General features: G+C 41.0%; 19 protein-coding genes across 26 annotated transcripts in view; 6 read left to right on the top strand and 13 right to left on the bottom strand.

Moving 5' to 3' along the window:
* Positions 1-4,844: 4,844 nt before the first annotated feature.
* LOC132257285 (peroxidase) lies at positions 4,845-15,945 on the bottom strand. 3 transcript variants are annotated; one of them, XM_059754134.1, is made up of 8 exons: positions 15,929-15,945; positions 14,163-14,478; positions 13,154-13,584; positions 10,995-11,399; positions 9,763-9,946; positions 8,915-9,511; positions 8,644-8,844; positions 4,845-5,352 (listed from the first exon to the last, which is right to left on the bottom strand). In XM_059754134.1, the coding sequence occupies exons 2-8, from the start codon at positions 14,248-14,250 to the stop codon at positions 5,123-5,125; spliced, it is 2,136 nt and encodes a 711-aa protein (XP_059610117.1). In that variant the 5' UTR covers positions 14,251-14,478; positions 15,929-15,945; the 3' UTR covers positions 4,845-5,122. The 3 variants fall into 3 exon arrangements, with proteins under 3 accessions (XP_059610117.1, XP_059610115.1, XP_059610116.1); XM_059754132.1 differs by lacking the exon at positions 15,929-15,945 and adding an exon at positions 15,121-15,349; XM_059754133.1 differs by lacking the exon at positions 15,929-15,945 and having other exon boundaries at positions 14,163-14,730.
* Positions 15,946-16,435: 490 nt separating this feature from the next.
* On the bottom strand, positions 16,436-17,236 carry LOC132257287 (uncharacterized). Its single transcript, XM_059754136.1, has 2 exons — positions 17,041-17,236; positions 16,436-16,967 (listed from the first exon to the last, which is right to left on the bottom strand). The coding sequence occupies exons 1-2, from the start codon at positions 17,149-17,151 to the stop codon at positions 16,452-16,454; spliced, it is 627 nt and encodes a 208-aa protein (XP_059610119.1). The 5' UTR covers positions 17,152-17,236; the 3' UTR covers positions 16,436-16,451.
* Positions 17,237-17,295: 59 nt separating this feature from the next.
* LOC132257286 (T-complex protein 1 subunit alpha) lies at positions 17,296-19,500 on the bottom strand. Its single transcript, XM_059754135.1, has 3 exons — positions 19,323-19,500; positions 17,844-19,069; positions 17,296-17,788 (listed from the first exon to the last, which is right to left on the bottom strand). Exons 1-3 carry the CDS (start codon positions 19,393-19,395, stop codon positions 17,420-17,422), a joined length of 1,668 nt encoding a protein of 555 aa, XP_059610118.1. The 5' UTR covers positions 19,396-19,500; the 3' UTR covers positions 17,296-17,419.
* An 891-nt stretch (positions 19,501-20,391) lies between these two features.
* LOC132257156 (uncharacterized) lies at positions 20,392-23,018 on the top strand. The gene is made up of 8 exons (XM_059753943.1): positions 20,392-20,463; positions 20,528-20,597; positions 20,854-20,976; positions 21,471-21,707; positions 21,773-21,905; positions 21,977-22,170; positions 22,493-22,610; positions 22,686-23,018. Exons 1-8 carry the CDS (start codon positions 20,429-20,431, stop codon positions 22,790-22,792), a joined length of 1,017 nt encoding a protein of 338 aa, XP_059609926.1. The 5' UTR covers positions 20,392-20,428; the 3' UTR covers positions 22,793-23,018.
* A 410-nt stretch (positions 23,019-23,428) lies between these two features.
* LOC132257142 (glucosidase 2 subunit beta) lies at positions 23,429-27,889 on the top strand. Its single transcript, XM_059753926.1, has 4 exons — positions 23,429-23,957; positions 24,017-24,666; positions 26,961-27,283; positions 27,353-27,889. The coding sequence occupies exons 1-4, from the start codon at positions 23,567-23,569 to the stop codon at positions 27,609-27,611; spliced, it is 1,623 nt and encodes a 540-aa protein (XP_059609909.1). The 5' UTR covers positions 23,429-23,566; the 3' UTR covers positions 27,612-27,889.
* Positions 27,890-27,955: 66 nt separating this feature from the next.
* On the bottom strand, positions 27,956-34,439 carry LOC132257141 (uncharacterized). Of its 2 annotated transcripts, XM_059753924.1 has the most exons (7): positions 34,241-34,439; positions 34,020-34,125; positions 31,676-31,801; positions 31,364-31,491; positions 30,226-31,274; positions 29,805-30,159; positions 27,956-29,435 (listed from the first exon to the last, which is right to left on the bottom strand). In XM_059753924.1, the coding sequence occupies exons 2-7, from the start codon at positions 34,121-34,123 to the stop codon at positions 28,477-28,479; spliced, it is 2,721 nt and encodes a 906-aa protein (XP_059609907.1). In that variant the 5' UTR covers positions 34,124-34,125; positions 34,241-34,439; the 3' UTR covers positions 27,956-28,476. The 2 variants fall into 2 exon arrangements, with proteins under 2 accessions (XP_059609907.1, XP_059609908.1); XM_059753925.1 differs by lacking the exon at positions 31,676-31,801 and having other exon boundaries at positions 34,020-34,439.
* A 151-nt stretch (positions 34,440-34,590) lies between these two features.
* On the bottom strand, positions 34,591-39,849 carry LOC132257246 (ABC transporter C family member 3-like). Its single transcript, XM_059754085.1, has 10 exons — positions 39,752-39,849; positions 39,242-39,689; positions 37,993-38,424; positions 37,532-37,936; positions 36,783-37,463; positions 36,230-36,721; positions 35,679-36,162; positions 35,095-35,620; positions 34,858-35,038; positions 34,591-34,790 (listed from the first exon to the last, which is right to left on the bottom strand). Exons 1-10 carry the CDS (start codon positions 39,847-39,849, stop codon positions 34,653-34,655), a joined length of 3,885 nt encoding a protein of 1,294 aa, XP_059610068.1. The 3' UTR covers positions 34,591-34,652.
* Positions 39,850-40,732: 883 nt separating this feature from the next.
* Positions 40,733-42,435, top strand: LOC132257129 (HMG box-containing protein 4). 2 transcript variants are annotated; one of them, XM_059753903.1, is made up of 3 exons: positions 40,733-40,851; positions 40,922-41,329; positions 41,582-42,428. In XM_059753903.1, the coding sequence occupies exons 1-3, from the start codon at positions 40,827-40,829 to the stop codon at positions 41,977-41,979; spliced, it is 831 nt and encodes a 276-aa protein (XP_059609886.1). In that variant the 5' UTR covers positions 40,733-40,826; the 3' UTR covers positions 41,980-42,428. The 2 variants fall into 2 exon arrangements, with proteins under 2 accessions (XP_059609886.1, XP_059609885.1); XM_059753902.1 differs by having other exon boundaries at positions 40,922-42,435.
* A 38-nt stretch (positions 42,436-42,473) lies between these two features.
* LOC132257127 (ADP-dependent glucokinase) lies at positions 42,474-44,039 on the bottom strand. The gene is made up of 2 exons (XM_059753901.1): positions 43,657-44,039; positions 42,474-43,596 (listed from the first exon to the last, which is right to left on the bottom strand). Exons 1-2 carry the CDS (start codon positions 43,986-43,988, stop codon positions 42,474-42,476), a joined length of 1,455 nt encoding a protein of 484 aa, XP_059609884.1. The 5' UTR covers positions 43,989-44,039.
* A 159-nt stretch (positions 44,040-44,198) lies between these two features.
* LOC132257168 (phospholipase B1, membrane-associated-like) lies at positions 44,199-47,384 on the bottom strand. Its single transcript, XM_059753955.1, has 5 exons — positions 47,147-47,384; positions 46,158-46,974; positions 45,382-45,716; positions 45,040-45,311; positions 44,199-44,788 (listed from the first exon to the last, which is right to left on the bottom strand). Exons 2-5 carry the CDS (start codon positions 46,347-46,349, stop codon positions 44,349-44,351), a joined length of 1,239 nt encoding a protein of 412 aa, XP_059609938.1. The 5' UTR covers positions 46,350-46,974; positions 47,147-47,384; the 3' UTR covers positions 44,199-44,348.
* Positions 47,385-49,332: 1,948 nt separating this feature from the next.
* LOC132257245 (phospholipase B1, membrane-associated-like) lies at positions 49,333-53,446 on the bottom strand. The gene is made up of 5 exons (XM_059754084.1): positions 53,361-53,446; positions 52,425-52,527; positions 50,581-50,915; positions 50,197-50,471; positions 49,333-50,127 (listed from the first exon to the last, which is right to left on the bottom strand). Exons 1-5 carry the CDS (start codon positions 53,444-53,446, stop codon positions 49,685-49,687), a joined length of 1,242 nt encoding a protein of 413 aa, XP_059610067.1. The 3' UTR covers positions 49,333-49,684.
* LOC132257216 (calcyphosin-like protein) lies at positions 52,613-56,272 on the top strand. Of its 2 annotated transcripts, none has more exons than XM_059754042.1 (3): positions 52,613-52,957; positions 55,023-55,358; positions 55,421-56,272. In XM_059754042.1, the coding sequence occupies exons 2-3, from the start codon at positions 55,023-55,025 to the stop codon at positions 55,730-55,732; spliced, it is 648 nt and encodes a 215-aa protein (XP_059610025.1). In that variant the 5' UTR covers positions 52,613-52,957; the 3' UTR covers positions 55,733-56,272. The 2 variants fall into 2 exon arrangements, with proteins under 2 accessions (XP_059610025.1, XP_059610026.1); XM_059754043.1 differs by having other exon boundaries at positions 52,613-52,962.
* A 72-nt stretch (positions 56,273-56,344) lies between these two features.
* LOC132257215 (uncharacterized) lies at positions 56,345-58,105 on the bottom strand. Its single transcript, XM_059754041.1, has 3 exons — positions 57,980-58,105; positions 56,845-57,908; positions 56,345-56,784 (listed from the first exon to the last, which is right to left on the bottom strand). The coding sequence occupies exons 1-3, from the start codon at positions 58,022-58,024 to the stop codon at positions 56,403-56,405; spliced, it is 1,491 nt and encodes a 496-aa protein (XP_059610024.1). The 5' UTR covers positions 58,025-58,105; the 3' UTR covers positions 56,345-56,402.
* A 279-nt stretch (positions 58,106-58,384) lies between these two features.
* On the top strand, positions 58,385-60,030 carry LOC132257150 (tryptophan--tRNA ligase, cytoplasmic). Its single transcript, XM_059753936.1, has 4 exons — positions 58,385-58,653; positions 58,719-59,130; positions 59,199-59,778; positions 59,839-60,030. Exons 1-4 carry the CDS (start codon positions 58,503-58,505, stop codon positions 59,938-59,940), a joined length of 1,245 nt encoding a protein of 414 aa, XP_059609919.1. The 5' UTR covers positions 58,385-58,502; the 3' UTR covers positions 59,941-60,030.
* Positions 60,031-60,172: 142 nt separating this feature from the next.
* LOC132257145 (phosphofurin acidic cluster sorting protein 2-like) lies at positions 60,173-85,774 on the top strand. 3 transcript variants are annotated; one of them, XM_059753928.1, is made up of 10 exons: positions 60,173-60,606; positions 77,086-77,585; positions 77,670-77,932; positions 78,213-78,338; positions 78,696-78,957; positions 80,103-80,201; positions 80,764-81,677; positions 82,572-82,931; positions 83,076-83,163; positions 83,298-85,774. In XM_059753928.1, the coding sequence occupies exons 1-10, from the start codon at positions 60,494-60,496 to the stop codon at positions 83,537-83,539; spliced, it is 2,967 nt and encodes a 988-aa protein (XP_059609911.1). In that variant the 5' UTR covers positions 60,173-60,493; the 3' UTR covers positions 83,540-85,774. The 3 variants fall into 3 exon arrangements, with proteins under 3 accessions (XP_059609911.1, XP_059609913.1, XP_059609912.1); XM_059753930.1 differs by lacking the exon at positions 78,213-78,338; XM_059753929.1 differs by lacking the exon at positions 80,103-80,201.
* Positions 85,775-85,791: 17 nt separating this feature from the next.
* On the bottom strand, positions 85,792-86,795 carry LOC132257144 (actin maturation protease-like). The gene is made up of 2 exons (XM_059753927.1): positions 86,172-86,795; positions 85,792-86,109 (listed from the first exon to the last, which is right to left on the bottom strand). The coding sequence occupies exons 1-2, from the start codon at positions 86,733-86,735 to the stop codon at positions 85,885-85,887; spliced, it is 789 nt and encodes a 262-aa protein (XP_059609910.1). The 5' UTR covers positions 86,736-86,795; the 3' UTR covers positions 85,792-85,884.
* Positions 86,796-91,378: 4,583 nt separating this feature from the next.
* Positions 91,379-95,724, bottom strand: LOC132257244 (sodium-coupled monocarboxylate transporter 1-like). Its single transcript, XM_059754083.1, has 4 exons — positions 95,033-95,724; positions 94,354-94,975; positions 94,111-94,299; positions 91,379-91,435 (listed from the first exon to the last, which is right to left on the bottom strand). Exons 1-4 carry the CDS (start codon positions 95,722-95,724, stop codon positions 91,379-91,381), a joined length of 1,560 nt encoding a protein of 519 aa, XP_059610066.1.
* A 5,152-nt stretch (positions 95,725-100,876) lies between these two features.
* LOC132257223 (organic cation transporter protein-like) lies at positions 100,877-109,548 on the bottom strand. Its single transcript, XM_059754054.1, has 7 exons — positions 108,662-109,548; positions 105,787-105,985; positions 105,379-105,637; positions 102,972-103,164; positions 102,770-102,875; positions 101,211-101,887; positions 100,877-101,131 (listed from the first exon to the last, which is right to left on the bottom strand). Exons 1-7 carry the CDS (start codon positions 109,066-109,068, stop codon positions 100,972-100,974), a joined length of 2,001 nt encoding a protein of 666 aa, XP_059610037.1. The 5' UTR covers positions 109,069-109,548; the 3' UTR covers positions 100,877-100,971.
* Positions 109,549-123,267: 13,719 nt separating this feature from the next.
* LOC132257218 (calcitonin gene-related peptide type 1 receptor-like) overlaps positions 123,268-124,112 on the bottom strand; it is an 8,148-nt gene continuing 7,303 nt past the window's right edge. Inside the window, exon 10 of the mRNA XM_059754046.1 lies at positions 123,268-124,112. This exon is cut by the window's right edge and continues 203 nt beyond it. Coding sequence (XP_059610029.1) covers positions 124,076-124,112 — 37 coding nt within the window. The 3' untranslated portion in view covers positions 123,268-124,075.

Here is a 124,112-nt window from a genome sequence, read left to right as displayed (position 1 = left end):
CGAATGACGGGAGGGAAAAAAAATCAATCAAATCAAAACGAGACAAATTTACCTTCCGCCGATGATCAATCAATAGTAGCCAGTTGAGTAGCACGCGAAATTAAACTGGATGATGGAATGCAAAGTTTGTCAAAGAGATGGAGAAAGTGTTTGGGGAAAAATAGAAGAATTTGACGCGCGAGCGCGAGTGGGGAAAAAATGATCTAACGAAATATTTCAATTTCTCCCATTTAATCTTTGTGAAATGAAAAATAAAGCGCGCGCGTTCAACTTTTCCTTTCGTTTTCATTTTTCGGGGGATTGAGATGTTTGCTTGATCGCACCGTGGATTCTTTATTTGTCTGGGGCGCTGGAGAAGTCGGTTGGATTACAGTTGGGAGGGCAGGAAAAAAAAACATGTGAAGCAAAAGCTATTTCCAGCAAATTAGAAGAAACTGGACGAGTTTTTTCAGCAGCCGCACGAACAATTTCGATGGCGAAACTATAACGCATGATTTATGTGGTGGGCATTAAATCAAACTATTTGAGCATAAATATTAATTACCGTACTCTCTTGCAAGGAATGCATCTGAGAAGAGCTCTAATTGGGTAAACTGTGGGATAAAGTCAGATTGAGGGTATTCAGCTGGTCACAGAGCTGTGACAAAAAGGTGCAAATCCACCAGATGCAAGACGAAAAACTAATATCTCTATCTCTATGTTGCTCAATCACTAATTTCTCGATGCTCCATTTGAAGAAAGACTTGTCGGCGGATTTATTGGAAGCTTTTATTACAGGCAACAATATCACGATATTGAATCTTATCCGCGCCAACAAAATTATGAGAAATTCACTCTAAAGTTGCCAACAAAATGGATTGACTTAAACGATTTTTTGGCTAAAAAAAACACTGGAACGAAATTCAGCAAAAAAAAAATCTGAAACTGAATTTAGGTGAGAATTTATATTCTATGGTGTTCCTCTAAAAATTAATTATCACACTAACCTCGTCGTCACGGTTTTATTCTCTGAAAATTGTACTGTACGAAAGATTTTTATGTAATTCTTTTGCACTCTTTATTGCTCACAATTAATCATTGTGTTTTCTTTTCCTGCCTCTGCGGAGCTCTGCAAAGCTTCCTTAATTTCCGAGGAATGCTTTGCCAACACTTTGAGAGATATTTCAATTTTCACGCTTTTTATCATTTTCTCACTCAGACAACATTGAGATCATCAAATGCAGAGTGAAAATTTGTGTCCAAAACTTCTTGTTTGTAAACAAAGAGCGTTGAAAATTTCAACGATAGTCACAAAAACATTCGATTGAAAGATTTCAAACCCGTTCAGCAAAAAAATCTCTGTCCAAAATTTGTAACTCTTCTATGTCCAGATAAATTATGTGATTTTCTCTCTCGCGCGCGCGCCGTTCGACGTCATTTGATGAAAGTCACTTGCGATTTCTTAGCAAGTTTGCCAAGTTTACAATAATGAACAAAAAAGAAGCGCATAATAAGGCAAAGCCTCATTTAATTTCCACACTTTATGGCGAACAGCACTTTTCGCCTTTCAATGAGTTTGCTTTTATTTCAGATAGTGAAAAAGCAGAAGCTACAAAACAAGGCTAAGATAGGCAAAAAAAACAAATTAATGATGCAATTGCATATTTTTGGACCGCACTGACCACACCAATAAAACAGATATGCACATAACAAAACGCTTGCAAAACGCGCGAAAGAATCTTTGAATTATGGCCATTGGATGTTTTTGGAACGCTTTTTTGCCCATCAATCTCTCGAATGAAAGTAGATTTTTGAGAGCTTATCGATATTACATGTCAAAATCTCCACTATGAGCGTCGTCTTGTACGAAATCTACATGTTTATAGTGCCAGATTGGACATGGTCGATTTGCTCTGCGAATCACTTCTCTCTATCCCTTGAATTTGAATCAGATAAGCGAATAGACACGCAAGTGAAAGTTTTTCTTCCTTCCTGGCGCTCTTACAATGTCAACAAAATACGAGAAATAAGGATGTTCGACGCTCTGCTTTTCATTGAGTTTATCCGAACTTGTGTGGAATTCATTTCTCACCACATTTTTATTATTGATCTTTTTTCCGGTCATGTTTTCATTTTCACTATTGCTTTTATTGGCATCGGAAGGGAGTTTCACGGGCCATTGTGTGTTGCATTAATCCTCCAACCCAGACTCGTGAGATTATGATGATTCGCTGTGAATTCGCCATATGCACTGGGCTCTTGAAGATCTGCCAAAAGTTCCTTGTGAAGTCATTATCCGTGTCGAATCATAACATTTGAGCAGGTTTACTTTAAATATTCAACACTTTCAAACTTCACATTGCTTGGCACAATTTTTATCTTATTGTTATGTATTATGTGTTATGCTATGCTTTATTGTTTTAAATAAATTCTTGAAAAATATTCGGAATATTCAAATTACTCAATATATTGTAGAGTATTTCGTAAACGCCACATATTCCAAGCACACCATTATTTATTATAGTTTACAAAGAGAATCATGTTAGGTTTCATGTTTGCGTCGTGAGATTTCTTAGCGGACTTGCTATTAATTATTATTTTAAATGTCCTATCAAAATTTCCTATCGAGATGAAAGCACTTTGGAAAGTGTCTTCAAAATGCAATCAATCCTCTTTGTTCATAACTTTCTGACTTTCAATTGTATTAATTGTGCACTACTTCACCGTGATTACTGTCTTGTTCATTCATATGCACATAAAATTATTTTTTTTACTATTTTCTTCAATGAAATCATGTTATTTTGCCTGCAGGAAAGCACCCACTATAATTTATCTCTTAAAATCTTTATTGACAATTGCATAAATGCATTAGTGAATTGATACAGTCTCTAAAACGCTTTTGCGCTCAGGGAAAATTAAACTCCACTGTCGAATCTATCAAATTAGGTCTTATACAATCCCAATTTCGATCGTTTGACTTGTGATTTGATGCAGGGCTCGAGACGAGAATAATAAAAAGAACCAGCAATCTTGTGGTTCAGCAGGAAACTCTGACTGTGGTAATAAAGGCATTTAAATGGAATCACATTTAATTGGTCATTTTGACATATTTCCATATACGCACAGCGTGATTGTCAGCATTGTTCTTGCACCAACAAATGTACTATTTGGGCAGCGTGCGCACTTCGCGGCCTGACGACTATCAATTATAACATTCGCTCTCTTGCTTTTGGCCACAAAGAGCCGTGATTTGGATAAATATTTTTTCCCCATTCGTGCTTTCCGTGCTCTGCAACACCAACATTGTGGCCATGAAAAAGGCAACATATCGGACAAGATCAAAACGGATCCCGTGGAAAAACGACTCGAGAGAATTGAGTGACAACGCTGTGATTGTAATACGAATCATATTTAATGGTTCTCCTGTGAGAGGAACATTTATTTCGCCTCGCTGCAGATGAATATTTCGTGAGAGATTTTCTCTATTTAGCCAGATAGACTTCAAATATATATATAGCTAATTTGATGAATGCGCAGAAAAACGAGATTCAAGATCATCGCTGAAATATGAGATACTTAATGTTGAATTAAGAGCCGGAAAATATTTTGGGAGGGAGAAAATTTATTACACATTTCTTTGTTGAATGCTGGCCAACACCATGTTTCGTTATGAGATTCATATCTCGCAGCATGAAAAGTAATTGATTGAAATAAAGAGGGATATGACATTGAAAGCTCAATTGTATGCTATGAGCTTTTTTCCATCTACATCTCTTACACTGAGTCGATCACTCGCGTGGTGATTATAAAATTTGACGCCAAAGGGTAAATAAATTGAATGTGTGGTTGATTTGAAACACAAGGTGCAGTTCTCGTTAAGGAACTCCGCCTTGATCGATCCGGAATGGATCATTTTAATTTAAAAAAAATAGCCAAGAAAACATTGATGACGAATTGAGATCGTTTTCGCGAGTTTCAAACTTCTTCCCTTCGCCCAATTGTGAATAGATAACTTTAAAAATAGATCAATAAACAATGCGTCTAATTGCTGATGACATTCTATCCTGTGCGTATGAACAGGTTTAATCTTCTTCACTTGGAATTTCAATGAGGTGAAGAAGAAATCCAAGATTTCCCAAACATGCTGTGTTTGCGGTGGGAACTATTGGAATTTCTGCTGAATGTGAATAAGAAACAAGTCTGGGACTCGTGAAATACCCATCAAATTATCGTGACACAAACGTCTTTGTTTGGTGACAAATATCATTTATTCGCTCTTGAGAAAAAGAAAAAGAATTGGGAAATTTGTGAAGAGTCATCAAATGCCAGACAAAAACTATGTTTGTGTGAAATTTTTCTTGAAGATTATGCATTTCTTCCTCTTCGCAAGTCAGAGATATTCTGCGAAATTATTGAACACAGTTATTGAAGAGTCTTATCAACACTTCCTCAACGCCTCCTAATGAAGACTGGCAGTCGAAAACATGGTGTCGGCGGTTATGGTCAGTTTAATACCAAATTAGCAATTAGCTGCTGATCACATGAGCGGTCGCCGTGGTAAAATGCTTACGTGTGAGCACGAATTTACGCATCGTCGGCATTATGCAAGTGCGTCTAGCGAAATGGGAGCAGTGCAACAGGTAGTTGGGCGCTGATTTTGGGTTAGTTTTGCGAGGCGCACAATCATCAAGAGAGTTGGAAAAAAGATCTGTTACAAATCAAGCAATATAAGTGCCTCTAATGACGCACACTCACCTTGAAGGTTGATGTCGTTCGCGCTCTCCCTCTTGGGTCAGCGCCAAATTGATAGTCTTAGCACACAATTTTTCCAATTAATTATTAGGAGGTAAATTGAAAAAGCGCAATAAATCTCTGAGAATTTAATTTCTGGGTTAAAACAAACTCCTTGCTACATATCTCATAACATCTTGTTGGTGTTTTTTTTCTAGCCTTTGTGTCCCATTCGCCTTATGCGGCATTAGCAAGAGAGAGACCTTGAAAGAGAAGGTGTCTTGCAGAAGCACTGATTAATGTAGGATGTTCCCTCCATCAGGGAAAGGTTGGTCGTCGCTCTGAGGCACTCTTGTGCCGATCGTCTTTGTACATTTTCGTGGCCCATCAAATTTCCCTCCCAACTGATTAATTACGACGAGGGTTTCCACACATTCATGTGGAGCCTTCCCTTCAGCGACTCGCAGCGCTGCAGCGGATTCTCCTCCGAAGGCACTCTGAAGACATTCTCCTGGATCACTTGCAGGTCAGTCGTGTCGCAGAGCAGATGCGCTGCAGTGTAGTCACTCACGGTGTGTCTCAACTTGAAGTTGTTGTCGTAAAAGCTCCTTGCCGTCTGTCTGGAGTTGCTGAGCTGCTCCCCTGCAACAATGACAAGAGACACACACATAATGATCCAATTATGCAATTTGATGCAACTTCCTGAGAACTTTAAAATGCTAACGCTCTTCAACACACACACACACTTTTCATCTCACAATGCGTATTTGGAGATGGTTTCCAGGGCAACTTTCTCCGCGGCGATCTCTGGGAATTCTCATGGACTTCGCATGTGACAATGATCGAGTCATCGTAAATGCATGGCACAGGACTTTATGTTGCTTTCATTTCAGAAGTCCGAGCCCGATATATGTAACCACAAAATCGCCGTGGGCATTTTAAGTACACATACACTTTCCATCAATCTCCTCTTCTCTGCCACACATAATCTCGCGGACTCGCGTGTGTAACAATAAAATTTTAATTTTCACCTATGACCAGCGAGAGAACAACAGCAACGAGTGTAATGGGGAAGAGAGTAATATTAATTACTTGCGACATGAGCTGAAAGCGTTTAGATAAAGTACAGTAGATAAATATTAATCACGCCACAGACACAGATTTTCTATTGCTTCCACAAACGCTAATTTGAAAAGTTAAGCAGTTTTTTTGTGTGTGCTAAATATTGATGTGTCGATGCTTAAGTCCAAAATAGATGAATATTTCATTTATTTCCATTTTTCCAAATATTATGAGAATAATCATTTACGACCCGTTTTAATATTCGCAATGTTACGTAGTTCATCATTAACGTTTTCTTTTCTTTAAATAGAAGAAATTAAACTGTTTTGTTACATATTCCAAAAGAAAGGGCCAATGAATAATCATCTTCAAAACATTGTTGGACTCTTTTATTATTTGTATAATTAATTCTTTTTTTTCTTGCCTTTGCACGAGGGTTAAAAGTCTGAGATCCAAAACATTAGCCACATAATCAGACAATTAAAGAAAAAGTATGCAAAACTCGAGTTTTTTCTCTTATGCAATCATGTTTTCTTGTACTTCACAACCTACACTGGATTCTTTAGGGGCAAAGTGTGTCTTTCCATGGCACAACATAGAATAACAAATTACTACTAGAAAATTATAGAAAATTATTTAATAAGATAGGCACCTGCACAATAAATATTGATACCCATTAAGACACAGTGAACAAACTGCTCTTTAGCGTCCAATTGGCCTGAGTGGAAGGAAAGTCGTTCGTGAAATCATCTCAAAATATCAGCAAACACATTTGTATTGTGCGGTGAATTGCACTTTATATTATTATGCTATAGAATCTTCAGGCGTGCAACATTATATTATTCCCCAAAGTGCACTCATAAACATTGCACTCGAGGTGTGTATGTTTGCAGACTTCCATTTGATTGGAATATGTAATGGTGCAGTGAGATCACTCTCAGAGGCTGCTCTGGAGGTGGGCAAAGAGGCAAAGAGTGGTGAAAAGTGATGGAAGTGACGGAAATAGTGATTTAATGGAATAATCCAGGCGAATTATGTAACGAGTCGCATTAACAATATACTAATTATTAAATTACATGACAATTTTTGCGCATTTCAAACTAGAGCATAATCATTATAATAACGAGTATTCAATCATTTGCTCATGCTTAGGCAGCAATGCGCACTCTTACAATGTTATTCCGAGCATGGCAATAATGTGATTGGTAATAATATCTTTTGAATGGCCACAACAATGGGTTTGTGTGTGATGTACAACACCTTTTTCTCATTGACAACATCTCTCCGCAGTCGCGAAAGGTGAGCGCCAGAGTCAGTGAATCAAAATATATTTTATCAATATCGTAATGTGGTTTTTTTTCTCCTTTGCAAATTGCTCGAGAATTGCAAGAGGTGCAAAAAAAAAATAAGTCGTGTGTGAGCCATTCAATGGTTAGTGAGCGTGGATTGAGAAAAAAAGACATATAACAATAATTTGCAATCTCATCATTATAAGAATAAGTCTTTCACAGGCAGTTCAGGTCCAATTGTGCGTATTTTCACTTAATTTGAATTACACTAACGCATATATGTAGCTTCGCTAAGCATAGAAAATGTGGAGCAATAAAAATCGGTCATTCTTCTTTGAACTTTGTCTTTTTGTTTCACTTAGAAGAACATCAAGTACAGAAATTATACAAATATATTGTGTAAAAATAGCAACAATTTGCATTGTTTGATCATTTCCACAAAAATTCCAACAAATTTATCGCACGTGAAGATGTCTTGAGTGTGCGTGTAAAATATGTTTCTCTATGGTGAAAATTGCTTGTAAAAATTTTTGAGAATACTTGAGAGAGACAATCTTCGAGAAATTACAAACCAATCACTGGATGGCGTTTATCTTGTACTTTTCCCTCGATTAACAATCAATTTGAGTAAAGTGTTTCTCTTTATGCAATACCATTTGGTGTCTGATCATCAGTTTCCCATTTATTGGTAGTTTAATGCCAGGGAAAAAAAGAGAACTCAATTACATCTCTTGTAACATGGAACACCGTGATCTGCAGAGCGTCTCAGAAATTCCGCTAGTTTCTGCACGAAAACTTGTTACACAGTTCAAAGTGGTTTATGATATGTAATAGCCATAAGTATACCACATAAGGTTGTGAATTGCAATCAATATCATAAATGGGTGTTTGAAAATGAGCAAATTATAGGCATTAACTTCCGAAAGTGTCACTTTGTAAAGTGTGACTATGAGCTTCCGGTACTTTACTCAAAATCACCACGAGCTTTCATGCCTCATAATCGTTACACATATAAGGCTTATTAAATTGGACAAGTTCAAGTGAAAGAGCGGTAATCTTGTGTGGTCTTATTTTTGGGACAAAATCGTGAGAAACGTGCGAATCATTAATAGCCACACTTTTATTCATTACCAAACATTTGATGTCTTTTCAATTAGTGCTTTTATTTCTCTCACCGTATTCTGCAAATGAAAATGAAAATGCGAAAAGTGATTGATTGTCTAGATCAACGCAAGATAACTATCTTAATGTCTCAGTTAGAGGTCTGACGTTTTTTCGTCGCTGGAAGAACGCGCGATGTCTCAATGTCCTCATTCGCATGGTCTTCGCGTGAGGTGAAATAAATCAAACAATCATGAACACTATAATTGAACTACAACACCTCAGGAAACGCACCTGTGGCTGAAATATTACACGAAACAGTGACTGCATTTTGAGAGGTGAATTGGGCATTTTGAAAGGCTGGGTGGTTTGTAAAGCGGAAACGGTGGAAAAGATTTTGCTGTGCAATGCTGGATTGCATGACCGAGGGAAAATGTGGGTGAAATTCATTAATTTAATCATGAAGAAATACAATACTTGCCTAGAATGCACGAAAGTGTGGGTCCAACTGTTGCTCCTGCGACAGGATGTTCAGCAAATGCTCCCATTATAAGATCGATGTTGGCAACAGAGCCGTAGATGTTCTTGAAGAGAGCCAAATCTTGCGGTGAGATGATGTCTTTCAGTTCATTCCAGCTGTTGACGTTCTTTCCCTGGCATAGCTTCACGTAGTGAATGTAGCCTTCGACGAAGATCGCACGTTAGAAAGTTACAATTCGCTCTCGATGGACTTTTGCTCTGGATGAAATTACCTGGCAGACCGTGATCGCGACTCCGCGCAATGTCCAGCGCCAGAGAGTCCGTGCCGAATGTTCCCACGTGAGCACTGGTGGCGCGGAAGAGCTGCATCCCCAAGTCATCCACATAGCCCGTGTCCATTGCCATGGCGCGCTGCGTGAGACTGGCCACGAGGACTTTGGCAAAGAAGTCAGTCGAGGTGAAATTGGCCGGCCGGTAGAAGGTGTCCTTCAGCTGGAAGAGATTGTATCTCACCGAGTCAACCAGAATGGCCGAATTAAAGAGATCGCCGGGCGTCATGGAGTTGTAGAAGCGAATGGCGACAGTGGCGAACTCATTGCTCACGCCAAAATCTCGCCTCTGACGATCCACCTCAACGGGAGTGTCGCTGATCTTCTGCGCCGCATCGGCGCCCAACACTTCGGGCGCCCACTCCTCATAGATGATCTTCTGATACAGCGCCGTATTGATTTTCCTGGCAAACTTGAAGAGCCTCTCGTCATTCCACGATGGATTAATACTGCGCAATTTCTCCGCAATGTTGTTATGTGACCGCATAAAGATTGAATATTGCAGGACCATGTATGGATTGGCGTTGGCACGAGGATCACCTGTCAGGGGAGAGAAATATCATCTCGTCAGCCAGTTTGGAAGATAGATTGGCTCACAATTTGATCAATGTCCGCGCAGTATATCATCGACACCGCCCAAGGAAGGGGCACCGAATGGCAATGATGTACCGCGCAAGTGTGAATTTATCATGAAGTGGTGTACTTGTCTGAGCTTGCTAATGGCTCTGCTCTCGATCAGCAACATTGTACGAGACATAATTTATGCAGCCGAGACAGATACAGGCACCCACCTGAGAGGTAACAGGTTTCATTAGGCTGAAGACAAAGCGAACTGTGCTGCTGAATTGGAATCGTATTGGCCCCATCCGACGAGACTTGAAGCTTTCCGCCGCGGAATGCTCTCAGGGTGCGCGTCTCCTCATCATTCATGCCGTACAATTGGGACAAATCCAGCAGATTCGTGGCCTGATTCAGCTGCAAGAGTTGAAGAAGAAACAAACACTGCATTGTGAGTCTCAGTCACTTCTTTGCCCAACATTATATGGATGAACACCTGCCGAAAAGGGCTCACAATCAACTCTTACGCAGTGTCAACTGATAGAATTTTAAATTCTCTGCTCTTTCTCAAGGCAGTCTTGAGAAAGAAGAGTTCGGCATTAATATAGATTGCATGATCTCTATTCCAGATTAGAGAAAAACTACCTTTGTATGCAATTTTATGGTGAGAATGTGCCAAAAACTATCCATTTTCTAATTTGAAATGTGTCAAAGACTGAAATTTACTACATTTCCTGGGAATTGTGGAAAAGCCCAGAGAGGAATGAGACTTTTTCAAAATCATGTGTTTATGATATTTCACCTACTATTATTGTTATTATTATTACTATTCCATTTACTGTTGAAAGGCGGAGATTTATGAATAGATTGAGATCATTTGTTAGAGCATAATTTAGACGAAAAAAAAAATTGCCATAAAAGTATTTTACGATTATTTTCCACAAAGAATATTCAAATTCACCATATTTCGAAGCTTTCGAAGTATGATTTATGTCGATTTGTGGAGTTAATTGTAATTTTGCGCCCGAGAAGAGGCACAATATGGATCTTATTCACGATTTCCGTCGCGACTCTGCTTAACCGTCATAAGATCACTTTATAAATAACAACAATATTAACACACTAAACATGCAAATGTAACATGAACTCCGGCATCATTTCATAACATTGATCATGAGTACACAATTCTCAATGTGGCAAATCATTGAGACTCCATCGCGGCCGAGGAGATTGATTTGCCAGATAAGATGCCGAATGAATTGCTCCGTTGAGTTATTGTGCACCTTCTCGGCGTGTTTGGTTTTTGCAAATTGTGGTGACTTTTCCATCCAGCTCTTGTACTTTGCCAGGAGATAGTGGCACACCATGGCCAGAGTTTGTCACGGCGTCGATGGAGATGCAATAATTGTCGGTTAATTGATCGTCATATTGGGATGTGGGGCAGATCGTGATCAGGCGCACTTACCTGATTTGGGGCGCCCAATTTGCACTGCGGATCCACGGCCAGGGCGCTGCGCACGTAGTTGAGACACTTGACGAAGAAGCGGCGATAGAAGGCGTCTGAGTCGGGGACGGCGAGGGGCGCGCACGCGGGATGTCTGTACCGCGGCGCCGCCTGGCTGAAGGTCGTGCTGCAGCACTCAATGGGCCGCCCGTTGCCCATCGATCGCGGCACCGTCTTCACGAGGTCTTGCTCCAGAAACTGCGACCACTGACTCAGCATCACGCTGCGCTGGGCGTCGAGGGCGCCCTCGCTGGACTCCTGATGAGAGCTCCGGATCGTGTTCAGGTGATCCATGGCGTTGTCGTAAGCGGCGCTGGAAACAACTCTGGGCAGCGGCAGTGGCGATCCATCCGTCCTGGTGCGGATCTGCAATGCAAATTGTATCAACAATTATCGTCTCGACATCGCGCAATCGCCTTTAACTGAGTGATTTGGCGCGGTTTTGCAGTGTAGTGGCGAAATATCAAATAAGTGCAATAAAATCATATTTCCATTTTCGACAATTGCCAACGCAAATTGACCACTTTGTGATCACTTCCCAAAATGGTACAAATGGCGCAATTCACTTTAGGCAAATTGCCCGTCTAGTTCACTCACAAAATTGATCCGCGATGTGAGAATTTAATGGGGGCAAACTGAGTCACATCGCTATTTTCCCACAAATATAATTGACTCCCTCTGAATTAGTCTCAGAAATTCATATCTTGTCGCGCAGATTATTACACGTTTTTCTTCGCAGAAAAAAAATATCCAATTAAATTTTTACCTTTCTTGCCTTGCCAATGCATTTAACAGCAATTTGTGAGACACTTTCGCACTCCACAAGATTGGCATAAATAACATCTCTTGATGCTATTTCTTCTCTGCCAAAATGTTAAATGAATGCATGGTTATCTGGAGACATCCAATTAATGCGCATAGGATCATATTTTACGTGCAGCTGCAAACATTTTTTCCCCCTTTTGCTTGTTAGTTAATCCCAAATTTCAGCCTAGACGCATAATATTTCCTTTCTTTTGCACTTTTTAATTACAGCGCCAAAAACAAGACACTTTTCTTACGTCATATTCAAATTGGATGTCAATTCTGTAATTTTTGAGCGCATTGGCAAAAAAATTGATATAACTTTTGGAATTTCTTCATCAAGATCAGGAAATGTAATAACAAGTGTAGAAAAATGATTGCAAGAATCTCTGGGATATTTAAAATCTCAGCTTGATTCAATTTTGGCAAATAATTTCAAGGTGGGCAAGAAAAGATCCCAACAAAAAAAGGAGTTAAACACGAAATAATTTTATGATTATTATCTGCGAACTCATTAATTTGATAGGCGTGCAAAAAGCGCATTTCTTCTCGCATCTGCAAAATCGTGTCGAAATCATCTCTCCAATTAATGTGTGGCAAAAGTGCACGGCAAAAAAGGATAAATATGTTTTGGATGTTGTGCAGAAATGTCACGAGATGAAGATTAATATGGGAAAACGGGGCCAAATTATCAGTCTAATCTCAGCGAATGTGGTCAGATCTCATTAAAAATTAATGAACAAGCATTGTTCGCCAAATCAATTCCCCCGTTTGGCAATGTTTTGAATAGAAATTTCCGAAATTATCATTCAAATGGTTCACATGCTTTGTCACAGTGATAAAAAGAACACTAAATAGAGGTGTAAAAACTGATCCAAATTTGTATGGTACAAGCGATGTGTGAGAGAAACAGAAAGTTTGTGAAGCGCACTTCTTGCTTTTTTTTCCGTCCCTGATGAATGGAAAAGCAGAAAAAATTTTCAACTCAGGCGTGTGCTTTGAAAATAGTTTATATTATTAGTCTCTTTTCTTTCTCTGCATTTCATAACACACATCAGAGTCTCGATTAAATTTTCATCAGTGTTTTGATCACAAGTGGAATCAATTAAGCTCACTTTAATTCAAGATCATTATCCCCACAATTAGATTATATCACTTGCACTTCACTTGTTTGTGCTTCTCTGCCCAGGAATTTCGCCAAGGAATGTGTTGAAGTGAAGGCTTTTTGGCTCTTTTCGCTGACCAACATTGCCAGTGTTTTGTTTTGCAATATCGAATTTCGCGGGAAATCGCGCAAAATTTGCCACACCACTCACTTTGTACAGGCCATCCTTGTAGTCGGCGGGCAGAAGACGCCTGTAGGCGTGATAGCCGCTACCTTTGGCCGAGTTAAGGTAGCTCATGTGCAGACACTGATCCTTCACCTCCGACGGAGGCACGTCCAGGTGGGCGAGATGCTTGGCGCAATCCTTGTCCGCCACATTGTGCGGCCGGCAGACTGTGTGCAGAAGATTCGAGCTGGTCTTGAGCACGATCTGCGCCACGCGATCATACTCTTTCGCCTGATCAGTCGGCAATCCGTCCAGCAATTGGGCGTCCGAAATGCTGCCATTCTGGACTCTGGCGCGCGTGGCTAGCGTTGCCTCCAACCGCTTCAGCTTCTGGAAGTGATCCTCTGCCTGACCAACGGCTGTGGCCAGAACCGTCTTGTTGGCCGCCAGAAAAGCCCGCGCAGCTTGCTCGCCACCTGTTCCCACGATAAATCGGAAATTCATTCAGGCCAAGGGGGAGATAATATAACAATAAAAAGTAAAATGAAGGCTAAAATGAACAAATTCTTATACAATATTTGATGATTTTCTGCTTTTCTATAGCACTATTTGATATTATATTCATAATTAGAATTTTTCTAATCTTTCTAGCTCAATATTTGTTGCTGTGAAGTAAAAATGTGAGGTTATGTTTGATTTGAACCCTCTTAATTTACCAGAATTGCGATTTGCATTGAGTGTAAATGTTGCAAATACACAATTTATTACTTATAAAGCTTGTGAATGAAAATAATTCCTATTTTAAACTCTTTTTGTGTGTAATAAGTCACATAACCTAGAAAATATTTGTCAAAATAAAGAACTTTAGTGTTATTACTCTGAAAATCAATCGAAAACTAACTGAAATCTAACTGACAATAAAATATTTTCATTCTAGACCCAGAAATTTCTCTTTCAAGATGTTATTTAGTCTTAAATCAGTCACACAAACACTTCTTTTAATATGATCTCCCCCTTGATTGAGGCATTGAAGCGCTGAAATGCAAGAACTCACCACTCTCGTCAATGCTGAGCAGGGCGTGTGCGTGCGCCAAGAGAAAGATCCCAATGAGACACGGAAAGCAGTGTGTTTTTCCAGACATTTCACCGCGCACGACGACTGATCAATCACTAAAAAGACCCTCGGAATGTGACCTATGCCACTTGGCTGGTGAAATTAGTATTCTGCTCGAATTCGTCACGGTGTGTAATGAATATTGATCTACACCATCCAAAGCGCGTTGCTTTTCTTCGCGTGTTCTGCCTCAACAAGCACCGAGGAAACTGATCAGAAGCACTCGCTTATTTGTGTTTTTGCGCGCGATCATCGGCTGAAATGGACAAATTAACGTGGAGATAATTAAAATGCGATGTCCACTAATTGAAAGTTCACAATCCGAGACAAGGCGGAGTGAGAGAGAGAGAAGCAATAGAGAAGGTGATGAGTCACGAGACGGAAAAATTGATCTTATTGCTGGCATTTTGTTTGCTGATCAATGCCTCTTGACTGGAGGAGCAACAAAGGCCACAAACAGACTTTTTGCGTCACATGTGTGGAAGTGAGATCGAGAAGTCTCATTGATTTGATTTCTGTGACTCTCTTTCCTGTGATAACATCGCAACTAGAATCGCTGGAAAGTCTGTTTTCTTGTCTATTTTGCTCCCATTTCGGGGGAATTTGCAATCAAACAGATAAATAAATATTATTACAAGGATTACAAGTCAATTGTAACTGAGAAATTCACATTTTGAGGCGATAATTTCGCTCTCGAGTAAACAAAACTTTTCTTATCACTTTGATTGCAACAGAAACAAATCAACTGAATCCACAGAGGATTTTGGAGTGGAAATTTTTCTGTGATTCTTCACGCTTTGGTAAATATTTGGAACCGGTTTCCATTAAAAAGACAACAGAATTACAAGCGCTTGATTGCAAACATCTCCAGTGTCACACTGAAATGATCAAAATTTACATCGTTTTCCTTGGGCGAATGGATGGATGATGAGAAGAAGTCACTGAAAATCGTCTCTCTATCACTTCACTCTCGCGATCCTCGCAATCCTCGCAATCCTCGCGATCAACAATCTGGGCAAGAAATCTTGTGAGTTTCTGCGATCACAGCGGAAGGGATTGCGCGCCACTGTCGAGAATCCGTCTCGCACTGATCCGAGAATGAGATCTCCAGCAGCTGATATGCCCGTTCTGCGCTTCTCCGGCACACACTCAATTCCTCACATCGGCATAATTCACACGTACGCGAGTCATGAATCACGCCGGCGATCTTTGGGGGTTGATCAGTCGAGCATCATTTGCAGATCACGTAAGAAATCGCCGCACTTTTTGCTCTACGACACAATTTCCGCTCTCAAGTGCGTTTTCGCGTACTCAGAACCTGTCGAGTAGACTCTTTAATCCGCACGAGTGCGGCGATCACGGCGATCATTATGCTCCACAGGCGGGGAAAAAAGAGACGAATTAATCACTCGCGATCGCATTTGGAGGCTTTGAATGGGAAAAGATTCTTACAAAATGCAGTGAAAGTGAGATAGAATTGTCTTTTTGCCAGATTGAAAACTATTTGTTTTCTTTTGAGACACACCGCGATCATTAGGAGAGCATTTTTGCTGTTTAACGAGAGTTGTTAAGACACATTTCTTTTTGCCATTTTTAATGCGTTGCGGAACTGAAGTGAGGAAGAAAAATAGGAAAAATATAAGGAAAGGTCTTTCTATGGAGATGTGAGGAATAATAAATTGCATTTTTATGTTTTTCTAGTTCACCAGATACGCCAAATATCACACACAAACACTCTGTTATATATTTCCAAAGATATCTATGCCAATCAATAATAACAACTGCGAGAAGATATGCGAAAACAAGACGCTTTGTGTGGATTTTTTTGCCATTGGAAAACAATTAATTGCAATTTGTGCGATGTATTCTCGCGCATTTAATCAAAATTGAAAGGAGAACGGCGAGAATATTAAGTAAATTGGCGAGTAGAGAGATTCCAGAGATCACTTTCTGATGAACCTCCGCCAGATCATCACTCCTTCGCCTCATGGATCGCTCAATTAGCGCTGTGGCTTCGGGGAAAAATGGCAATAAATAGGTGCATCAAAGCGATAATTAAGTGAATTATTAGCATTCAGATGTGCTATTCCGCTGCGAATGTGTATTGAGAAGGCTTATTAGGGCATGACAAATCAACTTTTTGACCATGTGACGCCCCAACAATGCCTGATAAATTGGTTCCTTGAACTTTGGCTGCAAACAGACGCTCAAAATCTCGTGCTTGAACTTTTATTCCACTTGATTTTCCACTGCGCTTCCCTTGCTCTTGTACTTCTCCAGCTCCGACGTGAGAATCTCAATCTTGCGCTTGTAAGAATCCCGCAATTCGGCAAAGATGCTCTTCTGCAGTTCGTATTCCTTGCGAACATCAGTCAACATTCGCTTAGAGATGATGAGCTTCTTCTGCGTGATGATGTGATGCTCACGCTCCGCTTTTAGGCGCGTCTCCAGCGTCTTCACTTGCTCCTGCAGATGCGAACTCTCCAGATCTCTCATCTCCAGAATCTCCTTTGACACCGCCAACACCTCCTTGATGGAGTCAATCTGAATCTTCAGCGCCTCAATTTGCTGCTCTTGTCGCTTGCAGATCTTCGTCTTCTCGAACAGCAACTCCTTGGCGTGCGTCAGGATGTCATCCTTCTGGCACTCCGTCTTGTTCGCCTTCGGTGCGCCCGCTTTGCTGATCATCTCCTTCTCCAGACACGCTATCCTCGACTTGAGAATCTCATTCTCTGTCGTGCGCTTCTGCAATGTGAGGAAGTAAGAAAAGTCACTGAGAATTCTCAACCTTCGCCCGAGTTTGATTCATTTTATCTACTTGAAGATTTTGCTCCAATTTCTCATAAGACGCCTTCAAGTCCTCTCCATTCGCCGTCACCTCAACACTTTTCTCCACCTCACTCGCGCCATTCTCCACGAGATCCGTCATTTTTCTCGCCGTGGAAAATTTTCACAGCGGAAAATCCATGTGCACAGAAGACAGAACTGCCAACCATCGTTTTATTTATAGAATTCCCCCAATTTGAGAACATCTCCGAATATGTGCGCCTCATTCGAAAAACAACTCTTGCCGATTTGTTAGAAACTATTATTATTTAGAGTCAATTGAAAATACATGTGTGAAAGAAGCTTGCATTATGTCTAGTGAGACGTTGGTGAAGAGGGAAAATCTGCAAATGTGGATTGATTGTGACTCTTTACAGTTCACCAGCAGCACAGGCGTCAGCATAGCCTCTGCCTCCCTTCTCCTCCGGATTCAGCTTGATCATGTCGTCGATCCTGAGAATCGTCAGCGCAGCCTCCGTGGCGAACTTCAGAGACTTGATCTTGGACATTGCGGGCTCGAGAACGCCGGCCTTCTTGTTATCTCGCACAACGCCCTCCAGCAAATCCAATCCGTACCACTTCAAGTGGGCATGATCGAGCTTCGTCTGACTGGAATTGTGATAGGCACGCAGCTTCGCCACCAAATCTGTGGCGTCCTTCGCTGCATTGACAGCCAGTGTCTTCGGGATGATCAACAGAGACTTGGCAAACTCCGCTATTGCCAACTGTTCTCGAGAACTCTGCAAAGGACTCACAATTAGAGACATGAATTCACACACAGCTGAGCGAACTTACCAAGGATGTGGCGAAGTTCTCCAAATAGATGGATAAAGCCGCTTCCACGCATCCTCCTCCGGCCACAACCTTCTTTCCCTCCAGCACTCGCTTCACCACGCACAGCGCATCGTGAATCGATCGCTCCATCTCGTCCAGATAGAAGTCATTCGGACCGCGCAAGATGATGGACGATGCAGTGCGTGCTTTGGGGCCCTTGATCAGGATCAACTCGTCGTCACTGATGAACTCCTGGCTCACCTCATTGGCCTCGCCCACCATTGAAGGCTCGAAGCTCTCCTCGCCCTCCATATTGGTGAGGGACGTGAGATAGGCAGCCCCAGTCGCCTTGGCGATCCTCTTCAAGTCAGCCTTCTTCACCCGCCGCACCGCCATCGCCTTGGCCTCCACGAAATACTTGAGACAGAGATCATCGATTCCCCCTGAGCACAGCACCACGTTCACGCCAGTGGCGAGAATCTTCTGGATCTTCTCACGCGTGATGTCCAACTCACGCGAACGGATCTTCTCCAGATTCTCCGGATCATTCACCAGCACCTGCACACCCAACTTCATCTTTGTCTTCTGCAGCGAGAAGTCCAGACACGCGATCTTCGCATTCAAGACCTTCTTCGGCATCTGCTGAGATGCCACGGTGCAATTGAGAGCATAACCCGGAATCAGGACACTCTCCCGAGCAGACTTTCCATGCGCCTTCAGCACATTCACGGCCTTGATTGGATACGCTGGATTTCCCTTCGGATCCGTGATCTTCACTGCCTGCGCAGCATCGACGACCATCGAGGAGAAGAAGTCCGCGTCCGGCCCGATAATCTTCGAGCTCATGGACGTCTTCGCCACATTCACAATACATTCCCTGCCCAGATTATCCACGGGCTCCGTGAGATGCTCGGAAATGTACTTGCACGCCTCCTTGCATGCCAAGCGATAGCCGGAAATGATGGAAGTGGGATGAATCTTCTGCTTTACCAGCTCGTCGGCATTCTTCAGCAGTTCAGCGGCGATAATGACCACAGATGTGGTGCCATCGCCAACCTCCTCGTCCTGCAGCTGAGCCAATTCCACCAGGACTTTGGCCGCCGGATGCTCGACTTCAAGGAGTTTCAGGATTGTTGCTCCGTCATTTGTCACGGTCACATCGCCAATATCGTCAACAAGCATCTTATCCAGGCCCACAGGACCCAGGGAGCTCTTCACGATGTTTGCAATAGAGCAAGCGGCCATCACTGCAAAGAAAACAGAGGATCAGGAATCCTTCCGGAAGCACATAACCAAACTTTTCACGAAATATATTAAGGAATCCTATTGTAACGAAAGGATATTGAGTATTTCATCAATACAAAGACCCTGAAGATGCTTATTAGTGAATATTTTGGAAAATAAACCTGTTTCAGGGCATTTTTCCAAACATGTGATAAACAGAAAAGTGGAAGCACATGATTCAGTCTCAGATTGATGCTTCTCCTGTAAAATACTCACCATTCTGGGTGCGAATCGGCTGACCGGACGTCCGGGTCCCTGCCACGGTTAATGGACTTGCGATTGTGGACATATTTTCACTGGAATTTGCTGAAAAATTAAGTGTAAACTGGGAAAATCACTGACAAACCGCACCGCATTCGAGAACAATCTCACAAACTGCCAATCACCCGTCACCAGAGGCGCCACCATGAAGTTCGAATACAGCGTGCAGCGCCACTTTTTCATCGACGAGTGGATAGGGAAGATATTTAAAATTTAAAGAGCCTTTATATGGTTGTACATGGATTTTATTTGCAAAATGCACTGAAATACTACGAAGAATTAACTGTATATACTATGTATTATCTCTTTTGCATTCTAAGGTAGTTTTTTACACTTTTGCATCATCGCCTCTTATGCTCCAATTGACGAAAAACAGAACATATTCACCCTTCAATGGAGGAGAATGTGTGAAAATCAATCAATGCCTGAACGACATACGGCTGTTCGTCGACAATTTACAATCGCTTTACGCCTAATTATTGCGAGAAAAAAAATGCGGGAAGAATGCTCTGAGAGTATCACACATAATTTGAATTTTAGAGTTTGTAAACATGCTACAGATGTTTCTTTTGTGAAGGTGTTTTGTGGTTCGTGTACTCGCGCAAATAATTAGCTGAATGGACAGTTTGTGAGAGAAATTAGTTTCAAATAGTGCCTATGCGCTGCGGAAAAAATCCAAAGTATCGGAAGGTTTATTTTTGAGTGGAATTTTGTGAGCGCTGAATCTCCGCGCGCGCGGCATTGGAAGGCGAAGAAAAAATATAGTGTGTTGGAGATTTTCGGGGGAAGAAAGCATGCGTTATTTATTTTTGCATCAAACACTATATTGGTCAAGAGTGCTTGTGTATGTTTTCCACCATCGCGCGCGATGGATAGAAAAATCCTCGTGAAAAACAGAGTTTTTGATGTGTATGTTATTTAATAAATAATAACAATAAATTCAAACTGCCATAAATTATGTGTTGAGGTATATAAAAACATCACTTCTAAACATTGTGCCCACCAGCGAGACTGTGTTGAGGCACAAGAAGAGTGAGAGAGAGTGAGCGCAAGAGAGAGAGATGAAAGGGTGGAAAGAGGCTCAAAAATATCCTCCGTAACTAAAAATATCCATATGATGCTCTATATAAGTTTCTGAATCATTTATTCCTATTCTTCAGTTTGAAACTTGAGTGGAAAGTGTTGAGATCGTTTGAGGCTCACACGGGTGTCGAAGAGCGAATTTGCGAAGTGAGTGGCTTCTCTTAAAGAGATTCTGCATCAAGATCCGCCACATTATTACACAATTTAGGATTGTTCTCACTTGGTGTGTTAGAGAAGTGCCATTGAAAAATCGTCACACATTTCTCGAGGGTCAGAGCTTTGTTTTGTGTTTTGCCAGCATCACAATACACAGATTTCACTCTTGCCAAGATCATTCACGTTGCACAAGTTGCGCCAAATCATCATTAATTGGTTGAATCAATAAAATTGCATACACACACAGGAAAGCATGAGCGGAAAAGTGGATAAAGTTTGTGCTGAGGATGTCCAGCATGAAGGTGAAGTCACGAGCTTGTGCTATCGCGACAATACTCTGTACTCAGGCGGTGCCGATGGCAAAGTTAAGGTGAGTCCTCATCATCCCCAAACGAGCCCATTTTATCAATCATTCCGCACCGTGTCGCCAGGACGTGTGCGAGATAGGAGCTGGGACAATTGGAAAATTGTGATTTCTCGCGCGCGCGAAGATCACGGAGACGGATTTCATAAGATCGCCCCACATCACCACCACTCATAAATCTATTTATTTTTCTTCGCAATATTTTTACTTCTTGTGTCTTCATAAACGCGCGAATGCGTGCTGCTAAAATTAAATTTATCTAACCAGAAGGAGGAATCAAGATATATTTTTATGGTCTCTTGGCTACAACCAACATCCATTCCATGGGAAGCAATTTCAATTCACATTACGCATTCAGGAGATATATGAATTATTGCGCTCACTCATCTGCATTTATCAATACAATCCATTGAGGCGGTTTTCTGGCGCCCACAATCATCACTTGCCTATAAAAATAATTGGTCTAATTGCTCGCTACATATGTTCTTCTCTTCGTCAAGATCTGGGATGTGGATCTGGTACAGAAGCGTGAAATCACTGCCCACGAAGCCCTTATTTGGGCCATGTGCCTAGACTCCCGCGGTCGCCTGTTCACGAGCAGCACAGACGGCTTGGTGAAGATCTTCGAAAATCCACGCTCCGTCGAGTTCTCCCAAGAGCTCATAAAGTCCTTCGACGAGCTGCTCTGCGTGATAGCCGTCGGCGAAGACATCTACACCGGAGACGACAAGGGAGTGGTAAATCATCAAATCCTCCCCCTCAATTCACCCCAATAAAACACTGACAATCGAACACTTTGCAGGTGACATGGTTCGTTGATCGCAAAATCAAATTCATGTACAATCTCGTGGAAGAGGTGAAATCTCTCGCGGTGGAGGGAAATCTCATCTATACCATCCGTGACACGGACTTAGTGATAACAGAGAAAACCGATTGTAAGCAGTGGAAAATTCACATCACAATCTTCGAAACATCCACGACTTTGACTATATTTTTTTGCCCACAGTGAAAACTGGTAAGTTTGCAACTAAGCGCACCCTTCCTGGAAAGTCACCGATGATCATCTGTGGATTGGAGACGAACGGTACGAAGCCCTGGCTGGTGTTCTGCACGCGAGACGGCAAAGGAGTCACCGTGATCGATAACTTCCGGCGGCCGCAAACTCCGTCCGCTCCTTGGACCGAGCTGTGGACAAAAGAGGTGAGGTATTTCAGTTCTTGCTAAAGTGAATTTGTCCAATATTGCAGTTATTTATAATTATTTTAAAAATTACCCTAAAACAAAATGGTGTTATTCATGTTATTCTTATAATGAAAAATTTTTTTTTTGATGAATTGTCAAGTTAGACGAGAAGGTTCAGCAAATTTTTCCTAATATTTCTGTGATTTGGGTCATTTTACAGACGATTTCAGTTGAAAAGGTGTCAAAACTCTACAAATTTGTCACTTTTGCAGCTGAAATGTTGAGATCTCTGAAGTGCGTCAATCAGAGAGGAATTCAACATATTTTTTTGCCTTTCCAGAATGCTCACGACATGATCATCAACTGTCTGTACGGAAATGCAACTGAGTTCTACAGCGGAGGCTGGGACGGAAAGGTGAAGAAGTGGGTGGAAGTAGACAAATTCCCCAAAATTGCAGGTGCGTAGAATGAAAAATATACTGATGAAATTTGGAAGCATTGATTGGTAATTTCTGCACTTGCTGTGCATCCAGGTGAGGCCGATATCGGTTGTTGTGTCAACGCAATCACAGATGGACCAGATGGGAGTGTTTTTGCCGCGGGCGCTGACGGTAAAATTAGGAAAATCATTTTTGAGTAAGATTCTCAACATTTCATTTGCCCAACGGAGAGTCGTAAGTCACTGGACGTCACGCACAGGACACAAAGAGGTGAAAAGAAGATAAAAGAGAAATTGTTTTTAATTCTTATTGTCGCATTAATTTGGCTTAATGTTATGTAGAATTTTTTGAATAAGATGAGGATAAAAAATATCCCAATTTAATGTCTATTTTAAAAATAAAATTTATGATATTTACACAAGTCTAGTAATGTGTAAAATTTATTGTATTATACACATGTTGGATAGTTGGAATAACTCCCTCGTCCCAGCGTGCGTGTCACACCCTGGGTGACACTTGAGATGAATTTGACGAGTTATTTTCTTGCAAAGTCACACCAAAATGTGTGTTATTTTTGAAGGTGTGTGACAACGACAGCCAAAAAAAATCCCACCCGATAATTGAATACATTAGGCGTGTGCCAATAGTTACGGCGTTTAGATTTTTCTACTGTTCCGTTGGATTCTGTGTCGAAATAGCCCCACAAAACTTGGAGACACACATCTTGAAGTCGCGCGGTGAGTACGGTTGGCGCTTTTGGCGCCTTGTGACTTTCTATTTTTAACTCGTGGCGCTGCAAATTAGTAAAGAGGAAGTGGACGCGCACACCACGGCGCTTTGACAAGTGGCGTTGCGCTGAAACGTCAATCCCCGGTTTTTCCACGTAAAAAATACCTCAACTTTAGCAATTTTACTTATTCCCTGCGCCAGGCGGCATATCCGACGTTCCGTAGTCACAATCCACTGCACATAATATGCGGGTAAAGGTGGAGAGTATAATCCTTACACTCACCGTTGTTGATATTTTTGGTGGTTATGTGCTGTCGGAGATTCCACGACCGCGGGGAGTCTCGATCTCCAGGGCGGCTCTGTACGCCCCCAACGCGGATAACACCTTCGTCTGCTTGGACGGCCTGAAGACCATCCAGTACGGCCAGATCAACGACGACTACTGCGACTGTGCCGACAGCAGCGACGAGCCTGGCACGGCGGCGTGTCCGGACGGGCAGTTTCACTGCACAAATGCCGGCCACAAGCCCAGAACCATACCCAGTTCCCGGGTGAACGACGGTATCTGTGACTGCTGTGATTCCTCAGACGAGTACAATTCCAATGCCAAGTGTATTAATAATTGTAGCGAATTGGGTAAGAGAAAGACTTTCACCCACAGCGCGACTTGCCACTGACCTTCACCTTGATTTCAGGCAAGGAGGATCGCCTGCGCGAGAAGCAGAAGGCAGAGTTGGCCAAGATGGGCAGTCAAATGCGGGCCGAAATGGTGCGCAAGGGAAAAGCACTGCGCGAGGAGCACAAGATTCGCCTCGGGGAGCTGGAGAGATCTCGCTCCGAGGCGGAATCGCTGAAGCAGGAGCGCGAGAAGATCAAGCAGGATGCCGAGGAGTTGGAGAATGCCGCTCTGCAAGTGTACCGAGATGCCGCCGAAGCGGAGAAGCGCGAGCGCGACGAGCAGGAGGCGGAGAAGAACAAAGCGGAAGCCGAGGAGACGTTCAAGAAGTACGATTCCAATCAAGACGGTGTGATTGAGATTGCCGAGTTGCAGACACGCATCGCCTTCGATCGCGATCGCGACGGACAGGTGAGTGTGGAAGAGGCGAAGTTCTTCCTCGAGGAGCAGGATCAGATCGACTTGGAGACTTTCGTGACACTCGCGTGGCCGCGGATCAAGCCTTTCCTCATGCTTGATTCGGGACTATTCAAGCCGCCGGCGACGGAGGAGGAGCAGCAGCAGCAGCACGCCGATGAGGAGCAGTATGGGCAGGACGGAGAACCCATTGATGAGGAAGGCCAGTTCGAGGAGGAGGAGGAAGAGGAGGAAGAAACGGGCGAAGGCGAGGTGAGCAAATTGACAAGTCATTCATAATTGATAGTGACAACCAATCAACCTCTCTGGCCTTATCGTAAAGCCAGAAGGAAAGCCCTGATCTCTGTAAGATCACCAGCGGCCTGACGCGCGTCCGAGTCTCATCCCACCCGCGCTTTGACGCTTTAAATAACTTTATTAATAATATTAAGATTTTTTTCTCCGTGTGCAAGAATTCTCTGTGGCACATAATTTTTTTCCTCGCCGCTTTTCAAGGGGGGCGGAAGATATGAAAAACGATTCTTGTGTCACGCACGCCAGAGAATTCTTCTAAGATTCCATCTGAAGGTGTCATTCTTGGCATGATGGCGGAAGAGGAGCGCGAGAAATTGATGATTTTGATCAGTTGAACAGGTTTCAGCGCGGCGTGCGTCAATTTGTAATATTTAGCCCGATTGGCCAGAGCGCCTGGAGACACTCTTGTCATCTCCAAAGATGTCCATCGAGACGCGCGCAACACTTTACGACTGAGCAGGTGGATACGGATTGGGTGATCACTCTTCTTTTCTCCACCGCAACTCGTATTTTTTCAACTGTCCAAGAGCCATATATATATTTTACCCAATAAATTCCTCTCTGACCGTGACTTCCTTGCGACACACGCAGTGAAATCCCAATGCGTGATTGCGCGAACAATTTCCTGTATTCCATGGGACGATGTGTTTATTTGCTCGTGCGGCAGGAGTCGAATGAGCAGAGAGAAGAGCTCGCGCAGATTAGCGCGGAAACGTGCTCGAGAGTTGACAGATTTATTCCTTCCCACTTGCATTGGGCGCGCTTTGAGGAGTGAGATTTTTTTCGTGCGTGACCTCCGTGAACTTGCCATTCAAGTGGAGCGATACTGAAAAAAAAAGAGACGGACACTTCCGGAACTTTATGCGTTCCATTTTTCTGGCATCAACAATAATTCCCAGAATATTGAATTACGGAAATGTTTTCACAGGAGTTGCGCTGTGATTGCGTCGAATCGATAGAATCCTGAGAAGTGTTCTGTGAACAATAAGGATAATAATAGAAGAGAGGCTTTTCTTGGAATTCAGAGTGAAAATTCACCTGATTTTATTGATTTTACTCTCAATGCTGTTGACTTGTAATATTTTCACTTGTCCTTTTACTCTTATAAAATCCTTTTTAGCGTCTTTAGCCCGCTAAATGGTTAAAATTTGCTGAATTTATTCACAATAGAAGAAAACTTGTGCATGACTAAGAAGCCTAGAAACTGAAAATGATTGTTGAGAAGTGCAAGATTTCACAATACCACACCTTTTTCTTTATCTCACGATGAAATTGTCATATAAATATTTACCGAGCTTCCATATCACAACAATATTATTATCATCGCACTGAAATTTCCTTCGCTGTGAAGTGTTTTTTTTTTATTGTATTGTAAGCAGGAGAAATCTTTGGTTTCTCGTAGAATTTCATTTTTTTCTTCTTTCTTTCTGTCTTTTCAAATTGGAAGCCAAAGAAACTATTTTCGTCACGAAAAAAATTGTAATAATTTCTCCATTATTAGATCCCATACAGAATATTTCCGTGTATTTTTATCGCTTTTATTATTAGAACAGAAATTTGTCTCGCGAAATGATAATTCAAAGCAAAACGAAAACGTCAATTAAATGTCTTTAAAGCTTGAACGACCATCATCTTTCATGTGAAATTAAGAGTGAGTTATTTATGCAAATGCATCTTAATTTGCGCCGCGAACATCTTTATTAATTACAATTAATTGATGGGGTTTTTGAGCAAATAACGTTTGGGAAAATTGTGGCTTTGACCATTCAATTTCTCACCACCTGCCACAATTACCAATACCGGAGCTCCTTCCTCCGGAATTGTTTAATTTATATAATGTAATGCCAGAAAGTGGGTGAATCCCATGCGGCGTGATTAATGTGGATCTATTGGCATTTTGTGAAATGTATTTTTGGTATTTTCATTGACTTCATATTTCTCTCATATGTTCTGGACGATGATGATAATATATTGGCAGAAATAGCGCGAGAGAATTGCCGTGTGTTTTGTGTGTGTGTGTTGTATATTTTTAAAATAAATAGATAACGAGTCATGAATTCTTGTCGGATCGATTTTGCAGTATGAGAAGAATTTTATGACGGGAAAATTAATTTCTACACTCGCAAATGATGATAAAATTGCTCGTAAAATATGATTTAGTGTCTCTGATTGAGGCAAAATAAATGGTTTGCAGATGCCTCGTGTGGCTTTTCAGCTGAAAATTTTCCATATTTCTCTCTGTGGTTTGTCAGGTGGAGCCTGTCGATGATGGCGCGGATGATGATGCTGAGGAAATCATCCCACCGGCACAGGAATACGATCCGGAGACACAGAAGCTGGTCGAGATGGCCAACGAGGCGAGAAATCAGTTTTCCGTCGCCGATCGTGAACTCAGGGAAATCGACACGGAGTTGCAGAACATCAAGGACGCTATCGAGAAGGATTACGGCGCGGAGGATGAATTTGCTCCGCTGAATGGCGAGTGTTTCAATTACGAGGATCGCGAGTATGTCTATAAACTCTGTCTCTTCGATCGCGCCAGTCAACAGCCGCGCTCCGGAGGATCGGAGACGAGGTGAGTTGTGTTAAATTTCGTAGTCAGAGTTTGGCATGTCCTTGATGATGAATCCATTCCCGTCTGCAGATTGGGAACGTGGGACAAGTGGACCGGAAGACAGAATATCTACTCCACGATGCTGTACTCGAACGGAGCGTCGTGCTGGAATGGTCCACAGAGATCCGCCACGGTGCACATAGAGTGCGGCCTCGACACGAGGATCACGGGTGTGTCGGAGCCGAATCGCTGTGAGTATGTTTACGTCCTGGAAACGCCAGCTGCCTGCAGCCTGCCCACCGCCGGAAAGGATCCGTCCGATCGAGCGGACGCGCACGATGAGTTGTAAAAGAGTTGCCACACACACAAGACTACAAGTGATATTTGTCATTTTCGCAAAGAACGCGCAGTCAAGAAATCGAGAGATAGAGAGAGATTCATTCTAATTGATTCGTATTTGTCACATGGAAAAGCGAACAAGGGAAATTATAGAATTCTGATAGACGAAAATCATTCCTTTTGGTGTGCGTGTGGTTTCTCCTTTCCATCTATTTCAATATAAATAAATTGTGTAAAAGATGGAGGTGAATAAAAAATGATTATTGATTGATAAAAGGAAGTTGTTTTGTGGCCTTTTTTCCCTAAAGAGACACGAAAAAAACACACACAATTTCCGTCCTTCAATAAAATGGTTGGAATATAAAGCATTTTAATATCAAGAGTCTTAGATTTTATCTCTCAAATTGTACAATATAAAATAAATATGAATAAAAGTACAATATTATAAATATTATTTCCAAGGTTTCCTTCCTCTTTTTTCCTGTTCTCTCTTAATTTAATTTGGGGGGTGGGAATTCAATAATTTAGTAAATCTTTTTCGTATATATTATTAATAATGTAAGGTATATTTTACTCAGTTCCCCACTTGAATATTATTTTTTTTTACTAATGTTTACCATAAATTACATCAAGTGAGGATTATGATAGTGAATTTATTTATTTTTTTTTTACTTCAGAATAGATTCTTTAGACTTGTGCATTAAATTATAACTCCTCTCGCTGCCTTTCGTATATCTTCGCAACTTGAAGCCTTTTTCTTCCCACTTTTTTAGCTTCACAAATAATGAATGAATCACACAGAATACACTTTTCTTCTCTTCTTTTGCTTGCACTCATTGAAAAGAGGCTCAAATGCTCATATTGCAATGGACTGGTCACACTTGGAAGTAGTCACTCACCTCCTGACCCTCGGCCGAGGTGGGAATTGGTCCATTTCCACTGATATGATTGCCACCGCCGCCACCGCCACCCGAGTCACTCGGCCTCTTCTCGCTCTGGCACTCTGGACTGGACGCCTTTTCATTGTGCAGCCTTTCATAGGGATTCTCCTTCACGCCCAAATACCGCACAGTCTCATAGTTGGGATCTGACTCGCTGCCGGTGAGTGACTCGTAATTGCTCGATGTCGTCTGCATGTGGCTGCGATAGAGCAACTGATCTGAGCCCATGCTCTCGCTCGACGGTGTCGTGGTGGCTGTGAGAGTGTCAGAGATGCTGGAGTAGCCGGGAGAGCTGACCAGAGTCTGACTGCTGGACGGCGTCTCGCCAATTGTGGAATAATTGTGCACATTGTCCTGAATACTCAAGTACGAAGGATTCTCCGAGTGCGGAATGCTGGAATAAATATCCGAATCGTCGAGAATATTGTTGTTATTGTTGTTGTTAATCGATGTGTTGAGCTTCTTCGTCTGATGCTCTGCTGTCTTATCACAAATAATACTGTATCCAGGCTCAACATCATCCAGCGTCTTGGATGACAGCTTCTTCACCTCCCGAATCGACGTGTAGCCCGGCACATCGCTGTCCGTCTCCGTCTCATTGCCCGACTTCTCGCCACGCGGCGTCTTTATGCTACTGTAGCCGTCCAGCAAGTCTCCACCACTCAGTCGATTCACTCTCTTCACCCCACCTTTGTCCCAAATCCTCGAGTACCCATCCTCATCACGCACATCCGTCGGCCGCAGCACCTCATAGTTCGGATCGTCGTCCGACGTCGAGATCCCACGCTGCTTCACAATCTCATATCCCGGATCCTCCATGGCCTGATTGTAGTGGAAGACATTGCTGCTCGCAAAGTCAGCCTTCTGAAGCACCTCAACCGGCGCAATTAATCCTGAAACATGAAGTGATTGGCCAATCAATACTCCATCCTAACCGGAAAAGTACATAATAGACAGAAGGATAATTACAAGAAAAGGCAATAGTGAAACGTGGTTACCAAATATTAATAATGTTAATTTTTTGTGGGGTTATTAACGTGCTTTAATTACGACGTAATAACGCAATGCGTGTGGTAATCTGGAAGAATGTCATAAAGAAACTAATAAGGATGATCAATATTTTTTCTTTTTTAGTTCATGCAAAATATTTCATTTTAAATTCAATTCTCATGCACATAAAGCTATAAAGGAGAAAAACATGTTGATTAGAAAAAAGACATTTAGTGTTAGTCACGACGATCTTTGGGCAATATTTCTGTCACCTGGCGGAGCTGAAGCACGACTCTGTCCATCAACAGCATCCCTCTTATCACCGGGAATCGTCTCATACCCCGGATCCTTCTCCCCATAGCTGCTGCTCCTCCCACGCGATAACTTCCTCTCAATCGTCTCGTAATTGTTGTCCGCCTGACCGGCAGATCTCACGCTATACTTCCCCGGAGACTCGTGCACGGACGCTCGCCCAGAATCAGGCACTGGCGTTCCATTTGATATATCGGAATCTGATATAAACACTTCTGGCTCTGCCGTCGATGCACGATCGCCCGGGAATTTCCTGCTCATCTGCGGCGACGAGTTCTGCGATGGTAGATTTGACAATTTGTTCTTCTTCATCACCTGCAAATATTTGTAAGGAAAAAATTAATATCATTGACCTAGAGTTGATGATCTCTCTCTGCTCACCTTGGCATACATGCCCTCTAAATCCTTGGACGGACTCTTTTTACACTTGCTCACCGACACATCATCATCACCGGGATGAAGAGCATCGCCTTTGGTCTCGAGCAGCTGATGTGTGTCCACGACTGACGCCACGGAATTCCTTCCGGATTGCGTAGAGCTGGTGGATGTGAGATTGGAATTGCTCGACGAATAGTGAGCCACAATTTTGCCACTCTTGGGCGTCGGCGGAAGTGGAGAGTTCGCTTGGCGCTTCTCCGGCTTCGGCGAGCCCAGGATTCCAATGGAGCTCGTGACACTGGAAGACGAGGCCTGGCGCGAATGCACCGTGGCCTGAGCACGAAAATTGTCCACGAGAGACGGCGCGGGAATGTCAATGTTTTGCTGTGGTGTTGTCACTTCAGCCACTTGATCAATGCTATCATTATTCCTCACATTCGACGGCGTGTTGATCTCCACTGACACCACCATCGCATTGGGCGGCTGAATTTGGGCGTACGTCTCTGAGCCGCTGGTGTAGAGATCAGCCGGATTGTTGGGATCATCAATGGCCGCGTACATTTCGTCTGAATCGTCAGACACTGTGGCATAGTGTGAATCACTCAAGTCTCTCCGTCTCGTCTGTGCATTCTGCTTGTTGGTCTGCGCGAGAATGTTCGCCAGTGGCTCACGCACGCTGATGCTCGTGTAGCCCTTCGACGAGTCCTGCGAATCGCCACTGAAGTGCTGCGGCTGTGCAATCGGCGGTGTCATGTAGGGCAACTCTTGGCTGGCCGAAATGCGCCCCGCAATCGCCGATGCCGCGGGAATATCAGCTCCCGTGGGCTCATTCGTGCCCAGAAGACTCTCATTGGACGCCCGCCGTGAGAGACCATTGTGATCGGGCGGCGGATTGACCTGATTTGGCTGTAACTGTGCATATGGATGCTCTGTCTTCCGTATCTTGTCATACGCATGTGATGGCGATCGCACACTCGCGTACGGTGAGCTCACATCATCCGCCTGACTCAGCGAACTGTGCTGAGACACTGATTGCTTCTTCAAGCTCGACGCTGCAAATGAGGGAGAACAAAAAGAGAAGAAGAAGGAGATGAAGTGAGAAATATTGTGCGGATTGACATCAATTAATTCAATCACTCACGACTTCTGCCCTGCGGTCTTCCCTGCACTTTGTCACCAACTGTGGCATACAGATCGGAATTCGTATCAACTGCCGCTTGATCACTCGCTGGGATGTCCGGAAGACTTCGATGTGGCGCATTGCTGGATCTAGCGCAATTATACGCACAAACAACAGAGAGAGAGAGAGAGAAAAACACGAAATATTAGCAAAATCTCCAATTCAAATCGTCGTTGCGCATCAAGTTCAAGTGCAGCACAAAAGTAAGCAAAATAGAAAGCAATTTTACAAATACATGTGAAACATATAATAAAATGTGATTGAAAAAGCCACCTTTTAACATCATTATCACCGACAGAGTCCACCGTGTCGGTTTTGAGAGCCAACGTGGAATTATGCAGCAGATTGTCGTCTGGATTCTTAATCTTAACCATGCCTTCCAAGCCCAAAAGATCATTCCTTTTTTATCGAAGCACACAGAGCAGCAAGAATAAAAGAAAAACACAGCGATAAAACACAAGTAAAAATACCACACTGAAAAACAAATATAAATGCTAAATAACACACATTAGAGACATTAAAAAAAGTATGAATACAAACGCGAAAAGAAGTTAAATTTATTGTTTCAACGATGAAAAAGTGCCAAGAAAAATTCTTTGTTATTTCCCCACTAAAATTAATCGTTTTGTCTTCTGCTTTTGAAGATTTATATTGTCATTTAGCTACGGTTTTTACATTCTGTAAGACCCGTCATTTCTGTCTTTATTAATCATTGAAAAAATCCCTCAATTAGCACAAAAAACCAACGCTTTTTTGGGCCCCACTCTTTTCTCACTCGCTTCTTTTCCTCTCTTTTTTTCTCATACAACAGTAGCAAATAGTATTCAACCAACGCCGCCCGCCCTCAAACTCTCACCTTATTTCATTTTATTGGATATTATTATATTATGAAATAAGTTGCTGGATAGATTTAAAACCTAACATTCCAGCAAATTTATTCACATAATTCAATTTCACCTCACAGATATTTTGCCTAAATGAGCGTGTTTGGCTCATTTATACTTAATTAACTTGCTCAACTAATATGCCCAAAATGAGAGGAAATTATACATTTCCAATAGAAATCTCGTCATAAAACATCTCACATGAACTGTATTGCGGTTGAGTTGAAGCCAAAATGACGATGAAATCTAATATCACAAAATATTTTTCCACATTATCTCGTTGCTTAACACTTTAGCCAATTGATCTAATTTGATTAGTGAAGATCTTCTCATATATTATATACACAAATAGCTTTAGGTGATTGTGATGAAAAGGAACTGACTGGCAAAGCAATAATCTTCGCACAGCTCCTTCTCTGTTGAGCCGCAGTAAAAATAAATCAGCATATGTGAGATTATGAAGTTTATTTATTTTTGAGAGAGAGATGGAAGAGCAAAAAATATAAAGTGAGAATAAAATAGGAAGAAGAATGTTAATTTGAAAGGAAAATTCTGTGAGAATACAATTTTTTTCTCCTCGAACATCGCACGTACCGTAAATCACAATCTCATGCCAACCGGAATTATGCAAGAGAGTCTTCTTCCAAATGAAATATGCATGTTTTGTTGAATAGGAGAGTTTTGTCACGTGGTTGATGGGAATGAATAGAATGCCAACAATTTCACCAAATACCCCACAACGCCCTTTTATACATTAATATATTGCGTATTTATGTGCTGAATGCGAGAAATTGTCTCTCTATCTTCTACTATCTCCATCAATATTTGCCTATTTTCTCTTTTCCAAACCTCACCCTCACTCTGTCAGGCACTGTGCACAGTGCAGAGCAACAACTGCGTCCAATAACCACTCGAAAGTTTATCTTTTCCAAAGAAAACGACAACATTTATCGAATTTTTGACCTTAACCTAACTGTGTATGCAAATTTACGATCAAATTCATAACTTTCATTGCCAGCTTCTGTCTCTAAAATGATACTTAAGGTGCTTAACAACGGGATTTGTTTTCCAAGACACTTAACAGATGTTCAGATTCCAAACTTAAGGCGTTTCGAGTTTAATAGACAACTATACAACAACATGAAATGCAAAATTGGTTGTGGAATGGAATAAATCTCAATTGGCCACGCCTATTCTCATGCCACGCCCCTTTCCTATTCCCTGTCAAAGTGCTTCTATACTTTTCCTATCAACAACTGCATATTAGTGATGAAGATAGGCCTCATAATGAGTTCATTCGTGAGTAAAAGTAAATCATAATGGGATTTCCGAACGCAGTTGTACTACAAATGCGAGACTGTAGTTTGACGATCATTCCGTCTCTACCATGCACTATCATCTTCGCAAGTGCACACGATATTGATTTCTTGTGGCACCGGCGAGAGAAGCATAGGAAGTGACTCAAATGAATTTCTCTCCGGTGGACTAACAGTTTCTGGCACAGTTTTATATGGCAGCGCGACGACATTCAGGAAACAATGCAGTCAACCGTTCACTCATTTCTTGTGCATTTGCACTCACACACGCTTTCCAATGAATGAAATTTCGATGCAATTCGCACACTGAACACAGGGGGACATGGGCATCAACAGAACAGCCACATTTGCGTAATTGACACTCGAGCATCCACTGGGGAATGCTGAGAGCGCAGCGGAGGCTCAACATGTACGTACTTGGGCACTCTCTTCCGGCAACAGAGGCAGGCGGCCAGCATTGTCGTCAGTGATGTGAATATCGTGAGCGAGAGTATAAATGTCCAAATTTCATCATAATCCATCACTGAAAGTTGATTAGGTGGCTTATTATTGCATCAAATGGATGGGAAGTTGCAGGAAAGCACAAGAAAACTGCATAACACAATTCAGGTACAAAACAACAAAACACAGAAAATAACCTAATGACTACGTCATTGTTGAGTCATGATTTTTGCACATATTCCACTCGAATCACAATAAAATCATATTGCCGCGATACAGCAGAAACACTCTATTCACACTAAACACTGTCGTAGACATGAAGAATTGCACAAAAATGGAGATTTCCACAAACAAAAATGCAATGCACTTGAGAGAGAAATTTTTGGACTGGACGTCAGATGATAACTGATCAAATTTCCGACTGGAGGCGCTGCTGTCGTAGTTTCGCCGCGCGCGCGTTTCGCCCAGAAATATTTGAATGTCTTTCAGTTGAGACGAAAAATACTCACACAAAATTCACTACTGAAAGCTTTTATTTATGGTTTATAAAAAAAATTTAGAGCACTTTTCTTTTCAATGGGTCTTGAAGAAAATTCTGTAATTAATTTCCTACAGAATACGCTTGCATGAAATTAACTGATGCTGACTAGTTGCAATTTTGATAACTGTTGCTTCCTTGAAGGAATCATTGATTGTTGAATTGATCTTATTCAGGGCATCTGGATGAGGATTTTCCACAATAACAATCTGTAGAGTACAATTTATTATATATTATACGAAAGACTGAAAAATGTTGAGGATTTATTCTACTTACAGTCGGTTTTTCAAGCACAATTTTGACCAGACACAGGATTTGCTTCTCATCCGCAGTTAGATGGGAAATCGTGTCGTTTAACTTCTTGGGTAAAATGGATATCTTTTGGCCAAGCTCGAAGTCTCGCATTACTTCTTCCAGGTCCTTTTCTTCCCACTTATTGTACGGATTGATGATGGATCTGCAGAGAAATTTCAAATTATGATTTGATCAGAAATTCAATGCTTTGCGGCTTACAATATTGTCGCTGAACTGGGCTGTAGATCGCTTGAAATGAAGCCGACAATCTTGCGGAAGTGTGGTTCCGGAAAGGATGCAATATCCTTCTGTCCGAAGAATATAACGCCTGATTGCGGAGATAGAACTCTACCAAACATTGGCACTAACAAGTGTGATCCTTCCATCAGAATTCCGACCTTTTCTCCAGCATTCACGTGAACTTCCTTGATGTTGAGCTTTCGCACATTTCCCATCTTGCCAATGACATTCATAATGCTCACGCTCAGACTCTTACTGTGATCCGACACAGATTCCACCACATCTAAGCTCCTGGTCTTCTCGAGATCATGCACGAGATGCGACACGATTGCGGTGTTCTTGGCAGCAACTGCCCTCTCGAAGATGCCGTTTTGGATCATTTCCTGGAAGTTCCGTGCGATGATCAAGTACAGAAGCAATCCATAAGTGTAGCGTAGCTTCTGCTCGTCAAGAGACGCATTCGGAAGGAGTAACATGAAGCAGCACGTACAGAAGAGTCCGAGAGCTGAAAGAATATCAACGCGTGTTTATCTTAAATTAAGAGACAATTCACAGAAACTCACTGAGAAAGACATTCATGATGAACTGAGCATGATGAACCACGCATTTTCGCATGAACTGAAGTGTTGAGTTCTCTTCCAGCAATTCATACAGCATTTTGCAGGACTTTGATGAATTGCCATAAACATCTCTCGTGCGGACGCAATTTGTTATGTGCCTGAACATCTTTCGTCTCGTCTCGAACTCCTTCCCATAGGTTTCTTCCACGGTTGTCTTGAGGTAGAAGTAAATCCAGGTACATGCAATGCTTAAAAGTACTATCACAATAATTGTCCAAGGATTCGCGAAGGTCAGATAGACCGTGGCAACCAGAATAAGTACGATTTTGTGAATGATATAGCGATGTGCGTAGAGGAGATCATGTGAGTTCGCCATGAAGATGAACACCAAGTCAGAAACTGGTCGATTATAGAGGAAATTCATTGATGTTGTGAGGAGTAATTCCAATTTGTCCTTCTCGTGCTTCACTGAATACTTTTCGCCAATCTGAATTTTGAAAATATTTCGTGTTTAGAGATGTTTCTGAGAGGGTTTTTTTGACAAAATCTCTTACTTTTGATGTGTAAATTCGGTCAAACAGTTCCATAACGAAGGACACGCAGACAAATCCGAAGCTAATCAGGGATATCCACAGCTCAATTGAGAGAACTTGAGCCAGAATAATGTATCCTGGAAGAGTGATGTAACTTCCACTGATGATAACGTGCACGATTACGAGAAACACGGAGAGAAGCATTAAATTCGTTATGCTGATTGTGGATTCCAAATTGCTTCCGTCCTTCACGATCAGAACTTGCTCAGATTCCGTTGTTGTTCCATCGCCATTGAAGTGTCCTTTAGCCTTTCGGTTGTCCTTCTTCACGAACGGAGTGATGCCAGCCGGATTGCAACCATTAAGTCGCTCGGCATTGATGACATTTCTCAGCTTTGCATAATTCTTATTCCAGTTCTCATAGTTTGGATAGCTTGTGAGATCTTGGTAGTTCAACTCCATTGCAATACTGCAGTTTTCCATGACGTAAATTCTTCCACAAAGCGCTAAAAACTGAAGATTAGAACCAATATAAGTTTTTTCAATCGATACAATGATAAATGGATTGACTTGCGTTGTGATCTTGAGTGGCCAGAATGACGGTTTTCTTCTGATTGCGCAGGATGTTGAAGAAATTATTAAACAGCCGGAAAACATCGCCATCCGATGATTCAGTGTATCTGCTCATCGGATTGTCCAGCAGGATAATATTGCGATTCGTGTAGATTGCCTGAGCCAGAGTGAGTCTATCCAATTGACTCACACTCAGCTCCAGAGATCCAATATCTTCATCTTCCATTCCCGGCCGAATGAGTATGTCATTGAGTTGAGCGCCGTTTATTGCTTCGTAGAAGAGTTTCTCGTCGAATTCCGCGCCCATCAGGATGTTGTCTTTGAGAGAGCCCAGGCAGAGAGCGCAGTCCTCGGGGAAGAAGGCTATTTTGCCGCGCTTCTGGAAGGCTCCCTTGGACAAACCCGTGATGCCGTCCGTCCACTGAGTGTGGCCCAGAATTGAGTACAAAAGCATGGATTTGCCGGACTTTGGCGGTCCAGTGAGTCCAACAATCTGATCACTGGCAACGTAGAACTCTTTTATCCTGAGAATCGCCTCTTCCTTCGGCGGAGGATTGTATTTATTGCTCTTCTTCTCGTTCAATGATGAGTGCCACCTGAATTCCTTGTCATTGATGAAAATGACTCTGTAAGATTCTGGCTTGTATTTCGCTGGACTTGCAGACTTCATGTTGTAAATGTGCTGAAATGCGCCAACAAATATATGATAAGAACATTGTATTCAATCTTTTAAAGACAGTAATTCTCTACCATCAACTTGTCCAAGATTGCTTTCCCGTTGAAAATTGCTCCAAGCGATTGGAAGAAATCAGCGACGTAGTTCTGAACAATGAAAGCATACAAGATCATCAGCGTGAGAACGTCGATGCTCTCAGTTTGAACCTGAGGATCGCACCACATCATGTACAATCCGCCCAGGAGCATGGCAGATGTTAGCTTTCCGGAGAAGTTGGTGGAGAAAATGTAGGCCCATTTCATGGATGAGTGCTGCTCTTCCATGGCGTTGAGGAACTTCTTCTTCGTGGTGTTTTCGTGGTTTCCAAATATCACAATGTCCCTGAAGTAGAGGCAAAACTCCTCGACTTGTGTCAGCTTCTTGGCCAAATACGAGAAGGATTTTCTCATGTGGTATGTTGAGATTTTTGCCAGTGGAATCTGTGAGGAATGATTTGAGTTTTGAGAGTTTTAAGGACATTATTTGTGCAACTTACGGCAAGTATGAGAAGTCCAAAGATGACGAAGAGTGGCCACATTCCCGGCGTGGACAGAAGCCCAATCGCCACGATGAAAGCAATAACGAAGCTGAGTAGATTGCCAACAACGCGATGACCCTTCATGATCATCTCCACCATGTAATCGCCCTCTTCCATGACCAGCGTCATCAACTGATGCGGTGAAATGGCATAAGTGATCACACTCTTCATCACACTCTCGAAAGCCGTGGCCAGGCTTCCTGTCCTCAGTCGCATGGCAGTGCGCAGATTGATCCAATTGCTTGTGCTGAGAAAGATGGTCTTCAGGAAGAAGCAGAGCGAAATGCCCACAGCAAATCCAATGCGATTGAGCACAGGAATGCCCACTTCGCGCTGGAATTGCATTCGAGTCGTTGCATTTGCATCCAAATCACTCTCGGTTGCATTGATCTGCGGGGAAGCGGTTGGATTAGATCAGGCATTAGGACGATATCTCTTGTTCTTTTCTTTTTTAGGTGTTATCGCGCGGCCAGAATTCGTGATAAGGCGGCTCGCGCGTAAAAATAATCATGTGGATACGTGAACAAAGTTCATGAAACACTTTTGAGGGTGTGATTTGTTGGTCAGGTCCGGCAAATGAAAATATACACACCCAAGTGAGGGCTTTAGTGGTTCTGATTAAATTGATTGGCATGTGATCTCGTGAAAGCGATTTCTTTGCTTCCGCCTGACATGATTTACAAACACCTTAACTTCTTAACATGATACACAATTTCAATACTGCGCCTTCAATTCCTGGTCTTTTTCGGGGATTTTGTGTCAGGCCTTGACTTTTAGACTCTTCAAAGGCTTCAAAGAATGTGAATTTTTGCTTTAAGATCAAGATTTACCCAAAATGTACCTTGAAAGATGAATTATTAATCGGCGAATCAATGAATTGATAGAATGTCGTGAGGAGAGTGCGAATGATGTTGTTGTATGTGCTTGATTCGTTGTACAGATGCTTTTGATTGAAATAATTGATGGTCTGAAGATGCATTTTCAATACAGATGCCTGCGTGATATGAAGAAATGTTAGAATTTTGGCTATGAATTTCGCTCAAAGTCTCTCTGAATTTTACCTCACTGTCAGTCATGTTCAATTGTGTGTGATTTTTCACCAGGTAATCAAACATGAGAAGCTGATTGGTCAAGATGGAATGATTCTAGGCAAATGGATAGAATGTTAAGTGTGCTAAATTAAGCATAAAAATTGATGCAAACTTACAGAATTGCTGCTCAATTCGGCGGCTGTTCTGTTGTTCAGCACTTCTTGTTCATTCCTCATTGAGTGCAGAGTCAGATTGAGGAAGAGAATTGGCCCCAAGAATCCCAGGCAGATGGCCAAGATGTGGAAGAGAGTGGCGAAGAAGATCCTGGTCTTGCAGAACTTCAGCATCACTCTGAACATTGATCCCTTGAGCTGTCCATGCGTTTGCAGCTCTTCTCGATATTTTCCCTTCATGCGGCGTCCGTTCATCTCCACGCCGTCGATGTGGGGCATCTTGGGAGTCGCGCCGGAAGTCTTGTCCAGCAAGTTCTGGTGATGCTGCGGAAGATTGGCCCTTTTCTGCAGCGTGTCGCGCGAGACGCGATATCTGTGGATCCAGGAGCAGCTGATGTTGCTCGCCCATCCCACTGCATCCACCGGGAGAGTCTCACCCGGCGCTTTGGCTCTGGAGAAGGGCAGAGGACTTGACCAGGCATTTCCGTACCTCGATATGCTGCGATTCTCCACATAATGCTGACTGGTTTGCGGCAACCGGTCGAGTTCCCTGTACTTGACTCTGAAGTCTCGCAAGGGAATCGACTGAGACGGAGTGATTGAGGAGTCATTTGTCCGATCATTTTCTTGCGATATCGATTCACTTTGGCCAAAATCGTAGCTGAGATTGAAGAATTCATTACGTCTTCCACCCAAGCACCTATCTCAAGATAACCCCATAATCTGTACCTTTTTACTGAACGATCAGGCGTCAGAGGAATGGTTTCGGCCATATTCATGCGATAATCAATGGCGATTACTTGCTTTATATGTACACAAAAATTAAGTCATAATCCTCTAAGCGAGATAACACGCTTTTTTCTCGATACAAATTCCTTTTATCACAATCACTTTCACCCAAACCTCACTCAATTCTTTTCTCACTTCAAAAATCATCAACCAAACACTGCGAAAGTCAACCTCTGACTAACGCTTACGTTGAATGCACATCAATTAAATTTGGTGCGCTTATCAAGAGCGGATGATAACAGATAACGATAAGATAACTTGCTACGAAGATAGAAACATTTGCGAAAAACGAAAATTCACTTTTCTCCGTATTATTTCACACTTTAAGCACACATTTTCACTTAATTTTTTAGATTTTTAATATTCTTGTGTTTTTTGTAATTCTTCCGATTAATTTAATGGTAAAAACTGAGAGTATTTCCACCGCGAAGGGCGGAATTGTGACTGAACTGACGATAAACACGAGAATAATGTGTCAATTTCTTATCTTTCGTGCGACCGTGGCGAGTTCATCACAATATTTCCTTGAATTGTGATTCAGGAAAATTAAATTCATACCTCTTAGGCATAAATAGATCAAAGAATTTGAGTATCACATAAATAATTTTAAAGAAGATTTATTTGTAATGCGCTGTGCTTATCGAGAAAGCATGGATTTTGAAAAAGGGCGCAATTTTCTCGGCGAATCGCGGCGAACAAAACGAGCGAAAGAAGAGGTTATGTTTGGTGGCGCTGTCACTCCTGTTATTGTTTGGCTGTTGGAATTTTCTCAAAAATAAGGCGCATTTGCGGTGGTGAAATGGAAAGCACCCCAAATAGGCAAGGTATGGAAAGTCTTTTACCCTCTGCAAGCGGAGATCCGTGGGAAAATCAGGTATTTGTGGTAATTTTCAGATGGCGGAGTTTCAATGTCCCGGTCAGGGCGGCTTCTCAAGAAGTCCAGCAAATTGGCAGATTTCCAGTCACCAGACGACCTGGATGCTCGATCGAAGAGGACGTCTTCGCACAAATCAGTTAAATCTCATCATGCGGTGCACAAGGCTGAGCCTCTGGACAGTCCAATGGCGCAAACCTTCGCGGCCATCAAGAGCGAAATGTTTCCGGACGCGGATCAGGAGTCGCCGGACGTGAGTGGGAACACGTCGAAGGAATCAATGGAGGTGGAGAGATCATACGAAATGCCAGAGAACTATCAAGACTCGGCTCCGTCCAAGAGTATCTACATGACAGAAAAGTCCACAAAGAAGAAAGTGATGAAAGACGGGCGATTGGTGTTGACCAAGGCGCAGCGGAAGGACAAAGGTAAGTCGAGATACACAGCTTACATGTTATGGGCAAAAGATATCCGCCAGGAACTGTTGTATTCACATCCGGCACTTGACTTTGCCACCATCTCTCGTCGTCTGGGCGAAATGTGGGCCAATGTGCCGAGTAATGTGAAGTTCAACTGGCGCCGGAAGGCTAAGAGGCTCTCCGCCAAGGGAGCTAAGCCAGATAAAAGTGTTCTGGCGTATAAACGAGCCAACTCTAAATTCCTCAATAAAAACTCCCCAGCACTGACAAAGGGAGCCTCCAATGCCGCCAAAACACTGCTCAGAATGACACACAAGGACAGTGAATCGGACAAGAGTCCACCAATGAACACCCTGGTGAAAGCCAGCGCCACGCCGCACGTCTACAGAGTCAACACCTCCCATCCCGTCGACGTGGCGGCGCACCTGAAACTGCTGGGCGACAACCTCACCATCATTGGGCAGCGCCTGAAGGAGCACGAAGGACAAATCGCCGTGTCCGGCAGCCTGTCGGTGCTCCTGGACAGTCTCCTGTGCTCCCTGGGGCCCCTCATGTGTCTCACCGTGCACATTCCCGGCATCAGCGATCGCCTGGATGGGCTGAAAGACACGCTGCACAATACGCTCGACAACATCGCCTACGTCATGCCCGGACTCTAGAGTCTCCAGACTGAGAGAGAAAGCGTCTTTTCCCGTTTGCGCGCCATTGAGATGAGAGAGATGAAGTAAAATGTACTTTATTAGTTAGATTCGTGATTAAAACCATGTGAGAAAATCTTGAATTTGCGATTTCATCCGTGACTAGCAAGACTGTAGAGAGAAAAAATGCCTTTTTTGTCGTTCAATTTGGAATATCACTACGTTTCATGAACCTTTTCAAGGGGTTTTCTTCGTTCTTGGAATACTTTTACGAACTGGAGGAATCAAGCAGGTTATCAATATAGGTAAAACTTGAACGTAAACTAACGAATTTAGGGCCTTTCGCCGAAATGTTCCATTGGAATGAGTCAAGAATCAAAGGCTAGTCTATGCTTAGGCACTAAATATTGCGAAACTTACATCTACATTCTATCCACTAATATCATCTCCTAGGCTGAGGCAACAATGCGTCCCTCTACAGTCCTGTGATTAAGTCTTAATTCTCAAAAGTTCGTCTAAATTTGTAGAATCAGTCCAGCGGCCGAGATGTTATCTCCGGCTCCGGCAGTTTGTCGTGCATTCTTGCACACAAGAACTGGCGCCACGCATATTTCCACTTCAGTCCCTGAAATGTCTTCTCGCCAGCACGAAACTGGCTCCGTTGAGTGGATCCTGATGCGTCGACTGCCCGGCTCATTGGGTGACATTGTGGTGGCGAAGCTGTCGTCCAGGATGAGTGAAGCCATGTCGGGATTGATGTGATCTGTGCCGCAGACGTGACGATGAGCCGTGAGTGCGGCCTTTGCGGCGGCATTCACGGCATTTCGCCACTCTGACGCATTGGCAATGAGGATGGCTTGATAGGCGAGCGTGTGAACGTGAATTCTGGTCAGTTTTCGCCTGTGCGGATCATTCACCGGGAGTGTCTGGATGGCCGTGAAGACTTCGCGCATTTGTCTGAGCGTCTTGGCGACGCGGGGATTGGAATCGGCGGCAAGACTCACTGTTCTCGTGGAGAGAACGCGCTGCAGATTGTCCAATTCCTGCTCATTCATGCCCAGAGAGTCACAGTAGGGAATGACGTACTTGAGCAGCTGGTCAATGAGGTTTATCTCCACGTAGCTGGCCATCTCGAAGTGGACCAGAGTATTGCTGGACAGAGAGGATATTTGCTTGCGCACCTTGGCCAGACGATTCGCCCGGACGCCCGGTGGGAAAGGGTAGTTGTCCATCATCTGCAGCCCACTCACGACAAAGAGACGCGGCTTGAAGTCGTCCAGGAAGGGATCCAGCGATTCCAGGACACTGAGTGTCGGATTGTTCTGGTCGTTGTGCAGAATGAAGCGATTGGCGCGTGGGGTGCGAAAAGGGCCCCATTTCTCACCCGATCTGTACTCCATGATCAGGTGAATGTCATCCTTGTCGATGGAGGCGGTGAAGGAGAGGAGGATGTCTTTTGGCATGGATTTTCGCAGATCCTTGGACATTTGGGCGCCCAGAAGCACTTGAGCACCTTCCAGGTGAAATCTCTTCGCCATTACCGGTGCATTGCCGCCCAGAGACCATCTGGTGTCCAAATTCCTCTCGCTGGCATCTTGAATCAACTCCTCAAAGAGCGATCTGTTGAATGTGTAGCGCCTGCAATCAATGGAAATCAATAAGATTGGCCCGAAGAAGTCAATTGGACTCAATCATTACTCAGCTGCGGCGCCGCGCTGGAAGAAATACCCAAAGTTCTCAAACAAGTCTCGCCGGCTCACTATCTCGCCGCCCACGCACTCCTCGCGACACTGATTGATGGTGTAGTTGAGGAACTTTGTCGCCGGCACGTACAGATCCTTGCACGATCCGTAGCCGACAGCCACGCGCTGAGACACAACGTCCAGATTCTCGAGAATGATAAGATTCGTGAGGATTTCGGTGATTCTCTTGAGGTCCTGCGAGGCAAAGAATCCCTGGAGGATGATGGCAAAGAGGGCACAGAACACACCAAAGGTGGTCAAAACGGAAAAATACGGAAATGAGGGCATATTTTCACGGGGAATAAACAAAAACACGGTGTTTTGATTGAGATTGCAGTCACACTCTGATGGGAATAAAAAGCCACGATGATTGCCGCAATGATGTTTCACGCGGTCAGAAATTGAGCTTTTTCGCCGCGTTCATTCATAAAAGCGAAGTTAGATTTGAAGGCTTTATCGTGGACACAAATTGTAACCGAAGAAATGAGTTTCTTTGCTATAAAAAGTCTACATTTATTATCTAATTTCCTTCACACCTAATCAATTACCTAATCAAGCGTATTCTGTTTGTAAAAAAATACTTAAATTCATCTTAAATGGCATGGTTGTAGGAAGAGAGACTCTGGTACTGGCATTCTTAATTGGCACTTAATTAAATCTCGTGGCTAAGTAAGGGCGTTCTTCAGTGGGACACTTGAAGTTCTCGAATATCTTCGTCCACGTGTGGGATTTTTTGCCGTACGGCTCAAGAATGTTGTTCCAGCAGGCGTTCGCCGCCTGTCCCTGAGCCTTCTGCGAGAGATGGAAGCAATCCCTGGACATGTACGTGAAGTCCGTGAGGCCGTTCTTCTTCCGCGGAATGGTCATTTTGTCCGTGAAGGGCTGCACGATGACTGTGAAGTCTGTCTTATTGTGGAACTCATCCCTGTTGGCCACCACCCACTGGCGCTTCTTGAAGTCCTCAATGACGCGAAGGAATCTGTTTCGGTGCGGCTTGTTGTGGAGGGAGTAGAAACAAGGACACTCCAAGTAGTGTGTCGAAACACACTCAGGAGGTTCACCAACAGTGTCCATTAGGATTCTAATTGCTGCGTATGAGAAGAGAAATGATATTGGCCTTGTGTGGTTAAAAGTATTGGGGCGGAGTTGAGTGTATTGATTGGGAAGTCATTAAAGTCTGTTCGAGAATTAAAAGTCCTTCTAAACAAGCTCACTTTGCTAATATTTAATGTGAAGGAGTTGTATTGATTTTCTCCTTATGTGTTTGATTTTTGGGGCTTTTTCCTCTTTCTCTACCTTTTCTTTTTGGACTGTGAGAAATCAGTGAAAAAATACTCACACGGAGCGAGAATGATTGACACCATTGTTCGAGGCAGATTATCCCTGAGTGTCCTCAATACATCAGTTAATTCCCGGTCGTGGTTTTCGACAATCTTCTCAGGTGCATCGTAACACATGTCCAGGCAAAAGTCATTGCCACCGATAAAGTACGACACGAACTTCCAGTGCTTCTCCATGTCGACATTTGGGTCACTCTTCATTCGCAGCACCAGATTTCGCGCTTGATGTGGCGTGTCCCTCGACATTGCACCGCCTTCGGCAACATTGAATCTGCAAGTTAATGTCAATGAGACGCTGCTTAATGCGATACGCGTCTGCTGGTGTCGCTTTTCATCCTCACTTGGACGCTCGGTGGGTGGAGAGACTGTTGCGCTCCGTGTAGCCGTACAGTTTGGGATTGAACTCTTTAAGGATGTTGGGAATGGTGAGGAACTGACGCCACGTGCCCTGTCCGCCGCCGGTCATCTGGGCGCCGCGGTTCTCCGTGAAGACCTCGAGGACATTGGTGGCAAGAAGACCCAGACCGGCAGTCAGAGAGTCGCCGATGGCTCCGATGATGTCAATGTCGCCCGGTCGCAGCTTGTGGACAGACTCTGGCACTTGATCACTGCGTCTTCCTGGTCCTTGGGTATCACAGATGAAATTCTCCTCGCTGTTCACCTGCCGCTGGACGGTCTGGTGAAGAAAGGGAGAAACACTGGAGATTTCTTCAAGCTTACAGTGAAGCTTCTGATTGCGTGCTTAATTCTTTGCTCTTTTCAATCAAATATGCAATTGAATGCAGAAACAGAACACATTTGTAATGAAATCAATAACAATTCTCATTATGCCGGTTATCATTTTCCTTGAATCACAGCAACAAATTTATTGATATGACGTAATATTCGAGGCATCATACAATGTATTATATTGCTATGGAATATCATACCTTTCGTACTTAATCAACACGATGTGTTTAACCTTAACCTCGCGCTTTGTGTTTTCTGTTCTATCAAAAAGTTATATTGTTCTTCATAATTGAAATTCTCACGATGGCAAAATGTCAAGCACTTGAATGAATGCTATTATAGAAAAAATTGAATTTTCTGCATTTGCATATTTGCGATGATTACGTACTTGCTCTTGAATGTTCCTCTTGAGATGCTGCTGTTGGTTTGTCGAGCCCTCCATGAAGTCATAGAGGAATTGTCTGGCGTGACGGAAGAATTGCAAGAGTGGTCCTGAGTCTAGCGATGTGACTTGACCGTTCACAGCGGGTGTGACAATTATTAAGATGGAAATTGTGAGCAGAGACCATGAGATTTTCATCTTGTTGCACTTTTTATTTACGGCGCCGATAAAAACCGTGTCCAAAGGCTGGTTAATGGCGTTTTATGACGGGATGTTACGATAATTAAGTGAATTAAGGTGTCTTCCCATGAGCCTTCGAATCTGCTCGATTGCTCAATACGACAAATTGAACTGATAGAATATCTTGCGATTTTTACGCCTGTTTCTCCTTGGACACTCGCCAAATTGCTCATTAGGCTCCGAAAAAACAGCAGCAGCAGCAGTTATTATAGTTTACGGGAGATTAGGCATCACTGAGAGGTCACGGAGCACGCGAATTAGTATCACACAAAAGATCTCTCTGGAGCAAGATTGGCACTCGCGTGAGGAATTATATAAATATTTCACAATCTCTCGCCTATTGTGTCGTCTGCTCATCAACCACTAAACCAATAAAAATACACGAGAACTTTATGGTACTGCCGAATTACACTGGAATTTCTCGCTATTTAACACGACGCCACTTAAATTGGCCCAAGGGAAGATGATTTTGCGAGGCGTCGTGAGAAGAACTGATGAATTCTAGAGGTGTTAATTCTCTGCAGTGCGCGACACAATTGTGAGTTTTAAGTCTTGAACCATGCGGAATAAGCTGCGAAAACTCCTGTAAATTCAAGGACGTGCATTTAAATAACCGGCTCAAAAAATCATATTCTCTCCGCCATTGCCGGCGTAAAAGAAATGATATCAAGAATAAATAGTTTTGCTTATTCAAACAGCCAGTCAAAATGCCTAATTCATATGCAGATACCGCAATCACACAAATATATACTCACAAATCACGCCGATTTTATCAAGCGAGAGATTTTGTGCTTCTTTATTCACTTCACTGTCCGCGAGGTGATTAAGTGCATCACATAGCACACAAAAAAGGGAATTAATTTGCAATAAATCTTTCCGTGTGCGTAGTTTTACGCCAAAGATCGCGATCATCAACGGCCGGTGGACAAAGTAGAACTGATCGCGCTGATTTTCCTCCTCGCGCTCAATCAACATGCGGACTTTTCCTCATCCAAAACTGTGTTTGATCTTGAAAAATGTTTTGCTCACCATCACACACTGACCAAATCGTCAGATTGCTTGGAAGAAGTGAACTGCAGGTTGTTCTCTGTCTCCCTCTCTCTCTCTTCTGTGCTCTGTGTGTTTGTTGAATTGCTGCCGGTGTTAAATAACTCATATTCTATACCATCATTGCTCGGCAGTTTTCTTCCCGGAGCCTTGAATTCCCTACTGAACATCACATTCGGCGAGATTCATCGTCGCTAGGAAGAGAGAATCATTGAGATAAGAGCCTTCGATAAAATAAAGTAGCTTTTTTTCATCTTCTTTTCATGCTCAACAGTCTTTTCTTCGAATAACCTTCTTTTGACTTATTCGGGATTTTTGCCTCTTTTCACACCAAATGACGCAAATTTATGTGACTTTCTTGAGAATTTTCGATCTTAGATCGTTTGACAGTTTACACTTGATTTATGGAAATAATCACACTTTTTCTGTTCAAACATTTAGTTTGCACGGTTCACGAAACATTGTCATAAATATAAGAAAGTCAATAACTTAACGCAAAAACTGTATAATAATTTCAAGAACTTGAGAACAAACACGAGAAAAAAAAAACTTGCAGTCAAAAGACTCTTAAAATATTCATGAATTGACGAAAATGTGCAAATGTTGTCTTGGTGGAAGTCCTTCTTCGACTTATACGAGCGCCTCAATTAAAATTTATCAAAGTCACCAGTCAATAAATTAATGTTTTCCTCACTTTGCAAATTCTTTTGATTGAAAAATGTGTAATAATCTTGAGAGCTTTGTAGGTTCTATTTAATCTTCTGTAACTCTTGAGACAATAGAATAAAAACAGCTCGTTTTATGATCAGGAAGAGACTTCAAGGAAGAATTTTAGAGCAACAATTACAACTATTTCGTAATAAAAATAACGCTTTTGTACATTTACCTCATTTGCATGTTGTCCAGCTATCTTTATGAGTTATTTTTTTCTGGGGAGAATTTCGTGCACTTCCTTTTACGTCAGAACTCTTAAATTTCCTCTAATTAAATCCAATTGAAGATGTTTATAGAGGGGAAAAATCTCTAATGAATGTCATTGGAAAGTCATTTGTTTAATTAAAACACAATCTCGTGTCATTTTGATGCGTGAAAGACGATGTAGCAGAATTAATTCACACTCATCTTGTGCGGCCATAGAGAGGCATTTGGGCCAACTTGTTTTATTTCCACCACTGCAGGCCATTCAGGTGGTCTGAGCCAAGTGTAAGTTGATGGCACATGAACTTGAAATTCACTTTCTTTCGACCAGCAAATAATACGAGTTTATGACACAATTTGTATAACTGAATTTTTACATAATCACCGACAAGTTCACGTAATCTCGCGCGGTGGTCATTTGAAGTTGCGCCGCGCGCCAAGGTCTGAAACCGTCATTTTGGACTCTTGAGGCGCTTTTTTCTCCACTTCTTTTTTCGCGCAATCAATCGACGGTTGTGATTATGAGTAGAGCAGTGTATAAAAAGAGATGTTAGAGGTGTTATTGTCCAAGGTTGAACCAATTGCAGACACCAGCCGCAGACTCTCTCAAAAGCTCGCTTTCCCATAAAAGCGACGCCACACAAGTTCAAAGTCAACACGGTTCGTGTTGCCGTTTTCTGTTGTTAGTAAAATATGTAATTTTGTGGAATTACGATGGGAATTCTGTCCTATATTTAATGTAACATCTTAAGAAGCTCTGCTTCACAATGTCCTAGATTCACAACCCGCACAACGCACTGAATTGCATATATTAAGACCTCTTTTGTCTTAATTGGTGCGAAAATGTCATTCTTCTCCTTGACCCAGGCCGATATGTGGCGATGACATCCAATGCAAATAAAGACATGTCATTGCGTAAATAGAGAGGTAAAATCGATTGGAGCCCATCTGGTTGAACAAACAACGGGCTTTTTCATTTTTTCATAGATTTTATTTACAAAAGACATTTCTAGATTTAGTGCTTAGCGAGTTAAGAGACTTCTTGAGCAGACAACTTCCGCATTTTCCACACTCTCATGCCAATAAAAAACTATTAAGTATCACGTGGTTGTAAAAAAAAGGTACCGATGAGTGTTAAAAGCCATTCGATGGTGTTTTACCGGCTTTGGCACCTTTTCGAGGAGTTTAAATGGTCCCATCAAGGGCGTCCCTCAGCGGAAAAGTGCATTGCGCGCGCTCGGATCATTGATCATCTCATGGCTTTACAATTTTGGTAGTTCAAAATCACCACACATTAATTGAAGATGCCCTCCAATCAAGAATGCCCATTAACTATTCATTTTTGTGGCGATGAAAGGTCGTTCTTCTGTGGGACACTTGAAATCCTCAAATTCTGTCTTCCAGAACTGCGTTTTGTTGCTGAATGGCTCAAGGAGATTGTTCCACAGTGCATTTGTCGCCCTGGCGTATCCTTTCTGGCTGAAGTGGAAGCAATCCGTGGACATGTAGCTGAAATCCGTGTTGTTATCCTTATCACTGGGGATCCAGAGTTTATCCGTGAAGGGCTGCAGATTCACGGTGAAGTCCGTCTTGTTGTGGAACTCTTCGCGGTTGATGACTTCCTTTTGTCTCCTCTTCCACGCGTCCATGATTTTGAGGTAGGACTTGAGGAAACGCTGGCGCTGCAGTGAATAGAGACAAGGACACTCAAGTCGATGAGCAGTTTCGCATTCTGGTGATTTCCCGCGGAATCTCATTAACACTTTCATCGCTACAAAAAGAAGAGAGACATAAAAAGTTAGTAATGCTGAGGAAACCTTAAAACCCATCAAAATCTTACAAGGACTCGCTATCACGTTGACCATCGTTCGCGGGAGATTATCACGCAATATTCGCAGTGTTTCCGTCAGCTCACGATCGTGCATCTCCACAATTCCACTGGGATTCTTCACGAAGCACATGTCCATGCAGAAGTCATTCGCCCCAATGAGGAAGAAGACAATCTTCCAGTGCTTCTCCATGTCGACATTTGAATTTGATTGCATCCTTTTGATAAGATTTCGCGCCTGATGTGCCGTATCACGCGACATCGCTCCCATTTCAGCAACATTGAATCTGTGAAGATTGCAACACTTTTTACTTCTTGCCTCCGGTCATGATTAGTAGGTGAAGAAACTCTGCAAAGCTATTTTTTTTTGCGGAGAAGTTTTTGGCACATACCGACCTTGATTCGGGCTGCATGCTGACTGAGTCGGAGAGTGAATAACCATATAATTTGGGATTGTACAACTTGAGGATGTTGGGAATAGTGAGATATTGCCGCCAAGTGCCCTGTCCGCCGATGGGCGTCACCACACCCTTGTTCTCCATGACGATGTGAAGGAGATTTGTGGCCATTGCACCATTTCCAGCCGTCAGGGAGTCCCCAATGGCACCGATGATGTCAATATCGCCCGGCCGAAGGCGATGAACGGACTCTGGAACTGTGTCACTTCGCTTTCCCGGCCCGTTGATGTCGCAGAAGAACTCCTCGTCGTCTCGGAATTGACGCTGAAGCTTCTGCAGAGTTTATGGTTTGTTTTGTTTAATGGAACGGCTTTTGCTATTCTAGATCTAGACCATCTCATAATAGTCAAGGGTTTAATTACTGTTTTATTGTGTGTAAACATTAGGCCAAGGTAGTGTCTTTTTTACTGTTTATTTCAATAGAGTGCTTTCAATTGAAACTCTAGCAGAAGTTGCATGAAACTCGAGTCAGTTGCATGGATATTAATGACTGAATACGTTTAAATGTAATTAAACCACATGACTATTCATGACAATTGGCATATTAGCAATAATTCAACAGAATATACTTTACATTTCTTCTCATATTTATTTGAATAAATCTATCCTCGTCTCCTGTTCGGCCGATTGAGTGAAATATTCTCATTCTCATCATGCGAAAGAAGCTGAGAAATGGTTCAGAGTCCAGGAATGTCCTTTGACCATCCACGACCGATTGAACGGCAAACATCACAAACAAGATTACAAGTAATTTCGTGATCATGATTGATAAATTACTTTGTCGGGAAAAGTGCTTGAGGCAAGATAAACTTGATGTAGTTAACGCAACCTTTCAATGGCACTCGTGAACTTGTACCACTTTTCACTCGTTTTGTCACACTTTTCCGCAGGACCAGTATTTTGAACACAACTTTGCGCAATATTCCGATGCCACGAATTTTTCCATTTTCACTGCGGAGATGCACAAAATCAAGTGCTCATTTTGCATATATGATCATCAGATGATCATCTGGCTAGGCGCGATCGTGTGCGAGTGACCGACTGAGAGCGCGGTTCAATATCAACTTCTTTTCAGCTCGAGTTGAAGGTGCATATATTGGCTGCACATTGGAGCCCCTCTACGCAGAACAGCGACCAAGTCAGGTGTGGAATCCACTTGGAATTCTGCTGAACTTGACAATGCAAAGTTCCCACTTCTCAGTCGCATAAAATGAGCTTTCGCTGAGCGATTTGCTGGTCGATTACGCAATAATTGCTCTTGAACGCCCATTGGATATGCATCGACTGCACCCCTGAAGAATGTGCCCAACATCTGTGTCGGCGATGTGACATCGAGACACCTCTGATTACCTCTTATGCTTATTAATATTTTATCAAACCATCATAATGTGCTCCATTTTACGTATCATATGCTCAATTGCATACACCATAATTGACTTACCGCGCAATAATTCAATCTCCTCAATCACCCTCACATTTCCATTGATTTTCCTCAATTTGATCGAAAAACCCCCCATGAGATTATCGACAAAACATTTTATTACCCAAAAGAGTCACATATCACTGTGAAATGATTTGCATTCATTCTCACAAATGAGTACAATGTAAGACCGCGAGAGGGATTCTTATCCCATTTCTCAGGCATGCTCCAATGATTCAATTAAATTGTATGAAACATTAACTCTGACTCATTCTTTGGGGAATCATTTATTTCCAATTGATCGCTATGACAACTCTCTTGCATGGGTCTTATACTGGGTATATAAAGAACATTTTGATTACCTTCGAAATTGCTTGGGTTGGGTTTTTTTCTCTGTTGATCACCCCACCGTCAAGGCGCAGCAAATCCACTCCATCAATCACTTTGGTCACAATTTCAAAGCTTCTAAGCTCAGGAAATTGTCGAAAAACTCACGTTTTTGCTTAGAAGTCATTCACATTTAAGAGAATTTAAATACTGTGTTAATTAATTGTACAAAGAAAGTGTGTGAAATCCTCTTTATTGTGAGAATACTTTGAGTAAATTTGCTCTGTGATTTGCAAAACAAATATTTCCCATATAACAAATTGTACAAGCGCCGCGAGTGTCTTCGCCTTGGCGTCTCGTTCCACCCGATGCCACTCTTCCACTGCGCCGTGATATGCTTCTTTTCTATGACTGGAGTTGCTCCACATTACCGGAAACGGAGTGGTGCGCTTTAGTCGCTCAAAGACCGTCGAATTGATTAAATCTGCTGCTCATCGCGAACCGTAGCCAAAAAAAGCTCGAAGGAGTCTTTATTGTTGTCTCGCTTTAGGAACTAATATTGCAAAAAGTGAGGTTTGTGCTTCTCTGTTCACCTCTTCTTGTGCGCTCTTCCTTATCGCTGGCAAAAGGTGTATTTATTACAGTGTCTCGTAGTGGAATATTCAGTCATAAAGTATAGCAATTAATGCTCTTTGATTGCTCAGTTATAGCATAATGTTATCTTGGTTTCTTTTTTCTTATACAATTTGGTTTTATTGATTTTTGGCCATTCGTCCGAAGGCTGTCGGCTAATTTATGTACATAATTTCTAAAAACTAAAGCTTCGCTCATCACACACCCAACCTCTTAATGAAATTGGACATTTTCCGCATCTAATTTATCTCTCCGTGATCTACTAATTATCCTTGAGTGCAAATTTGCGTCTGTGCTTTGCTGGGAGCTTCTCATTTCAGTGAGAGCTTTTCGCGCACCGGGGAAGCCTTGAAGCTGGTCGGGTGACTGAACCCAGGACTGAACCTCGCACTGAAGTCACTGTCAGTTCACAAGTCCTCAACATCTGCTTGCTTTCCAGATGGAATCATTATTTTATTATGTAGGACAGGCATAAATTATTGACCTAGTATTGTGTATGATGTGAAATAACTTCCACTAATTTTACTGAGTAATATAACACTAGAAGGGGGAGAATTGTGTGTGGAAGTGGTGAAAAAAAGAAGTGAGAGAAAGTATATTTTTAATTAACACGCAATGAGGTGAAATACGTCATTGGCGTTTTGAGCAATTTATTCTTTACACTCTGTGTAGGTGAACAAAGGGCGGCGGTTTACGCGGAAACTGTACACCGCACTTAATTGCGGTGCGAAGAGTCAAGTTCACGTGGAGTTATTAAGAATTTAATTATAACTTTAGGCCATTTAGGTAATTAAATAATACACAGTTAAATTTACAAATTTATCGAAATGGTTTTATAAGCAAAAGACGTTTATTTTCCACATGAAGCTTTATGACATGTGAAAAAGTGTCACGAAAAACCTTTTCAGCGAGTTTTCCAGATGTTTAGGGTGAATTTCATGATGTTTTCTTTTAAGATTGACTAATAATTGTTCCCTAAGGTGTCTTCAATCTCTATTAACACCGCGTTTACTTATCTGGCAGTTCCTTTATTCTTTTAATGCGTAACATTTCATCCCCACATTGCGTATAGAGAGAATATTTTGTGCGTGAATAGCTGTCATTAAGTCATGAAAACGTTTCAGGCGTTTGAATTCCACGAATTCTATTCATTTATTTAATAAATTCAACTTAAGTTTTATAGATTGATGAAATGGATGAAAGACAAATTAGTTTGCATTGAAATTTTACGCGAAAATAAATAGAAAAACCGCCCAATTATTAAAATTCTCCACTCCCAGGTATTCAATTATTGATATGTACACCATATCTCTATTGTTCTGAGCCTTTTGCTGCGTAAAAGATGATAATCTTGCCGAGTGTTCTTGAATATTTCACGTGTAACGAAAGCGAACACAACACTTTCACCCTTAACACAGGCCGCGAAGTGAATCACTTTCATTCACCACGTGTGACTTCCCCGATTAGTTGTAATAGTGGCGTTCGTGTGATGAGATTAAGGAGTCTATTGTTGGGTCAAAGCTCAACAATAAGTTTGGCTTCTTAGCTGAAAGCCCGCAGGAAAAGTGTTTCGACTGTTTGAGCGCTTAGGCGCGTCGAAAGAAGTGGGTCATGGTGGCCTGAGGCACATATCATCAATATTTTCCATCCACCATCCTGTGTCTCTTCTCACCTTTAATCGATTTCTGTCCACAAATGTGGCAATCGATAGATATCAGACCGCAGCGCCAATAAAGAACTGTACACAGGATTGTAAAGTTTAGTGCTTATTTGCGTTGGTGATTATCGCGTTGGCTTTTTTTGTGGGTGTGTTTTTTCTTTGGAATATGTTTCTGCACGTCTTTCCAACGTACCAACGGATTTCGCTAAAGGTTTCAAATTAGGCCCCGCCAAACTGTGCCTCCTTGATTACTCTATTTTCTGCTTCCTGGGCGCGCGATGTTATCAGAACACGCGATTTGCGTCTTTTCACAACCTCTTCTTTGGCTCTCTGTTTGCAGATGGCCAATCGTCCTGTCAGCGCGATGTCACGGCACGAATCGGAAATGGTGAACAAGAGCCGGAGAGCTCTTGTGGATGGCCGTGAAAAGGACTCTCTGGAGAAATTGCGGCTCATGTGTCTGGCGCGCGGCGCCACGGGAATTCTGGGACTGGGCAGGACTTTCCGCCGGATGGACGATGATGGCAACAAGGCGCTCAGTCGCGAGGAGTTCTTCAAAGGTCTTCATGACACTGGTCTGGATGTGAATGACGAGGAAGGCGATGATTTGTTCCACAAATTCGACACCGATGGAAATGGTTCGATCAACATGACAGAGTTTCTCGTGTCCTTAAGGGTGAGTTTTTAGCAGAAAAATCTCAATGAGAATCCTCAATTGACTCTGGACTTCTTCCCCAGCCACCAATGTCAGAGGCGAGAACCAACATAATTGAGCAAGCATTTAAAAAACTCGACAAAACCGGAGACGCAATCATCACGATTGACGATCTGAAGAATGTCTACTCCGTGAAATCCCATCCGCGGTACATCAGCGGCGAAGAGACAGAGGAGCAGATCCTGAAGAAGTTTCTGGCCAACTTTGAAACTGGTGGAATTGTGGATGGAAAGGTGACGAGGGAAGAATTCCTTAATTACTACTCCTCAATATCGGCCTCAGTGGACAATGATGCGTACTTCGATCTGATGATGAGGCAAGCCTATAAGTTGTAAAGCAGCGAAAGAAGGGCATAAAGCTTAACCAAAGGAATTTTTGACCAAGTCTCTATCACTAAACTGCCTTTGAAATTTAATGTTATCTCTAAATTAGTCATCGTTCTTGCAAAATCAAACTTAAAGCTAATAAAAAGCCATGAACCGAATCATATTTCGAATAATTTTATTTATATGACTTCCATGATTTCATGATTTATAAAGAAGTGGGAACTTCTCATCTACAGCCTTTTTGACGGAGTTGCTCTCCTCCTTTGACGCTATTCTTTGGACTTCAATCACTTGTTCATTGCTCACCAGAGACTTGGAGAGATATGGGACGCTCATGAGACATTTTTTTTCTATTGTTCGTTGCTTAATTCTGCTTCATTTGAATACTTCAACTGGTTGATTTTGACTGTGTCTCTTCTGAAGAAAGTGGGCCAATATAAAGGCTTGTCGAATGTTCGAGCAGTCTGGAACCGCGCGCAACATTCGAGGTGTTTCTGGAATATTCCTGAATCACATTCGAAATGATTCGTTGACTCTCGAAGAGACGAGAACAATCCAAATTCAATTACATACTTCAATTATATCAACTATTTCAATCGAAATTCAACAGTAATTAATTTTGAATGAAAAAAATTAACGAAAAAAAATTAATGAAAAAAATTAATGAAAAATTAATGAATTAGATTTGCGTCGTGGCAGTCCAAGCCTTAGCATCCCTTCGGTCCTTCTTATTGAAGTAGTCAATGAGTTGGCTTCGAGTGACATTGTGAGTGATCATGGTGAATCGGAATGTCCACTCGGGCAGAATGTAATCACTGATTATCCTAATCAGTCTCCCGTAGTCTCCACCAACATTCGTCAATTCGTACTTCGTGGACAGAAAGTCCATCAGGATCTGAATCTGGTCGCCGTTTATCAAGTCAGTGTACCTCGTGAATTCAATGTCTGTGATCTTGGGAACACGTCCAGTCTTCAAAAATCCCTTCATGGTCTTATCCATTTCTCCCTCGAAACGTTCGTATGATTGCAACAGTTTACCAGTGTCAATGTGGGCACAGCTCCTGTTGAAGAAATTCATTATTAATTACATTTTTCAGCCCTTTCAAAAACATTCTACTCACATTTGGCAAGGACTTTTCACAAACTTCTGAGTCTTTTCAGTCTTTTTCGTCATCTTCTTCTTCATGATCGCCCGCGCCGGAGATTTGATTATGCGCAAATCTCTCTTAGCCCTCGATGTTGTAGGCAGTGCAGGAGCAACATTACCTTTCATCAACCAGTTCTCAATACTGACCGTCTTCAATTTCTTCTTTCGCGCATTCTTTCGCTTCTCAGTCCCTTCAGTCTCTTCAATCTTCGGCTCGATCACTTCGACATCAGAATCAGTGTCATCAGACCCGAACAAGTTAACACACACAGAACGCTGCGGTTTGGCGTCTTCTGGAAGTTGCTGTTGAGGCAATACCTCCTCTTCATCCTCAAACCATGTTCCGAGGGATTTCAACATATCTTGGGTGGTCCACTCGTCCCACTTCTTGGGGGGAGTTTGCACAGGCATTAGCCGTATCGGTGTGTTGGCCCGCGAGGACTCTGAACTGGAGGGAAAGATGTTAGGTGAAGTCTCTGACTCTACAATGATGTCTTTCTTCTCTGCCTTGCGCTTCGTAGCCTTGTACTGATTGGCAGTCTCAGGTGAAATCTCTCCGGGAATGTATTCCTCAACAACCGTCTTGATAGTCTTGCTGGGCGTATAAGTGGCATCAACTGACTTCGCAGCCTTGCTCTTTGGCACGTACTTGTCGTATTTGCCCTCCTCGGAATCAAAAACGCTTACGGTGGCAACTGGCAAGCTCGTCGACGAGCCATTCGTGCCCGTCTGCACAGCGTAATTCGCCTGCAATTTCCCATAATTCACCTTGATGGCAAGGAAATTGCCATGAAGCACTTGACGATTGAGATTGAAGAGCTTGGCAAAATAGCTGGGACATTCCTTCGTGGTTATCTCCAGCTGAATATCACCGGTCACATTGAGTGTCTCCACGTGGATCTTGTTCAGGTACTTCTCCTCAGATATGTACTTCGTCAGGACAACCTCGATATCCTTCCAGTCTCGTTCAATCACCCATTTGTGCGTGCCATTCCGGGCGGCGAATTGGAATGCCAACGCCAAGAACTTCTCATTGACCTAAAAAAAAAGTACGTTTTTCCCAGTTATTATCAAATGTTTCCATATTTGGGATTGTCGAAAAAACTCACCTTTAACAGATCAAAAGCTCGATAAGATTCAGACTCGCAAAGCATATTGTGAAACCCGTGAAAACGGTGACAACGTAGAAGAACTTCATGAAAAAAGGACGCTCTGGACGCTCACTTTCCGCGCACTTCTGAGAATGTGATTTTGACGCTTTTTAACTTTTGACGTGTCAACTACACTGTAAAAAACATGATGAAAACATGATGATAAAACAGACCAAGAAATTCTTATAAGAATATTCTCATCTGAACAGAATAAAATGCGCTTTCTTTTTGCCACAAGGCGATCATATTCGTCATTTGGGGAATTTCATTTGGTTTTTCCATGAGAATTTTAGGATTTTCATTAAAATTTTCATAAAACAACAATCTGTTTTCATTGTTTTCACAGCACCCTTTTTTACAGTGTGCTTTCCGATCGGGCTGTCAATGGACTTGCCGTCTTGGCACGTGCGATGAGGCTTTTGGCAGTATTATAGGAAATCGCTTAGCAGTGTGTAGTATCTTCCGCGGAAAGTAGTGAAAAATGAGTGAGAACGATGCCGTCAATGGCCTGGAAGGCTTGTCGCTGCAGGAGGCGCAAGGAGGCTGTGCAGCTGGCGAGGAGGACGACTATGTTGATCCGTGGACAGTGACCAGCAAGTCCGATGCGGGCATCGATTATGACAAGTTAATAAGTATGAAAGACTGACGCACAGGAAGTGTACGTGGCACGAAGGACGCTGATTGATTATCTTTCCAGAGCGCTTCGGTTCGTCCAAATTGGATGACGAAATACTGCAGAGATTTGAGAAAATCACCGGAAAGCCTTGCCATCATCTACTGAGGCGCGGCATCTTCTTCTCTCACCGTGATCTCCACCTGATCCTGTCGCTGAAGGAGCAGGGAAAGCCGTTCTACCTGTACACGGGCCGCGGACCCTCGTCGGAGTCCATGCATCTGGGCCACTTGGTGCCCTTCATCATCACCAAGTGGTTCCAGGAGCTCTTCGATGTGCCGCTGGTGATCCAGCTCACGGACGACGAGAAGGCGCTGTGGAAGGACATCAAAGTGGAGGAGACAATGCGATTGGCGAGAGAGAACGCCAAGGACATCATTGCGCTTGGCTTTGACGTCCGGAAGACATTCATATTTTCCAATTTGGACTTTATGGGGTGAGTTTTATCGCTTCCTCGAGTCCTGAAGAAACTGAAAATCATAATTGAGTGGATTTCCTTTGCAGGAAGTGCTCGGAAATGTATCAGAACATCATCAGAATCCAGAGATGTGTCACTTTCAACCAGGTGAAGGGAATCTTTGGCTTCGGTGACTCGGATGTGATTGGGAAGATTGGCTTTCCTGCCGCCCAGGCGGTGCCGTGCTTGTCCACAACCTTTCCCTTCATCTTCGGCAACCGGAAAGTGCAGTGCCTGGTGCCATGCGCCATCGATCAGGATCCGTACTTCAGAATGACACGCGACGTGGCGCCACGGCTGGGCTTCCCGAAGCCCGCTCTTCTCCACTCGACATTCTTCCCGGCTCTGCAGGGCGCGAAGTCGAAGATGTCCGCGAGTGACCAGAACTCGGCAATCTTTCTCACGGATACGCCCAAACAGATCAAAACAAAGATCAACAAGCACGCGTTCTCCGGCGGGCGGGATACTGTGGAGGAACATCGCAGTTTAGGCGGCAATACGGACATCGATGTTCCTTATCAGCTACTTAAGTTCTTCCTGGAAGACGATGAGGAGCTCGAGCGCGTCCGCGTGGCTTACTCCACCGGACAGATGCTGAGCGGGGAGATTAAGAAGAAGGCGGTAGAGGTGAGGAAGTGAATTATGAAGCTCTGGAAAGCACTGCTGATGATGGATTTTGCCTTGCAGACGCTGCAGCCGATTGTGGAGGAACACCAGAAGCGCAGGAAACTGGTGACGGATGACGTTCTCAATGAGTTTATGACCCCGAGGAAGCTGGAATTCTCCTAGGCCCTCCATGGTCAGCTTATTTTTCAACACCTCACATCATTTATTTATTTGTCACGCGCAATAAATGTTGCTAAAGATTTCCTGTGCAAATCGAACTCGTTCAATTGGCGGTCATTCGCTGTATTTGGAGAATTTCCCGGCAGCTGTCGCGAAGAGCGTCGATATAACAGAGTATAACAGAAGATGTTTTCGGCTCGCGAGAGGCGCTGTCTGTTGGAGTGAGACTTTCAGTCGGTGTCGTCGTCGCGGTGTGTATTGCTGTGCGCTCTGGACGGAGAAAATTGCTGAAAACTCACTGAAATTGGTGCAAAATGGTGAAGTAGCCGTTCCACGGGCAGACCCACTGACTCAGTGACCAAGTGCAACGCAGAGAGCCGTGAGGTGTGCACGTACATGATGAAAATTAAGTGACTCGCCAGGAGTTTTCATTGTTTGGCGAGAGCGCAAAGTGTGTTGCGTGTGTGTGTGCGAAAAAGGGGCTGCGCTGGGCGCCTGGAGAAGCGCCCCCCAGTTCTCAATTGTGTGCAAATCAACTTTGAGCGTGTGAGCCAGGATGACGGAGAAGAGCACGCGACTGGAGAAGATGTCCAACTTCACCAAGCCAGTGCCCATGAAGCTGTTCGCGGCCTGGGAAGTGGACAGAACACCCCCCAACTGTATTCCAAGGTGAGGAGAGACTTTCCCTGCTCCGCCGGACAATGACCCCTGTCCGGGAGCGGCGGTCAGGAGGAGAGAAAGCTCCCGGCGACCCTGGACTTGATTTGATCAATCTGTCGATTCCGGCGCGGCGCCTCAATTTCCCTTATCGCGATGTTCTCTTTTTCACCTGGTCACACATATCTTTATCTGCCCACCTCCGTGGGATTTCACCGCGCGATGAATTCATTAATGACTGTCAAGATTCGTTATCGGTGTCGCCCAGAAGATTTGCCACAGCCGCGCGAGAGAGTGAGAGATTATCGCGCGCCCTCCACACCTTTTTCTGCCACCTCCGAAGGTCATAAAGAGAGATTGACCACGCTGAGGAAGAGGCCCAAGAAGCTCTTCGGATAAGTCGTGATTTAGAGGCACTTCCTGCATTTCTCTCTTCTCACATTTCTCCCATGATATTGCCACATTTGGCTGATAAGGCCCACGCCTCAGCTGACTCGGGCTATCGCGACGCCCAGAAGCCCGAAAACACAAACCGTCCCAATCTTTCTTGCTCTGAGTGCCACTGTTGTGTCTCTGCGCGCTGGTGGAATTGAGGAATGCCAGAGCAGATTGTGCCCCTGGTGATTGAGGCCAGAAGAGCGCGGCGATTGATAAAACAAGTCAGGGTAGACGCCTTTGACTCCTCTTTCAGCATGTCCTCCCTTCCTTAATCATTGCATTTCATGTTGAACTTTCGTGATGGGCGAAATAGCTTTAAAACACCAATGATTTGGTCGTGTGCCACATTTTTTTTCTCTCTTTTTACGAGTGAGAATATTGCAAGGCGAATTGATGTGAAAACAATTACAATTGTCAATTTTTTTTCACATCTAGAGAGGTTTTTAATGCTCAGGTAAAACATTTATTGGGACTTTAATTTACCGTAGGAAGTGCAAAAGAGGTTCTTACTTAGCTAAAAAGGAATCCGTGCTTGCAAGAAAGATGCAAATTAGATTAAGAGTTGCTTTATGTTAAGCACGTAAGTCGTGCTTTAACGTTTTCCTAAGTGTTTTAATAGATGTTTCTTTTTCGCCATTTACATTTGACTTCAACCACTGTGACTTGGCGATAAGAGAGGTGCCAAGAGTTCTGAAATAGAGTGAAAATTGTCATGTGAGCATGCGCCTAAAATTTTCTTTTTCAACAAAATTTCTAAGGTTGATGAGGAAGTTGTCAATTTCCAGAGAAAATTTTCTATTCTCATTTTCTTCCTTGTCGTGTATTTTTGGTGGGGATATTTTGGCAGTCAAAGAATTTTGTAATATCATGAATTGCCCACGAAAGGCAGTGAGTTATTAATTACCCAACAATGCTATACAAAGCCCAAACGCAATATCAACAGTCGTCAGTGAAGCAGAAAAAGTGTTGGAAAACCTCTTTGGTGTGTGGCGTGTTTTGAAAATTGCTGAAATTTTCACAAAATATTTGAGGAATCTCAGATGTTTATTTTTGGATTCGCATCTTGTTGTGTATCTCAAGCACGCACTATGAAATATATTTTAATAATATTGTGCCTAAGTGGAGAATATTCGGGAAGAGGAGACACATTGAGACAGTGGAGAGGAAGATGTGCGAAAAGGCAAAAGAAGAAGGTGGAAAGAAATCGGAATGTGATTTAATTGAAGGCACGAAATGTAAGCTAACGTGTTGGCTTGGAAGGTGGGAAATTCACATAAGAATATTAAGAGGGCAAAACATGGTGTGCAAGTCCGTCTTAATATGAAGATCAGCTGCTTACATAATTCGGCGGTAATTGGGATGACGACTGCGTGCAAAGACGCCGTGGCGGCAAAAGAGGAACAAGGATGAAGTGTTAGATAAGAGCACGCTTAGCTTAGCTTATTTAGAAGCTATGAGGTTTTTAGTGCATCAATTTGATTTGAAACTAAACTAACACACACACACATATATATATAGTCCAGTGTCTTATTTTAAAGGCCTTAAAGTCATGTGAATTTTCAACACTTCCATACAACACTTTATTAGTGATTTTGTACTCATTCTCACTTGTCTCTAATCTGGATTAGGTTATTATTCAAATTCCGCCAGTAATTCGAACCTTTAAACATTAATTTCACACAAACTCTTAGCTAAATTGAAGGGAATTAATGTAAAACTCTTTTTAAAGTCATTAGGTAATATGAATAAATACATTTATTTTTCTTCCTTGCAACACAATTCTCTGTAGACTCCCAAAAACTTTATCACTCTCTCCGACTCTAAACAATCTGAACACGACCAGGGGAAAGTTGTGTGCGAGAAAGTTTGTTCTGATACGTGATTCGAGCAGGGATGAAAATGGTACGGCATAATATCGCATCTGATTGTGGAGGGAATATATCCATTGGGGTGACTCAATTGAAAGTTGTGTGGCATGAAATATGTAGAGTTGAGGCTTTCCACATAATTTCCGGCCACAGAAGCGCACTGAAAGTGTCAAGAAGTGGGGAGATGTCGTCAACATATGTGGATTGGATGTAAAAGAATTGTGAGTGCGCGGGAAATGCAAAGCATCAACAGAGAGAGAGAGAGAGAGAGAGAGAGAGAGATCTATTTATTGACGTTTGAGGAACTCCCTACATCGCGGAAAATTCGTGGGATCTCTGCCAAGTAGTTTAGTATTTGGATTGTTGACTGGGTAATCGTAAACATGGGAGAAGTGGTGGGAAAAAAGTGAAGGATGGCCTGTACATATGGGACGCGGAGCTTCTTAATAGGTTTTTGGCTACAATTTCGCCTCGATTTGGCGAACAGAGCTCACCTCTTGGTGTATCTCGGCAAATTTTCTGATGGTTATACATATATCAAATTGTTGCGCCAAGGTTGAAATTATACTTGTTTTTCTATACTAAGCAATTTGAACTAGAGAAGGCAATTTGGGTGAATAATTCATAAATTTGTCTCTCTATTGAACTCAATTCGCGGCTCAGATGGTTTATTTCTCGTTCGTCAAATGGGGGATTTTCACATTGAGAATCGATAACATTGAAATGGTTGGGGCGGATTATTTAATTACAGGAGAGAGATGCAGATAGAACAATAGTAAAATGTAATAATGTCGCCAAAATTGCTCGCCAATCATGTGGGATGATAATGGAGTGAGTGAGAGTGAGAGGGAGAGAGAGAATGAGATGGCATGGAAAAATCTGGGGCACAAAGAAATAAATTTATAATACGATTTATCAGCTTCTCTTGTCCTAACAGTATTATGACTCCTAACTCATGTCACTTGGCTATACACATTTTAATTCAGTGTGAAGAGGAACTGGCAGTAGCAGAAAAAATTATATAATTTAATGCAATTACAATAAAATTGAATGTTGATCTAGAGGGGTTTGTAAATTGGAAAATTTTCCACTTCCGTTTTGTCGCATTTCGCAAGAGTGGACATTTTGCTATGGAGCCACGGGAGTGTTTGTGACAATATCGCAATTCTGTTATTTGTGGATATGAATTGATTGTCTCTTCACATGTTATTGCATAAATATCATGTGAGATAAATGCAAGAACAGAAATTCGGGACAGTTTAATATTCACTGCTAAATTATAAATAACAGCGCTGTAACAATGGAGAAAATTTGATGGGTAAATGTGACATACATAAATCTTGTTGAAGTCCAGCCATTGAATGACAACATGTTTGTTGATAAAGACTAGGCTAACTGTAGATGAGAGATAATTATACTTGAATTTTTCCTATCATTTCTCCGTGTCGGGTTTTATTGGATGGAAAGTTTGCTAACAAGTGCGCTCTATCATTTGGTATGAAAGAAGTGGTGTTTTTGAAGGATTGGACGAATTGAAATGATGATAACTTTGCAAGGATTGTAACTTGGCAATAGATCTTTATGGTCAGTATTTTAGTGAGTAATTAAATTCGCAATCTCATTGAGATTCCCCATTAATGTTAATAAACACAACAATAATCGTATTAACAGCTTTCTGCACTGCTGTAGATTAGAGTTTATGTATGGGAACTGTGATTTTTTTTTCTATTGATGCGTTCTTTCAATGTTTCATCCAACATGTCTGCGATTTTTGGAAGGAATCAAAAGTTTAATGTCCTTATATGTAATGTGATTTTCATTTTGAAATGACACGGAAGACATTGAGTTTGTGAAATTGAATGGGAATTATGTGTCAGCAGCATTTGAATATAACCTGAAGTCATCCCTTCATGTACAAACATTGATACATAACGTTGAGAGAGAGAATGAAACGATATACAGCAAATGTTACACCCAGGCTTGTAAGGTGATTTAGCAAAATCCCTCGAGGGTGGAAAATGCCGAACAGCTATCAAATTTGTTTGCAAAGTGTGTGCAGAGAGTTGTGAGATTTAGCACAAACCGGGGCTAAAGTAAATGGTTGGTGGATGAATTTATAATAACAGGCTTTTGTGATGAATGTTGCAAACTATTTTGATTATACTTTGGCCACTGTGCTGCTGTCATATTGGATGTGTGATGAAGATAAATTAAAAATGTCACTGCATTCTGCTTGGTGGTGTTATTGTGCAGGAAGGTGCTTTGTTTTTTTGTGTTTTTCTCTCTTTGGTGTGGTGGAAAAAGTCATTAGAAAGGACATTTTTTCATCGTCTTTCAGCGACAAAATACGCTTCTTTTGTTTGGTATTGTCTTTTAAAACACCATCAATCATTTATTAATTCAACGACGATCCGATATTGAAGGGAGAATGGGAATTTTGGAGATGCGCATTTGTAATAGTTCGAGTTGAGGAATATATTGGGGATAAAGAAGTATGTAGGAAAGCATTTTGGAGCTCATGAAAAATTCACGAAGGAACAGAATTGTCAGTTTGTTCGGAGACAGAGAGAATGGTGAATAAAAAAAAATCGGAATAAATAGTGAATGTCTTGACAATTTTATTTTGTTACATTGAATTCTTAACAAGGGAAGCTAAGTCGTTCAACAGCTGCTCCCTCAATTTCATTCTGCCTCCTCGGTGTGAGTCTGCTCTTGGTAATTTTCCACAATTTAAAGTTTAACTATACAAGTACGCGTTCATATGTATATTATTGTATATATATGTATGCATCCACTGAGTATAGGGTAAAAAACATGCTGATAAATTATTGGAAAAATTTTGAACGATAAATTGAACAACACAAGAGATTCATAGGTATAATACGTATGTAAAGGATTTTTCTGTGCCTCTGTCAAGGTGCTTCCCCTTTGTTTAGGGCGCCTCCATGAAAAATGAAGAACACTGAGGTGGTTGGAAGAAAGGCTGATGAAAAAGAGGGAATGAGTGGACTTTCAACACGCAACATTGTAACCCCGTTTTCCTTCATTTCCCCACCTGCCATTGACTTTTAATTACAATTCACCGTTTCTAGGGATTGGTATATCGCTCCAATTTTTCTTCTGGGCCTTCCTGTGTCCCCAACTCCTTGTCATTTGCACGTACCTCAGCTTTTATTAGTTCCCTTTATTATTCTCCCCATCTGCGTTGGTCAGTGTTTTCCGTAGTCATTTTCTCGAGGGTTTTCATGGGATTACTCATGCTGGAGAATTTCAGGAATAATTTAGTGAAGAGTGATGTGTGTGTGACAAAGGGACGAAAGTTGTGTTTCAGCAAAGAAAGAGAGAAGAAGAAAAGAATGATGAATCTCAATTTGATGATATTAAAGTAATGCTTGAAGTGTCCTGTAAAACCAATAACTTTTATAGTCACGTCTTCTCGAGTGTCTAGACGAGTCTGCAACCGCATTGTGAACACATAACACACACAATGATGTGAGATGCATTGCAAAGGAAGACCACAATGTCGCTTTATGAACTAAAATAAAGCGCATACTTGATATGTTTTATTAATATTTTCCTCAGCCATGCCTTTTATGCAATGCAAAGTGCCATCAAGCAACTTAATCACTTCTATTGTTGCGACTCAGTGATTCTCCAAAGGACTTGATTGATTTTGTAAAATCAATCTGTGGAGAATCACGTGTTCCATTAAGAACAATTACACACAAGTCGTATAGAAAAATAAAAATGATGAAATTGAGTAGTTAAATTATGGCCTCCAATTGTAAATTGCATTGAAAGCCAATTGTGAGTATTTATAAATATACATCTTCTGAAAGTGTTATCTGAAAATCTATTTTCTACAACATCTCTTTTTGCTTCTTTTCGGTATATTTATATCCTAATTACGGTTTGTATACCAATGTGGAAAGTTCACAGAACAAACCATCTTGCATAGCGTGTAATCCAAATTTAGAACTTAAGCTTTATCAGCTATGATTGTAATCATATTACTTTAGCCCTGATTGCAGAGTTATGGCTTTTCACTGCAATCTGACGAAACATGTTTTCTGCGTCTTTATACTTGCGTATTCTCAATTCTTAATTCTCCTCATGGATCTTCAGAATGTATATATAAAGAGATAAAAGGCAAAAATTTATATATCATGCGCTGTGTGAGACGCTTATCAGAAAGCAATATTCAACCTAAGAGCATCTATTTTCGGATATCACAAGCAAAGTGTGTGGGTGTTTTTTTCAGAAGTTGCGAATTCAATTGCGAAATGGTTTTGAATGTTTTATATGCCACCATTATTCTGTTATCAATGGCATGACAGGTATTAGGCGACGTCAAATGAGTTGGTTTTATCAGTAATGACTTAAAGAGTGAGTTTTGCAATAGAAAATCCCCATTTAGAAATGGCTCATGTTGTGTATTTTGTCATATATATATTTTTTAATAATAATAATTTACTGTGAAGTAAATAGAAAACTTCCCGGTTCATTCATGATATTTAGGTCACAATTCAGTGACTATAAATCGATTAACTTCAAATGTGGGTAAGAAATAATAAATCATAGATGTGAATGGCGCACGCAAAAGAATAACCATCATGAAAATTGCAATTCATACCACACATATATTAATGTTTATAATTTAACCGACGAATGTGGATGGAAAACGTGAAATAATATTCAATGTTGATTCTCCATTGATACATTGATATTGATTGATTACTGATAATAAAAAGAAAATAATAATTTTCCGTTTGTTGCCATAAGCGCAAACCAGTAGCTTTTCGTTACTTTCGCCTAACTTTCGTTTTATAGATAATTTGTATAATTTACATTCGGAATGAGAATGTGTGATAGTGATTTCGCTCTCATTGCCGAAAACGAAAAGAGAGGCAAAACAATTGAGCGTAATGCTAGGGAAATTAAAAGAGGGACAAAAAGTGTTGTGGTCTTGAGAAGGAATAGAGTGATAAATATGTCTCTTTGTTTTGAGTATAGTCCATATGATAAATGGTGTATAATTTGTACGTACATTGAACTGCGGCTTATGTATGGCGAGAGAGTGAGAGGGGGAAAGAGAGAAAGATGAGAAGGAGAAAAGTAGCAAGAAATTGTTCTTTCCTCTGTTTGCGACTTGAATATGATGGGAAAGTTCTCTCTTTTCTTACTTATATAAAAGGCACGATTGTAAATTTCAAGCAATACAAATTTTTCTTGAAATAATGTTTAGTATATTGATGAAGTTGATACAAACAGACAATGTCTTTGATGAGGCTTTTCTTAGTAGCCACATGGTTAGTCACATGGTTCTATAAATGAGAGGAATTGCTCTTAAAATAAGACACTGTGCGTGCCTTTCTATCTGTATTACGTGCTCTCTATGTTTCTAATTTGTCAGTAAGTGTCTTCGTCGCAAGAGGTATTTGTTACTGTTAAGCGGTCTATAGATAAAATGGGGATGACAAGAAGAGTAAAGCAAAAACCACGCGCTAACTTTAGCACAAGAATTATAAACGGAAGAACGTTTATGCAATTTGTAAATGATTTTCTCCTTTATGGGAGAGATGCACATGTTTTTCCCATACAATTAATTACGTGTTGCACATAAATAAGAATGAGACTGAGCGGAGCAATGGAGTGATTCAATAAAATTATAATTGAATTTACAATATGGAGGAGGGAAAAAGATATAAATACGGAGGAAGTATTTAATAATGTGTAAGAGAATTCTTGGAAAATTGAATGTGTGTCTGGGGAAAGAATATTGAACAATGGCGAGGAGAATGTCTACTGTATTCTTTTGATATGCCTTCTATGTCTTTGATTGACACGCACCATTTTTGCCGATATGAGAATTTGCGTGATATATTACGGTAACCGTTTAAAGATTCATATAAAATGTAATGAAGAGTGGGTGACTTTCCTTCGTTTTTATGTGTATATGAAATCAATACTTTGTGATGAAGAGATAGATTTTATTCTCTATCCTGACAACAATCCTAATGCGCATTTGTCGTTCATCCTAATTAAATCCATTAGATTCACTTCATGTTACAATGAATGCCGTATGTAATTATTATAATATCTTCTGAATATATATATAGTGATGAAATTTAGGGTTTGGCTGCATTTATACAAACAATTACTTGCCAAGAATCTTGCCAGTGTGCACAAAGTCATGTGAGAAAAGCGAAATGCATTTCAAGATTTTCCTATATAAAATTACAATTTAGAAAACCACAGCTTGCGTTGTGTGTTGTATATTTGCAATAAAACTGGCTATTTGATTTTCCTAACATGTTTCTGGCGATGTTTTGAGAGAGGCAATCGTGTGTGTATTATTATTTCTATGGTTATAGATTGGACGTCTTCTGTTGATTGTGATGATGAACAGCAGCGATCGAAATCACGGAACTTGAATTTTCCTAGGGGTATATTTATGTAGAAGAATTCTAGAGTGTATTTTTGATCTATTCTCGGCGGCTTTGAAAGAAGTTGACGGCAGATGGATTTTAAATATAAATCGGCGCTAACCTTCCCTCATTTGAAATGCATCAGAGCAGAAGAAGAGCAAACTGATTTCGCTCACTTAATTAACACTTTGTCACATGTGAGTTTTATGTTTAACTCTTCTTTCTCTCTCGCATTAAGTTTTCGTGCAATGTCTCGTGTGGAGAAAGTTTCTATCTTGAGTGAAATATAGCAATGATTGTCAATTCTAGAATATAATGTCGAAGAAACCTGGGCTGAATTCACTCTTGTGTGGGTGTGACATGGATCGAATGTAATGAAAAAGTGTGAGAAAATTCAATATGTTTCTGCTTTTTTGTGAAGATGAAGTGCAAAGATTGAAATCACTTTCAATATTGGCATTCCATTTCGATGAAACTCCGCTTCGCTCATAAATTCTACTTATATTCATCGAACTATACATTTATGATACACTTGGGAACTGTTTAAAAGGCGATTGGATAGTTTTTTCTTTACATGAATTTTATCAGATCATAAAATAGCCAATTGGCGCCTTATTGAAAAAGTTTGTATAGTCAAACATTTGTCGATAGTAAAAGAATGATTTCTGTATTATCTATATTATTCTGTACATCTGGCGTGTCTCGGTAGAATTATTCTTCACAACCTGGAATTGAATATTTAATTAGTGATGTACGCCGTGAACGCTCGAGGAGACAAATCCACCTTAGTTGCGTCTTATTGAGAAGCCTGAACGCAATATCTTGCCATGTAATACTGTAATGCGATGGCAGAACGTCGGCGGTTAATGTTATCACTCGTCGGCTTAGTTATAGATTTTCTCTTCACGGTTGTCTCTCACGTGCTGATTCTATTCATTTCACTCAATGAAGAATCATAACTCGATTTTGTGAATAGGAATAATGTATCTGTGAATGAGAAAAGTGTTGAAAACACACTCACCACATGTTTCTTTCTTTCCTATCTCAATTCGCTGTGCAGAGAAAGTCAATGGGCATCTTTTATCGAATAAATTGCGAGTGGGAATTTATTTTTTAGGGGTTCGCAACGTCAGAGAAAATTGTTCAAAATTAGAATAAATGGGCATATTTTTGGGTAATTAATTTCATATATTTTTCTCCCATTTTTGTGTTGTGAAATTTTCATTTAGTGCGAGTTTCCACTTATTATACTTTCTCCACACCCTCGCGTCGTTTTAGGGAGATGCGAGAATAGATATTTTATTGGTGGAAAATGGTGAAATTGGCGAAAATCATCCATCTCTGTGCTCTCCTAACGACTGTGTCACATCATTTTAAGCTGAGTGGAACAATAATTATTTATACTCTAGAAAGAGGGGCTTTTTCATGCAGAGGGTCAAAGAAAATTATAATGTATTATATTGTTCATGGAAATACTTTGCAAAATATATAGGGAAACATTTTATTTGTGCGGGAAAAAGGTTTTCTCTTTTTAATGATGAGAATAATTTGTATTTTTCTCTCTCTCTTTTCTTCCCTCATTTTGCTATCCCAGTTGTGATTTTTTCTGAAGAACGTGACTTGGAATAATTGTGTCGATGTAGAAAAGTTTAAATTAAAATTTTCTTTGTTGAACTTTGAGGGTGTGGCGTTTAAATGTTACATTAATTTCATAGATTTGCGATATGGGGTGTGTGTTTGTGGAATTCACAGAATATTTGCGAATGATGAATGGGGTGTGAATCCAAAAAGTTCACATTTCTGACAAGGATTAAATACAAATTCTCTATATACTTTATACTCGTTTTATACTGACGATGTTCCACGGGAATCATAATACTGTATATGGCTGCATGAATCATGGGCAATTTTTCACAATAATACTGAGTATGATGGCATATGATGAGAAGGAGGAAAAAGCTGTGGTGACACATTTTCAGCTACGAACATCTCTGTGGCATTAAGAGCAAAAAGAGCGGAAGTGTGAGTGTGAGTTTGGTGAAGAAGAATGAACGGAACGAAGCAATTTTACGTACAATACTTTTCACAAAGAGATTCCATAGAAATAGCAAGAATTCGAGATGTATTAATGGATGTTCTATAGCAACAAGCGAATGAGGAGAGACTCTGGCTAAAATATTCTCAACACGATCTTGAGTATTAATTCTTCACTCACTCACAGTGGCTCAGAATTTTGTGTTGTGTGTGCATTTATTGGTTGAGAAGCCGAAGTAAAACACCTTTTGCAGACTTGAGAGTCTTGTGCCCAAATACGACAATTCTGTCGATCATGCCAAGGTTCAATATTAACGAGACTCTGTCGAGGTCGCACTGTTTTAACCTCTTATTTCCACGCCACATAAATATATCGCATTATTAAATTGAATTTGTGATTACATGGTTTAAATATAGTATAATTATGGTTCTTCTCACTGAACCACTTTGCTGAAGATCCGCATGTATACAAAGATGTTTTTTGTATCAATAAGGCAATTGGAATAATCATTGGATTATTATCTAATAAGTTCAAGATCGACGTAATGGAAATGCGTACGAATTACGAATGTAATGCGTTGCGCATGAGGAATTGTATTGTATTTATTAATCTAATGATTCACTGTACTTCAAAATAATGAAAACCTCAGTGCAGTTATGACGAGACAATGTTGCAATTATGGTTTAACATGAAAATTTGTTCCCATTTTCACAACAATATTCAGAGGTTTGATATGAAATAAATATAGATTTGTAATGGTTTCGAAGTCATAATTTCTCCACATTGGAGTTCAATGGTTTTAAATTTGCAATATAATTGGTGTTATATTGAATAAAGTCTCTTTTATTAGATAAAAGATTAGAAAATGCCATTGACCATTATATTTTCTGTATATTCAAATGTGTCTCTAACCATACACAATTTGCTTGAAAAATTCAAATGCGAAGCATATTGTGCAGATATGGTGAGTGTGTGGTTTAATTATTGGTGAATTAGAGAACCAGTTTGACACAAAAAGAAGCAATAATCACGAATAATTGTATGTTGTGTGATATGCAATGCGAATCTATAAGATAAAAACCACTTTCTTTGCTGTGTTTTGAGGTCTACAAATGACGGCATCGTAAGTGCCACCGTATGTGGGGTAAATGGTTGTTTTCTCGATGGAAAAAATACCCATTTTCAGATGAGATCCCATCAATATGGTGTTTGTATACGTACTGCTGCCATTTGCATCACTTCTAAATTGTAAATTTTAGGTGTTTTCCTCCGATGCCATAGAGCTCAAGAGATGAATAAGCTTCATAAAAGATGGTTTATGTTCTTATTTTCTTTTGCTTTCCCTTCAAAAGTAATATATTTTTTTTGTACATCTTGTCAAAACCACATTGGCGATTGTGTTGTGAAAGTGAGGATGAAATGCTATAGGATGAAATGGATGTGTATGAGTGTGTGTGTGTGTGTGTGGAGAAGAAAAAGGAGAAAGAGAAAAAAACATGTTGATGGTCAGAATCGCGAAAGTGGAGAGAAATAGAGAAATGAGAATTTCATAATTGGCGGGATCTCTTAACGAAAAAATGTGGATGTAAAGTAATTTTCGTAGGCATTTTTCTTCGTTTCTTTCATCGTTGAGTGAAAGATGTTCCTTTTCCTTCCTGGCAGAGAGACGGGCGTTAAGAATATTTTGTAATTAATGACAATGTATTGTAATAGGAGGAAATTTATTTTATGAATATCAAGTGGAAATTAAGCATCCTATATAATATCTTTCATTGTGATTTAGGGTGTGATGCAAGAGGAAGAGAGCGAGAGAAAATTGTGGGAATGACAATTATTAAAGGAAAAACTGCGAGCTTTGCAGTCTTTGGGATGAGTTGATATTATTGTGCATTGATGATAAATGGCGAGATGGAAGAAAAACTGTGAGCAGACGAGACTGAGCCTCGACTGTTTTCTCTCTTTGGCGATAAGTCAAAGGTTTACAAGCTCCCTCACATATCAGAAAGAATGAAATATTGTGCAGACAGAAGACAAGAGAGTGGCAAAATGCACAGTAATTGTAGAATCCCACGCAATTTCTTGCTATATCTGGCATGAAAAGTGCAATGAATCACATATTTTTTTCGTCTCTTGGCGCCTTTTATGTCTGTTTCTTTTACTAATACTTTTGAGTATCCTTTTAGATGTTTTTCTGTACTTTCGTGCTTGTTTAGAATGGCGGAGAGATTTTAAAACACATATTTTGAAGTTAATATTAAATTATGGGCAAATGAACAATGAAAATATTGTTCGTGTTGCCATTTAGATATGAGAGTGAATTTAATTGAATTTTACTATCTTGATGAAATTTATATCTCTTGATCACAAATAGTTTTATTGCGTCAAGTGTGTTTGCTACTTAATTTAGTTTGTGTGAAACAAATCGCTTTTATATGCGGAAGAAGAGATTATGATGGGAAATCAAAAGCAAAACACCATTCTTTTTCTAAAAGAAAAATGCCATAAAATATGTAGTGATAACATGTAACATGAATGTGTGTTTTTTTTTCTTCTCCGTCACAAAACTGAGTCGCACTTGTGAGACTTTCTATTTATATGTTTAGTTTAGATTGCGCTATATTTCAAGAGCGCGCTGTCGTGGATGATATTTGATGTTATGGTGAAGTGAAGAGTCTTATGTGTGATGTGACGTCAATTGATTGAGAGTTGAGAATCAATTTTTGATGTTACATGTGTGACCCGCGGTGTGGATATTGTGTGGCGGAAAAAGCTGAACTGTGACGTTCATAATGGAACTACAATATTTTGCGTAAAGCAAATAGTTTTGTACACCACTGCTGATTCATTCATATGACGTAGACACATATTCATTCATAATGGACGAGAAAGAGAGTTTTCCAACATTGACTTTTATTGTTTAACATTGGGCGTTGAGGTAGTCTCTGGCGCTGTACAGTCGGTGAGACACTCGGGGATCATTGTTCGCTGTACAAAACGCAATCGTGTGAAATTATTCGTGAATCATATAGGTTAAAAAATAGTAGAAAAATAAGAGTAATTCACCGAAATACGTAATGATGATAATTGGCCGATCGTCTCGCGTTAGGCAAACATTCGAAGGAGGCATGACAGACGCGATGTAGAATCTCTACTCCGCAGAAATAGTCAGCTAAAGGCAGACATGTGCGCGATGATTCACTATCATGTGGAGGTTTCCCCGATTTTTGCAGCGCCGAGAGAATTTGACATGAGAAAGGCAAACACACTCACACACACCTTGTTCAATGCACCAGGTGTATTTGGTAAATATGCAGTGTTGATTGGACGAGGAAAATGCGCTGATGAATGGAGATATACATGGAAGTTTGACCGTCGTGGCACATAAAAAAGGGGGGAGGGAAAAGAGGCGAAAATGCAATTGGCGTCCTGGTCGCGTGAGGAACTGAATGCCATTGAAATAATAATCAATGTCACGCCAATCATTGTGGCGCACGAAGAGAGTTGAAAGAGGGTCACGAATGTCCGGCACCTTAAAATTATTATTATTATTCTCCATCGTTTCACTTTTTGACTCTTGAGACGATTGCCTTTGCCTTGCCTTCCAATTAGCAACTGAATGAACTCTCGACTAATTTGCAACTGGAAATTAATATATCGTTTGAAACACCTAATCTGCACATTGAATTTTAATGGCCCCAAAGTTGTTTGAAACTCGATCGAGCTTCACTTTCACCATCAAGAAAGTTTCTGAACGTGAATATTATTAACATTTTACTGATGGTCTTTTATTGTTGCTGGCGCAGTATTTGATATTCTCTCTTGTTGACCACGAGATTGTGAGATTTCTTTCAACGTTTACACTTCTCGTGAAATGATTAAGTGACTTTGAAAGGAAGTCCATTACATTGTATAGTGGCGAAGAATAAATGAAATAGAAAGTGAAGTGCAAATATCCTGCTGTCGCGATGATTATATTTATATTTGAGATTATATTTAAAAGCAAACAGTTCAGTATTATAAATAAGTTTGATAGTCAATTTCAGATTTTCCATATCTACTGATTATACATACCAGCTTCATATCTATTCAGTGCACATATAAATCTGTCAAAATCGTGCATAAATAAACTTTTTTTTTGTCTAAACTACTTTTATATCTCTCATGATAAGTGATATCAATGGTAAATGTTTTGGTAATAAATGTGTACCATCATAAATTAGATGAAATTCGAATGGAACATGAGATTAGAATTGATGTGTCTGAAATGAAAGTCGCATGTGAGACGGTTGAAAGTCAATAAACTACTAAATTTCTATGCATAGAGTCTGCAAAACTCATAACATTACTTGTGTGATACGCTAAAAAAAACACTCACACACAGTTTATTTGCACAAAGCAACGCATCTTGACATTCACGTGACTCTCGACTGAACTACATTTATCTCAAAATGTTATTTGAGCCAGCACAAGTCGACATGCATGTACATTACATACATATTTCTGCTTTTTTCTTTGTCGAAACTTTTGACAGTTCAATGCAACTTTTACATTCCATGTTTCTTTTATATTTTGAGTAACAAATCAGTGGATGGGTCTCATGTGGATTTACCGCGAATGGTTGCAAAGTTTTCTGATGAAAAGTTTAACCATGTTTGGCAAAGTTGCGGGAATTAAAGTTGTTGTTCTTCTTTGTCTTCCTCAATAGTAAATGAGTGACGGAACTGTGCGCAAATGGGCGACACTCATCTTGGGTGAATAATGGGAAATTCTGCAGTTGACACACGGTGGATTTATTCACGGTGTAAATAATTATCACACATGGATTTCAGTGATAAAATTAGAATGGTTTGGAGTGTGTGATGCATGTTTCCCGCTAGTATTTCACTGATGACTGAAAGGAGTGGCGGAGTAGAGAGAGGAGATGCAGAATGTGGTTGGGAAAAGAACAAAGATGCTGCGTGTGTGGGTGGAAGAACATGAATGGTTGACATTGAAGAAAATATACACAACATGATATTTTAATTGTAGAGTCTTCTAACTGGTGGTCAGGTCATGGTTTGTTGATTACCAAAGCCATTCTCTTGGGACGTTCTGTGCAATCTCTCGTGATTCTCTCTGGGTTGGTTGGAAGACACACACATGCACTTTATAGACGGCTAAAATGATGACATGAAACACTTTTCAGGTGACATTGAGACTGTGAGACATTGTTTATGAGGTCTTTTTCTGCACTGCACACGTTCAACACTGAAAAGGGATTGCTCTATGGTTCTACATATTCTATGCTGTATGAGAGAAAAAGGAGGACTCTTGGTGAGGTGCCAAGCATTTCGTGGCATGAAAGAGTTGTGAGGTGGAGGTTTTTGCCAAATTTGGCAAATGTAGAGGAATTTCTATTATATCAACAGTAAGGGAAAAGTAAATAGGGCCGGTTGAAGCTTTCAGGACATTTTGATGTAACGTTACTGAATTACAGCTTGTAAAATTATAGAAGGGAAGAGGAAAGGATGTTTTAATTCAATCCTATGTTATTTAATCTCATTAATCTTGAGATTTTTCATCAAATTTCCCAATTGTGTGTGTTTATTTGACAGTCAGTGTGTCTGAACACTTGTCTGGGTTCAATTAATTGCATCCAATTTTGGGCCAAATGAAATCACATGCTCGACTCGCAATAGAGCCAAGGTTCCTAATTGAATTACACGCTCTTCTTCACTTGCAGATTATGCTCCTTGACAATAACACGCTTGTCTCTCCTGTCACCGCTTCCAGTGGACTTGTCCTCTGTGTCGCTGGCCGTGAAAATGCAGAGCTCCAAGAGGACACTGCGATCTCATGAGATACCCGTGCCACAGTCTGTGCTAACGGCAAACGCCAGCGGCGCCGTGCTCAATAGTCCGCCACTGCTGGAGACGGAATTGGACTTGAACTTCAGTCTTCAGTATCCGCACTTTATCAAGCGCGACGGGAATCGCTTGCTGATTCTGCTGCAGCGTCGCAAGAAGTACAAGACGCGCACGATTTTGGGGTACAAGACGCTGGCTGAGGGCATGATAAGGATGGACGCCGTGCTGCAGAAGTCCATGGACATGACGGTGGAGCTGAGTGCCACGGGAAAGGGCAGTCGACCCGGTGTGACATTGGCCACACTTCGAGCGGAGCGAGTATCTTCCATTCCTGTTGATCATGACAATAAGAATAATAATAGTGTACTGCTGACGGGTAATTTGAGTTCTCTTCCGCCAATTATTCTTGATGAAGATGATGGTGAAATGATGAATATGTCTCTGTCTTTTCCCACCTTAGATCGTGTGAATGAATACTCAGATGAGGATGAGGAGGGTGAATTCAGCTCGGGCGAGGAGAATGACGATCCCGGCGACGGTGTGCTGAGTGGATACGACGCCAAGCGGGGATATGCTAAGAGGGGGAGCAATTATAGGAAATTGGAAAGGTCGGAGAATGATGCTGAGACCGAGGATGCACCTATAGGTCAAAATCCCGGTGATAGTGACAGTGAATTTGAGAATCTTGGCAAGGATAAAGGAAATCGTGCCAAAATGAGTCGTGTAAGTTATTCATGGGATTACGCTTCTCACTTCTGTGTCTCTTCTCTCCTCCTCTATCACACTATGCTAATTTGCGCAAAGCTTTTGCTAAAAGATGCCACCGCGCGCCATCAGAGGATGAAAAAAAGAAAAGAAATGAAAGAGCAAGAAAAAGGCGAGAGAGAAGAGGGAAATATTGTCATGATAACTGTCGGGAAGATAGCTTATCTTCAATTTATCCATTTTCTCCTTGAGTTATGTCTTTTTTATTTTCTCTTGTTTTCTTTTTGTGTATTTAAAGAAATTATTTTTAAATGAAAAACTCCAAAAATATGCCCGGATGGACTTTTTTCGGCCGTCTGCCGGGAAAGCATCGCACTATGAGCAGACAGGCAGCTTTCCGGACACCACAGAGAAGATTTTAATGGTGATTTGCATAAGTTAAATGTAAATTTATATATTGTTTCTATTCGTGATGTTTTCACACCTGAAAAAAATACAAATAATTGTGGTGGGACACTTAATGTGAAAACACACACACACAATTTGCGATGGACGAGAAATACTTTTCAACAACAGCAAAAAGAAAAAGAAAAATTGAAAAATCTGTGCAAGGAACAAATTTAATATACTAATTTCGCACTTCAATAGAATGCTTGATTTTCCACTAGATTTTCTGGCAACCACTTCGTTTTGTTTGTTTATGAAACTATCGTAAAAGTTTGTTTGCACTGCATAAGACGACGGAAATTTGCTTACTGGTATTCTTTGTGTGCCTTTGCAGCAGCGCAACTTTAAGCAGAAAATTGTGGCTCTGCTGAAGCGCTTCAAAGTTCCTGAGGAGCTTGATGGTGGCGTGTCACGACATTCTGGCCGTGGTGAGCGTGTACTGGATGCACTTTATCAGGAATTGGAGTCACTATCGTGTGGCGAAGGTGATGAATCAGGACCAGATATGGACACTGTGTCCGTGGGCTCAACGCCGAAACCATCTTTGCGACCTTTCTTCACGAATTCAAGAACAATGCTTCATGAAAATTTGATGGGTGAGTTCATTTGGCCTTTCTTTCAACAACACAGCGACGAAGTGTGCGGTGTCTTTCCCAGGACTTCTTCCCGATTACCTTTTTTATCTTCTCACATTTCCCCGCCTCCCCCTAAAAAAGACCCAATTCAAGATTGGGGAAGAAAAAAACATGTAAACCCTAAATATAGATGACACGTGTTCGTTTTTTTTATCCTTCTCATACGCATCAATATACAATTTCCCAATTTATTGTGTTGCTCTTTCGAAGACAGAGTTGATGGGATTTTAGATAAGGTTGATTGTGTTTAACTCTATATAATCATTTAATGTTGACAAACTGCCGAGGAAAATATTGGAAGAATGCTCAAGAAATGATAAGAAATGTCTATTTATACTTGATTTGTCTAGAACTTTATCTAGTTCTCTCCCAATTCTGTCTAAGGCTGAATAAATAGAAAAGAAATTGTGATGTTGAAAAGGTGAATTTGCCTAGGATGAGAATCACACCGGTGATTTCTGAGCATTCAATCAGTACAAATACATAGTCAGGCAATTTACTAAGGGCAGGAGTAAAGAAATTGAATCACATTTAACTTCATTGAAGGTCAAGATAGGGAAGTTTACAATTTGGAGGTGAATTTCAAAAGTCAAAAAAGAGAGAGAATAGAAACATTTCCATGTTGTAATGAGAAAAGAAATTGAGAAATATGTTTGCATGCTATCAACTATGCCAAGAGTTTAATTTATATATTTCTCTTCCCATATTGTTGAGTTTCGTGTTGTTGTTTTGTTGGTTGCAGAGTAATCATGTATGTTGGTGACATAATTGAGTTCTTGAGCAGGAGTTAGAGAAAAGAAGAAAAAGCGACAGAAGTTTTTCCTTTTTTTGTTTGTTGATTCTCTAATTCAGAAATGTTGTGTCTTAATTTCGTAATAAGCGCACTCGCCTGCATGCATATTAAAAATTGTAATTACAGAGAGGCATTTTTGTGTTGTTACGCTGTGTGCGTGTGTGTTTGAGATGAGAGAGTTTGGACAGGATGACGAGGAAAGGTTGATATTTAGAGATATTTGAGAGGAAAGATATTTGTGCTATTTTATTAACAAATGAAATGATGATATTATTATGAGTTTACGTGCATGGCTTGATAATTCTTTTTGCAGGCGACTTTAATAGTGACATGAAGATGCGACTGGAGAAGAGGGACTCCTTCAATGCCCCGTCACTACCACTCGATAAGAAAAATTCCATTCCAGGAGCAGGTCTGTTTTTATAATCCAAATGACACTCCCAGTCACACACACAGACACCATAGAATCCTTTAAGAAACTCTTAATAATGAGAAAGCAAAAAGACTTGTTATTGCATTTACTTGGTGTTTTACAATTGAATTAATGACGTTATTTCCATGTGGCTTTTGCTTTTGACTTACACGTTATCTTTATTACACTCTTTTTTTTTAACTGTTTTCAAGTGCTCTTCTCTCTTTCTTTTCCTTTATGAAAAATATGTATAAATAGCAAATCTCCTATATTAGAACTGCAAAAAGAGATTAAGTGAAGCGTTCTATTGAGATGAAGAAAATGATATCAGAGTCTCTTTACTGAATATATATCGATATTGTACCTTCTTCTACTTGAATTTCCTTCTTCGAGATTCTCAATCATGATATATTATATTCTCTTTATGTAACTTGTGAGATGTTCGGTGAAAGAGAGAGATTGTCAGTCATGAGCCTAATCGGAAACATTATTTCTCTCTCTTTTCACCATCCTTCCTTCCGCCTGATGCTTGCACACGGGGTGTTTTCTTGCGGTGGCGCAGCCGAGAGGAGCGGAGATTGGCGAAATGACAGCTCGGGGAATGAGGGTGGCGCAGGCAATACGGATCCCGAGGCGCCCAATTCTGATCCGCAGAACACTGGCTCACCGCCACGGAGTGGCGACAAGGAGAGTGCCACGGATAGACGGAGTCGACTCTTCCGCGCGGCCAGTGGTCAGCCGTCGAGTTCAAAGAAGAAGCACTCATTGAGTCTGGGATCGGAACAGAGTCAGCCCAAGTCAGCCCTGGACGCGTGTCTGTCGCCGACGAATGTGGAGCCGCGGAAGTCGCTGCTGGATCAAGTGGCGCGCACTTTTGCCACCGATGAGGCCATTCTGCCGGATGTGGTGTCTCTCGTGGGACCGCCAGAGCTTCACCACGTGGCTCTGTCATCGCGGCTGGCGCCACTGTTGGCGGCCTCCTTCAGACCCACCTTTGCGCCGCACAATACGGCCGAGGTGCGAGCGGTGATGCAGGCGCTGATGAACAAGATCCAGAAGTACTGCAACTCCACGGCCAAGCCGCCCACCACCATTAAGGTGCTCCTCCTGGGTGGCGACTGGCTGCAGGGCGCCGTGCTGCGTCACTATGTGGAGCTGCTGGGCGTGCGGCCACCCGACTGGGTGAATCACATCCGCTTCTACATTGTTCCTATTGGAAGCAGTGCCATATCGCGGTATCTCAGCGCCGTGGACGCCACGTATGGCGCCATGTTCGGCAGCGATGGTTGGCAGCAGCTCTGTGAGCGTGCCATCGGTCCGGATCCCGCACAGTCGAAGATTGACGTGATCGAGGTGACCAACAGGGTGCAGAGATATCTGCACAGCGCCGGGCCGTGCACGCAAATCCCCATCGCCGAGGCCATGGTCAACTACAAGGAGGAGGACTCGTGCCAGATCTTCGTTCCATTCGTCAGTGTGAGTACTTTGCAGTCAGCAATTCAATTTAAATCATTCACAAATCGTATAAGATAAATCCCTGAATCCAATTGATAAATAATAATGAGCTTAAATACTAATTGCTTAATGTTATTAACGTATCTTAACAGATAGACAGAATAATTAAGTGGATTAAATGTAGTTGTTTATTGTTAGAGACATTGAAAACTTCCGTTTTTCTTCGCAAAATGTCTCAAAATGTATTTAAGTAGTCATTAATAGTATAACAAATACAATATTTCTAGTCATACTCACTTTCCTAAGTCCCTGGCATGTTCAGTGGTGCTGTTTTAAACTGATTTTATTATCGAATTTAAATTGCGTGCTATCCTGTAATCCGTGCTCGGCTTATAAACCAACAAAATGAACATGTATTATGTCATATCCAGTGAGAATTCTGTGGTTTTTCACACATTATTCTGCTCACCACCGAGAAAATTGAGTGCAGCGTTTTCAACTCACACTCTTGCTGTGTGGAATTTTCCCTGTTTTCCAATGCATTTCCTCTGCCGTCGGCGTTGGCGATAAGGGGAAGTGTTTGGCATTTTATCGATATTGATTTATAATTTATTGCTCCTGATTTCGTAATGATGATTTCACTGACCATTTCTTGAATTCTTTTCTAATTAAATGGGAATTAATGATATTCTTATTGGGCGACTTAATGTAGTGAAATCATCCATTTATTGTTTGTGCTTTCGCTCTGCCATCGGAGATTTATTGATTTTTTGTGGGGTATTAATTTCCTGTGGGCAGAAACACATTATCACTGAGGGAACAATTAATCCACGTGAATGTTAATTACCAATGCCCTTGTCAATACGATGTGTACTAATGAAGGGACATGTTGGCGTTGTTGTTGTTCCTCTGCAGGATGTGAAATTGGGTTGCCCTGAAGGGCCGCAGGTGTCTCTGGACATGGACGAGAGCCTCGGCTTGAGTGGTCAACAGATCTCGAGTGCCCTGTCAAGTTCACCACCGCAGAGTGGCCGCATGTCACCGCCGGTGCCAACAACGCCGGCCACACCATCGCAGCAGCAGGAGAAGGCGGAGAAGTTGGAAAAACTGGAGAAGATGCAGCAGATGCAAGCGCAGCAGCCTGAGTCGTATGAGTTGCAGATTGACTATTGGCCAGTCGCCGCGCGATACACAGACAATAAGGAGAAGAAGGAGGACAAGAAGGGAACTGATCAGGGCAAAAACAGTATTAAGAGCACTTTTAGGAATTTGCAGGTGAGAAATTTCGTGTCTTTAATCTGCACTGGCATCAACTCCTATATATATAAAATGTGCCAGACGGAATATTTATGTGGTGATAAAATGTGTTACTAATGACGCAATGATTTCCCTCATTCTCTCACATGCTCGCTGAAAAAGGTTTGGCGACTCCCTCCGAATCCTCAGGCCGGTGAACTTCTATATGGGCTGACGCTGAGCTATTCCACGAAGGAGAAGAAGCAAAAAAGTGCGTATAACATGAGAAATCACTCAATTATTCACCCCCCCCCCCCCAACCAACCACAACAATTCAAGTGAGTGGTTGTAAGCTTTCCTTTCTCACATTGTCTCTCGTCTCTCCCGCAATATCTGATTATGTAGTAATGCGCTTGGGGAAGAAGAAGGAGAAGGATCGTGATATGGAGAAGGAGCAGAGTGTTGATGGCATCGCGCGGCTCATCTGCTCGCCGAAACCATCGCATCCAGTGCCGCTGCGTGTGTACATTGACGGCACTGAGTGGACAGGTGTGAAGTTCTTCCAGCTCTCCTCGCTGTGGCAGACGCACGTGAAGAACTTCCCCGTGGGATTGATTGGTGCTCCGCTGGCTCCGGCCGAAACCTAGTCATCTTGCGCGCTTTTCCTCCTCAACGCGCTTAAGCAATTCAGCGGCTTTGGCAGGTCAACTACAATGTGACGTTGAGTTGACGACATGAGGAGCCTTTTAAATTTGTAATATACGATATATTTTAAATAATTGTGATTTTAGTAGGATTCAGAGAGTTGCAAATTGTTCATGTGTGTGAGAGAGAGAGAGAGAGAGAGAGAGAGAGATAGAGAAAGTCATGATTTTCATGCGATGCTGGCGTATAAATTGTATCTATCAGTGAAGTGACATATCTAAAATCATTCTTTCAATGTATAATTTGTTTGTGGATCAAGAAAAGAAGAGACGCTGGAGTTTACGAAGGAAAACCAACTTCTCGGCTGTGGTTTCTTTATGGATGGAAGATTTTTTTTTGGCAGAAATCGAGCAATTGCGCTCAGGAATTGGAAAATGGGAATCAATGTGCAGTGAAGAAGAAGAAGAAAAGAGGAAAGAATTTATTGAAGTTGTAATTGAATCACGGAACAATAATTAATATTTAATTGAGATGTGAAAAAGGACAATTTGAAAGTTGAATTGAGAAATTTATTATATTGAAAAGAGGAATAAATGGAATTGCAACGAAATATATTTTAAAAGTGCTTTGCAAACATGAAGTAAAGAGGAAAGCACTTTTAAAGGAATTACAGTTGGTAATAATATTACCATGAGAGTCAATAAAGTAAAGTAAAAAAATGGTATAAAATTGAATATTACAAATTTGGGATAGTAAATAAAATGAATAGAATGATAAATAATATCAAAAGAAATAAAAAGACATTAATGCAGGTTTATTAAAGAAATAAAAATTGAGTGTTGTATTCTATTGTGGAGATTAAGGGAGATAAAAAAATAGCTGTGTTTACTATTGAAGATGTGTGTAGAAGAAATCCTAGACGTGTAGTTTTCCTCACCCAGTTGATCAAAGAGGATTAGAAATATATATATATATATATATATATATCATCTCTTGCTCATTTTATGTTTAAACGTTTTCTTGTGACGATTCAGGAGAAGTGAGAACAGGAGTTTATATCTTACGAGTATATCTAGTTGCATGTGTAAACTTTTTCCCTCGGCACGCAAGGGCGCGTCACTTTTGGGGGCGTGTTTTTTGGCGCGTGTGCGAGAAGAGCCCAACAATATTTAATCCCTTCTATTGTGAGAAATGAAATTGTAATTATATATTGATTGTATTTGTATTCTACAGGACAGGAAACAGTATATCACCTACTACTTAATGTTTCTGGAGATGGTCTCTTGTGCGAGACGAGAGAAGGTAGAAGTTTTGTGTAAACTGCAATTCACTGAAATACTCAACTGCTCTTACAAGAATAACTATATTATCTTATAAAAGTATAACCATTAACTCTCTCTCTACGCGCCTTTATCAGCGATAAAGGGATATTTACACTCTAGCGAAGAGAATATTTAATCAAAAAAAAAGAAGAGAAGCATAAACAGAAGCAAATATGATGAAAATGAAAACCATAAAACCATTAACAGAATTTTCCTCTTCTCTCAAATGTTGTGAGAAATTGTGCAGAAAAATCTGCCTCGCGATGATTTTCTTTTTGTAGTTTATAACTTTGTATGAGAAAAAAGTCGCCAGATGGATTTGATTTTGCAGTTGAACACACTGCAGAATTTCCTTTGAACATCACTTAACTGCCGCAATGTTGTTGTTTACTCTCTTTTGCCACAAACCCTATTTTTTCCCCCATTTCACACCCGTTTGCACACTTTTCACAACGCGAAATTCTTCTGTGACTGAGTTACAAATTTCGCGCTATTGAAGCAAAAAACAGAGTTTTAGAAAAAAAGAAAGATCCTTGGTTGTGACTTTTTACGAGAAATGCAATTGACGTGGAGAATAAGAGGAAGAGAAAATTAAAAACATTACCCTAATAATAAAAGAAAAATTTTGTAGCAAAAGTAATATATACGTAATTTTAAAGGATATTTCAGTAGTGAAAAATTAAACCTCAATAATCACACCAACACACAAGTAATCAATTACATAAATAATTATTGTTCAAAATACCGACAAGAGGAAAACGATGAATTTGTCATGAAGAATAAAATATCAAAGATATTGAAAAAAAACTTCACAGTTAAATTGACCTAAGAAAAAGGTGAAAAAAAGAGATCATTAATGATAAAAAAAGAATGCTTGACTGTACTGTAAATGTGATTAAAACATTTAAAAGAAAATCAGCAGACTTTTCCTGTAATGATTTTCCCTTTATTCGCCTCAAACTCAATAAGTTATTCAACAGGGAACATAATATAAAATCTGCACAGAACAACAAAGTAATTCACAGTCAGTGGAAAATGAATTTATCTCCGGAGAAACCGTCGGAAATGACTATCGATCGTCGGCAGAGTCCGTTGGGTCCGGCGATTCCGCCCTCTGGCAGGATAAAGTTCGCCTCTGGATGCTGCTTGGGCTGGGCGAATTCGGTGAGATTCGCATTGCTCTCCGCGAGGGCAGACAGTGGCCAGATGCCCAGCAGGCGAGACTTTCCCTGACGCGCTATCACATAAAACTGGGAGGAAAAGGAATTGATTACAACGATTGAACACGCTTCACGGAAGGAAATCTCCTCACCTGTCCATCGTTATCTATCAAGTATCCAGTTATGAGGGCCCAGTGAGCCTTGTGACCCTTCTTGAGGCAGGGAGAGTGGTTGACATCGGAGTCATAGGGCACAATCAGACAGACTCCGCGCTTGAGAGCCTCCCGGATTTCATCACAGTTCAGATCACCCACGAACAGGTGGCACGAGCCGGAAAACTGCACCTGACTCTGCAGGATGTCCATGAGATTGGCGGCGCTGAACATCTCACCCAGCGCCGTGAATCCCTTCGCCTTGGCCTCCTGGAAGATCTGGTCAGCTGTGCGGACGCCGCCAAGGAGCATACTGATGGTCACGAAGCCACAAGTGGGTCCCTCCTGCAGAATGGGCGCCACACGGTGGAAGACACATTCCCGCGGGGCTCTGTGCTGACACACGCGCGCCAGGAAGCAGGACTTCTGCACTTCCGGGTCGGCAGACGCCCACAAACACTCCGGCAAGGCGACAGTGTGTTTGGGACTCACGCAGTTGCGGAAAGCGGTGACAGCGGCGAAATCAGGTGCAGGCGGAGGAATGGGAATGATCTCGTGAGACATGGAGAGCGAGGATGAGGAGGTGAAGCCTAAGAAAGCCTGGGAAGATAACTGGGTCAGTACACCAAGGTATTTGACATTCTCTCTCACGGCTATTTTTATCTCTCTCTCTCTCTCTCAATTTTCATTCCACGTTCCACATTCATTACGAATGTCTTACAAAATTTGTATTAGTTGAGACATGCCGTCGATATATCGGAGAGCTTGGAGAGTCTTCGCTAATAGGATTTGAATGTGAACGACGCGATATTCAATGCTGTACGCTAATTTTCTTCGACTTTTCTTTGAGAATTAAATTCTCCTTGCCCAGCAAAAAAACCCTTCGGCCATCTACTTATTATACTATCTATATTGGAGTGTTTTTTTTTTGAGTGGTTCTCCTCGTGTCGATATTGATTTCTCTTCAGTGGGGAAATGTAATTGGAAATCTTCACATGTCGTCACTCAAGCTCATCCTGACAATATCAAAGGCTATTCTCTGCCTTGCTTCATTTGTGGCATCCCTTCTGGCCACCAAAAACCCCGACTATTTGTCTGAACCCGGAGAGGAGGAAGAAAATCCCTCTTATCGCAGCGTGTTCGTCGTGTTTCGTGAAGGTGAAAGAGTGGAATTTAAAGAAGTCGAAACATTAAATCAGATAGAGATGATGGGAAACTCAATAAGGGCTCCGGGGCGGCATTAGCAATACTTGGACTGTGTGTGTTGACAGGGAAAGAGTGAACATATTGACGAGACGACAGCCAATCTCGGCAGAATCAATTCGTATTCATGCGGGGGCGGAAATGAAAATTACCGTGGGTATGATTTTAAGCGGACAAATCGGGCGGAAAGCTCCGCAGTCGATCTCAGGCTGGGAAATAATTTAAGAGGAAATACAGTGAAACTGCTGCCTTTTTCACTTCCTGTGCTCTCTCTCTTCTCATTTTTCACACTCTCCCACAATATTTCCCTTCTTCGTTTTCCCAATATTTCAACATTCTTTATTTCCCGTCTTACATAGAGAAATTCCCAAGCCGATACAAATGGTCTCGAGATGTTTCACTTTCTTCCTTCCCAAGAGTCGTCAACTTAATATTCCTCGTGTAATCCGAGGCACAATTGTTGGACGGCAATGTTGCCGCCGACAATTTTCGTTGAAAATGATCATAATGTCGATTTGGGGGGGTTAGAATTTCATTAGGAAGTGATTTTAATGATTAAAATTCCCATGGAGAAATTATCATTTGAATTTTTCATTCATCCTCAATCATTTCCCTCCTTTCCATCAACCATTGAAGAATGTCGGCAATCGCTCTCCTTGTTTACAGCAGAATTGCTGGCAATCTCTTACTCCCTCTCAGTCACTCCCTCCAACCCTTATTCTCCGCTGCCCGCGCGTTCGCCGACAGATTTTCCATCCTTTTTGCTCTCGTCTGCAAAGTCATCATGTGAAATTTCCAGGATCAAAATCATCTCCGGCAAATGTTTGGCCCTTTTGCATGCGGTGGTGTTTTTTTTATACGTTTCTTCTGCGCCACTGAAAGCCTCGGAATTGTGGTGTGAGGTGGTAAAATTTGATTGATATCTCACGCTTTCTGGGGAAGCCTCGCCCCTCCGCCCCCACTGTGCCGAAGGATTGAAGGGATGGGAGGCCAAAGTGAAAATAAAAAGAATTAGAGGTACATGAATTTCAAAGGATTTCCCTTGGAAATTTTATGCCAATGAGGTTGAGGCGCTCGACTGAGTTGACAGTATATTTAATGGCATCCCGAACAATAATGAATAATTTGATTGAGGCTTGAATATGAGGCACAACATTTTTCCCTGGGCTTGAGATTGAGATAAAGTGCCTACGAGAGTATCATATTTATTGAATCTCATTTGAAATTTGAATCCTATTCATTATTCTCCCTTTCTTCTGCCATTTCTGACTCTCTCCTTCATGATTTTGCTTCGCGAGCAAAAATACGACTGAGAAACTTTAAGTGAAACTTCACCGAATCCCTGTTTAAACCCGGAAATCTATATATGCTGAGTACTTAAAGAGCTTTACTGGCGTATCCGTGTGAAGTTTGTCATTGAAACAAGTCTCACATAACACATTTTGCTAACTTTTAACTCGTCTATTTGTAAAGATTTCCCGGCTCATCGTAATCCCTTTTTGTATCTCTCCAAAACCGGGTCGTTGGATACACAGGAAAAAGTATGATGTATGGAGATTGAGTGTCGATATTCTGGGTTTGTTTTGGGTTTATATCCCCAAAAATACAGAGGGAAAGGGTTTTGACGAAAGTTGGGCAAATGGCAAGAAATGGAATCCTTCACACTCATAAAATAACCCCAAGAATTCTTCACAGTTTGTCGACGAAAAAGTTAACAGAATAAATATTTGCAGCAACACCGCAAATATTCGAGAAATGTCAATATTAACGAGGAGATTTTGGAAATTAGACAATACAGATATCACATGATTATGAGCAACTGAAGGAAATAATTTATCAACGGGTGATTCGAAAACTATGGAAAGGCAAAATTATCACATTTGAAGAGAGAAAGTTGTCGAAATATACTTCAAAACCCCTTCAAATCGATCATAAAAGACAAATAAAGTGTTAATATTGCGCTGTAATAATTATTTTGTGAATTTTCCTGTTGATTTCATTGGTATTTATGGGAATTTTTGACAGAAATCTGGGACAAACTAAAAATATTACTTCAAAAAAGTCTACTTTTAATAGTCTTTGAGGATATTTTATCCGAAATCAACTTTTCAGGAAGATCTCGTAAATCTAGAATTAATACATTTCTCACAGAGCTTTTTCACTGCAATTTGAGACAATTTTCTTGGGAAAAAGTCGCACTTTTCACAGTTTCCGATTCACCCTTTGATATGCGAAGTTCTATTCTGTCATTTGATGAAGCATGATAATTTCCACGGGCGCACAAATGAGACATCGAAATGCTCTTATTTAGCCTTCCTCATTTTCCCAACACGATGATTCCTCGGGAGCCTGGGAAGGAGAGTTATTGCTCGTGTGTGTGTGGGCGGAGGAGTCAACTGCGGGGCTTGTATTCTGACACAGGATCTCAATCACGACCCATCTTCCCTCGGCGACCGCATTTGAATTAGGGTGATAAAGTTGTCTCTGCGGCTGTTTGGGGAAATACAGCAATTTGTAAAATAAAACACACTCCCCGGGGAGCGGAGCATGTTGAATGGGCATGATTTTGGCGTGTATGTGGAGAGGCATTGAAGAATTCGCTCTGCTCCTTTCACACCTTTGTTCGAACTGTCACAGACGCTCATAAATAAAGTATGCATTCATCCTTATTTCATCCCAACGCTGTATTCTTGTGGTGTGAATTTATCGTTTTCCAAAGACACTCTTGATATATGTACATTTTCGAAGAATTACATACATTGGGGGATGTTTTATGACTAACCAGAAATGTGAAGAAATATCCTAAAAATAGTATCAAATGGCTGTCGGAAGTCTTATGTGCCAAATGTGTCTGTATTTCTTATCCACCTCGTAAGCTTTATCTCATGGAGAAGAAAAGTTAAGAAGACATTCCGTGGATTCCATAAACACAAGAGCGTGTGTGCATTTTAACGAGCACACTTCAGTTCTTGTGATTGAAAACTTGATAAGCGAAAATCATCCTTAATTTGACTGGTGGAATCATTTGCACTTTAGAAAGCCAATTAGATTTATTGGCACATTTCAGTCAAATCTTCACGAAAATTTGATTTGTTGATTTTCTACACAGAAAATACGGATCGAAATCCATAATTTCACTCTTTTAATCTTAATCAGGACAAAAATCATGTTAATACAATATCAATGAATAAAAGAACAACTCATTTGAGCTGAAAGAGTAAAAATCAATGATAAGACAGGGTTATGAATATAAATAAAAATTCATCCTTTATGGTAATAAGAGAGCGAAGCATTTGAGGAATTATTAATTCAATTACATCTTTGAATTGAATCATGAGTGGGTTGATATTCAGGATTAAAACAAGAAAATCAATATCCCAGGGTTGAAGAAAGAGTTCAGAGACATCGAGTGAATTTACAGGTATTAGAGCACAAGAACTTGAGACGAGACGCATAAATCTGAAGCAAATCTCGAGCCAACAATCTTATTTGCCATTTTCAAGGTGTTGATTTATAAAATTGACCGACTTATGTACAGATTTTGCAATTTCTTTCTTCGCCTCAACCTCGAAATGTGGGTGCAGAAGTGCCTCAAGTGAGAGTGGCAAATCTCATCAGCAGCTGGTGATGTCTCGGCGCAAAGCTCTGCAGACGCGCTGAAGAGGTTGAGCAACTCGTGAATCATGCTCCAGACTGGACCAGTGGGATTTTCCTAATCTCGCCCATTCGGAGAAAGGTATGATGGCTCTTCGCTTTGCGTACATCTACGAATTGCTGGCGTGTCGAGTGCGTCGCGACAATGTGTGCCTATTTCACCTTTGGCCGCCCAATTTGTGGGTGGGTGTGGCGTTCAGAAGATGGTGTGATGAAATAACACGCTATAAAATTAATTTTTGGGTGATTTGCCTCTGAATTTATGGGTGTTCCGCACGACAAATAAATTCACCGAGTGTGTCATATGTGATTCTGTGGGAAATTAAGACGCCTTTTACGACGCCTGTGTCTCAGATGTAATCCGAATGTGGCTGAAGACACACGGTGGCACCCTTGATCCGCCGCCACTGCGAGAGATGCACAATAAAGGGCGAATGAGGGAGGAATTAAATATTTTAGTGTGTTTGTGGGAGCGCCTCGGCCGTTTTGCGGCGCAGAGAGACTCCTTGTTTATGATCCCCGGAGATCTCGAGAGCCATTCTATCAAAATTGAATATATCAGGCTTCATGACACATTCGAGAGGATACGACGCAAGACACTCTCAGGCTGAGATGGTAGAAGTCAAGCCATTAGGCGGAATAGAGATGTGCGTTGAGTGTGGAAAATGGAGAAGGTCAAAATTAAGAGATTGCTATCAAAAGTAATGGAGTTGTGTTTGATTATTGAATTTTTTCTCCCCACCGGAGGACTCACATGTCGAGGATATGTGTGCGCCAAACCTTTGGCGAGAGATGGCGAGGCGACCACTTTTACACTCAATTGAATATTTGCCCGGCAACTTTTCCCCACTTCTTCCACTTGAGCGCGCCAAAGCTCACAAGGATGAGAAGGACATCGGCCATGTGTGGATAAGAGGAGAGGAGAGCACAGTGTGCTTGATCCCAAATCCCGCCTGAGTGAATGGGTCAAGAATATTGAAGAGATTCCATGTCATTTTTCTCACTGTCGCATTTTTGAAATTTCATTAAACTTCACAAATTGAATTCTTTTCCTCGCGCGCGTCAAATGGCAAAAGTATGATTTTTGCACTGTTTTGAAGTCGTAAAAGTCCGCACAAAGTGTCCAATTGTTCGTCTTGGGTGCTAGACAACCTCAATTTCAAATCAAATAAGTGTACAAGTACAGCGAAATGAGGAAAGCTCTGAATATGTTTCAACCCTCATGTTCATCACCATCGCAAAACTTTTCCGTCCAACATTGCGAAGTCATGCTGTGAGACAAATTGGAAAATAGAAGTTTCAGCGGACTTATTGTGGTCAATGTTGGTTCAAAATGTGGCTCAAATCATGAGGGATTAACTTTAGAATTCTCAAAGTCTTCCTATTCGAAGGGGTTTCAATGCAATCAATTCTATATTTTCCTTCTCAGCTCCAGTTGAGCTTTGAGAGCTTTTGTGCAGTTTATGCAACTGAGGAAAAGAGATTTCCACTGAAATCTGTCACATTGCTTCAATATTTGCTTAAATTACCTGCTCTGTGAATTCAAGTATGCCAGAATTCACAATTCGCTCAAATTGAGTGTTTGCCATTTGCTCGCTTCCCTCAATTGAGTTTCAAGGGTGTGTTAAGTTTCGATATGATAATGCGAAAATGTCTTTATTCACTGACTTTTTCCCATCACAGTTTTTCATTTAAAATTCATTCTAGTTTATTTTAGTCTTTGTTCCTGAAAGAAACCCATAAATTCACTCATATGTTGTGATATTTTCGTCCAATTACTAACATGACAAATTCTACGTCCATTCACGTGTATTACAATTTCGCATTTGCCCGAGGTGAGTTTCTTCCATCGACTCGTAAATTCGTTCATCCAAGGCCTGTGATTATTATGTCGTTTGTTATCCTTACGTCGGACATTATTCTGGCTACTGTGGAAGGATATTTGGGTGGAGAAGTAGAAACAATAATTGCCAATAACAAGATAATGGGCAAAAGAAGAGGTTCTGTGATTTTAAAAATTGTTCATTAATAAGCTATTTAATCTGAGTAAAGTAATTGATCCAATTGATGAAATGTTTCATACATCTTCCATGGAATTGGATGCCATTTGCGAGTCTCTGGGATTATTCAAGGATCCTTCCAACCATAAAGTGTTGGCTGAGTGGCAGAGGACGAATTTATAATGGACTTTAAATGAGCTTAGTTAATGAGGGATTCAATGAAATTCAATTTATTGCAGAATTCTTAAATTTCACGACATTACATAAAACAAGACGTAGGCAATAAATGCGAATGCATTGGAAGTGACAGACGTTGAAGAGGATAGACGAGTCTGTGTCCTTTCCAGGCCTCTTGACTTCCCTACAAATCATCGTTAGGCACTCTCCCAACAAAGTGCCGTGAACTTTGAACGTGCTGAAGTTCGCAGACAGGATGTTAAAATGAATTAAATGTGAGAATGTAATTAATTAGGTCATTCGCAACACCGATATAACGCCAAAGTGTTCAAAATTTCCACTCTCACATTGCAAATTAACTTACAATTATTTGTTGATGCTCTTCATTAGCCACTCACAGTGCTTGCATATTAAATTTCGCAAACTGCCGCCGCTTCGGTGTAGAATATCAACAGAAAGTTGGAAAATTGCATCTTCATGCAGTGTTTCAGCAAAGGCTTTCGGCAAACTCGTGTAATGCGAATGCCAAGATTGAGCAGCAGATGTTACACTATAAATAACTGAGGATATTAAAGTTTTTTTCTTATCCAAATTTATTACTTAAGCTTATATAGTCAGACCAGAAAAGGAGCCTAAGATGTGGGGTGTCTTTATTGAAAAGTCTTGGAAATTGTGAAGAAATTGCACTAGTTTTTACTCCATGCAATTCTCTGTATTAAGTTTTCCTTTTGCGATAAGTTTTCTCGATGCTCTCTTGCATTTGTTCTGAGAAATGGAGCCAGAAGTTTCTGATTCTCAATGACATTTCCTCCAGTCAACAGACTAACAATGTAGCTCGTTAAAAGATTGCATAGCATCCCAATGAGGCCAAAATATACAAAAGGAATCTTAAACAGCCAAATTACATCATCAGAAGCTTCAGATATTACTTTCTCATTAGCAATTATTGTTGAATTACTGAATTGCAGGGCGTCTTTTTGCGATGAACAGCCATCAGTCGAGAGTGGAAGTGTCGGTTCAGGTTTGTTTGCCATACCGCCAATAATGAGGACTGTAAGGACAATTCCACCGACGCACGCACCTGTTTGAGCTCCCTGAGAACACAGAGGAACATTAGATTCTTACAATTTGCTCAATAGATAAATTACCTTTCCGTTAACTTTGGGCAAAAGAACGCCGGCCACGAAGAAGCCAAATATTGTACTCGTTGACAAAGTCATGGTTTGATTTGTTATCTTGTAAATCATTCCCATTTTCTGTACAACAGTCACCATCAACACTTGAACAGCGCCTAGAATCAGCACAATTGCCTTCAAAATTTTCTTGGCTGTTCTCTCCTCAATATTGGCAAAGCGATAGCTCAAGAAGTCTTCATAAATAGTTCCTCCCAAAGCATTTAGATAAGATGATGTTGTGGAGAGACTTGCAGCGAAAATGCCTGCTATGAAAATGCCATTGAATCCTGTGAATATTGAAGCTTTCTCCTGAATAAAGTGTGGAAGGATTTGGTCAAGCTTCTGAATGATGCCTTGAGTGAAAGGATCGCAAGTTTCGTAAGAAGCATACATGATGACACCAATGAATTGGGCCATGAAAATGAAGCATCCGAAAGCAATGACGACGATCCAGGAGGCGATTTTGACTTTCTTCAAGCTCGACAAGGCGAGAAATCGCTGAAGACAGGTTTGATTGAGTCCAAATTGATATATATTTATGAGAGAAGAGTTTACGTATGCCCAGATGACGGTTCTGCTGCCAAAGTCACTGAAACTAGAACACATTTCCATCACACTTGCAGTCCTTAATTAACTGAGCGTAATTGCATACTTTATCCAGTTGAGTCTTTCGCCTCGCTCAGCTGCGTCCCAAATATTCTCGAATCCTCCGACAGAAATGGCGCCAACAGTCGCCACAATGATGGTGGAAACTACCATGAGGATCAGCTGCAGAACGTCTGTCCAGACCACGGCTTTGAAGCCTCCGACTGCCGTGTAGGAGGCACAAAGGATGGACAGAGCAATCACAGTTGCGTAAATATTAACTCCTGTGACTTTGTTGAACACCAAGGCCGGAACGTACACGGTAACTGGCAAGTACACTAATCCTGCCACTGTGTAAACCCCGCTCGCAAACACTCGCACACTTCGGCTGAATCGCATTTCCAAATACTCAAAACTCGACGCCACTTTCAGTTCATACAGCACGGGAATGAAGACGTGCAGGAAAACCGTGTTCGACACCAGAAGCGTCACACTCAGCATCCAAGTGTGAATTCCATGGGCATAAGCCTCCGCCGAGAGGCCCACGATTGTCATTCCGGATGTGACGGTGGCCACAAGTGAGCATGTAACAGGAAGCAAGCCCATATCTCTGCCGCCGAGGAGGTAATCATCCTTCGTGCTGGCGCTCTTCCGTGATTTGGCGCCATGGTAGAATCCAATCACGGCGGAGAAGAAGAGCACAAAAGCGAAGCAAATGTAGTCGATTATTGAGAATTGTCCACGATCCACAACATCCATTATTGACTTGTTCCTGAACTTCACGAAGCGCAGAGAAGAATTGTACTGAAACCGATTCAGGAGAACCTGTGAAATTTAAAAGTGTCGCAGATGCCAATTACCTTTCGCGACATGCTAAAATCATTCTGCTTTTTATTACTGAAAAACTTTTTTTTGTTATTGTGAAAAGCCAGACATTGAAAATACGTGACAATGTAGGAAAAAAAAGCTCCTCTAGACGCTAATTGATTTTAAATTGATAAATAATTGGTGATTTATATTATATACATAATTAAATTTTGTTTGAGTGAAAATTGAAATTTTGCCATCAATTACAAAAGAGCAGCATAAATGTGCAAAGTTGAGCAATAAAGAGAATTAAAATTGTGCACGTGCAAAATGTCATTTAACTGCTGGAAAAGATTAAAATTTGCTATCAATTACAGAAAAGCAGCACGAATTTCGAGGTGGAGCAGTAAAAAATAAAATATGCACAATGTCATACAACTGAGTAAATAATGTATAGACATTTCTGATGAATGAGGAACGACAAACAGTCTTCTCGATGAAAGAAGTGACAAATCTAGAATAGATATAGCGTCATACATTTGCAGAGTGGAGTCATGTTTACCGGATTTATCAGGTCAAGGAAATGAATACAATTCTTTGACAAAGCAGTGCTAAAATCAAGAATTACAGATAACAGGTTTTTTTCCCTCCCCCAAAGGAAAATAACATCTGCAATTGCGTTATGATCGAAGTTCATGATGAAAATTCCACTAAAATGTTTGGCACGAAATCTGTTCTCTAGTCATCATCATTTAATTTCACTCCACTAGCTTTTACTGATGTTGACATCTTTGATATTGATTTTGTAAATATTATGACTTTATAAAAATGAATCGTCATAAGAGATTTGCGCATTTTCTGATTTACATATCAACAAATATACATTAATTTTATTTAACTAGCACGAAGGGGAAAATTACTAGCAATTTCAGATCATTAAAAAAGTAAAATATTTTATTGTTTTTTGAGTTTTTAAATATTTAATAATAATAATAATAATAATATAATAAATTATAGTGGTTTATAGATTTTTCAAGGGTGTTTAAACCCCTTAATTTGCCGAAAACATTCAATTTTCTGATTTTTTTTTATAAAATTTGGATTATTTCATTTTTTCTATACAAAGTAAGAATCAATATTTAAATATTTGATTAATAATCCCTCAAAAATCGTCTAGTGACTTTCCCCTTGAGTAAGCACTAAGTGACTAATAGATCATTATTTTTTATTAGTGCAAATGTCACAAGAAAGATAATCGTGATTTAGGTATTTGTGCGGAAAATGTGTTCCAAATCACGATAGAATTTATCTTTCCCAGCATTTTAACCGCTGTATCATCCATTTTTGTACCTGCGTTTCGAATTATTTTTCACACATTTGGGCATTAGGGCCGGAAAATAGGGTAGGAAAGTCAATATTTCCGCATACACACAATTTCATGTCATTGCCCACGTTGTAGGTTAAAATGCCCAACAGATACCCTAATAAAATATCAGATACAGACAATGCTTACGTGAACTGTAACGAAATAAAGAGACCAAAAGTCCCCTTTTTACTACTGCTGGCTAAGGATGAAAATGTTCTGGGAAAATACGGCAGTATTCCTATGTGATTTCTATACATCTCTCGGGAATATCTGAATGGCTTTCACATGCACGGAAAAAATGCCCAGCAGCGCAGTTTGTCGTTTTCAGGCATTTACACAGGGATTTCCTCTGTCTCCGCTCTCTTTCTGCCCCCTTTTTCCAGCCACTGAAGACAAATAATATACAAAATAATAAATAATTCCACATGTTATGGTGTAGATTTGGCCAGAATCCTATTCTTGCACACACAATCCATAACTCGCAACACTACACAAATGTGTGTTGCTTCGTGGGTGGAATTGAGGGGGGTGGAAAAGGGGGGTGACTTGGTGGCATAAAGTTGAGGCAAGAAGGTGGTCTTGATACAGTAATTTATTCTTACATCACACAATCCACACAAAGTTAAATCTCCTGAGGAAGGAATCCCTTCTGCACAGCGTGCAGATGAAACACACAAGTTTTTCCTCGCAATGTTTGTTTTATTTTACTGAACCAACGACGAATTGGACGAAGTGCGGAGGAGTTGAAATTCAATGGATACATCAGAGAGACATTTCGGGAGAGAATTCAAAGTGCCATCAGAAATTCCTTTTATTTGTTTATAACCGTTGGGACAGAAATCAATAAGTGGTGTCATCGACGCCACTCTTGACAACCCTCTAGACGAGCCCTCTCGCTCTTTCGACAGACACATCTCGACATATTTTGAAGAAGGGCGCGCACACTTGACTCCTGAAACACACACAATATAAATGATTTCATCATCCTTCACTCTGAATTTTAATTATTATCATGTCACAGCCAATAAATAGGACGTCCCTTCAGCAACACATTCCGGGCAAATATTGAATTCCATTCGCGATATCAAGAGCAGATTTTGGGGGCGAAAGGCATGAGAAAAAATGTGGTGTCTCGTGAGGCCACCAATAAAATTTTCATTCTCCTCATCTCATCATCATTATTATCCAATAATCTGCCAACACAAAAGTGTGTGGACTGATGATTTTTGAGACATGGCGGGGAGTCAAATTAAAATTGTGGATTATTTAAATTTTGGCCAAATGTGCGAGCAAATTTATTTAAATTAAAAACCAGTGTAAAAAGCTCCTCTCAACCGCATGTTTGTCTCTCGTATTTGTGCTTGTTTAAATACACTTTTCTGTCTAATGAAAGACTCCGCCGAGGAAAGTCTCGTCTCATTATTTTTTCTCGCCTTCATCTCAACAAGAAAATGAAGCGTGCAACGCGCTCTCTTCGCCATCAACTTGTGCCGCAGCACTTGATACACAGCCCAGAGCCAGACATTTTTCATTCATTTTCATATGCACATAAACTTTATTTGCACACTTATTCTTCGGCTGGGATAATTAATTCGACTTCCACAGCATCAGCAATTTGCTCAAGACATAACACATGTCTACACTTGTGCTCGAGTGCTCGTCACTTGGTCATTGAGATAGTTTTATGTATTTTTCTTGCTGTAGATGGTCAGCCAGGCTTGAATTTCCATTTCATGTTTGCTGAATTTATTGTCTCAATTTATGCTGCAAGACTGCAAAGCAGAAAAAATGTGTATTAGAGATGTTAATTCATGAAAGAAAACGTGATGAACAAGCCATTGTTAATTAAGATTTATTTATCTCCAACACAATGACTTCAATAGTAAACGATTATGGAAAGCATAATGTCAACATTTGTCCACAAAGTCAAATGAAAAGATCATGTTTAATCTAATTTGTCTCACGAGCGTCATAGAATTTTTTATAATTTCTAAGTAAATTCTGTAAATTGCGAGGAAACGGCTAATTGATCTTTAATAAATACTTTTCATACGAGTTCTTATTCTGAATAGATTATTTAAAAATGCTTAACTCAGTGCGACACGTGACATTGATTACACATTTATTAATGATTGATTGATATATTATGGAAACTCGTATTTAAAATAGGAGTTCTTGTGCGATTTTCATGCACTTCTTGATGTCAATAATTGGGAAAAATAATTTCATTAAACCCGTTTGCTAATGACTTTTATGACTTTGCGAGGACGATTTTCAATTCTCAATGCACCTGAACAACCTCAGGAAATTTTTAGTTGTTTTTAGAGAAGAAAGAAGCATAGCGAATTATGATAAATTTTAATCTAAACACTCACCTTGATATCTCTCAAGACACATTATTTTCACTTCTCAATAATGAGTTGTTTTCATTAGTTGAAAAATTGATTAGATAAGGTGGGAATATTATTCCTTGAATATATTTCAAAGATTTGCAGCAACGTGAAGGTAAATATAAATCCGACAGACAAGAATACATAAAAATTCCTTTCGAATTTTTGTCCAAGAAAAAAAGTTAAATCACGTTCCATGGTGAAAAGAACTTATTGATTTCTTATTCAATTCAACTCACTGTGAAAGACTTCTCACAATATTTATATTATACCCGAGACTTCTTAATCAATTTCCTCTGATAGTCTTTTTTCTGTGCAAACCTGAGCCTTTTTTATTTATCCCTCTGATGGTGTGCAGTGTTGTGTTAGGCTGTGAAGAAGAACTTTCCCGTTCATAGGCAATTTCCTTGGCAGAACCCTTTTTTGCACGCATCCCAGTGACTCTGGAATACACGCACTGGTGTGATGAAGAAAAAGGGAAGGATTCGAGGAGCAGATTGTACCTTTTTCCGGGTGTCTTATCATGACAAACTCTGGACCAAATCATCCCATTCTCCCTTGGGAAAGAGGGAAAAACACACGCGAAGGGGGATTTTCATGCGACTATCACACAATGCAAATGAGACTGCGAATTATAACCGTGATGACATTCACAAGTGAAGGCCGGAGAGTGTTGGGAAAAAAAGGCAAAAAGAGTGTAGAGCTTTCATGGCAAAGTCAAAAGCAGATTTGCACCAATTGTGCCCTCGTGTTTGGTTCCATTTTCTGTGTGACACACGCGCGCTCTTCAACAACCAGAGAAACATTTGCGAAAAAGTGTGGGAAAAAGAGATAAATAGTTGGCCGTCTTCATGCTCAATTGTCTTTTATTTCTACAAAATAAATTCTCTCGTTTTATTTCACTTACAATGATAAAATGCAATTTATATGGAGAACTTATATGAGTAATCGTATAATTACATCACTCTTAAGTGGTAAAATCGTTGCAATTGTAAATGGACAAAGTAACATTAAACTTGAAGATGTGGGGTGGAGGGGGGAAAGGAATCAAGGCAAATGATATTCAAGACTCTCTTCTCGCTAAATCACTAATTGCTTCCTTGAGTCACTCTCTCACCCACCAGAAATTGACGAAGAAGAAATCAATGGCAGCCAGTATTTACATTATATATCCCTCTACTTTGCTGTTCCATAGCTTGTGGAGTGTCATCAAGTTAATTCGGATACAAGATTTCAGCTCTAATTGCTTCGTCAGATACAATGTATACAATACAATGAGAAAGTTCCGCTTTTCGCCCTAGTGGAGGCCGAAAGGGTCAAAATGTGAAGATTAATTGACTTATGGCGCAGCGATGACTGACTAGATTCTGGCCCTCATCATCACACAGACCGCCCCTCATGCGAGGAGCGCACGTCTCAAGATATCTTGTCATGTGTTTCGCCCTACGGGGACGCCGTGGCAATTCTGGATCGCACGGATGAGCGCTGGATGAGACTCGAGCGAATCTCACCCCGTGTCGATCCGCGCACAGATTTCCTCCTGCCACTCGAATTGGAGGCTCTCTTGAAGTGTTCAATCTGCTTATCAGCTTCATCAATTTTCCTGCACGGAAGAGAGAAGAGAGAAAGTCAAGTGTGAGAAAAACGGTCTCCAGAATGCTATTAAGCCCAGGGAAACTCACTTGCTGCAGCATGGGAAGTCCCAGATGCGTTGTCCTCTGCCGAACTCCTCGCCATCGGCGAGCGTCTGCGGCAGTTCATGATTGAGTGTCTCGGGAAGCAGGAGGGACAGCAGTCCCCCGAGGATGCCCACGATGCCGAGAACCACTAGGGGCAGAGACACTGTGATGTTGCTCAGGTACACGACGAACGGCGCCACGATGCTCGCGACGTAGCCCATGATGTGGATGAAAGCGATGCCTTGAGCGCGCACCACCGTGGGCAGAAGCTCAGCGGCATACTGAAGGCCGATGTTGTAGGAAATGTTCACAGCGAAGCGCCCGAGGATGGCCAGAGTGGCCGAATAGACGCCAATGGGCACCACAGTGGCCAGCAGACTGAACACTCCGCTGAACACCATCGTGCCGCACGCCAGCCACCGTCGACCCCAGCGATCCAGCGTCAGGGTCAGCAGAGTGTCGGCAGGGAATTCCGTGGCCGCGGCCACGGTGAATGTGAAGAAGATATCCAGTCCCAGCGAGCCCACATTCCGCACATGTCCGTCGAACACGAGCGAAATCGCCATCCAGATCAGCACCAGAACGATGGTGATCTTCCGCAGACGCGGCGTCCGGAAGAGATCCAACACCGAGTAGCTCTCAGTGTCTGTCTCCTCTTCGCGGATTTTGGCACAACTCTCCTGCAATGGCAAAGATTAGAAGCGTCACGATCGCAGTACAGAATCTGAATTCTAATAAGGCCGAATGCTATCTCCAACAATCGACAGTCTTCTTCTCAAGTGAGAATTGAGAGTGTTGTAAAAAAAAAAGATATCGAACAAATTAAGTATTTATGATGGGTGTTATAAAAGTACAATGTCATGGTTGCATATATGAATAGAAATGAGTCTCATGACGTGATTTAACATCATCTATTTTGGTCATTTTCCGACTATGTGCAAGAAGATTTCATTTGAAATTTAAATTAAACTTGTTATATTGGCTAATGGTTTACTATATATGTTATATAAACATCCAGGAAAATGCTGCATTTTCCTCATCAAAGTACTCGGCATAATTACCATATTTACTATTTATTATTATTATTATTATTTTTCCACTCAAATTTATTACCTGCGAATCGTTTGGGGAATTTTATGAATAAATGAATGTTCAATGAGGTAAAAGAATCTCAATTAAAATTTCGTGTTTAATGATAGAAAATCCATTATAGTAAAATCCAAAGAGATCATTTCAATCATAATACGGTTAAATAGCTTTTAATTGCCATAATAATATTAATGAATCATCCGCACAATATTTCAATTGGAAGATTGATAATGTTAATTGAAACCGAAGAAGCTTCCAGGCTTGATTAATTGACTTTGCATTCATACCTAGACAAAACATGTTTATGATGAATATAATGTTTGGCATTTTCTTGCGAACCCATAGCTTATGGCGTCGAATACTTAATTAACCTTCAGAAGCTCAATCATGAATTTCATGAACAAAAGTCAAAGAGGATTTTGCATTTCAATGAATGTAAGGAAATATTCTTGGAATTGAAGCTGCAGACTTACCGTGAAATCGTTGTATATTTGCGGTGGGACGTCAGTTCCGTTGATCTTCTCGAATTTTCTCAAAATCTTTATGGCTTTGTCAATCTTTCCCTGCGACACCAACCACCTGCGAAGACAGAGAGAGAGAGGGAGAGAAAGAGAGGTTGAGTATCGTGTCTTGGCATCTGGGCACGTGGATGTGGAGTGAAGGGGAAGGTCAGACCTTGCTGATTCCGGAACGATAAGTGGCGTCAGAATGGCAAGACCAAGTGGAGCCGAAGTTACAATTGTGAACATCTTCCAGTCCGCCAGGTAGTAAGCAATCCAGGGCAGTGAGCACGATCCAATGGTGAAGAATATGGCAATGGACATGTTGGCCACAAAAGTTCGCCACTTTGGCCCCACGTACTCCAGCACTGCAAGAGAGGAAAAGTCACCTGAGTCTTTGTGGACACAAAATCTCAATGACCACGAAATCCAATTTCATGGGCATTTTCTCAACTCCGCGCCACAGACACATCAAATGTCTATCTCAAGATCTTGCTCATTTTGTAAACATTTGCCATTACCATTGGATTTTGTTGCGGTAGTCGATAAAAATTGGCGCATTTCTAAGGTGACTATGCTATGCAAAGTGTGCAGGAAGTCTAAGTTAATCAGGAGATAAATGATATCTGCATAAATCCAAACATATTACCGCCGTCGCACTGCAATTTCAACAATGCCATTCACCCAAAATAGCTTCTGGTTTTTCGTCACTCTTTTTACCAACTAAATTGCCATATAATTGCACACTCCAAATCGACGGGTGAATGGAAGACTGTGAAAAGTCGTTTTAAATTTTTCCAGCTTCGAATGAAAAGTTGATAATCAAATGAAAAAGAATAAGAAATCATAAATCACTTATAATATAGTTATAATTTTGGATTTTTGGGATTTTTCTACGATGTTTGTTGAATTTTAAGTGTGAACTTTGAAAAGAAGTACAAATAAAGTATGAGAAATTGATTTAATAGACTTTGGAAGCTAATATTTTCAGTTTATCGTTCAATTCGCAATATTTCAGTTAAAATTTCTAATAAATACCAAAGAAATTAACTGAAACATTTATAAAATAATTTTTATAGAGCAATAAAAACACTTTAATGAACGATTAGAAGCCGTTTGAGGCAATTTCGGTATATTTCGCGGCGATTTTAACGCTAAATTTTCAACTTCCTCTCCTGAAAAATTGCTATTTTTTGACTTTGAATAGTTTCCAGTTCAACCGTCGAAGTAGTTTTGAATACGATGCCAAAAAGTACACAAAAGAGTGTGTAATGAACATGAAAATTGCAATATATGTCATTGTTGTGTGTATTTTTTACCCAAACATAGCCCTAGGATGCTGTATAATGTTTGCTGTGGAAGAAGATAGAGGGTTTTTTTTTGGGTATTTTTGTGCGTGCGTTTGTTGGTTTTTTCGATGCTTGCACAAACGCTGTGCGTTTGTGTCGCAATTATTCACCAAATGGAATCATTAAACCCAATTTACCCGCACAGGGTACTGACTCTGAGAGTGTAAAAAAAGAATAACATTGCAACATTTCGGATATTTCACAACGCACTCGAATGATGGTTTGCCATGTGTGTTTCTATTCTGTTCGCATGGGCCCCTAAAGTTCCTCAAGGATCCGACTTAAAGTCGTGCATTTTTGTTTTCACAAGTCCAACCGGATTTCCTTATGACTTCTCCAAATCCATTCCTTAGTGTATTATAGTTTTTTTTTCTTCTTCTATATGAAGGCACACATTAATGTATTACATTAGAAATGAATTATTGAGTATAAATAACTTTGTCTCGGTCGATGAGTTTGTATTGTGTTGAGAGATTAGTTGCGGATCGACCAATAGTTGTGCCTTCACAAGTTGCAATTAAGCTCTCATGATGTCGTGAATGTCTCTGCAAGTTCGCTGCCAATCACTCCCCATCAATGCGAACACCCTGAATTGAATGCGAGAGAGACAAAAGGGAGACACGGAGGAAAGACAGCACGAAACGTGCGCCTTATGATCAAGTCTGTGAACTCCGTGTAATTGTGGTTTTCACAAAATCTCAACAAAATTACTTTAATTGAAAGGGGTAACCTTGTGCAGTGAATTTGCGGATTTGATTTATTCTACGATTAACAATTTTGTGGTCGATTGGTCCACACACACACACACGCTGGCCAGCGCAATATAATGTTTTATTCGATAATATTTCGTGAGGGTTTCCAATTCTTGGCCATAGTCAAGGTTGGAAAATTCTCAGTACGCCAAAGAACCTTTCCCATTGTCAACAATCTGTATGGAGTGTATTTACACAACTACCGGCTTGGCACTGAGCGGCCTTTAATCCTATCAGAGATGTTGGGGGACAAAAAAAAAGCTCCCGATCAATCAATAGAATTGACACAGATGAAAGGTATTTTTTGTGGACGCATAAAAAGTCTCTCGTGCTGCTCAATTACAATCGGCGGCCTCATTAACGAATTAAGGCTCCCAATTAGAGCATCGCAGAGATTGAGAAAATGAATTTTCACATATGTGAGAATTTGTGTCAAGTAAACGTGTTTGTCAGGTGTTGACAATATTTATCCATCACTCACCGAGAATGTACATCATGGTGAAGCAGTTGTCGAAGGCGAAGCCCACGAGAAAGCGACACAGGCTGAACTCCCAGAAGCTCCTCACGTACGCCGTGGCGACGCCAGCGAAGAAGCCCATCAGGTTGCATCCCACCAGAGCCGGAATCCTCCCGAAGCGATCGGCAATCCAGCCGAAGATCAGGCCGCCCGCAATGGCACCCAGGAAGAATATCGACTGCGCGATGGTCGGCAGGGCGGCATTCTCGCACACCCAATCGAACTGTGTACGAGAACAGGAAGTGGAGTTTAGCAATGAAGAAAAGAGGCGGTGAGTGGGCCGCATTTGGCTCATTTGGCTGTCTGAGCGGATTTTCCTCATTTCGGCGCGCAATCAGAGATTGCCCATGAGTCACACGACGAGAATCTCACCTGCGTCGCTACAGTTTCGTACGGAATATCCGTGAAGTTATATTCCCAACCATGACGACAGGAAGTGACTGGCCAGCTGGGGTCGGGCTCTGTGATTCCCGACTCGATGATTTCCGTGTAGTTCACATCGTACATCAGGCACTTGCTGTACGCGAAGCCGCCGTCATCGGCATTCACTTTTGGCACAGACAGTCGCAATCTGCAAAGAAAAGCACAAGAAGAAGTTTAAAAAATGGTCAAAACTTCCCCGCTCTTCGCTAAGTGATGGAAAATCATATTTGTTTGTCGATCAATTTATGCAAATGAACCGATCATGAGTAGATTTGTGGAGAAGAAAACCTGTTAATTTATTATTATGCCTGAGAATCAACCACGGAATTACTCATCACGCTTAAAAGTGAATCTGCAAATTGTGAAAGAAATTTGATGTGCTTGAAAGCATCATTTATCAAAATACTAGTACAAAAAGGAGATTTTGCACGATTGCTTAATGCAATTGGACTCTTGCTGTGAATTCTCTGGTTTCGTAAATTGACTCATTTTCGACTCTTATTATTACTTTGCCACAAACAACAACAATAAACACTCCAGTATTAATCATCTCAAATTTCTTACGAATCCCATATGTGAAAAATTCCCTGATTTTCACAAAAAGAACCCGCGAAATCTTCCATGTTGACACAATCAACCACCAATTCCACTCTCTGCAATTTACATTTTCATCATTTGTTGAGACATTCTTCGCTTGAGCATCCATCAAAAGTTAAATACACGAAAAATTGAGGTTTACATATTTTATGTCTCATACTTTTTCGGTCTTTTAATTTTATACGCGAAACAGCAACGGGGCAAGGTGAGGTGATTTTGCTTCTTTTTCTCTTCTCTCTTCTCTGTTCAACTAGGTACAAGGTTGTGCACAAAATACTAATAATCGAAATGTTTGCGGCGAAAAAAAAATTAATATTAAAATGGTTTACATTCTCACATATTAATTATGTTATTTAGATTGACCACTAATTAGAGTAGTGCGATTAAAAGTCAATAACGGGGTCAATCATGATCATAACTTACGGACTTCTTCATGTCACACCATTAATGTCTTCATAAATAAGGATCGCGTGATTTACGGCTTCGCGTCCAGCCGAAATTCCCCGCGTGGAGCGTCATTGATGGGAATCACTCGTCATCACATTGCGTCTCCACCTGCGCGGTGTTTTGGAGTCTCTGATGACGCTGTGCGCGCTGTATTGACAATGGCACGAGCCAGTTGAGATGAGGTGTTTGTCTTATAATCTCGTGAGCGGAATTGAAAGTCAATATTCGACGCTGAGAGCTTTGTTTGTGCCAAACCACGCGGTAATTCCCTTGATTAATTGATTCGTGTCACAGCAAATTAGTTCTCCACTCGTGCGATGTCACAAACGATTGCTGGACATCGTAAAGTCCGCAAGCAGCTGTCGCGGTTCTTCTGCGGCACATTTTCTTCTGCACCATCGCAATTGATCACAATTGATCACGTCCGTGGAGTGGGTGTGATTGTGGCTCACCTGCGGGAGTTCCCGCTCAGCCACAACCATGCCAATTGAAAAGTCAACAATCTGACGCAAAATGTGCAACATGTGGAAAGTTCAAGTCCTCTGAAGGTCGCTTGAAAACATCAACGCGCGATTTGGTGCTTCACACATTGGCGGACAACTATCATTATCCCCTTTGTACAATGCCGAGATATCAACTCAGTGGCACCGCAATAGAGTAATTACACAAAATGACAAGAGATCTCGTGGCAAAAAACGGCGGGAAAGATAGTGCACTGAAATCGTCTAAGGAGATTGACTGGTAGATTAAGCTTCAGTGCCCATTACAACTTCATTTACAGCCACAATCGCGTGAAGAAGTTGCACGGTTGTTCCACATCAAGGGGGAGATAATACAGTCAGAAGTGGTGTACAGCTCAGCAGAAGTATACTTAAGAAGTTAAAATATTAAGAAGCTGGATTGACAAAATTGTCCCAATCCTTGGGATTTCTTTTGATTTTTGCACAAAAATGGTCAAAAAAATACTTTTCTAGGTTATGTAACGAATGAAGAACAGATTTAATGAATAATTCGCATTCTAGCATATCAATTCTTATGTTCAAGTCCAAGAGATCGTTAATTATTGGCAGAATTAAGTATTTGCATGGTACGAAACACTGTAAATTGTATTGAACTCAAAAATAACCTCAAAAATAGTCATTAGAACTTGGAAAATGTTCATATAGAAAAAATTCTGCATGATTTTGAGTTCAAATCTGCACTAAACAGACTCCAAAGTGAATTTTTGAAGTTCTCTTGGTTATATTTTGAGGTTATGTTCGCAAAAGACGCCCTAAAAAGCGTTTTTAAATGAATTCTTGCAGAAATAACGGATGGAAACTTAAGAAAATCAATTTAATTTGGGAATCAATGTGGAAACAGTCTTAAAATTTCAGGTTCTAGAAGTGTCAGGTAAATTTGGAAGTGTTTTAAGGCATATTATCTCCCCCTTGTTCCATATGTCTCATGGAAAAACCCGCACAAGAGAAGAACTTCATCACCAGTCAAGTCACCAATTTTCCCGAGCAAAATTTTAAAGAGCAAATTTTGCTGGTTGGAATAATAAAATATAAACTTCTGATTCACTCTTCAATATATGATTTCAACTTGTGCAACAAACCTAATGGTTTTGTTGAAACGGGGAGGAAAAAATGGCAATAACAGTAATAAAGTGATTTTACGGTTCAGTACAATTCTGCACAAAAGCAGGTCAAGTTGATGACGTTTTTGTTGTTGTAAAATTATACTTTATCATCTTGGGTGCAAGATTGAGATGGAAACTGTGGGTTTTCCCCCTTACCTCGTGTCGAGATCCAAGTGCTTCAGCTCTGGCGCCAGACACCAGTGCTCCTCTGGCACGAGGGTGATGAAGATCTGCGAGAAGTACACGAAGGCGACGAAGAAGGCGAAGGGAATCATGCACAGGAAGAGGATCTTCTGGAACAGCCCGAACTCCCCGATGTGCGGAAGCAGGTCGTCAAAGTCGATGATCTTGACGCCTTTGTCTGGATCGGCCTTCAGCTGCTGCGGTGGACGCAAATCCAGCGCCGAGGACTTCTCGTCGCTCTCGAACACTCTGTTCACATATCCGCGCTCGCCCTGAGCTTGTCGCTCTGCGGTTTCCCTGTGATCCGCCGTGGACGCCGACGGAGCCTCCCGCAATCGATCACCGATCACGGGAATGCTCTCTTGTGGCTTTGGTGGCATACTTTGTGCTCTGTATGACTCTATTTCACTTTCACTTTCGCACACAAAATCGTTACACTGATTATGACTCTAATTATTCCAATTTTTATTCACTGATACCGCTTCAGATTTGTGTGATCACACTCTGGACGATCACTGTGTGCTTGTGCACTTGCTTGAATATGTGGTCAGTCTAGCGGAGGTTTTCTTTTTCTCTTTTTTTTCCAATTATATAGGTGCAGAAGAGAGATAATATATTGCAAGAGCTGCACAAAGAGAGAGAGATACTCTTGCAGCAATTCTATTCCTTCTCAGCAACAAGAAAAGAAACTCCGTTTGCCCTCTGGATCACGGGTGATCACGACTCGATGCTACACGCACTTGTTCACTACCGCTGCCCTTGGCAATTGTACGCACTCACGAGATCCTCTCTTGGGGGCTTGACTGCTCCGCACGGGTGGGCACACACCACACAATCCGAACGCTTAGCAGTGGCAACTGGGTAATGATCGCACTGCGATTATGTATTTATACGACAGGCCAATACTCCGAGTTTCCCCCAGAAGTTCTGCACGTTGCGGCTTTTTTGCTCGCGCGTTTTTTGAATAGGCGCCACTTCGGACACACACCACTCAGCGGATCCATCCAGCGCGCCCACCAATCCCACCCAAGACGCCACCCCAAGACACCGCGGAAGTCCACCGATCGCGCTAATTGATCAGCACGCGCTGCTGATTTCGCGAGAAGATCACCCGCATCGATATGCATATTTATAACTGATCCAATCGATTCTCGATTGTGGAAGTGAAGTTATGAAGCATAATTGAGATTTTTGACGGAATTCTCGTGCCAGTTTTTTGCCCTCTCATGATGATCATTGGTGTAGATTTTGAGGAAGTAATTCGGATAATTGCCAATTATTTCAGACTAATGCCTCACATTAGATTTTTGTGTCTGAGAGAGAGAAAAACACAGACAATTTGTCTGTATTTCCCTGATACAACTTTTGATATATGGATAACAATCTTAAGAACCCAGAGATCATTATAAAAAAGCTTTATGTGATTTATAGATTATAAATGTGTTTTAACCAACCATTAATTTGAATGTTGCTTTCAAAGTTGCACTCAGATTCTGAGTTATCTCTTCCAGTGTATTTAACTGTTATTATTGCAGAAACAAGGGCAGAAATGTAAGACAATCAGGGATTTTTTACTGTATTTCGCATTTTCTGTGGGATTAAATTAATTTTTGTCATTTCATCGTTGAATAGAACAACCAGATTTGTCGTCATGCAATGATAAAGCAGACCTTCAGCTGTACATTTGACAATAAGATGATGATCAGTGGATACTGAAAATCGACTCAAATTGTTGCCAATGAGGGAGATAACTAATTACTTTAATATGCAATAAGTATAATTTTCTCATGTGAGAAAATGATTAATGACTATTGCTTCAAATCTACATGGAAAAGCTGTCATTGTCAAGAATACTGGACTTGAATTGAATATCCTGTCAAGAAATGTTGGCTAAATAAGGAAACGCAGAGATAATTCATATTTTAATTAGAGATAAAATGAAATAAGAATGTTCTAAACTCATAATTATCCGCCTGTTTCATGCTAATGGCATTTCACACATTTCATACCACCCGAGAGAGGTCATTTAATCGCATAGATAGAGCAAATACCATTTTCACTCGCACCATTCATTTGCCAGAGTGGAATTTTAATTTCAACTCTGAATTCCCACGAATGACAGGAATGCCTGCGTGGGTGGCCGTCATGCATCTGGCCAGGAGAGACACACTCGCGAAGATGTGACACTGACATCTCTGGCCACAAGACACTAGCCATTCCCATGCAATTGGCGCGAGTGAAAGAGCGAGGTGTAACCTTACGAGGACATCACGTGTGTGCGCTCTTCAAGAACATATTCTCTGTGATTTTACAATTTGTCGCGTGTGCGCTGAAATGCCGCAGAAACATGCGACAAGGTGATAAATTGCTGTATATGATTTTATCTGTCATGCATCCATTCAATTAGTTCTTTGCCACATAAACATCATGGGAATTGTGGGTGATATTTCATCAATACATCTTCCCACATATATGAAAGTCGATGACAACAGGGTAATATCTCCGAGTCGTAAACCTTCATAGACTCACCGTGGGAGCTTTTAAGCTTCTCCCCTTATTCTCTATGCTCAGCATCTTCTCCCTCGGCTGTGATGATCCACCAGGGAGAGAATGTTGTGCGGAGAAGACAAAAAAGGAGCGAATTCTCGTACATCCATCTTCGATTCTTCTTCTTATCCTGCCTAAATTCCCTTCCAAGTCGCTGGGCGAAACTTATATACAGTAATTTCATGGTGGGGTGTTAAGTGGCTTTACTGCGTTTTTCTTTTGCGTGCGCCAAACTGTGCCGCGGATGGCGTATAAAAGAACGAAGACAGATCAACTTGGGAGATAATTTTTATTTATTTATATCGAATCTGATACGATGATTGATGATGTCTGAAATATATATATTTTTTTTATTTTTATTCACTCCTATTCCATCTCAACATTCCACGTTTTTATCGTTCCTACACACAATGCCACCCGGGGTGAACAAACAACGAACGGTGTGGCGCTGAGGGTGGGAAATCATTGGGAAAAACTTTTGATAAATGGTACACACACAATTGGGTCCAAATTAATTTGCTAATTTGCCCGATATATTGTGTACACGAAGGTGTGACACTATAAATTAAGCTGCGAGCATGGAAATGGGAAATAAATTGAATGAGATGGCGCGTGAATTGGGGTGGAAAATGTTCTCTTCAAGCATAGGCGGGCGCGCGCTTTTCTGCAACCAGAGAGAAATTCCGCAATAATTTACCGCACATATTTCCTCTTGTGCAAAATATTAAATAGTTCCTCGTCGAGTGGAAATTTTCCTCCAGCACATTTGTAACATTCTTTTGCGTGTCCTGAAACACTTAAATCACTCACACGGAAAGAGTCAATGATGGTCTTCTATATGGAATTTCAGTGTCTCTCACAATCCTCCGGGCTCTTTGCTCATTGAATCATCAAAATTATACGCAACCCACCACCAATGGCGATAAAAGTTCCGTGGATAGGCATAAAATGGCTTTTTCTCGTAAATCTTTTTATTTGGCTTCCTCTTATTGGATCCCAGACAATTTCTCAATTATTGTGTTTGGTACAAAAGCCTCAAGATTCCGTGATTCCTTTTATTGTGCCTCTGATGCTCGAGCTCTCACCGATTCGTGCGCCTTTTTTTTCCCACCACCCCCATTGTTATCCTTTTGTTTAGCAATTTATTTGTTGAATGAGATATGGAAATGGATGACACAAATATTTACATACATAGTACATAAAGTGCTGAGGAGTCAATGACATGGGAATTGAAGTGATTTATTTGTGTTAAAGCCACGATTTTCTGATGTAGACAAATTGATTTCATTACAGAGCGCTTCTCTATTGCGGGGAAATCATAAATTAGATTGCTCACATAGTGGGGATGGAAAGTGAGCTTCTTGCTATCACTGTGTCACCAGACGGTAAATGTATTTTAAATCGGAAAATCCTTACATGGCGCTCAAGTGTGTGTATTCTTTATTGCATGAGCCTGGGGATAATTCGTATTTTGAAGAGGGACTGAACCCTAAACTGACACATTTTTCTTCTTCAGCACGTTGGACTTGTGTACATGTAAACATAATAAAACAAATCAAATTCATTTCATTACTTGAGCATTGCAAAAATGTGTCTCAAATTTTTATCCGTCGCCATCCTCAATATATCCTTCAGAGGGAGAAAGAAACAGAGAGGAAAAAAAGCGAGAGGACGTGAACAGTGTTGAATTGAAGTGTTTGCCTACAAACACAAGATTCGTGATGTGAATAAACCCATTAGGATAATATTGTATGTAAGAAAGGGGAGGGTTAATGTTGGGAGAGCATTAAGGAATATTTAGGAGAAAGTACGACAATGGGAGAAGCTCCTCTTCTGGCTACTCTCTTGCCATCATCCAAAAGCAATCAGTGAGATGGAGTGGACCAAGAGGATCGACTACAGTAAGAAGATACCTACCTTGTTAATTCTTTCGCAGTAAAATCAACAAGAAGCGCCTGCCAGGGGTGGATTTTCACTAGGAGAACTTTACGAGGGAGGCCCAAAAAACTAATTACACTTTGTCAGGGCTGAGGGGAAAATATTTGTGGGTGGCAGAGACATTTGGATGCTCTTTGCAATCAAGATGGGTTGGGGGAAGATGCGGTAATTCCTTCATCCACTGGCGAATGGAGCCCAGAGAAAAGTCCTCCTTCTCATCGTCCTGAACTTAATACAATTGTGTATTTACTCAGTGAAACTTTGTGTAATTCCTCCCTCTGCTCCGGTCTCTGTCATTTTTACCCATGGCATTTAGTAGCGCGCCGAAATATTGTGTATGCGAATGTGGTCTTGTATAATTTCTTCTTGAATTAAACCGTTGGCTGAGGGGAGGTTTTTTCGCAGAAATTTCCATAAACATTATACTTGTATCTGGTCCTCCATCACTCTCTCTCTCTCATTTCACCCCACAGAAGCGTCGCACCCAATGGGGCATTATAAGCTCTTTACAGATGATAAGAATTCAATAAGGTGACAGCATATCATCGGTAAACAGCTTTCTTATTAAAAACGGAACCATCGTCTCCTCGTTACACCCTCGACAATGCCAGTACACTCCATGGGAAAATCCATATCTCCGAAATGGATGAGTGTGTTAAAGGGAATACGGCGCCTCCACATGTAGGTAATATTGAATCTCCATCCCTCGAATCGAGAGGATACACTTGAGAAAGAAAGGAGTATTCAAATAAATGAATTTACATATAGAAGAAACGCACACGGAGGATAAAATACGGAATCCTGAAGATTTTCCCAGGCAATTCAATAGACACTCTCTGGGAAATTTCCTTGTGGGAATGTGTGGAGAAAATACATATATCAGAATTCAATTTCCAACAATATCACATCGCGCACTCACCAGGGATTGTCACCAGACACCCTTGAGAAATCCCATTATTTTTAGAGCAATTGTTGACCGGTGCAAAACTACCCAACAAACGCAACTTGGAGAACAAGAATTGTCGCTCAAGTGAAGTTGATAATAAACTTACACCAAAGAAGAACTTTCCTCCTGCAAGAAATTTCCCCGTAATTGCTTCTATGTGGAAAAGAGTCAGCAGTTGCAGCGAATTCGCTTAATATTTTGCACTGGAAATAAAAGCAATTATTTTTTAATTGAGTTAAATTGCGAGAAAAAAACTCCTTTAAGGGATTTCGCATTTAAATCCACTGAAATCTGCACTCCAAAGATTAGTCAATTACATTCAATTACAAGCTGCGCATCTCTGAGAGAGTTCAAAGGAAAAGTGCATCAGCTGGATAATTTAATATGTTTGAGAATTAATATAAATTAGACTCTGAGCTGAATATGTTGCAACTTGTTGAGTGTTTTTATCTGTATCACAGCTCAAGATGATGTGAAGAATCTAAGATCAAATTTAGCCACGAACATGGAACAAACGCGTGTTATAAATTCTCATTTGAAAGCACTATTGTGTGCTCTGTGAGCTTTTGCTATGCACACATTTCTGACGAGATGAACAACGAGTGATTTTATGAATACAAGGGAGAAAAGAATAGAAAAACATGTTCATTATGAGCACAGTGAAAATGTTCCTTTGAAAATATGGAATGTGCATGCGAACGCAATATTGGCTTCGGGGTGGAAATGAGAATGGAGAGAAAATTCCAAGTGAGAATGCATCTCGAAAGATGTTGGAGTATTTCATTGAAATAGACCAGCAATAATTTATATGGAGCAATAGTCTGCCACTCCGTGAGCTTTTATCACATCAACCCATACAATTCTCTTATTGTTTCCATCCTTTCTCCACGATCGAATGGGAGAAGCGTCGGAGATATCTCTCGTCTTCGTGAACAGAGCAGAGGAGAAGCAATTAATTCTCTAATATTGTGGCCACAGAGACAGATGGGGGAGGAAGACGTGCACGATAAATACAACAAAACGCATTGCAATGGAATAATTTGTGATGAAAAGCTCGTTAGAAGTTGTTGCCTTGTAATATAATGGCAGAACGGAAATGATATAAAGCTTTCTCCACCATCGGAAACACCCTCAGCCAGGGGAGTGTGTCAGGCATCACCTCCTTTCGCAATTGTGTGATAAAATTAGGCGTGCTCAATGGTGCGAAATACTTGGGGTGGTGCCTTCGAGAAATTGACTCTGGGCGGCGGTATATCAAAGAGACAGTCATCAATTATTATTATTATCGCCTCTCGCCGGATCAACTTCTTCGCCCACACCCTCGAGTCACTACACAGGTCCCTCACGAGACATTAGGCATCGTGGTGGAATATAGACGCTTCTATACGCTCACATCAATTTGCGACACTCCAGCAATGGGAGGGAAACTGCGTGTCTCAATTTTCGTGAGCAACACTAAAAACTCAATTTTTTAGCGTGACTGAAAGTGTCGAAAACACCAGAATGCTCTATAAAACCAGACGGCTACACTTGCCATGTTTTATGCTGCGTCAAGAAAATTTTCTCTAAAGTTTATGTAGGTGAGAGAGAGTCTTTTGCACTTGGCAACCTTTTACAGCTCATTTTGTGGGAAACATTTTCACCAAATACAAGAAATCGATCATGTTATAGGACTTACACGTGCGGCCACGCACTTGAGCATCTTAGATTGCCCGCCGTGTTCGAATGGAGGAACACGAGAAAGAACTCCATTTCTTCCTCTGAATCAAACTTTCACAAGTAGTGCATTTTTTTACCGCTCTTCTCAAGGGTCTTCGTGGTCAATCACTTAATCAAGGAAAGACAGGCTCTTTATGTGCTTGAAAGGTTGAATCAATAAGCTCACCTGGCGTTCAACCTCACGTGCCGATGGGTGAAAACAGATTTTGTTGCTTCTTCATGTGCCTCTCCTTTTAGTTTATCTATGAGCCTTGTAGCGCTTTTTCCTCTGCCACCCTTTTATAGTCGTGAAACTTTTAAATGGAGGTGCATTCGTGAGACCACATTGTGATTGTCATTCACACCCTCGGAATTAACCATTAATTTTCATATAACATTCTCCCCCGAAAAATGGTCACTCTTTTGCGTGCGTCTCTCCAAATGATAGCGCCATTGTTTTTCGTGGAGTTTGTGGTCCTATATTGTGGCGTCGGAAAACAAGGGGTTGCTAATAGAGATTTTGTGTGTCACAAAAGTTCTAGGTCAAAAGATAGATTTAAGAGCATTAAGAGAATATTTTGGATCAGTTTGGAGATCATTTACAGAATTCTTAAAGAAGATTGAGAAAATGTGCGCTGGAAAGTGACTAAAGGTTAAATACATAAAGAGAAAATATAAATCTGTTTTAAATACAGAAAATATAAGAGGATTTCTAAGAAAAATGTTAAAAAACGTCAACATTTTTAACAATTTCTGGTATGTGTAAAAATTGGGAAGTTTTTCCAGTTCCACACACGTTTTTAGCGTAAAATCTTGAGTAAAACCCGAAATATCCGATTAAAGATCAAGTATTTAAGCAATACAGTCTATTCATGTGTGTTTTCAAGCTTTTCAGCTGAGAAATTCGTCTTCTTAATGCGGGAATAATACGATATGCACCAGAGTTGAGTGATATTTCATCCCCAATATTAGCAACCCCTTGTCGGAAAATGTATCGCGGCGACGTGGCCTCCACTCACAAATAACCTCGTCTCTGATATCATGTGTCAGTCGCATTTGGATCCAATTCTCCGTTCCCCTGGCTGACGAGAAAGCTCTGCGCCAATGCCTACAAATGGGCTCTTCGACAATTTCGCCCCAACTTTCGTCATCGATTCAACACTTTTATGACATAGAAACAAATAAGTCACATAGATACTCGAGTGCCAAACTTCCACTTGCGTAAAAATTGAATTCTTCTCAATGAAAATCATACACAAGCGCATATAAATATTATTGGCCTCTTTTATAGCTCTCGGCTTCCCCCGAAGTTTGTCTCCTCCGCTGTCCTCACGTGTGAACGTGTGGGAATGACGACAGATAATTTATTACATCTTGTGACAAAAATCTGTCTCACAAGAGCACAAAAAGCACGTTCATTTGGTCAAGTGGGGAAAAAAAGTGGTTTGGGGTGAATTAGTACATGTGCCATATAGTGAATTTAGTCTATACGACATGAATTCGCACATCTTTATCCAGATTTATTGCCGGCGGGAGCTTTTAATAGAATTTGTAGAAAAAGCTCGTTAACTGTCATGAATGTGCACACGATGGGAGTGAAATATGCTAGCCATTTCCGTGTTAAGTGCTGAATTTGATTCGAAAATGGAAGGAAGTGATTGACAAAAAATAATATTCATTCCATCATTTATATCCCAATTTTTCACATTTTATATTTTGCCATATTTTTCTTCCTCCCAGCGTTAAAATATTATTTCTCCTCCACACTCGCGGATTCACCATGAAGTTTGGGTTCAATCTCACGAGCAATATTCATTAACAAAATACGGAAATTCTCTTTTTTTTCCTCCTATCGCGTGTTTTTTCTGGTCAAATTCAATTTCCCTCCGCACTATTGCTCTAAAACCGCGCGGGCTTCTCTTGGGATAATTTCATTTATTTATATCCATTCATTACGTCAAATATTGCTTTATGACTCTCTGAAAAATAAACAAGCAGATTTACATTGAATTATTTATTTGGAGCTCCTCTATGGGGTTTACTTTGGCGTTTCGCGCAAATTGGTAATGTTAGCGAATCTCGCATCGGTTGTGTGATCATTTTCGCGCGCGCAAAACATCTTCCGCGATCGTGATCGCGCACAGAGAGACTTTGCAAGAGAGTGCATTAAGCACAGCAAAGTGGAACGAATTCAGCCCAGCTTGAATTCAAGGTGAGCATTTTCAAGATCGTGGCGAAATTGAATTAAATAATTGATGGCAATCAGTGTGAATGGCACAGAAGATGCACACGCGTTGGCGTTTCGGGAAACTTTTGCCACATATGTGAGATTGACTTTGCTCTGCCATGTTCTGGTGTTATCAATTCCCCTTCGCTTGTATCTTTTGACTTTAGAGACAGGCACTTATCAGGAGTCCTCAATCGAGAGCACTTGTGCGACAAAGTCAACACGCTTTGTGCAAAATCATCTGCAGGAGACTCTCTCGTTTATTCCAGCTTATGGAGGAGACAAAGGAAATCTCTTCCATCAATTCATTTTTGGGTTGGCGCGCGGTTTATTATAATTTCCATTCACATACACTCGCCCCAATGTTGGGGATTCTTTTTTTGGCATGACAAGGGGCGGAGGAGCTCGAGATATTTTCAGTCTTCCCTCCTTGTTTCATCGAGAGACAATCAATCTATCATGATGGCGTTTTTCTACCCATTTATTGATTAATATGAATAGCTTTTACACCCGCCCGAAGCCTTATTTTCACCCCCTTATTATGTGCGTTAAGAATACAAACTTCATTTTCAACACTCCGCATTGCTTGGCTGACTGGGAAATAGGAAAACTTTAAATTAGTACTACAATATTTTATAACTTTTTTCTCTGTACGCCAGAACACTGTCTCGCCAAACAAGGTTTATTATACGTTTATTACATATAAAAAATCATCCATCCTTTCGGTAATATTTTCCCTAGGATTTCCATAGCCATTAAAAATTCGAGCAGTTGCCGGTCTTTCATATTTTATAGTCGACTAACTCATGAATTTGAGATGATACTCCGGAATGGGCGACGTTGGGAAGACGGCACGACGTAAGAAGTAATCTCGTCTCCAGGCCATTTTGCATGAGAAACGATAATTCGTGTGATTTATGAGCCTCGGAGAGAAGTCTAGTTTCTATTGCACGGTTTGTCCAAATAGTACTGAATTGAATTATGGTCTATTTGTGCAGTGAGCAAACAATGCTTTGCCGCACACACACAATATTTTCCACAGTAATTCCTTGTGGTGCAAAACAGATAAAGTGTGGAGAGTTTCGTACGTCCTTCTCGCCTCTTCGTCATATCTATTTGGCATGGATTTCGCCCCAGAGAGAAAGACGCGCAAATCTCCGTTGAGGAGGATGTGCGGTGTATTTTCTAAAATTAGACACTTATTGAATTAAATCCTACGAGAGTGCTAAACAACAAACTAGTGCAATCTTTTTCTGGCGCCCACCCACTTTTCTGTATACACTAGACAACATCTAATGCAAATACACGCACCAAGAGACCCCAATGGAAGGAGTCAAATTTGCATAAATATCATTATATTAACAAGATACACGCAATCTAAGCGCGCGCGTAAATGTTTTCTGCAGACATAAAAAAGCACACAAGGGAAAGCAAATATCTAGGACTGTGAGCTTTTGGTGTGTAGAAGAAAGTGGAGGAAACAGAAATGACTTTGGGCTTTCCTGGGATGATAGCATCGAATTCAAGCGGAGGTCGTGAGACAGACAGTGTAAATAGTGCTTATAGGGCATTTTTCTACACCAAATACAATTGTGAAAAAAAACATAGAAGAGAAAAGGAGGTTTTGCGTTGGTCCATCAGAAATTGGAATTCGAATTTGAAGGCGAGAAAAGGGGTTGAAGAGACGGCATTTTTAATTAACTCCCCGGGCAGATATTTATGTGAGGAAAATTACCAGTAAATTTCCCCTTTGGGGAGTATCGAAGCTCACCATCTTCTCGCCCAGTTACCAACTGAAATTTTCCTTTCATTGTTTCTCTTCATCATCTCGAGTGGAACGATGGAAATCGTTAACTTTCCATTTCTATATAACAACGTTAGTTTATGGATTTTAACCCCAATGACCCTCTCAATGGAAGGCACGTAGTCTCCTTACACTATATTTCACTCAAGCCACCTTTCCATTCCACTTTGGGGGAGAAAACAGCAAAAGAATGGTCGCAATTTCTGCGTCAATATCATCTGCAGTGAATTGTTTTTAATCCACCAAGCATATTCCTCCGAAATAGTCCCATCAAATCTCATTCATCATCTCAAGTATCTCGAGTTTCTCGCGTAGATTTTCTGTTATTTCACTGGCGAGACGGAAAAAGACCACAATATTCCAGAGTGTTTTACTGCTTGTGATAAGTTTTATCGATATCCGATTTTTTGTCCCGGAATTTCCCTCAAACTCCACGCAAATCGAATAAGGTGAAAGCAAAGATTGCGATGTGCGGAGATTTTGATAGTGGCGCTATTCTCACATCTAGAACCATTCTTAATGCTTGACGCTGAAAATCTCCCTGATTTTATACCCAAAATCCTCAGCATTTTCGCTCATATCCTTTGGAAAATCTGCCAATATGCTTCTCAAAGGTCGTTTCCCGGCTTTTCCCGGCATATATTTTATCCCAAAAGCCAGATTTATGATGATCCCTCCTTAACCCATCTTTTAAAACCAAATTGGATGTTACCCAGTGAATCTATAGAAAATAATATCAATAAAATATGCACAAGAAATGACACGAAAATTGATAATATTCACAGTGTGTGGAAAAATTCAATCATATTTCAATACAGACTCAAAATGTCCAATTTTCCGTTGGTGCGAAATGATTTATCAAATTAACTGACGTTGGTTTGCGCCTTTTTGATTTTCGCCAAATTTATTGCATTCGCCGAACAGATTGTAATTCATCAGCATGAAATGGAATATAAATTGTATTGATTGTAATTAATTAAGTGAAACGAGAAAACTACTGTGTGAATTCACGTATTTCAGGCTTATCGATTCAACGGTGGCAGTAAATGCTGGATGTCTTGCTTATCTGTGGAGTGAAAGGATTTATTTTATTGTGAGAAATTTCCTCTCATAGGTAAACATCGTAGACGATATAGACAAAGACTTGCGGTTCAGCCAGGGAGGTTTTCGTGCCATGAATAATTCCCTTCATTAACTTTTTATTATCATCTCGTGTGTAAGTAGTGGGCTTACTGACTGACCCATTTAAGTGCTCAAGCAAACTCCGGCACGCCGCGCTGAGGCATGACGAAGGGAATAAAGTTCATGAGCTGGAAGAGAAATGTCATTGTGAATTGTAAATATAATTAGAGGGATGAAAGTCACGGGGAGCTTCACACAAGCAATTCGCCAAATCAATTGGATCGCCTCCGGGCGTATTTCTTTCCTTCGTTTCCTCCACATGAAGATGTTCGACAACGAAGGTCCAGAGCTTTCTCATCCCCATCGTCACATGGGCTACACAATATGTGACATTCGATTTGTTTTTTTCCCTCCCATCGCCGATGTCTGCAGGAATTTATGTTTTTCATCCATAGGCCCGTCCCTTGAGCACGTGAATTTCCACTTGATTGATCCGCTTGGGGAGTTCTCCCAACCCTCAATCGATATTCCATATACACACTGCGACATTGGGAAGTATAAAACTCTGCGTGCAATACAGAAGGTGTCGGAGCGATTAATGATTAAGGGATTTCCACGGGAGTCAAAGAGGCTGGGCGAGAAAGGTGAGCTCAACTCTCACAAAAGCCCAGGGAAAAGGTGAAACCAGTGATAAGGGATGAAATGGTGTGTTGTCAGGTCGAGTGTAGAATTACTCTGATAAAGAAGGTAAAAATTAAATTTCACCAAGAACTGTCAGGAGAGATTCCTGTAATCTTCTGGATTATTGTACAATTTGAAAGCACCCAGACACAATGGCTTTGCAGATAAACAATTTATTTCCCTAACACTGTCTTAAATTTTTCCCAGCGCAAAATATCCATTTCACTCACGTTCCAAAAAGGAGTATTTTTCTACCTGTTGAATTGCTATGATAGAAATAATCTCATACATCCACGGATCTTAGAAATTCCATCCATTTCTTCACAGCGCGACGACGACGAGAAAAGCTCCAAACGTGCTAATTGAAAACTTTCTCCTTGAGAACTTCCTGCATAATTAATCAATCACTCTGGGAGCTAAAAAGACAAACTCAAAGAGAGTTTCTAATGGATTTTTCCTAAGATATTGCGTTATCGTGAATTTTAAGCGACATTCTTACTTACCGAAGTGCGTGAATTTTGTGCGAAAATGTTGACCAATGAGACTTTTCTGGCGGTGTCAATGGCCCCTTGGCGAATTAAATTCACCATCCACCACTCGAAGGTGACGAAGCATTCCCACTTCTTTCCCACAGTAAAAGTGTGACCCTTAAATTTTCAAGTGACCTCGGATATTTCACGATATGTTTAATATTTAATTTAGCAAGAATAAAGATGTTTCCCATATTCGCGGAACAAATCAAATCCCTAATGTGCTATTCATCCATGGGGAAATGCTTCTTGTCTCTCTTCTCACCATCAACTTTGTCTGGGATTTGAGGGACGTCGTGAAGGTGATTTAGATGTGAATCTTTTTGTTCGAATTTCTCAACTTCTCTTCCTTCATTTCTTGCCATGATAAAGTTAGTCATTGCTCTCGGATGATGCAGAAAGAGAGAGATTGACAAGACTTTGGCTGTGGCAGTGAAAGAAATCCGAGATTTATTCAATTTCACGGGAAATTTAAACTTTCCTTTTGCACAAAATCACTCCACACAATTCTTCCAACATTATTTCAACTTGTGTTGCTGAGGCCGATGTTATTTCCATTATTATTTTCCATGCAAATAAACAATTTCGCCGGTGGACGGAGGAGAAAAAGAAACAACGAGGTTGTAAGGGTATTTTTGGACGTGAATTTTTCTCAAATAATAAATATCTCGAAGGAGGGTGAGGAAAAGCCTTTGCTTAATTTTGCGTAATCGTCGAAATATTTTGGGCGTGACAGCTATTATTTCCCCATAATAAATAAATTTCGATGTCATTTGATTATTTATGTGCTTCAAAGTAAATTGATTCTGTGCATATAGCGTATCATTTGGGAATAAATTGTTTGCACATATATAGAGATGATTATGCAATAAACTGTTTTGGCAATATTGTTTGCTCTCGATTCAATTGCAAATTTACACGTGAAATTATCGTCGGGACAGTCGCAAGAGACTCTCTAAAGCACAAATTGCAGTGACAGAAAATTAATTAAAATGCCAGCTTAGAAAAAACATACAAAATCAAAATACTTTTTATTCCATAATCTATTTTTTTTTCAGCATATTTCACACGACATTTCTTTTCCACTTCATTTTGCAACTTTTTTAATTTTCTATCGACACATTTTTTACAATTTTTTTCTCATATTTTCTTGATAAGCACTCTTCAAAGTTTTACATTCAGTTTATCATTAAATTAAAGCGTAATTTATGTACACGAATATCTTCCTGTTTCACATTGTATTAAGACGCAATAAATATCTTCTAAATACGTAGTAACATTAAATTCGTTTCCTTTTAATTTCTGCTCATCACAAGAGGCATTTCAGCTGTCTTGAATGTCTGCAGAGGAGTTTTAGAGTCTTCAAATTGATGATTTTTTTGCCTCTTGTGATTGGATTATTTCTAACATCCATTAAAGTATATTTATTATACTTTTGTAGTTACAATTTACTCTGAACATTCATGAACTCAACAGTTTGATATTTTCTTAGGAAAGAAAATTAATGAAACTCAAAATTTCTCTCCCTTGAACAAAAGTCAGAGAAAAATATATCACAAATATATATATTTTTCAGTATTTTCACGAGTTGCCTCACAATTTCCATTTCAGAATGATGACTACAAACCTCTTGAGAATGGTCAATAATTTCCTAACTATTTTCATTCATAAAAGTTCTAAATATCTTCTAAATACACGCAATAAAATTCAGTATCTTTTTCTCAACACTTCTTCTTTTCCCACCCCTAAATCTATGGCACTTTGGAGGTTTGTTTGTGTTTTTTTTCCTAAGAATTGTCCCCGCGTTTTAAGTTGAAAGAGCATTTTCTTCTATTCATTCTGCGGTAGAGCCGCAAAGTGCGTCCTTCTCTTGACTCGATGGACGACATTTCCACTAGAGATGATCATCCCTTGGCGACGGTGGCAATGGA

This window comes from Phlebotomus argentipes, unplaced genomic scaffold (assembly GCF_947086385.1).
Source record: "Phlebotomus argentipes unplaced genomic scaffold, Phlebotomus argentipes genome assembly contig_42, whole genome shotgun sequence".
NCBI classification, from domain to species: domain Eukaryota; kingdom Metazoa; phylum Arthropoda; class Insecta; order Diptera; family Psychodidae; genus Phlebotomus; species Phlebotomus argentipes.
This window is presented reverse-complemented; position numbering and strand designations above follow the sequence as displayed.

Excerpts from the sequence above, each read along its gene's own strand:
- LOC132257285 (XM_059754134.1), bottom strand. The coding sequence starts at position 14,250 with ATGTCTGGAAAAACACACTGCTTTCCGTGTCTCATTGGGATCTTTCTC. Across the intron at positions 13,585-14,162 it reads GCTCAGCATTGACGAGAGTG|GTGGCGAGCAAGCTGCGCGG; the intron begins GTGAGTTCTTGC and ends TCGTGGGAACAG. Across the intron at positions 8,845-8,914 it reads TCGCGATCACGGTCTGCCAG|GCTACATTCACTACGTGAAG; the intron begins GTAATTTCATCC and ends TCTTCGTCGAAG.
- LOC132257287 (XM_059754136.1), bottom strand. The coding sequence starts at position 17,151 with ATGACGGATCTCGTGGAGAATGGCGCGAGTGAGGTGGAGAAAAGTGTT. Across the intron at positions 16,968-17,040 it reads AATTGGAGCAAAATCTTCAA|AAGCGCACGACAGAGAATGA; the intron begins GTAGATAAAATG and ends CTCACATTGCAG.
- LOC132257286 (XM_059754135.1), bottom strand. The coding sequence starts at position 19,395 with ATGTCCACAATCGCAAGTCCATTAACCGTGGCAGGGACCCGGACGTCC. Across the intron at positions 19,070-19,322 it reads GCCGATTCGCACCCAGAATG|TGATGGCCGCTTGCTCTATT; the intron begins GTGAGTATTTTA and ends TTTTCTTTGCAG. Across the intron at positions 17,789-17,843 it reads AGAACTTCGCCACATCCTTG|AGTTCTCGAGAACAGTTGGC; the intron begins GTAAGTTCGCTC and ends AGTCCTTTGCAG.
- LOC132257156 (XM_059753943.1), top strand. The coding sequence starts at position 20,429 with ATGAAAGGGTGGAAAGAGGCTCAAAAATATCCTCC. Across the intron at positions 21,708-21,772 it reads CCGGAGACGACAAGGGAGTG|GTGACATGGTTCGTTGATCG; the intron begins GTAAATCATCAA and ends AACACTTTGCAG. Across the intron at positions 22,611-22,685 it reads CAAATTCCCCAAAATTGCAG|GTGAGGCCGATATCGGTTGT; the intron begins GTGCGTAGAATG and ends CTGTGCATCCAG.
- LOC132257142 (XM_059753926.1), top strand. The coding sequence starts at position 23,567 with ATGCGGGTAAAGGTGGAGAGTATAATCCTTACACTCACCGTTGTTGAT. Across the intron at positions 24,667-26,960 it reads AAGAAACGGGCGAAGGCGAG|GTGGAGCCTGTCGATGATGG; the intron begins GTGAGCAAATTG and ends GTGGTTTGTCAG. Across the intron at positions 27,284-27,352 it reads TCCGGAGGATCGGAGACGAG|ATTGGGAACGTGGGACAAGT; the intron begins GTGAGTTGTGTT and ends TCCCGTCTGCAG.
- LOC132257141 (XM_059753924.1), bottom strand. The coding sequence starts at position 34,123 with ATGGATTATGATGAAATTTGGACATTTATACTCTCGCTCACGATATTC. Across the intron at positions 31,492-31,675 it reads GGTGATAATGATGTTAAAAG|ATCCAGCAATGCGCCACATC; the intron begins GTGGCTTTTTCA and ends TAATTGCGCTAG. Across the intron at positions 31,275-31,363 it reads AAGACCGCAGGGCAGAAGTC|CGTCGAGCTTGAAGAAGCAA; the intron begins GTGAGTGATTGA and ends CCTCATTTGCAG.
- LOC132257246 (XM_059754085.1), bottom strand. The coding sequence starts at position 39,849 with ATGACTCCTCAATCACTCCGTCTCAGTCGATTCCCTTGCGAGACTTCA. Across the intron at positions 37,937-37,992 it reads TTGGACTTCTCATACTTGCC|ATTCCACTGGCAAAAATCTC; the intron begins GTAAGTTGCACA and ends CATTCCTCACAG. Across the intron at positions 35,039-35,094 it reads CCCAGTTCAGCGACAATATT|ATCCATCATCAATCCGTACA; the intron begins GTAAGCCGCAAA and ends ATTTCTCTGCAG.
- LOC132257129 (XM_059753902.1), top strand. The coding sequence starts at position 40,827 with ATGGAAAGCACCCCAAATAGGCAAG. Across the intron at positions 40,852-40,921 it reads AAGCACCCCAAATAGGCAAG|ATGGCGGAGTTTCAATGTCC; the intron begins GTATGGAAAGTC and ends GGTAATTTTCAG.
- LOC132257127 (XM_059753901.1), bottom strand. The coding sequence starts at position 43,988 with ATGCCCTCATTTCCGTATTTTTCCGTTTTGACCACCTTTGGTGTGTTC. Across the intron at positions 43,597-43,656 it reads CAGCGCGGCGCCGCAGCTGA|GCGCTACACATTCAACAGAT; the intron begins GTAATGATTGAG and ends CATTGATTGCAG.
- LOC132257168 (XM_059753955.1), bottom strand. The coding sequence starts at position 46,349 with ATGAAAATCTCATGGTCTCTGCTCACAATTTCCATCTTAATAATTGTC. Across the intron at positions 45,717-46,157 it reads AGAGGAACATTCAAGAGCAA|ACCGTCCAGCGGCAGGTGAA; the intron begins GTACGTAATCAT and ends TTTCTTCACCAG. Across the intron at positions 44,789-45,039 it reads GTCAATCATTCTCGCTCCGT|CAATTAGAATCCTAATGGAC; the intron begins GTGAGTATTTTT and ends TCTCATACGCAG.
- LOC132257245 (XM_059754084.1), bottom strand. The coding sequence starts at position 53,446 with ATGTTGAGGACTTGTGAACTGACAGTGACTTCAGTGCGAGGTTCAGTC. Across the intron at positions 52,528-53,360 it reads CCAGCTTCAAGGCTTCCCCG|AAGCTTTGAAATTGTGACCA; the intron begins GTGCGCGAAAAG and ends TCCTGAGCTTAG. Across the intron at positions 50,916-52,424 it reads CAACCCAAGCAATTTCGAAG|AAGCTTCAGCGTCAATTCCG; the intron begins GTAATCAAAATG and ends TAAACTCTGCAG.
- LOC132257216 (XM_059754042.1), top strand. The coding sequence starts at position 55,023 with ATGGCCAATCGTCCTGTCAGCGCGATGTCACGGCACGAATCGGAAATG. Across the intron at positions 55,359-55,420 it reads AGTTTCTCGTGTCCTTAAGG|CCACCAATGTCAGAGGCGAG; the intron begins GTGAGTTTTTAG and ends CTTCTTCCCCAG.
- LOC132257215 (XM_059754041.1), bottom strand. The coding sequence starts at position 58,024 with ATGCTTTGCGAGTCTGAATCTTATCGAGCTTTTGATCTGTTAAAG. Across the intron at positions 57,909-57,979 it reads GAGCTTTTGATCTGTTAAAG|GTCAATGAGAAGTTCTTGGC; the intron begins GTGAGTTTTTTC and ends CTTTTTTTTTAG. Across the intron at positions 56,785-56,844 it reads GTGAAAAGTCCTTGCCAAAT|GAGCTGTGCCCACATTGACA; the intron begins GTGAGTAGAATG and ends TTTCTTCAACAG.
- LOC132257150 (XM_059753936.1), top strand. The coding sequence starts at position 58,503 with ATGAGTGAGAACGATGCCGTCAATGGCCTGGAAGGCTTGTCGCTGCAG. Across the intron at positions 58,654-58,718 it reads CGATTATGACAAGTTAATAA|AGCGCTTCGGTTCGTCCAAA; the intron begins GTATGAAAGACT and ends TTATCTTTCCAG. Across the intron at positions 59,131-59,198 it reads TCCAATTTGGACTTTATGGG|GAAGTGCTCGGAAATGTATC; the intron begins GTGAGTTTTATC and ends TTTCCTTTGCAG.
- LOC132257145 (XM_059753928.1), top strand. The coding sequence starts at position 60,494 with ATGACGGAGAAGAGCACGCGACTGGAGAAGATGTCCAACTTCACCAAG. Across the intron at positions 60,607-77,085 it reads CCCCCCAACTGTATTCCAAG|ATTATGCTCCTTGACAATAA; the intron begins GTGAGGAGAGAC and ends CTTCACTTGCAG. Across the intron at positions 77,586-77,669 it reads TAATAGTGTACTGCTGACGG|ATCGTGTGAATGAATACTCA; the intron begins GTAATTTGAGTT and ends TTCCCACCTTAG.
- LOC132257144 (XM_059753927.1), bottom strand. The coding sequence starts at position 86,735 with ATGTCTCACGAGATCATTCCCATTCCTCCGCCTGCACCTGATTTCGCC. Across the intron at positions 86,110-86,171 it reads TGATAGATAACGATGGACAG|TTTTATGTGATAGCGCGTCA; the intron begins GTGAGGAGATTT and ends TTTTCCTCCCAG.
- LOC132257244 (XM_059754083.1), bottom strand. The coding sequence starts at position 95,724 with ATGGATGTTGTGGATCGTGGACAATTCTCAATAATCGACTACATTTGC. Across the intron at positions 94,300-94,353 it reads TGCCCAAAGTTAACGGAAAG|GGAGCTCAAACAGGTGCGTG; the intron begins GTAATTTATCTA and ends CTGTGTTCTCAG. Across the intron at positions 91,436-94,110 it reads TATCTGAAGCTTCTGATGAT|TGGCGGCGGATCAAGGGTGC; the intron begins GTAATTTGGCTG and ends CATCTCTCGCAG.
- LOC132257223 (XM_059754054.1), bottom strand. The coding sequence starts at position 109,068 with ATGCCACCAAAGCCACAAGAGAGCATTCCCGTGATCGGTGATCGATTG. Across the intron at positions 102,876-102,971 it reads ATCGTTCCGGAATCAGCAAG|GTGGTTGGTGTCGCAGGGAA; the intron begins GTCTGACCTTCC and ends CTGTCTTCGCAG. Across the intron at positions 101,132-101,210 it reads GACTTCCCATGCTGCAGCAA|GAAAATTGATGAAGCTGATA; the intron begins GTGAGTTTCCCT and ends TCTTCCGTGCAG.